The 121,896-nt window shown below is 51.1% G+C and overlaps 8 protein-coding genes across 17 annotated transcripts; 5 read left to right on the top strand and 3 right to left on the bottom strand.

Moving 5' to 3' along the window:
- Positions 1 to 20,726: 20,726 nt before the first annotated feature.
- LOC122394129 (RNA N6-adenosine-methyltransferase mettl16-like) lies at positions 20,727 to 41,582 on the bottom strand. Of its 2 annotated transcripts, none has more exons than XM_043390753.1 (8): positions 41,563 to 41,582; positions 24,529 to 24,685; positions 23,997 to 24,216; positions 23,510 to 23,647; positions 22,945 to 23,188; positions 22,436 to 22,619; positions 22,098 to 22,208; positions 20,727 to 21,915 (listed from the first exon to the last, which is right to left on the bottom strand). In XM_043390753.1, exons 2-8 carry the CDS (start codon positions 24,631 to 24,633, stop codon positions 21,022 to 21,024), a joined length of 1,896 nt encoding a protein of 631 aa, XP_043246688.1. In that variant the 5' UTR covers positions 24,634 to 24,685; positions 41,563 to 41,582; the 3' UTR covers positions 20,727 to 21,021. The 2 variants fall into 2 exon arrangements, with proteins under 2 accessions (XP_043246688.1, XP_043246687.1); XM_043390752.1 differs by lacking the exon at positions 41,563 to 41,582 and adding an exon at positions 26,258 to 26,291.
- LOC122394127 (wolframin-like) lies at positions 27,420 to 46,903 on the top strand. Of its 3 annotated transcripts, none has more exons than XM_043390750.1 (2): positions 27,420 to 27,478; positions 43,262 to 46,903. In XM_043390750.1, the coding sequence occupies exon 2, from the start codon at positions 43,337 to 43,339 to the stop codon at positions 45,857 to 45,859; it is 2,523 nt and encodes an 840-aa protein (XP_043246685.1). In that variant the 5' UTR covers positions 27,420 to 27,478; positions 43,262 to 43,336; the 3' UTR covers positions 45,860 to 46,903. The 3 variants fall into 3 exon arrangements, with proteins under 3 accessions (XP_043246685.1, XP_043246686.1, XP_043246684.1); XM_043390751.1 differs by having other exon boundaries at positions 27,469 to 27,497; XM_043390749.1 differs by lacking the exon at positions 27,420 to 27,478 and adding an exon at positions 42,009 to 42,110.
- Positions 35,359 to 36,762, top strand: LOC122394102. Its single transcript, XM_043390684.1, has 3 exons — positions 35,359 to 35,595; positions 36,127 to 36,313; positions 36,629 to 36,762. Exons 1-3 carry the CDS (start codon positions 35,359 to 35,361, stop codon positions 36,760 to 36,762), a joined length of 558 nt encoding a protein of 185 aa, XP_043246619.1.
- Positions 46,904 to 74,473: 27,570 nt separating the features above from the next.
- Positions 74,474 to 75,723, bottom strand: LOC122394130 (centromere protein S-like). The gene is made up of 2 exons (XM_043390754.1): positions 75,615 to 75,723; positions 74,474 to 75,181 (listed from the first exon to the last, which is right to left on the bottom strand). The coding sequence occupies exon 2, from the start codon at positions 75,154 to 75,156 to the stop codon at positions 74,716 to 74,718; it is 441 nt and encodes a 146-aa protein (XP_043246689.1). The 5' UTR covers positions 75,157 to 75,181; positions 75,615 to 75,723; the 3' UTR covers positions 74,474 to 74,715.
- Positions 75,724 to 79,787: 4,064 nt separating this feature from the next.
- LOC122394104 (proline-rich protein 36-like) lies at positions 79,788 to 87,841 on the top strand. Of its 2 annotated transcripts, none has more exons than XM_043390685.1 (7): positions 79,788 to 82,197; positions 82,480 to 82,576; positions 82,754 to 83,179; positions 83,490 to 83,725; positions 84,415 to 84,499; positions 85,493 to 85,642; positions 86,619 to 87,841. In XM_043390685.1, the coding sequence occupies exons 1-7, from the start codon at positions 79,871 to 79,873 to the stop codon at positions 86,832 to 86,834; spliced, it is 3,537 nt and encodes a 1,178-aa protein (XP_043246620.1). In that variant the 5' UTR covers positions 79,788 to 79,870; the 3' UTR covers positions 86,835 to 87,841. The 2 variants fall into 2 exon arrangements, with proteins under 2 accessions (XP_043246620.1, XP_043246621.1); XM_043390686.1 differs by having other exon boundaries at positions 82,754 to 82,882.
- A 2,315-nt stretch (positions 87,842 to 90,156) lies between these two features.
- On the top strand, positions 90,157 to 98,736 carry LOC122394105 (cysteine dioxygenase type 1-like). Its single transcript, XM_043390688.1, has 5 exons — positions 90,157 to 90,582; positions 94,481 to 94,598; positions 95,986 to 96,106; positions 96,369 to 96,535; positions 97,113 to 98,736. Exons 1-5 carry the CDS (start codon positions 90,401 to 90,403, stop codon positions 97,236 to 97,238), a joined length of 714 nt encoding a protein of 237 aa, XP_043246623.1. The 5' UTR covers positions 90,157 to 90,400; the 3' UTR covers positions 97,239 to 98,736.
- A 3,802-nt stretch (positions 98,737 to 102,538) lies between these two features.
- Positions 102,539 to 112,548, top strand: LOC122394107 (probable phosphoserine aminotransferase). Its single transcript, XM_043390695.1, has 9 exons — positions 102,539 to 102,789; positions 107,212 to 107,342; positions 107,661 to 107,773; positions 108,233 to 108,394; positions 108,931 to 109,025; positions 109,291 to 109,460; positions 109,696 to 109,813; positions 111,021 to 111,161; positions 112,226 to 112,548. The coding sequence occupies exons 1-9, from the start codon at positions 102,556 to 102,558 to the stop codon at positions 112,256 to 112,258; spliced, it is 1,197 nt and encodes a 398-aa protein (XP_043246630.1). The 5' UTR covers positions 102,539 to 102,555; the 3' UTR covers positions 112,259 to 112,548.
- A 51-nt stretch (positions 112,549 to 112,599) lies between these two features.
- On the bottom strand, positions 112,600 to 120,309 carry LOC122394106 (G-patch domain and KOW motifs-containing protein-like). 6 transcript variants are annotated; one of them, XM_043390689.1, is made up of 11 exons: positions 120,258 to 120,309; positions 118,709 to 118,893; positions 118,301 to 118,473; positions 117,206 to 117,306; positions 116,639 to 116,742; positions 116,118 to 116,298; positions 115,644 to 115,773; positions 115,083 to 115,269; positions 114,665 to 114,788; positions 114,201 to 114,356; positions 112,600 to 113,312 (listed from the first exon to the last, which is right to left on the bottom strand). In XM_043390689.1, the coding sequence occupies exons 2-11, from the start codon at positions 118,843 to 118,845 to the stop codon at positions 113,181 to 113,183; spliced, it is 1,425 nt and encodes a 474-aa protein (XP_043246624.1). In that variant the 5' UTR covers positions 118,846 to 118,893; positions 120,258 to 120,309; the 3' UTR covers positions 112,600 to 113,180. The 6 variants fall into 6 exon arrangements, with proteins under 6 accessions (XP_043246624.1, XP_043246628.1, XP_043246625.1 ...); XM_043390693.1 differs by having other exon boundaries at positions 120,209 to 120,262; XM_043390690.1 differs by having other exon boundaries at positions 120,194 to 120,260.
- Positions 120,310 to 121,896: the final 1,587 nt, after the last annotated feature.

Genomic DNA, 121,896 nt, shown 5'->3' on the forward strand with positions numbered 1-121,896 from the left:
GGCGCTAATACAGATATTTTTGGTGATAACCTGTTTGTTTTCAGAGCGCTGGAATCAGATGATATAGCTCCCATATAGGAGATAGTGACGTTGTTGATGGTAGGTATCTGAAGAGTGTTGTTTCCCAACTCAGAATAATTGTAATGTGCCATCGATTGTACCTTTTACCGCAACCCTGTTGATACCTATATTAGAAGGCTTGCCTGAGTTACTAATAGTCTTTCATTTAGAGAAAAATTTCTATCACTAATCAAAATCGTTAGGTATGCTGGTTCTGTTGCTCACCCCTTATCTACAGGCTACAACATCGGCGCGGCACACGTCTTGGTGATTCCTGCTCTGTTCCTCCTGTTTCGTTTTTTAGCCGTCAACCTTGAAATTTACCACTTTCCTAACAACTCAACAGGAAAAAATGGAACGCGATATTTGGGAAAAATGTATGTTTCCGAATTGTTTTATTTCTTCTAAAGCAGTTTGAACAAAAATAGAAGTCATTTCTCATTTGAAACTACCCCAATTATCACGATATGATAGTGCCCGTTATTGGCATGTAGGTGGCTGCACCGTCGACTGCGACTTTTTCGCTGTAACTTCGACCTGCCCGAGCCTCGTCAAATCGCATTTTTACGCAAAACCAACTGCAGGGCTAGTGTTTTGGCATGCTCGCGCCACTTTTTATCTTTGTCTAACGCGAATCTGCGACTATCAACACACCCACTACCCAAAACATAACAATATGATTAAAAATTAAAGCTAAATGCAACTACTTCAATTTTGCGATATACTGCACCCTTTGATGGATGTTATTTACCCTATTACTTTCTGCATCCCAAATGAAGCAAGCATATAACTTATTTCATAGGTGTACAGGTAACTTAGGATCGCGAAACATACTGAGCTCATGACTACATCGCTTGTGTTTCAGCTTCAGACGCCTCTCCCGGCCGCTCCCGTCGGAGTCCCCAGCCTCGCCGCCGCCGGACCTCAGGGACCCGCTACCGCCCGAGTCCCCAGCTCCGCCGACGCTGGGCCTCAGAGTCCCGCCGACGCTGGGCCTCAGAGTCCCGCCGACGCTGGGCCTCAGAGTCCCGCCAACGCTGGGCCTCAGAGTCCCGCCGACGCTGGGCCTCAGAGTCCCGCCGACGCTGGGCCTCAGAGTCCCGCCGACGCTGGGCCTCAGAGTCCCGCCGACGCTGGGCCTCAGAGTCCCGCCGACGCTGGGCCTCAGAATCCCGCCGCCGGACCTCAGAGTCCCGCCGCCGCTGCAGCTCCGGGCTCCGCCGCCGCTGCAGCCGCAGCCGCCGTCGCTGGAGCTCCGGGCCCGGCCGCCGCCGCAGCTCCGGGGCCCGCTGCTGCTGCAGCCGCCGCAGCTGCACCTTCAGGACCGGGCTCCGCTACCGCTGCTGCTGCAGCCCCGCGGCCTGCTGCCGCTGCAGCCCCGCGGCCTGCTGCCGCTGCGGCTCGGGGGCCCGCTGCTGCTGCAGCCGCCGCAGCTGCACCTTCAGGACCGGGCTCCGCTACCGCTGCTGCTGCAGCCCCGCGGCCTGCTGCCGCTGCAGCCCCGCGGCCTGCTGCCGCTGCAGCCCCGCGGCCTGCTGCCGCTGCAGCTCCGGGGCCCGCTGCCGCTGCGGCTCGGGGGCCCGCTGCTGCTGCAGCCGCCACAGCTGCTGCTCCGGGGCCCGCTGCAGCCGCAGCCGCCGCAGCTGCAGCCTCGTGGCCCGCCGCCGCTAGAGCTCACAACCTCTCACGGGTAGGTAGTCAGCCTCGTTTGATCTAAGGACGGGACTTTCAGCTCTTTCAGACCGTTTTGAGTCCAATCAAATAAAACCATTAAGCTCCCCAGGATTGGAAGTGATCACCTGCGACCTCAAAAGTTTCCATAGTTACACTTCCAGTAGCGATATGCAAATCAGCGTTAATTCAGACAGCTAATTGCTCGCTTACATAGTCCCGTGTGTTCCACCTCAAACGGATGAATGGTCCATCAGTTAGCTATACACCGGGCGCAAGCACATATTAATCATGCCAATCACCCTGAGCGCTAAATTCGCCCGTTCTACTTTCAGCATGGTAACCAGCCTCCACCGGCTCCTCCTGCCGTCGACGCTGCCAGCTGGTCACCAGCTGACGCACAGCCGGACCTGGAGGGACGCAGCTCACCCGGCCCTGGTGCAGTAGTGGCCGCCGCTCAGTCGCCCGCCATCCCACTGACGCCAGACTGGGCAGCCGAGGGTCTTCCGGAGGTGCGGCTGCTTCGAGTTGCTTCGACCTTTCTGTTTCACTCGGGATCTTTTTTTCTTCTTAATTATGAAATTAGTTATATCGGCTGACACGAGTGTAAATGCATCCCGGCCCGGTCACACCAGTCTGCTATAAAAGGATAAATCGTCTGTTCTCAGCACGGCGTTCAGCTGCTGTCGGCTCCTCCGACTACCGCCGGAGCCCCTGGCTCGGTCCCTGCCGGCGTCCCGGGCACAGCCACCGCGCCACCCACCGTCGCTGGCTCCGCCACCACCTCAAGTTTCGGGAACCGCGACCCGGCTCGCCAGGTATGTTGTAACTTATCTCACAATCAAATTGCTTTAACTGTAAGTGCACAAAATGCATGTTCTGATGTGTTCATGAAGGTGACATGCTCTTGTCAGACACCCTCGTTTTCCATGAATGTTTTAAGGACGTGACCGGCCCCGACCACCAGCCGGGGTACGCCGAGTGCCACCGCCTGGCGCAGGTGCTCGTCGGCCTAGACTGCTCGCGGGGGTATGTCGCCGACGAAGAGGCCGAGTCCATCGTCCACCTGTGGCACCAGCTCTCCGCCGGCGACAGAGCCAAGGTGGCGGCCTCCCCGCGGTACCAGCACCGGCTGACGACTGGCCGGTTTAAACAGCCGAAGACCAGTCGGCTGTCTGGTGTCGTGCCGGGCGTGGACAGCGCACGGAGGTAAGGATCCCGCATTTTAAAATAGGACTATCATTGTAAGCGTTGTTCTCAAATGAAACACCATCGGGCAGAATAATTGGGGTTTGCACGCATATTATTGGAACTATTAAATTATGTCATATTTATTAAAAGGCAATAAAAGTGAGATATTGTCCATGCTGGTAGGATTTTGTACGCATGTTAGTCACAACCTGGACATGCTGATGTAATGAAAAAGAAATACGAAACGCGTCCACGTCATCACATAATTTAATTATTGATTTTCACGAAACACAACTTGCATACTGCTTGTCAGGGACCTTCAATTTGGAAGGTATGTCCAACGTGTGCTCCGTAGAATTTCGTAGAACACATGTGAAAGTGAACTTAATGATGGATTTCTATTTGACAGAGTCTCACTCAAGCGAGGAGCGGTTCCCGCGCAACGACCCGACTTGAACCGGCTCGCTGAGACGGTCGTCCGCCTGCTCTGCGAGCGGTACCGAAACCCCAGGCGCAGCGGAGGGTCGGTCCAGTCGCGCTGGGCGCAGATCCTGGCCCACCACTCCAGCCTGCGGGACATTCTCCTCAAATGTCCCGCAATCACCCAGCGGACTGGAGTCAACCTGGCGGCTCTGAACCAGCACACGCTCACGTCCTGGTGAGTTATATGTTCGCTCGATCCTGCAGATGCAGAGACTTGATAGAATGTCCAGTGTCCATCCTCTCATCAATAATGGTGTAAGATATGTTATAAAAATACTACCATCATATTCGCCCGTGTGCGGCTTTACTGCTGGGGGGGGGGGGGGGCGCCGGACCCGTTCATTACCTGATTTTGCTAAATTTATCAGCGAGTGTTAAAGCCAGAACAATACACGCATTCAGTGTTGTAACAATTACGTTTCACAATGCTTCTGAGTATCAGAAAATTAAAATTGTTCGCACTGGGAAACCGGCGCGCATCTACCGCATGGTCTTCCTACTGAGGACGCCAATGCTGACGGGATACATCCAGACTCTGTCCCTAAATGCGCTGAACCGAGTTGGGATGAGGCGGTGGGATGCAAGTCGACATCCTGAGAGATCGGAGCGTCAAAAGAGGAGCTCTGGAATACAAGGACCCCAACGAACATTTCAATCAACAGTATAAAGTAAACCCCTCAATTTTTGTTTTTGTTTCGCCGCCAGGTTCAACGAGCACCAGAAGGAGACGGAGCGGAGAGCTCTTCTCCAGGGCGTGCAGCTGCCGCCAGCCCGTCCGATCGCCGCAGTCGCCCTGCCAGCACCGGCGCCGCGGCTGATGCAGGTGCAGGTGGTGCGGGTGGACTGCCGCCGCCCACCGCACCACTTCGTCCTGCCTGCCGACACGGTCGGACAGGCGCAGACCCGCCGTCGCCCGGCCGAGGACACCGGCCACGACACCGCCGCCAAGAGGCCCTACACGCGCCGGCAGCCCACCAACACCTGCGGCCAGTGCAAAGGCGCTCTGACGGCGGACACGGGGCACAGACGGGGGAAGGGCGGCCCAAGCCGAAACAAGGTTTTCTGTCCCGTTGCCAACCCTGATCTAACATACGATCAGTGGTTGGCAAAGTTCAAGTGAGGAGTATGTCTTGTACCTATGTATGTATTATCTATGTTTTGTGTCCTGTATGCCTGGCAAGTCCAACGCCAGACACCGGCGGAACTGCTTCAGGGCCGCTCTCTCCGGCCGCAGCTCAGGCGCTGCGGCCCCCCCCCCCCATGATCGCCGCTGGCGCCACCTTTCGGCGCCCCGCCGCCGTCGATGGGGAGAAAAATAAACCAGATCTGACTTCGGATGCCGTCATGGTGTTTGTGTGGCGTAGAACAACGACGATAATAGCGAGTTAAAACCGCCTGACACTGTTTCAGGGTTTGGCGTTTTTGTTCGTGAATGTTTGCTTGTTCGTTTGATACTTAGTTTACGATTCCCTTCCTTCGTTTGTTTGTTTGGTCGTTAAACATTAAATATACCAGTGTATAATGCAGGCGTACTTCGTCCGGGTGAGGCATCGTAGTCCCTTCGTCCTCGCACCTAAGGTTCACGCTATTCAGGCATGCCAAAAACTTGACCTGCGTGTCTTCCAGGTAGGTATCACATATTCGTGCGCGGGTGGGTGCGTTGAATGCTTGTTAGATTATACGACAGTGCAGCTAACAGCGACTTCGGACAGCTTCCACGGTCGCAGAACACGGCAGGCAAACTCACTTAAGGCACCGGCCATTCGCTCGAAGCCCGGGCGCCATCGATTTTGTCGGATTCCACTGTATACCCAACGCATTTATCCTAAGCAATACAATTAATGGTGCAAAGTAGCTGCAGCACGGCATGGGTAGCTTTCATATTCTGTCAATTAACCCGCGCCGGGCCGGTGCTCCGCGACTTCCACGCCGGGCCGGGAGGGGGGGGGGGTCTGAACTCTGAACCCCCCCCCCGTCTAACTCGGCTCCTGGGCCACGTAGCGAGACGCAGTAAGCGGCATTCGAAAGAACGCCAAAAATAACACTTCGGTCATTTTTAGATCAGGTCAAAGCTCGGGGCCCTGTTTCACCGGTGATAGCAGCACGCTGCTATCACACGTGTCAAATTGGGTTTCCATGGAAACATCAACAAACCATGACGCCGTCAATCTGTGTGATGTCATCAAATATTGCTGCTAACATCTTTACGGCCGTGCGATCAGACAAATGTTATCAAACGCATTCAACGAGACAGCAACTCTGTTCCAAACGCAGCTTACGGATTACACGAAACGTCAGTAGTGTGACCTCATCACATTACGTCAGCTCGCGCGAAACCATTACGTCACCGGCGAAACAGGGCCCAGGTCGCCAGAGGCCATCAAAGGTAACATTTTGTCCATTTCAACAATTTTGGAAACTGCCAGCGGCTAACTTGGGAACCGATAGAGCTACAGCGGCGCGGAAAAGCGCATTCGATAGCTCTTTTAATGCTATTTTGCCATAATGTCCCCAGATTTGACCTCGGAAAAGCGCATTCGATAGCTCTTTTAACGCGATTTCGCCATAATGTCCTCAGATTTGACCTCAGGTCAACGGTTTAGCCTCCAGAGGGCAAGAACTCCAAAAATAGCGGTTTTATGAAAAACATTTTTCTGCAATAACTTTTGACTCAGGGAAAAGACGACATTTAATTTGCCAGCGCATCGTGTTCCCCTCGTCGAGACGCGTCGAAAGAATTATAATTTAACCTTGTAAGGTCATTTTGAAAATGTGACCTCAGGTCAAAGTCATGGCCTGACCGGAAAATGTCATGTTGCATATCAGTCGATCCGTATCGTCGAGCTTAACACATCTGAGGTGTTCTCATCGCTCTAGCTGTCTCTATCAAAAGTTATTGTCAGAGAAAACTCCTGGGGGCCTGATATGACCGGAAAGTATGCCATACATGTAACGGAGGACTGGATGGTAAATGTCACACTAAGAACGTTGTCTATCAAATTACCTGCAAACTTTGCAATTGTACATACATTGGAAAAACTAGACGCATGATAAGGACACGATTTATGGAACACTTGGGTGATGCTAGAAACAAAAGGAGTGGGACTGACCTTGGTGATCATATGTTGACGGCGCATGCGACAATTCAAGCCAAAAATGAGCAATTTGAAATCACTATTCTGGACATATGTAAGGACGAAGCAAATCTTAGAATAACAGAATCCATTGAGATTAGAAATAGAAAACCGCTGCTGAATAAAAACACGTCATCGTGGCGCCTACTTTACCCGTTATCATACTCGTCATCGTATGATTTGTAACTATGTACGCGACATGATACAACGCGGTATGCATTGTATCCGTCGTTACCCATTGCGGAAGGCAGTTACGTATTTGGCATGTCTATTTGTACCGTTGCTGTTATTTATATTGTGTATCTCCTTTTAGGGTGTCATCTGATTAGGCACGTTACACCGCATATTTTTGCTATCTGGATCTTGGTTCGTTGTCTTTGGCTGGCTGCTCGATTTTCCTATTCGAATCTGATGATGACCCGTGGTCGAAATATTATTCTCTTTGTCTATTTCGCTTAAAACTTAACTAATATATGATGAGCATCAGGCTACATTTAAAAATATTTCTTATATACATACTAATAAATATGCTCAGCAATAGCATCTCCATTCTAAAAAAAATGGTCAGGGTAAGTTTGGTTAAGTTAGGTTAGGTTGGATTAGGCTGAGTTTACTCAGATTTGCTAGGCAAGGTCAGGTAACTTCACTTCAATGAATTATGATACCTATTTGCTGCCAGACATGTGCATGGATCCGAGAAAATGGATCTGGGATCTGATCCCACGGATCCTGATCTCGGATCCGTCGGGACCATAGATCCAGCTCTGTAATTTATCGAGAGATCCATGGGGATCACAGATCCGAGTCTCATTTTTTGCTTGAGATTCAGTGAGATCATAGATCCTCACTTATTTTTTTTTGTTAAAACCAGGGCTGCGGAGTCGGAGTCGGAGTCGGAGTCGGTCGGAGTCGACAGTTGTGATCGGAGTCGGAGTCGGAGTCGGAGTCGATTTTAGAAACCCGAGCCGGAGTCGGAGTCGGGGTCACCGAAAATCTGTCGACTCCGCAGCCAGCCCTGCTAGGTCTGCGGAGTCAGAGTCGGGAGTTGGAGTCGGTCGGAGTCGACAATTCTGCCCGGAGTCGGAGTCGGAGTCGGAGCTGGTTTTTGAAAGCCGGAGTCGGAGTCGGAGTCGCCGAAAATCCATCGACTCCGCAGCCCTGGTTAAAACATATATAAAAAAAAACTTGTTTCAAGTTTCAACTCACAAACGTTCTGTTTTAGTGATTTTATGTGATCGCACGTCATAATCCACAGTTTTGTGTCACTTATTGGCATAGAAACCCATTAAAACATGGTTTCAAATGTGGTACAGCCCTCTGCAGACTGCGTGGTAGGTATTCTTTTTTTGACAAAACCGAGAATAACGCGAATACTATGCTATCGGGCACTCGGAAATCGTAACAGCAAGATGCGCGAGACTCCGCAGCTTAGATTGGCATTATCATCGTATGCATTTTCCATCCAGTTTGGCAACAAAACCCAAAAGTTTATATTTGCCCCCAAAACGAACTTTTACATTTTGTTGCCACACAAGGCGTATGCTTTGTTTATTGATAGGCCCAATCGAAGGAGGAGCATGGCGCATCTATTTGCAGTGAGTTTGGACCGACTGATAACCTGACTTTTGAATTATTATCAGTTTTGTCGGAAAAAGAATACCTACCACGCAGTCTGCTGAGGGCTGTACAGTCTGTCTTAAAAGTACCGCGCAAAGTGACGGTGGATCCATCAAGCCTGACTGAGGAAGGGGCTGCTATAATTTGAAAGTCACCGAACCAATTGACCTAGGGAATGGACGAGGATGTGAATTGCTTCAGTGACTCAAATTTAGTAGGCCCTTCCTCGGTCAGGCATGATGGATCCACCGTCACTTTGCGCGGTACTTTTAAGACAGACTGTACATGGTGGGATCCACTCAGATCATAGATCCATGTTCTTAATTTATCGTCAGATCATATGTCATAGATTCAAGATGTATTTTTCACACCGGATCCGGTGGGATCATAGATCCCAACCTGTACTTTGCTTCGACATCCACTGAGATCATAGATCCATCATTCGGATCCATGCACATGTCTGTTTGCTGCACTTATTAACATTATTTTTGGGATCCCAAGTATTGAAAAACATGGAAAAGAGCAAATTTAATCTTGGAAAAATCTGGTGCTTTAGTGTTACAGTAATTTTCATCTTAACCCCACCATTCATTGCATTTGATGTGTTGTGTTTCATTGCAAAATGTTTGCTTGTTTTACATAGCATTTAATAAAGAAATTAAATCAACACAAATGAGACATTTACAAGTTGCAAGATCAAGAACATGTTGACTGGAAAACGTAATCATGGGCTCTGTCAATGGGGGGGGAGGCGTTGCAGGGGTTAAGGCCACCCAATAATTTTGCTTCTGCAATGCCAACCAATAGGTAGTGATGCATTTACGGATCCAACCCCCCAATCCTGAGAATGTGTCAGAGCGCCCAAGTGGAATGAATATATGCTGCTCAAAATGAACTTTTCATAAACAACAGTTGATCATAAAACAGTGACTTTTAACAACTTTAAAATGGCTTAAGATATTTTGCTCAAATGCCAACCAATTAGGTATGCTTTAGTGCAGGGTACATAATAAGTGCCTACTGCCTAAGCTGGAACCTGAGATATACCTAAGCCAAAAGCAAAGAAGCTCCGGGTGGGGTTACTTTCAGAAGTGCTCATTTTTTTCATGAAAATTACACATGGTAATCCTTAGTAATCCTAAAAGCTACCATTTAAGTTGCACATTATTATATTCACATTTATCATTAGTTAGTAAGCACATTCATCAGACATCTGGGAATTCATGCCATTCATTTGACAAAACTAAAAATACTGCTCATCTCTTAAACACAGGTCAGAAATAACGTCAATTTTGGTGCATGAGCTCAGCTATTTTGAATCAAAGTTACCCTGGCCTGTCAATACCCCTGGTTTTAAAGCAGCCCTGTTTTACAGTACAAAGTTTAAATATGTAAATAACATGTTAATGTGTAATGCCTGACACAATTTGTATGATAAAATCCAGGATTTCTTTGGTTGGCATTAACAGCAAAATAGGTACCAATACCTATAAACATCTTTGAGTCCTATAAGATCAGGGCCCTGTTTCACCGGTGATAGCAGCACGCTGCTATCAAATTGCGCGAGCTGACGTAATGTGATGACGTCGTACTGCTGACGTAAGGGGCAATTCTGGCGCACGATTGCCGCAATATTGTTTTACGTCATCAACTAAATGGTCGAAGTTTAAGTCCAAATTTTCCTTAAACCCAACTTCTTTTACATACATCATATCAAAAAATATATATTACAAATAAATATACTATCATGACTGTTTAAACTCTTACTTTTAAACACACACGTCACTTAATGCCGTGGCCAAGGTCGCGGCATTCGTGCGCCAGAACTGCCCATCACATCAACAGTATGGCGTCATGACATGACGTCAGCCGTGCTGCTATCACCAGTGAAACAGGGCCCAGACGTAGCTATATTATCTATGTTGATTTGCACTTGCCAAACTGATGATGTAAAGCAAAAGATGAAACATGAAAATTTCAATTCTGAATGCAAAATGTATTTTGATGAAAAAATGTACCAATAAGAATACCAGCCAACACTTCTACAAAGGCCCTGTTTCACGGGCGCTAGCAACGCGCTGCAAACGCTTTTCGCGAGCTGACGTCATATGGTCACGTGACACTAAGGGCGGTTTGTGTCATCCGTCAGCTGCTTTATAGCTGCGAATGGAACAGAGTTGCCGATACATTTACCTTACCTTACCTTATCGGTTATCGGGTAATAAGGCCACTAGGCCTGGAGGTCCCGCTCCCATCGAGCGTGTGTGACAGGTAAAGGCGAGGCTCTTAATAAATTACATTAATACATTTGCATTCAAGGCGACAGCAACTCTGTTCCATTCGCAGCTATGAAGAAGCTCACGGATGACACAACCCGTCCTTAGTGTCACCCACGTGACCATATGACGTCAGCTCGCAAAAAGCGCTGCTAGGGCCCATGAAACAGGGCCCAGAATGCACAAGACCTGGACTTAGCTGTTAAAGAATTACATTCTTTTCTAAATAAATAGCCACTGTGTAATACCTTATTGTTATGAAACAAAAGGAACCAAATATGAACGCCTTATGAAACGAGAGGAAACATAAATATGAACGATTTTCTTCCAATACATTTGCATTGAACTCAGTGAAATATAGGTAATAAAAATGAGGGTGCATCGGAGAGGATATTCACGGCTTGGTCTCACCTTTATTATGCTAACTATGAACATTAATATGGCATTTCCAGGCAAGGTGGGTCGGTCAATGCCATACCTACCTGACCAACTAATAAAAACGAATTTCACCGAACTGTGCTTCGATAATGCAAAAAAACATTTATAAAACCAAATGAAAACAAAACCTTACGGAGTTTGTTACTCAGCCTTGGGTCTCCTAACGCAAAAAATTAATTGGACGCTGAACGAGGACTGTGACGTTTGCGCCTCTATATTCAGTAAAGCTGTGAACTTTCCCACACTTGTGTCCGTTATTATAAATTTATAGGTACGTACTATTTGTAAATAATAGTTTCATTGCTTAAAACTTCTCGTTAAACATAACTATCTCAACCCAGTAATTTTGTCAAACGTCACTGAAATCAAGGCCATAACTGAAATAAGCAGCGAGTGCCCACTCCAGGCTCTACCGGTATCCGAAGAGCCTGGCGGTCTTCTCAGCTCAGTGTACGTATTGGGCGAATACGCCCCGGAAACGGTAGAGCATTTTTCTACCAGGAGACTCCACTCAATGCTTGCACGTGATTGGCTGCCGCTATTCCAATCGAAGCAACGTGATTGGCTGGCGGCATCTCCACTCGAAGCAACACGATCCAGCGCCACGGAGCGCCAAGCGCCATCGAGGCCTGACGGTACGCCGATCGCCTGCTTCTAAAAATGTGGAGTATAGATGGAAAGGATTGACTCCACCTGCCCCGAAATATTCTAACAGCACACCATTTCACCCACTTCCAGACCTCATCTGCAGTTCAGTATCAGCGTCCCCCGGGCCCCGCCATGCCGTACTCGCCCAATTACGGCATTACGTTTACGTATTTCGACGTCCGACGGGCAGTCCGTGCCGTGCCAGCAGACCAATACTCTTTAGGTCTAAACAAAACAGTGTGTGTATTAAAACACTTCCAGACTGTTGATCAGGGGCGGCGGATTCCGGGGGGCAGGGTGGGCAGCTGCCCACCCTGAAAAATCTCAGGGTGGGCAAAACTATCTTTTTGCCCACCCTGTTCTGGGTGGAGGCCCTTCGCTCGGAATAGAGGGCCGCAGGCCCTCTATTCCGTTTTTTTAGGGCCAGCCATGCTTGAAAGAGGCTAAAGGCTTCCGTGCAAAAAATGGCACTTTCATGCAAAAGAAGGTTCCCTCAGGGTCACTTTGCAATGTTAAGATGAGGCTCTGTCGTGACAGAAGACCCACTTCCCAGTCCCTGCAAAGAGAGGCCCTCCCAGAAACGGAGGAGGAACTATGTGTACGTAGGAGGCCCCTGTGCAAATGGGAGGTCCTCCGTGTACAGAGGAGGCCCTTCCTAGCACAGAGGAGGCCCCCTGAACAGATGAGGAACTAATCGTGCGCAGGAGGCCCCCGTGCACATGGGAGGCCCTCCATACACAGAGACAAACCGTAGTATACAGAGGAGGCCCTTCCGAGTACGAAGGAGGCCCCCTGAAGTCTGAACGGAGGAGAAACGAAACGTAGGTACGTACGCAGGAGGCCCACGTGCACAGGGAGGCCCTCCATCTAAAGCGGAGGAGTATCGGATACAAAGGAGGCCCCTTGCACATGGGAGGCCCTCCATGTACAGAGGAGGCGCGTAGTATACAGAGGAGGCCCTTCCGAGTACAGAGGAGGCCCCCTGAACGGATGAGGAACTAAACGTGCGCAGGAGGCCCCCGTGCACATGGGAGGCCCTCTATCTAAAGCGGAAGCGTGTCGGATACAGAAGAGGCTCACGTCCACATGGGACCTCGGCTATAGCCTCACGGCTAGCTGGGAGGACAAAAAAAGTCCACATGGGAGGCCCTCCATGCATAGAGAAGGCTTCAAGGCGCGTAGTATATAGAGGAGGCGCTTCCGAGTACAGAGGAGGCCCCTGAACGGAGGAGAAACGAAACATACGCAGGAGGCCCCCGTGCACATGGGAGACCCTCCATGCATATAGAAAACGCGTAGTATACAGAGGAGGCCCTTCCGAGTACAGTGGAGGTCCCTTGAACGGAGGAGAAACGAAACGTAGGTACGCAGGAGGCCCACGTGCACAGGGAGGCCCTCCATCTAAAGCGGAGGCGTGACGGATACAAAGGAGGCCCCTTGCACATAGGAGGCCCTCCACGTACACGGGAGGCGCGTAGTGTATGTACAGAGGAGGCCCTTCTTAGTACAGAGGAGGCCTCCTGAACGGATGAGGAACTAAACGTATGCAGGAGGCCCCCGTGCACATGGGAGGCCCTCCATGTTAGATATGTCAATCGGATACCAACTTTTTGGTATACCGATACCAAACCGATACCATCTTGGTATTTGATATTTCAAGGCTAATTTATTTGGTATTTTGTTGGTACCATGAATCCTCACTAATGAAAAAGAGGTTGTGAATTTGGTAAAAAGTTGGTATTTTCCTCATATTCCCAAGTCGGTTCGGTTTCGGTATTTTCACATGATCATTGTTGGTATTTGGTTTGGTATCGGTGTCCCGACCTTCTGCTATCCTCGTATCTATTGGCGTCCTCTTGTTGGTCATCGCCCTTCTGATCATTGACGCCCTCACGTTGTTCGGGGCCCTCCTACATACTGGCGCCCTCCTGTTGAATGTTGATGACGTGGTCATCCTACCTATTGGCGCCCACTTCTTAATAAACGGCCTCCTACATATATTGGCGCCCTCCTGATGCTCGCCAACCTACTACTATTAGTGCTATCCTGGCGAATGTTGATCGGGGCTATCCTACCCTTTGGCGCCTTCATGTTGATTGCCGTCCTTCCACACATTGGCGTCCTTTTCTTGATAGCCATCCTCCTACCTATTGGCGCTGTCTTGTTGATCACCGCCCTTCTGATCACAAGCGCCCTCCTGTTGATCGGCGTCCTTCCTCCCAACAAGGCTATATAAACCAGGTAGAACGCTCCGGGAAAAAAGTTGGAAACAATAAATTAGTTGCGGCATTCCCTGATGACGCGAATGTGGGTCAGCGGCCGGCGGCCGGCCGCCGCTAACACTGTATGAGGAGGGATGCGCGGAACTTTTGCTTGTTGGTGATTGCGCTAGGCAGTTAAATGGTAATGTTAGGATATGTTTCGAAAGTAAATTGAACGACGCTTCGAACGCCGTCAATGAATTTGCGATACGACGACTATTTGTTTAGTTAGAGCCGGCGAACTTTTACCTTCCGACCGCGCGGGGAGGCGATATGGTGCCACACTGGCGGTTTTTACGATAGCTCAAAATTCTTTTGAGATAAAGAGATGAAATTTGACATGTCCTATCTTTTGATCAAGCTGGATCTTATGGTACAAGTCGCATATTTAAGGTACGTCAGGTTGTTGACCTATGTTGTCGCTCGTGAGCCTCTGCACAGTCCAAAAACAACGCCATTTCTGAACACTCAGTGCCAAGAAATCCTTCACAGAAAGATGACACTTGGCAGAAAGAAGAGCTGTCGGTTTCTTACCGTTCGTATGTGTCGTGTTTTCACAAGAGTTTAGTAAGGTCAGGTCCGTCACGTGACCTCCCCTCATAACTCAATAGGTTTACTATCATAGAAGCGTTTATCAATCGCCGGAAATCTTAGCCAATCCCACTGGACACTGGATCCATACCCACATGGGGCCCTCCTGACTGGCCACTCCCTCTGAAATCCACAATAACATTGGGCTGCAGCCATGGTTATGTATTAATGCTTTTCACTAACAGAAATACAACTTCAACCAGCACAGTGTACGCCGCCACAACAGTCCGACCCACGTCCCTGATATCGACTAGCTCCCGGCCGGATGCACATACGCGGAGCCAATCAGTCCGAATGTGACCTGCAGCTTACAATTGCTGTGTCGCATGGCGCATCATGGCACAGGACGATTCCTAGCAGCTGTCGGCTGGAGTGGAGAAACAGCACGTTGCGACACACCGCGCCGGCGACAGAGCTCAGCAGGGCTGGTTGGAGGCTGGAGCCGGAGGTAAGGGCGGACCAGGGTTGTGCTTGACTCATGAGTCGAGTCAGAAATTTGACTCAACTCTGACTCAAATGAGTCAGATTTGAGTCGAGTCGGATAAATTGTTGAGCTGTTGAGTTGAGTCAGAGTTGAGTCGGACAAAAATATTAAGGCGTTGAGTTGAGTCAGAGTTGAGTCAGTAAAATAACTTTTGACATTGAGTTGAGTCAAACATTTAGGAACATGAGTCAGCTGACTCAACTTTCCAGAAACAAGCTTTTCATCCCCCCCGTCCCCCCCCCCCCCCCCCCGCTTAATAACTTCGCCCTGGCCCTGCTGCCGGACTTTTTCACCCCCCCCCCCCGCTCAACGGCTTTTTTGTCTGAGTCAATTTTGAGTCAACTCACTTGACTCAACAAAAAATTTGAGTCAAGTTTGAGTCGACTCATATTTTCATTGAGCCGCTTGAGTCATGAGTCGAGTCAAGGGGAAAAAATCAGCTCCTTGTTTGAGTCAGAGTTGAGTCAGGGCTTTCTGAGGTTGAATGATGAGTCGAGTCGGCAAATTTTTTTGAGTCGAGCACAACCCTGGGGCGGACACAGGCACAGACATTGCAGGACAAATAACAGGATGTCAGTTAGGGATATAATTCAAGACGAATGATTCAAGACGGACTGAAATAATACACATTTTGCTCACTTGGATACCAACTTCAAACTTGACGTTTATGTATAGCACCACGGAAACAATGGGCACACCGGAAAGAAACAAAAGATGAGGGTTTTTCAACTCAAGGAAGTAAAACAGCCCGAAGTGCAGACAAGCACATACTTTTGGTAATAGCTATCAGCTGTCCTACTCCTCTTCTCATCAACTACTGGACACATTTGAAGCATCATATATAGCACCAATGTCCATAACCAAAGCTTGCAAGTAGTTTTAACTTTTATGAAGCCAAGGGAAATGTGCCTACATCATGCATGTAAACTCAAAATTACACATATGCATGACAAAGGAAGCTTGTGTAAAGATAATAGTTGACAAAAGCATCTCATGGTTAAAATTATTCAAAACTGCACACAGGGCAAACATAAAAAAGCAGCAAGTGTACTGTTATGTTATGCTAAGAAATAGTCCAAAACAAAATACAATCTTTTCATGTTTGAACTAGTTGTTCTTCTATGCCCCTTCATCCATATCTTGATGACAGATGGGCTGTTACTGTAGGCTGATGAAGTGACACTTGATTGCCTTTGTGCGAGTTTCAGTTGCAGCCTCCTAGGTACTGCACTGGAAAGCAGATTGAATTGAATGCCTCTGAAAAGGAATATAGGCAAAGTTAGCTGTAGTAGTGTCAATGATAATAGGCATGACATTTTTGTCCTTTGACATACCTACATTTGTTGAAATACAAAAAGGTACAAAATAAATTGGTTTGTTTCAAGACACCACACTGCACAAAGTCGCACCAGACATTACACAGGCATATGAAATTGGTACACATAAAACTTGATGATTAAAAAGGTCAAAACTAGCAATAATAATTGAAGTAAAAGTTACAATCACACACAATCATTTGATTTAAAATGACTTGACATTAGTTACAAGACGCAACGCTCCTATTCACTTAAGAAAAGCTTTTATGCTTTCATTATCCTCCACATATCAACCAGCTTAATACCAGGCTGTGCAATAGTGGGTACATAACCCCATGATGCCATTTTATTAGAGCAAGTGGGGTTACAACAATAATATAATGCTAATGTCAACCCACATCTGCAACCCGTACTGCAGTTTCAATCACCTTACAAGAACACCTTCTGGCAGTTTGATAGGCAGAATGGTCATTACTACTTTCTCCTCATATTCAACACATATTCCCTTTATACAGATACAGTTTAGACCTGGTTATGGCAAGCATTTTCGAGAAAAGATGTGATAAAAGTTCAAGACAAAGGTCGAGAGAAACAACACCAACATAAAACACCAAATATGTAGCAGTAATACTATCAAATTCATGAAAATATATACATGAGTCGATCAGAAATTCACTGTAGATTTCGAAAATGGTGTCAAATGCCACTCAAATACCCCCATTCGCATGTACGAAGCAATAAAACACTGACCTCCAGTTCCGCGTGCCATTCTCCATAGGCCACTGTGTATTAAATAACGCGTTCACTGATCGCAAAAAAAATGAGACCCACATATGACGCGTTTGCTACCAGCCAATCAGCGCTCGAGATGCCGAGCGCTGATTGGTGGAGAGAGCCGTCGTCAGCAGTCCATTACATGTCGTTTTCCCTGAACATGTGCGTGAGCAGCTGATGCTGCTCACGGGTTGTTGCCATTTTTCGTAATGCTGAAGGCACGGGAGCGAACCCCCCTGCTTCCTCCTCACAGACGACGTCCTATTCAATATCACCGTCTTGGGAAAAACGCCATCTAACTATTGGTGTTTCTGTTTTCCTGTCATTCGCCGCTCTTCTACCCATTGGCGCCCTCCCGATGTTCGCAACCCAAGCCTACCTATTGGTGCCTTCCTGTCGAATGTTGATCGGGGCTCTCCTACCTTTTGGCGACCTCCTGTTAACCCGGCAGTTGCTGGGGTATTCCGCCACCCACCGTTTGCTGGGGGGGGGCGTTAAACGCCCCCAGCCGATAACTCGAGAACCGATAGGCGCAGCGAAACGCACGAGGCGGCAAACGAAAGAACGCGACGAGACGCTTCAGATGAGTACTTTAAAATTGAATTTTGAGGTCACAGGTCAGGTCAAGGTCAGGTCAAACACCTGAAATCGGGCTTTCAGTAGCATGGACTTCAGGACTTCGCAATGGGCGCCTCTCGTCATAAACTCTGTCAAAACGGTGCTCAATCCATCATATAAGGCCTACAAGAGTGTCAGCGCCATGTAGGGGTCAGTCAAGCATAGGTCAGGGTCAAGGTCAGGTCAACCGGGTAAGCACATATCCCCGAAAATCGAAACTGATATTCGCAGCCTGTGACACATGTTTTATGGGTAATTTGGGGCGTAGAACACGATGGTGACATTCATTTTATCATATGTGTACGTGTTTGGCTCAAAAAGCTCAATTTAAGAAATGCATGTATCATGGTCGTGAAGTAGTCACGAGAAATTGCCAAGATTCAGTTCAAGATTTTGAAAAATTCGGAACGATAACCAATAATCGAAGATAGCCATTTGATTGTTCATGGTATTGGCAGTCTAATGGCGTTTACGGCATGTCTGCATGTCTATTCTGTGATTTTATATGATTTTTTGAACATATGCCGTTTTTGGTCGAAAACTCAGAAATCATGACGTCACTAAAACCTCGATATCTCAAAAATTTTCCGACCGATTTTTTTTTAAACTTTGTCACAATAACCTTCAATCAATTCCCTACAGGTACCCAAAATTTGGCGCGCCTGCGGCGCGCCGTTTTTATGCTATGGCCCGGCGAAAAAAGTGGGGGCGTTTAACGCCCCCCCCCAGCAACTCGCGGGTTAACCCACGCACCGACGGGGGTCTGCGCCAACTTCGTACCGACGGGGGGGGGGGGCGGATGACCACCCCCCCCTGAGATCTCGAGAACGAAGCAAGATAGCGACAAGCGCTAAACGGCAAGGGATACACACGGACAAGGTCTACAATTTTTACAAAGGTCATTTTCAGGTCAGGTCAAAGATGACGTCACAGGGGTCAGAAAAGTCAAAATGGCGGCGCTAGGTATGGAGAGAGTTTTTCTCGAATAACTTTCGAACTAGTCAATATAGGAACAAACTAAGGGCAGCAGCATCGTGATCCTCTCGTCAATCCGCATCGAATGATATATATGTTGACCTCGAAAGGTCAAGGTCAAAGGTTGACCTCAGGTCACGTGACCTCGAGGTCATCATGCATATTATTCGATGCGCCTTGACGAGCTGAACACAATGAGACCATCCGCGCGGCTGTATCTTGTTCCTGTACGGAGTTATTGTCAAAAAACCGCTGGTGCCTTTGATGACGTCACATGACCTTACAGCTGCCCAACAGCAAAACAGACCTCAAGGTAGTGAAGGTTGATCGTATATGAGGTCATTTATGGTTTATGGGGCCATTCCGACCCGTTTTAGTGGTAAAAACAGGGAGTTGATTTTTCCCCATTGACTTATAATGGGGAGGTCGAGAAATTGACCTGACCTTAGGTCATCGATATCAAAATTCCGAGATATACAAATTGTAGCTACTACCTAATGACCTTATAACATCCTGCGACTTTCAAAGGCCTCCGACATCTACTGTAGCTCTGGCACGGTGACAAAGTTGCAAAAAAGTGACTTGAGGTTGGGTCATTCAAAGTGACCTGGTGACCTGACCTTAAAAGTTAGGAGGTTCAAACTTGCACACCATGTGTAAAATTGATGAGAGAATAGTCGTACCAAATTTCGCGGCGCGTAGCCGCGGTTTTCCCGCTATTCGCGAAAAACCTCAGGGGGGGGGCGGATATCCGCCCCCCCCCGTCGGTGCGCGTGTTAAATGTTGATCGGGGGCCCTACTACCTTTTTAGCGCTCTCCTGATGATCTCCGCCCTCTCAATTATTGGCACTATCACAGCCCATCTGCCTATTGGCGACCTCCGTTGATCGCTGCCCTCCTATCATTTATCTACTCGTAAGCCAAAGTATGTTTCCCAGCATAGCCGTTCTCTTGCACAATGTGATGCATTGCCTGGGAAAACTGATACAATGGAACGTGTATTCAGCACAATGAATGAAGTATACCTACCAAATGTATGAGTAGCTAAGTGAAACTTTTTTAAATATAAAGGTACTGTATTAAAGAAAGCATTTGCAAACGCGTTTCGAATATATCTTCGTCAGTGCTAGCTTCCTATAATACAAAATCAAAATGGTACAAAAGTTCACAACTCATCACAAGTACACACCCAGACCGCAAATCACCCCTCCTAAGGTGTAAAAGCCCCTTATGGTTGACACACTTTGAATTAATGCCGACTCCTATATATACCTACCAAAGCTATTTACGTTCTAACATGGATGAAACCCGTCTTGGTCTTAACTGATTGATTTTACAACCATGACTGGTGTTTCTGAAGATTGTTGCTGCTATGCTGCTGCATTCTCGCTGTGAGCTTGCATGCTTTCGCATCTCTTGCTCCGGTGTCGATTCGATACGGTGATTTGGTGTGGATGCCGTCACCAATAAACTTTTTCTACACCGTCACCCATGGGCAGAACGTCTCCACCAACCTTTATTTTTGTCCCACTAACTTTGCTAAAGGGACAAGAAAAGCTTCGAATGGTGAATGCATAACAGGTGTGCCTAAAAAGCAGAAAAAGGTTGTTTTTTAACAATTCTACGGGACTTCGGCGCGGCATTTAAAGAACGTATGGTCGAAAGAAATTTGGTACCCACATGCCATTCGCTTGCAACCTTTTTGTCGCGTGTGATATTAACCCGATACCAAGTTTCGCAGCACTGCGCGTCGCCGCTTTCCTTACATACGCAAAAAAAGCTGGTGGCGTGGTAAAAACGCCCCCCCCCCCCCCCCCTCCTGAGCGATCGCTAAGGATTTTTCTCTTATATCGCCACCGTACATACGGCGCCCTCCTTGGGTGAGGTGGAGCCCTCCTAACCTTTGCTCCTCCCCTTCCTTCGCGATATTCTAAACACGCCGCTGACTACAATTTTGATTTTTGTTTTCGTTGAATTGGCTGGCGGAAAAAATATGCTTGTAGAGCAGATTATGCTAGTTGGTTTACTTCGGTGATACACGTTTACCCCTCCGTTCGTTCACTCACCAGATCTAGGAGGCCCCTATACACAAAAGGCCCCTTTTCGCCAGGAGGCCCCCACGATATCTTGCCCACCCTTTCAAAAATGCAATCCGCCGGCACTGCTGTTGATATGTAAACCAACTCAGCACAGCACGCTGCTTACCGTCGCAAAGTCGAGTGGCAGACTAGCGGACTGACACCGCTAACAAAGTAGGAGCATTGGCACATTTTGAGATGTTCGGCGGACGTAGCCGATCGCGTCAAAAGCAAACAGCACAGCTGCAGCAAAACAAAGGTACAAATCACCGCCGTCTAATCCCGAGGCGGTGCGAAAGGCGGCCGATACAACGGAGAAGAATCGTACACATCAGCACAGCCCTGTACACGAACCGGTCACTTCACTCGACCACTTCGAGTCATACGGCCACCCGAGGCGGCACATTCACGTACTGCCCTCACCGGCGGCCGCGGGGTCCTGTTTTGAGGCCCCGACCTCTGACTCCGGCTGTCCCGACGCAACATGTGATTCAGATCGTCCCGAGGCAGACTGTTGGGTCTTTCCAGCGCTGTCCGCTGGAGACAGGTTCAACCTCTGCTTCATGTGCGTCCGCAGCCGATTGAAGGCGCGACTCACACCCTCACTGACTGAGACGGTCTTTACCGGAGCCGCGGCGGCCTGAGCCGCGGCGTCCTGGACCGTCTGTCCCTCTGAGCTTTCCCCGCCGCCCAGCCCTGTCCCAGCGCCGCCCTCCCCGCCGCCGCTGCCTCCGGTAGTGGTATGCACTGCCAACCGGGACTCCAGCTTACGCTTCAGGAAGAGGAGCACGCCATTGACTCCTTCGGATCCCAGCTCACCCTTGAAGAGCTGCAGCATCAGCAGGATGTCCGGTCCCCGTTTCTGCACGAACAGGGTGAACACAAGTGCCGGCACCCGGCGCCGTTCGTTCAGCGTTACCGCACCCAGCGCTGACTCCAGGCAGGGCCGCTTGGCCGACGGCGGGGCGCCGGCGCCGGCCGACGGCGGGGCGCCGGCGCCGGCCGACGGCTCGCCCGAGTCGCAGCGGGACCGTTTGCCGGCCGCCGGGTCGGTGTCGTCGGTGCGACAGGACAGATCTGATGTGTCGGAGGCGGCCGAGGTGTCTGCGGCGCGCTGCGGAGACAGGGCCAGGTCGGCCGAGGCCGGCGACGGCGCCAGGTCGGAGGTGGAGCCGGCGGCGGCGGCGGCGGCGCGGCGCTCCTCCCTCAGCCGCCGCCGCCGGTGTGTCCACGTGTCCTCCCAGGCGGTGACCTTGTAGGAGGCGTAGTACTTGTTGCAGTTGCCCGCCTCCACCTCCAGCTGGCGACACACGGAGCAGAATGGCACTCAGAGAAGACTCGGAGTTGGATCCGTCTCAGCGTCAGGGAAAATCGAACAGTGTGGCGTAGCACGCCAACAGACGAACAATGAAGCATCGGAATTTAATATAAACTACAATAGATAAACTCGGGGTTTGGCCAGCCCTGCGTCGTTCCGCTCACCTTCAGCTCCTGCAGCCAGTCGACGACGTGCTGCTTGACCTCAGTGACGTTGTACTGGATGCCGTCCAGGTCCCGCGGTACCACACACTGCACTGGCGAACGCTTCTTGGTCTGCAGGAGAGAAACACAAGACGGGCGGGTCACATGGGTGGTAACTGGTAGGCGAGTATAAGAATGTTTGGTGAATTCATTTTTTTATGAAAAATAGTAAAATATTTTAAAGGCTGTAAAATATCTGACAGAATGGCATTTACGCTTGGAAGAGTGACTACAGCTCGTGCAGCAAAGCTACCGCTGCTGCTGCCGCTGCTGCTGATCTGTCGGCGTCGGAAGCGCACCTGTTTGGTGGGTTTGACGTTCTCGCGGAGATTGAGTCCCTCCTCAAACGTCCAGCCGATGGCCCAGCGCTTGGTCCATCCCTGGCACAGCTCGGTAGCGATCGCCTCCTTGGCACCAGCCTCGTACGCCGCCTTCTTCATCGGCCGAACGCTCGACTTGTGGCCCAGCATCGTGGTGAACACCCTGCCGGTAAGCACAAACGTTAACAGACGAGCTAAATCAAGGAACATTAAACTTTAAAGCCACTTCCTGGCTGCACTTCTCTTTTGAAGTGATATTATGTATGCATGTAGAAAGCAAAACAAAAGACAAAATAACAAAATTTACCTACGGTCAAGCTCAAGACTAAACACAAACATACGAGGTAATGATGAGGGTTTCATTAAATATCGAAAAAGATCTTCTGATAAATAGTTCAGCCTCCCCCCCCCCCCCCCACACACACACACACAATGGCGGCCGCACAATTTCCCAGTCAGGCAGAGAGCCCTCCCCCGAGGTCTCTCACCGGCAGCGGTCGGCCAGCGCGGCGCTCTCCTTGATCATCTGTGTGACGAAGGCACGCTCGCCGCCCGGGCAGGAGACCTCGTGCAGCACGCCGGTGGAGGCGGCCGGCGGCGGCGGACGGCGCGGCGCCGGCGCCTCCGGGTCAGCCGGGTCCGAGTCGAAGAACGGCGGGTTACACAGCGTGAAGTGGACCGGGCCGGCGGCACGCAGCGGTCCCGTCAGCAGCGTGTCGTCGGCCTCCAACACTGCCGGTCACAGGGGTCAGATCGTCAGCCTCTAACATTGCCGGGTGAAGAAGTCAGCGGTCAGACCGGCAAGTCACCCGCTCCAAGCAAGAGGACGACTTTCAGAACTTTGCTGCGAAACGAGGAGAAAACGCTTTTTTAATAACTGAACATGACATCGACGCATCAGGTAAATCACATTATAATTGTCCTTACAGAGTATACAAATTGTATGCACATTGCACATTCATTGGCAGGTACAGCCCCCGAGACGAACGGCACTGCTGGTTTGGGCTGATCTACACCCTCTCCTTTTTCTACAGTTGGATACCCCCGACTAACCTTTGACCTGGTTATCGAGGCCGTTCTTCTGGACGTTGCGCCGGGCGGCCTCCAGTGAGTCGGGGTCGCGTTCAGTACCGATCATGTGCCAGCCGCGCCGGCTGCCGAGCAGTGCGTACACGGCGCACGCGCCGGTACCTGCCGACACGGCACACGGGCAGCGGTCAGCAGGAGCGCAGCGCTATGGCACTGTAATTCCGTTGGTGTTGTTAGCTAAGAGCTACACAGTTTTGCGGTGAATCATGAGCTAATCTTATATATGTTGAACAGCTAGCTTAATGTCGCCGCCGTCATACATGGCCTCCCCGGTCTGCCGGGAGGCCACACCTGTGGACGGCCCAGTGCGCGGTGCGCGACACTCGGTTACTGTCCGCCCGTCGGCCGGAGCCGCGCCGGCCGCGCCCCCGCACGGGACACAGGGCCGCGGCCGGCGGCGGGCGGGTCTGTGGGGAGCTGTCCCGGGGTCAGTACACCGCCCGGCACCTACCGACGTCCAGCCCGGTGACCGTCTGGTCGTCGGGCAGCTGGAGCGCGCCCACCACGTCCTCCAGCCACAGAAGGTAGTTGAGCCGGTTCGGCAGCGTCGGCACCAGCTTCCCGGGCGGAATCTGCACGTCCAGCTGGAAGTCCTTCTTCAGCAGCGTCTCGGTCAGCACGCGCAGCGCGTCAGGGTTTTGGAAGTCGTACTTTGTCTTCCCGGCGATGTCCTGCCGAATATCGCACATGGACAAAAAATGAAAACGATAAAAGTAAATTGAGAGGCATTAAAATATAGGTCAGAAAAAGATAAAGGGATGCAATATCAGTTACATGCATAATTCAACTACATTATCTACAAAAGAACTAGGTGATGCACGTCGATATCATTATGCGGCGATCGCAAACGGACGATGACTGGCCGGCGGCCGCCAATGTTTGACGGCTGCTGACCTGACCACGCACTGGCCCCAGCCTTACCTGACATAAACAGAATTATCTGACACAGGACGCTGGCGCCGGCCGACTGGTGCGCAACTCACCGTCGTCATGAAGGGGCGAACCTCCGGATAATCATTCACCAGCTCTTTGAAATCTGGTGGTGTCCGGTAAATATTGCGAGGGTGCATAAACTGATTCAATGCCATGGCAGCAACTTATTGGGACACAACTATTAGATGTATCAATTACAGCCAGCACCTGAAATAAAGTGAGTAAATTCAGTTACCTACCAATGAAACTGCAACATTACATTACACCATGAAATAAATAAACATATGAGCTATGATGAAGATCATAATAAAGAGCTCAACAAAGCTTGTCTGCATTTTCATTGCTGGATTGTGGCTGACAGTGGCAATAACTATATGGTGTGCAAACACATTATCTTACTTCTTAATCATTTGTAAGGCATGAGTAATATATATCCAAGAAAGCTAGGCAACAATCACGTCATTAGATTAGGTTAGATCAAGAAGGTACCCTTACCAAATGACAAGCTAACTCTCAACATATCAGTAACAATTATTGTGTCAATGCTTTCAAGTTTCAAGTTTGCAGCCCAGGTGGTTACCATGAAACGGATACCTATTGCATGACAGGTAAGAATCTGGCTTAGTGTACTAGCTGAAAGAAATGGTGTCAGACACCACAGCAAGTTTGATATGGAGTGGAGCTTGATGAAACTGACCGAAGAATGGACATTCTGGGCTTTGCTGACTGCAGTTCTGACTTCTGTCACAATGGTTCTTCTTTTTGAAGAGGATATTTTGGACTTCAGACTCAGAGAGAGTGAATGTGAGGTGAGTGAGTGGGAGTCAGTGAGTGGGAGTCAATTAGAGGGCATGAGTCAGAGGGAGCAAGTAAATGGGTGTGAGTGAGTGATTGCAAGTGAGTGGGTGTGAATGGGTGTATGTGTGTGTGCATGCCAGTGTGAGTAAGTGGGTGCGCATGTGAGTGAGTGGGTGTGAGTGAGTGGGTATGGCCTGCATAAGTGAATGGGTATGCATAAGTTTGGATGAATGAATGAATGACTGAGTAAGTGAAGTCTATGAATGGAGTGTGAAAGAGCAAGGACAGGAAAGTGGGACAGAGAGCTGAAAACAAAAAGTGAGAGTAGATGGAAGAAAAGAGGAGTGGTAAGAAAGAGGAATGGGCCATGGGGTGCCTCTGCACATGCCCAAGACTCCATCGGCATGCTGGAGATGCTTTCATGGAGTTCTATGACCCTGGCTTTCAGATCCTGAGAAAGATGTTGAGAACAGCCGGGCTAAAAGCACTAAAATTTAGTAGGTAAGTGCAAGTGGGTACCTACACTGGCACAAATCTGTCCTTAGGGTGCCAAGTACAAGTTATAAGTGATCAACACTATATAACCTCCGTGATCTAATACGCATGTGCACGTTGAGCCTTGAGGTGCAGGGTACTGCACCAAAGCTAAAGAACTACTGGAACAACAACAGCACGCTCAAAGTCGAGTTCAAATTGCCATTAGAGACAGGCTCAGATAAGTAGGGTGAGGTCTTGGGTGAGGTGAACAAGAAAGTTCAAGTTGGAAGTTAGCTGGGTAGTGGGTACCCAAGGAATACCGCCAAAACCACTTCACACTATGCCTATGATGCCTTAGTTGGTCGAAAATCGAATTTTGTTTTGTTGGGTTAGGGACTAGGGTCCAATTTAGGTTGTTAGGTTCTGCTCCAATTACACCAGTTCAGAGCTGGGAGGATGATAGGATATAGGGGGAGGCATTGGGCAGACACCCTAGTAAGTCACCTGAGCTGAGCCCGTCAGGCCACCCAGCCCCAACATGCTCGGGAGCAGCGGCGCAGCGGTGCCACTCCAAGGGAGCAGCCCGCATGAGATAGGGTTTCTTCCCGTCGCTCCTCTAACCTCCTCCAAGCTCCTCTAACCTCCTCTCGTTTCAAAAAATCGTTCCCGTCGCTCCTCCAAGCTCCTCCAAGCTCATCTTGATTTCACATCTCACCACCACTATTTGCCTCCTCCCTCATCCCAAACGAAAGTTGGTTTTTTGGAGGAGGCTCTTGCGTAGACATATTTGCCGCACGTAATACAAATGTGAGTTGTTTATAATTTAGATTTGAGGGAAGTGGAAATGATTTTAGTGATTGATGACTATTGGATATCTTTAAATAGTAATGTTTGATATTAATCTAAGGTTATTTTATTAGAAAGCGATTATTATCTCTTGATTTATGTTTGCGCGCCATAAATCGCCGACCGTTACAGCCCGCAAACAGCTGATTTCCTCGCGAAAACGTTCCCGTGGCACCTCTGAAACGGCTCTCCTCCAAGCTCATCCAACCTCATCCGAGATTTTTTGGGAGGAGCGACGGGAATAGACCCATAGTCAAGGCCATCTATAGAAGGTACAGTCACTCCCCCGCCGACCAATCAGAGACAGATCCTGAGTGACGTCACCCCTGATGCTCGCAAGGGGTACTCCATTCCTTTCAACGTAAAAATGACTAATTTCATTTGAAGATTATTGATAGCACTCTACACATACCGCTCAGCCGTTGATGTCAATAGAAAGCCCAACTAATTTTCCATCGACAAAAAAGAGCAGCAATATGCTAAGAAATGGCCGGTTTTGAAGATATAGACGATTTAAAAACCCTCTGCAGCAGCAGGAAAGCATCGTAAAAACGCATCGAGCTTATATTTTTACTATGGATAATTCATTTTTCAGTAAGTTTTTAGATATGGTAAAGATTTGAGTTACAACTTTATTACAATATTTTCATTACTTGAAACTTTATTTCAAAATAATATTTTCAAAAATGGCAGCTGTTGGCCAGTAGCTTGGGAGCGATTATGGCGCACCGCGCCATTAATTGTCCTGAGGCCCCCTTATGATGTCATCAAAAGTGGAGTGACATGGGCCTGCCCATAGTTGCCTGTTCCTGTCCAGCCCGGAGGGAGTTGCGGTGCGGAGAAGGATTTCTGCATCCCAATCCTGAGGATGGAATCACGGTACGGTGGAAAATCGAAGGTACCTACCTAGTATGTACCTACCAACGACCTATATACAGAATCCTGTAAAAATGTAACAGTAGGAAATAGGAATTTTGCCAGCGACTTGTCCGCGTGTTCTTGTCGATGTCAAGCTTAAATTTCACGATCATATACAGGCTACCGTCCATAAGGCAGGGGGGATGGCTGAAAGTCTTTTAAAATCCACAGTTTGTCGATCTGCTAACTTTATGCTTTTTCTATTTTTGTCTCATATCCGACCGATTCTTGAATATGCGTCATGCTTGTGGAACACTGGGTATGTGCAAGATCTTCGTGCGCTTGAAGGAGTCCAACGAAGGTGGACAAAACATATTGACGGCATGGCGGGCCTTGACTATGGAACACGCCTAAAAAAGTTGGAACTATATTCAGTGTATGGTAGGCTTCTGCGGGCTGACCTGATCCTGTATTGGAAAATATTTAATGCTCAGTCCTGCATCCACCCCAATGACTTATTTCACACACCTCCATGCTCTAGAACCAGGGGCCATCGTCATAAGATACATATTCCCTCCACTGTCACTGATACCCGGAAGCGATTTTTCTCTGTCCGATGTATTCCGCTATGGAACTCTTTACCGCCGGATGCCGTTTGCGCACCCAATCTCAGAGCGTTCAAGCGTGCAATAAACACTCATTTGCAAAATGAACTATATAAGTTCATAGAATAGGTATGCACTGTATTATCCGTGTATTATCTCACAGCGCTCAAACGTGCAGTAGACTCACAGAATGAACTCTATGAGCATGGAAATAGGTGTACACTGTATTATCTTATATATACTTATCGGAAATTCTTATCGATTCTAGCAAAACTTGTTAGCACTGTGTAACCTGTTAGGCGCATGATTCCAGTCAAGTCTTGCATGACATTACCATATGACTGGCTTAATTTTTGGCTGGCGCGTCTTATATGTGTAGGGTTCTGTCTATCCTCTAGCCTATCCTTCCCTGCCTACTTACAGACTTGATGGAACCCAATGAGGTAAGAGCATGAGGTAAGAGCGCCTCAATACGTTGGGTTCTACCACGGTACATAGAATACTAGGTAACACCGGTTTGTCCGCTCAACACAGGGCCAATGGTCACCACTTTCTTCAGCTGACGTCTGTGACCTTGAGCTGACCTAGGATGATAAACAGCTGACAATTTAGGCCATTTGGAGCTCACTTGACAGCTGAAGAGCGTGATTTAAAATATAAATATTTGTCAGGCACTGACAAAAGATATTATTCACCAGTCATTTTTTAAGCACATTCTGTCATAAATTAGCTGACTCCCTCTGGTCTTCCACACAGCAGAAAATGCAAGTGCAAATTCTGCCGTCTTGAAGTGAGCCAAACGCTTATGATACACATGATCGTTTCTCTCAGAGCACAACGGAAACTGCGAGAAAACAAGAGAGAGTCGGACTCTACAAATGAATGAATTTGGAAGAAAAATAGCTGTATTTTTTCCTGTGTAAATGTTGGCTTTGAAAACATTGGCCATCGACTTTAAAATTGCCCCCAAATATGAAAATGTGTGAATTGACAAAACAGGCAATCTTGCTGTTTTTGCCCAAGTTTGTTCATGATTGAGAGAGATTCGATGCGAAAATGCACTGATATATACTTTTGAAAGCGAGGTCTCGATCAGTGTATTAATTTTGATTTTTAACTTGACGCTAGTCCCACTTTTCCCTCCAAGAAAATATATTTGTCAATTTTTCAATAATCATATTATGCGTCATTGCTTTAAAAATAAAGAGAGTCGGACCGTAATTCTTTCAAAATGACTGATCGTGCTCAATATCTATCGGAATATATCAACAGATTGGCCAGACTCATTGGCTAAATATGTTTAAATTGCATTTTTCTTACTTTCTGCAGATTTTCCTGCAAAATTTTACTGTAGTTTAAAATTGCCCCCAAATATGAAAATGTTGGATGGAGTCGCGCTTTCGACCGGGGTGGACGTGTCCAGTCGAGCTCCCGCAGACACATTTCTCACCACTTTACACACATATCTCAACACCTAGCTGAAATAAGTTACATCGACAATCAATAACAGGCCATCATGGGACTAACAAGGTCACCTCCACTGAAAAAGGCTGCGTCAAGCGAAATTCGCGAAAGTGAATCTGTATCCAGTCTGACGAATACCAACGCCAACACCGAACGCCGGGCGACTGCGGCGTCCCAGGCGGCGTCAAGGCGGCGTCCGGCACACCGAATATGCCGCAAACACCGCAAACTGTGAGTGATACGTCTGAACAGGGGGCTGTCATCCCGAGCTTTCCTATGTGCCGGGCGCCCGACTGTTTAACATTACCCGTGACGTCACCGGGGCGTACACTTGTCAGCTGGCCTTCCCCGCAAGTTTGGCCCTGAATACGATTTTGAGGGTCACGGTTGTAAACAAGTTCCTTTCCGGAAACGTTCCGGAAACGCTGGAAACGTTGTCATCCTTTTACTTTCCGGAAATTGCTTCATTACTACTTTGCGCCTAAAATCACTAACCCTCGCCGGCACAGAGTTGATGCAATCCCCCTAAGGTTTTTCGCGAATAACTCGCGTAAAAAGCGGCTGATCGTGACGAAACTTTCAGTACCTTCGCATTGATCAATTGTACACCTACCCTGAAAATTTCATGACCCTGACCCAAATGACCTTTGACCTGTGACCTACTTTCCGAGACCATGTTTGGCCGGAATCGCGATTCGGCGTATGTCGGCTCGCATTACCCGCGCGTTTGCAAGCTTTTCGTGGTTTCAAATGTTCAAACGTGTGATTTGATGTTGCTCTTATGCATTAGGGTGGATGTCAAGGTCACCCAGGTCAGGTCAGGTCATTGACCTTTGGTGACCTCGGTTCACTTTTTCGAGTTTTACATGTTTCTAGGCTAGTTTTTGGAGCTGATTTCGAATTTAGTAACCATTTGAACATTTACAAAGTAGTTTTGGTGCCTTTGTAACATGTTACGAAGCTGTCAGAGGCGCGAGGGGGGGGGGGTCGTACCAGCCCCCCTGCCGTCGAATGACGCAAAATGGCCTGTGCCGGCGAGGGTTAAGCAAAGGCTACTTAACGCTTTCCTAATTGTAAAGTGTTGCATTGTCTGCATGGTGAGGAGAACGCTTACCGCTCAGAAGGGCGGTGTGTTGTGAGGAGGGCGCCGACAGGTCAGGAGGGCGCTGTACGATGAACGGCGACGCTGACTGGTCGGGAGGGCTATGCATGGTGATGAGGGCGCTATGCGTTGCAAAAGGCGCAGGCTGGTCAGGAGGGCGCTGAACGCGAAGATGTCGCCGACAGGCGAGGGCGCTGACAGGTCAGGATGGCACTGCACGGTGATAAGAGCTGCGACAGATCTGGAGAACGCTGTCCGTGAAGAGGGCGCCGACAAGGCAGCAGGGCGCTGTATGGTGGGGAGAGCGCCGACAGGTCAGGAGGGCGCCCATGGTGAGGAGGATGCTGTACGATGAGAAGGGCACTATACGAGTGAAGAAGGCGCTGACAGGTCAGGAGGACACTGTATAAAGAGGAGGGCGCGGACAAGGTGAGGAAGGCAATGTACGGTCAGGAGGGAGCCGACAGGTCAGGAGGGCCGTCTACGATGAAAAGGACACCGACTTGTCAGGAGGGCGCTGAACGTAGCGGGAGCCGGTCTGGAGGGCTTTGTATGGTTAGGAGGCCGCTATACAGTGAGGAGGATGGCGACAGGTCAGGAGGGCACTGTACGGTGAAGAGGGCGCTATAATACGATAGGCGCTGCCAGGTCAGGAGGGCGCTGACAAGTGTGGAGGGCGAGACAGATCAGGAGGATGCTGTGTGATAATGTCCATGAGGGCGCTAACTGGTCTGCCCGGAGGGCGCCGAATGTGAAGAGGGTGCCGACAGGCCAGGAGAGCGCTGAAGGGCGAGAAGGGTGCCGACAGATGAGAAGGGCGCCGAGCAGACAGAAGGGCGCTGAAGGTGAGCCGAGGGCGCTAGATGGTCAAGTGATTGGGAGTGGATATCCGGCATTTCAGGATTGTGGGTGCATCTTCACCCACAAAGAGATATAAAATTGTAAATCTGGGCGCCAGTACCGCATGATGACGTCGCAATGGCTTACCGTCGAGGGCGACTAGAGTGCTGGACACTGAAAAGGCGCCATCGGCGCACAGAATGATCGTGGAAGGCGCTGCATCCAGGGCGCCTTCGGCGCCTGGATGGCGTCTTTCCAGAGGGCGCCTGCTAGATTTGGGAGGGGCTAAAGCCCTAGTGTGCCCCTCCCCCTTGGCTGCGCCCCTGAGTCCTTTGTCTAGCGATTTTCGAAGCATGCATCGCGTCCGTAGGGGCCTTGGGAGCTGCCGGTGACCACAGGGGCCTTATAAGGACCCTGATGACTCGGGAGGGGACCCGTAGGCCGTATACGGCTTACGGGTCCCGAGTCATGTGGGCCATATCACCACAGGGCACCGCATCTTTTTCGAGATAAATGACCGTTCTTAAGCGTGTCGCATTTTCCTGAGCATGATCTGGCGTTTACAGCCTGACGGCCCCTCTCCTGTCCGGCTGACAGCTTACTGACAAGCCACCTGGCGATCGCCAACTCAACCCTAATTACGACGTTGTCCGATAGGTGGCGGGGTCATACAATCCCAGTCAGGACAAGGGATTCTCATTATTATTTTGCTATCATATTTTCCCCCCTTTTAAAGTCATTTAAAAGCGCTATTGCACAAGTAATTTTTCGATTAACAGCGATTCCAGCGGCCGCATCAGGGTCCGGATGGAGCCAGGGAGCGTATGCTCCGGTGACGTCACCGTAGTGTTGCAGATTTGTAACATTAGCGAGCCCGGACGATCTTACCTAACTTATACGGCCTTGCGTCTGAATCTCTGAGCAGCACGTATAATACGGATAATCAAGTGCATGACGGCGGTGCGAATGAATCAGGCGTGACAAAACAGGAAACTAGAGGTAAGAAAACTAGAAATGATAAGAAGCCCCCGGGGGCTGAGACAGTGGAGGGGGGCCAAGTCCCACTGGAACCCAACCGGGGCCCCGGGGAGACGAGGGATGGTAGCTCAAGCTCATCACAGGAACTGAATGGGAACAAAACCCCTGAAATAAGGAGGCTGGATAGTGATGCCTACAGACCGTGGGGGACTCGGTCCAACAACACGAGCCCTGACCCGGGGTCGGGGTCGCGTTTCGACGCTGATCAAGATGGGGAGGACCCGAGGGGACTAACAGTTTGCAGGGGTGGTCCAGGAAAGACGGTATGCAACAAGGAGGTCAAAGACGGTGAAGGAGCGGTTGAATGTGAAAAGTGTTCTGGATGGTACCACAGCAAATGCCAAGGCTTGTCAAAGGGTGCATTGTCTGCACTGAACAAGTGGCATGGCACACTGGTGTGGCTCTGCACAAACTGTACGAAATGGCTGCATGATTGTGATAAGACGCAACCCATGGCATCAAACACAACCAAGGACGATCTTGCCCGAATTGATCAAAGAATGGATAAGCTAGAGAACATCATGCGGCACAACTCTGCAACAATCTTGGAGTCTGTGAGGAACCAGGAGAAAATGTTTGCAGTCCAGTGCAAGGTGTTGGACAAGATGGACGCTGTTACAACAGAAGACAAAGCGAAGCAGCAAACATATGCAGAGGCTCTAAAGGGGATAAGCACAGAAGTTGTGAAGGAAGTGACAGAGAAAATAAGCAAGCTGCCACAGGTGACAGTGCCAGTACAAAGGAACATGGAAGAGATTGCGGGGGTTCTAGACGAGCTGCAGGACAAAGAAAGGCGCAAAATGAATGTCATTGTACATAACCTGCCTGAAACAGACACCACAGCCCAACCAGACAAGAAAAGTGATGAGGTGAAGTTTGTAAGCATGATAAAAGAGGGGATGAAGCTGGTCGTGAAATGTACAAACTCATTCCGCATCGGAAAGAAGACAGAGAACAAGCCTAGACTGCTGCTGGTGACCCTTGCCACCATGGAAGACAGAACAAACATCCTGAGGTCAGCAGCCACCCTAAGAACAACCGTGGAGTGGGGCAATGTGTACTTCACCCCGGACCTGACCTGGCAAGAACGAGAGAAAGCACGCGCTCTGAGGCAAGAACTGGCCAGGAGAAAAGCATCTGGGGAGGAGCACATCCACATTAGACAAGGCAGGATTGTCCCAGTCCCAGTTGAAAGACGTCACTCCCGACCTGTGAGCACACATCTCCCAGCAAGCGGACCAGATGCAGGAGTCCCAAGGAATGGGACTGAGACCAGGCTGCCAACTAACACCGCTCAGCTGGCGGCATCCCAGACAAGAGCGGAACCTTCCACTGAGCCCATTGCGCCAGGCGCTGGGGCACCCAACCAGCATTGACTAGATAAGGAAGGAAGGCAGAGGTCAAGCAAACTCAAGGTCCTCTACACAAACATAGACCAATTTATTAACAAACGGGATGACCTCTGTATGGCCCTGGTAAACGATGAGCCAGACATAATCCTCTTGACAGAGATAATTCCAAAGGCACAGGTTCACCCCATTTCACCTGCAGTCCTTGCTATTCTGGGATATAATCTTTACTTGAACTTCGATCCAGGAAAGGAGAACCTTGGCAGCAGTGGGTACAGAGGGATTGGCATATTCGTCAAAACTTCTATCAGGACTACCAAGCGCTCTTTCCCAGGCTGCAATCAAATCGAGCATCTGTGGCTGGAGATCCCTCTGCGAAACCCAAATCGCCTCCTCATTGGATGTATTTACCGTAGCCCATCTGCCCACGGACCGTCTTCTACGTCTGAGTTACTGGAGCTCATCACTAGCTGCACATCTGAAAGAAACACCCAAGTGTTGATTGCTGGGGACATCAACTACCCCCAAATCGACTGGACTCACAGCTACTCCACTGCCCCTGAGGGCCATCATACACACCAATTTATGGAAGGGCTGCAAGACTGTGGCTTCACACAACATGTCACCAGGGACACACGATACAGGGAAGGCAACAGGTCTAGCGGATTGGACATTATCCTGAGTAACGAGGAGGGGCTAGTCAAAAACCTTGTCTACCACCCACCCATAGGACACAGCGACCATGTGGTACTGAAGTTTGAGACCGTGCACTATGACCAGGGAAGAGAACCAAGGGAGCCCCGGCTGAACCTCAACAAAGGGAACTATGCGCTCCTGAATGATCGGATCAGGGAGACTGTCTGGGAAGTGCCCGATCCTCCGGACCCGCGCACCAGATACGAGTACTTCAAAAGGACGTTGGATCTTCTGACGACTCAGTGTATCCCCAGGTCTTGCCCAACTAATAAGAGACGCAATATCTATATGGACAGGGAAGCTATGCGATTGAAAAAGCTGAAGCGGAAGTTGTGGATCCAGTACACCCAATCCATGGATGACATCTGCCTTGCACGTTACAAGCGATGTAGCAACGACCTGAGACGGCTCACCCGCAATCTAAGGAAGGAACTGGAGAGGAAGCTGGCGGCTGACCTGAAGGCAAACCCAAAGGCGTTCTGGCGGTACTCGGCCTCAAGAACCAAGAGCAGGGCCGGCGTTGAGAACCTCCGCACAGACTCGGGTCAGCTTACAGTAAACGACGAAGAGAAGACCGCGGTGCTGAACGCATTCTTCAGCTCGGTCTGCATCGAGGATGACCTTCGGCCGATGCCGCACGCCGGGGACGCGTACAGGGGACCAGTAGTAGAGGTCGTTGACATCTCAGAGGACCTGGTAAAACAGAAGCTCGCCCAGATCAAGACCTCCTCAGCCGCTGGACCTGACAGCATTCATCCAAGGGTACTCCACGAGACGAGAGACTCAATATCAGCTCAACTAGCAGCCATGTACCGGGAGTCGCTCGATACAGGGATCCTTCCAGAGGACTGGACGTCGGCCAACGTGGTCCCCATTTACAAGAAGGGCAGCAAGGACGACCCCAGCAATTACCGACCAGTCAGCCTGACGCCAGTGCCCTGCAAGGTGCTGGAAGCCATCATCAGGGACAGGCTGATGGAGCACCTGCAGGCAGAGGGCCTGATTACTGAAGCCCAGCATGGATTCCGGCCGGGCAGGTCCTGCGTAACGCAACTGCTACTTTCAGCAGAGGACTGGAGCCGTGCTGCAGAACGTGGTGACCCCATGGACATCATTTATCTTGACCTGGCCAAGGCCTTCAACACTGTATCAATCCGCAGGCTTCTCCACAAGGTGGCTGCACATGGAATCCGTGGGAAGCTGCTACGATGGATAGAGGCCTTCCTGACGGGGCGAAAGCAGCGGGTTATGATCGGCAGTTCCTGCTCGGAATGGACCTCAGTCCCAAGTGGAGTCCCGCAAGGATCTGTGTTGGCACCTACATTGTTTGTCCTATATGTTAACGACCTGCCAAATGTCCTAAGCTGCGGTGTCAAGGTCTTTGCCGACGACAGCAAATTGTACCAGGTCGTCTGTGACCATGAGGACGCGCGGGCTCTCCAAGCGAACCTGGACGCTGTGACACAGTGGGGTGAGGATTGGCAACTGCAATTTAACGACACGAAGTGCAGGGTCCTCCACGTCGGTCGTCACGTCCACCGGCACGACTACCTTTTGAACGGTGAAGTCCTGCAGACGGCGACAGAGGAAAAGGACCTAGGAGTGATTGTTGACGCGGAGCTGAAGTTCAGGAGGCAAGCAGCGGCAGCGGTCAACAAGGCATCTCGAGTGATGGCCGTGATAAGACGGTCATTCAGCCTGCTGGACAAGATGACCCTGCCAATCCTGTTCAAGACGCTTGTGCGACCACTCCTGGAGTACGGTAACATTGTCTGGGGGCCATTCAATCGAGCGGATCAGCTCCTCATCGAACGAGTCCAGCGCCGAGCGACCAAGCTGGTCCAGGAAGTACGTCACCTACCGTACCAAGAAAGACTGAAGTCTATGAAGCTGCCTTCCCTCCACTACCGACGTCGACGCGGCGACATGATCGCTGTCTACAATGTGCTGCATGGGAGACTGGACCTGAATCCGGAGGAGCTCTTCAACCGAGTAACGACCAGAGATACAAGAGGACACTCCTGGCGTCTTGCGAAGCCCCATGCCGTCACCCGCATCCGTCGAAACGCGTTCGCAGTCAGAGTCATTAACGACTGGAACAGCCTACCATCATCCGTCGTAGACGCCGACTCTCTAAACTCGTTCAAGAACCGGCTCGACACTCACTGGAGACACCTCCACTTCACCCCGCCCCTACCATACGAACAGTAACACTGTCAAACACGAACTCGACTGGAGCGGACACTACAGGCCTTGGGCCTCTCAAAATTTTCCGTGCATCTTAAGTAAGTAAGTAAGTAAGTAGTTTAAGCTGCGTTTCCTGCAGATTGTGTTCACAGACCAATGGGAGACAAGTATTTCTTCATCAACAGGTTTATTCGCCATCAATTGGTCTAGCGGGTGTTTTTCGTATGCGCAGCTTATGTCACAGCTGCGTAAGAACACGTTCGCTTAAATCATTATGGATCATTAATTTATAGAGTTCAGTGTTATGGATATTTCTTTTCGGAATATCAAAGGTCAATGTTGGTGCGTTTCATAAGATTTGTGGTGGCGGGATTATCGTCATTAACTAATTACTTGATATATTTTAATGAGGAGTGGTGTAATGCCCGCACGACTGTTGACTTTCATTGTAATTGCTTGAGCTTGTTCCTGGGCCGCCTCAGATAGCAGGATGGTGTGTCAAGTACCTATCATGGCCTGACAGGAAGGTGGGTACCCAGACCCCTAGCTCAATATTAACCTCAGATGAAGCTCGTATATATGTCTTAGAGCTTGTTAAAGTTTTAACCTCACCTTCATATAACCTAACATAACCTGAAATAACCAGACATGCTAGAACCCTTATTTTGGTCAAATGCTGATGAGCAGAAAATATTAACTTTTTGATGATTTGCCATGCCTACCTATTGCTATGTCTGGACGAGGGTTTCTCGGTTACTGTGTAGATAAACTATGGTGAAGATAAAAAACATCATCTACCCTAGCCTAACCTTTGCGTACTAAACTACCACTTTTAGTAAATGTTCAGAAAGAGTGATTCACTTTTCAGGCATACATTTTGTACATTCTTGCACTATTTGACATCCTGAGTCCAGATATGATATTTACATGTGATACAAATACAAAACAAAAATCAAACCTTACCTAATGGCTAACCCCATGCCAGACTGGAAAACATCCATACACTATGCCGGATGCCCGTGAGACTATCTTGCGCCGAAATTCGGCGCAAGCGATTCTGCGCCGAAATTTCTGAGTGATTTGCGCCAAAAATTAGGTGCCTATTTGTGCGAAAATAAGCCCATTTCATATAAAGCACATGTGCACATATACTGATCAAGGCTATATCAACCAGGCAGAGTGTTTCGGGGCTTTGTACACTATCCCATGTTTGAGCTTCCGAATTAGTTTTTATTTCCACGTAAACCCAATACCTCGGTGGGAGCCAGCGAGGGCCCGGCAGCGGAGCAGCACGTGCTCCGGCACATCAGCCTCTTCTCGGCTCACGGTGCAGAGCGCCGCTGGGCACCGCTGGTCTGGGCACTGCTGACACGCGGCGGGGTGGAGACAGCCGATTCGGTGCCGTATTGGAGCGAGCTGCCCCGGTGGCCCGCCCTCATCTGGTGCACCGAAATGGCATCCTCTCGGTCCTCTCCGGGGAGAGGGAGCGGCGGCGTGCTCCCGAGGAGTGGCTTGAATAGTGATTCTGAGCAGTTGTCGCGCCACTGATGCGAGGCCGCACAATGAACCGCCCTGGTCAGCGATCGGGCGTTTGAGGGCAGGGCGGCCGCTAGTTTTGCCAGATCGTCCACGCTCTCATTCCCCTCGATACTGCAGTGGGCAGGAACCCACTGCTATTGCTTAACGACGCTTGGCGACGTTCAACAAGGTTTTCCATGCCTATCTCTACGCCGAAGGTTGAGGCCTCACCTGGGCGGCCGTTCCTCCGCTGAGTAGACTCAGGGCGGCTCGCCAGTTCGAGCACGCGACGACCGGGGCGGGGACGTCTCGTCCCGCAACCTCTCCAGAGCTGCCCACGGGGCGAATCTGCTGCTAGATTGACCAGCGTACCGCATAAATTCGGTGACTGTTTTCGCCAAAAAATTATGCGACCGCCCTGCACCGAAAAATTCGTCCGCCGCCATGCACTGAATTCGGCGCATGCGAAGTTACGCCGGACGTGCGCTTAAATTTTCGGCGCAATCCCGCCACTACGCCGGACATATTCGGCTTAACGTGTATTTTTTTCCAGTCTGGACCCCATGTTGCATATTCATATGAACTGTAGATCAGATATTTTTTGAAGAAATACCCATCTTTCATCCTTTCAGCATGCCTACAACCTACTAAACAGCCTTGGTATTAACCTACCATTCATACTTTATCTACACATACATATTGATATATGGGGTATGTTTGGTTCAGTAGGTTATAGTAGGTCAGGTCCAGGTGCCTACATGCTATCATTTGTCATGCTTTGATTTCAGGTGGTGTCTTGTGGGCTTTATAGTGGGCTTTGTGGCTCTCTCTAAGTGCAAGGGTTAAGTGTTGATGCACATAATGCAATGTGTTTTTTTCCATGGGCGCAGGAACCTCACGTAAAGTGTGGGGGGAGGGGGGCAGAGAACTTCAATGTCACTTTGTGGGAACCCCAATACCCCTATGAACAAATTCTTTACAGTTTCGTGCTTATTTCACCTTGCCGAACAATTTCTTGCTGTTAGTTTTGAATTTAAATGAAAAATAAATATTTTATATTTAGCATAACTGAAAAGTGGGGACATCCCCTTCCCGATCCTAGGCCGCCTATGTTTTCTTTTTCTTAATGGTAGAAATCATCCAGATTCATATGAGAAGGGTAGATAGCTACCTACAAAATCAAATCAATGCCTCAATTGTTTATTGTTTTATTACAATAAGTCCCTCCTCTGCCAATCACACTAAACTATCTACTGTCACAATGCAGTGTGCGTCATGATTTCTCAACTCTATGCATACAATATATTTCCATTTGTCAATCACATATTGTTTTTTTTTACAGGCTTTCCGGTTATGACTGAGGCCAGCATCTCACGTGCCCTGGCTACGCCAAATCACTGCGGATGCCGGATGCCGAGGACCGGAGAGCCAACCGCTTTGAGGCGTGAGCTCTGTGGCGTGGCTCGAGTGATCACCAGGTTCTGACGGCTACGGCGCCGTCAACCTGGTTGAATAGGTGGGGCCTGGACGAGGGTGCCCTTAGTACGGTGGTCAATCGGTTACGTCCGAGGGACGCTCGAACACGCTGCCGTCGCGTGGCTGCCGGCGGCCGCCCCCTCGCACGTGAATCTCCTGGAGCGAGGACTGCGGGAGGCGGCCGCATCATCACCTGTGTCCACGCTCAACACCGTCAACCGTGCCACGCACTAATGGCGGAAGCCCGACTTTCTCCGATGGAGGAGAGAAGCTGGACGCTGGCTGCCAGGCTGCTGGGGAGGGCGCTGGGTCTGCCATCAGGGGACCCCCTGCGCGCGACCGCCGAGGCCTCGGCACCGGCGCGCCTGCCTTCGGTCCGAGGCTGGAGATTGCGAGGCCGCCAGGCCTGGGCGAGAGCGAGAATCCCACCGTGGCAACAGACGGCTGGCGTCACCTTCCGGTTGGACGTGTGCCCGATCCGGGCTGGGGCCACGGCGGCGGAAAGGGAAAGCATGGCTACGCTGCACCTCGCGTTCCTGCCCCTGTGTGCTGTCCGGCTTTGGACGGACGGATCTGTGGAGGGCGGAGTCTTCAGGCGCTGGGCGGGTGCCGTGCTGGTCTGGCTGGACGAAGAGGTCGAGGAACTGCGGGCCCCGGCCGGAGAGTTGTGCTATAGCTACCGCGCGGAGATGGTGGCGCTGGTGACCGGTCCGGAGACCGTACTCGGAAGAGACAGACCAGGATCTGCGGTCCGTACCTATCTGCTAACTGTGCGGTAGTGCTGGTGTAGTGCAACATTTTTGGATGGCTAGCTACATTTCACGATTAAATAGCTGGTGAGTTTCAGTGCAGGTGGCGTGACGAACAATGTATCTGTTGGCCACTTCTGCGGCCGCTGCCATTTCCTACTCGAAGGCGGGCGCGCTGGGCCGGCAGGATGTTCCCATTATGTGTCGACGACAAAGCGAGTATATTCATGTTCTTTTAATGCACAGAAGTCTGTTGTATATTTGAAGTTTTATTTTAGGTTAACGATTGCGAAGGGCAGATTCATCTTCTCTCTTTCATTTGTGTTGCCACTTTAGCGTTCATGTTTGTCATAAGTGTCCTGGTCCGGCTTGGTTGTCATCTTTATTCGTGATGTATTTTATTTTACGAACATGCTGGTGATCAATGCAATACACTTTTGATTAATAATGCTGCTTTAGCTCTGATCCTTTGTGGTATGTCTTGATTGTACTACTGCGATAGTGATTTTTCCTCACCAAAATATGCAGGCAACAAATGTAAATGCTGCCAAAAGTTTGTCATTGCGTGATGTATCTAAAAGACATCAAGTTTCTGAACGTGGTCGTGTACTACGCAACCGGAAACTCAATAGGACGTGGAATGCTGTGAAGCAAAACTACAGAAGTGAGGCTGGCCACGCCAAAATCAAGTGAGATATGTCTGGCCTTTCTTCAGCCGCCAAGGCTTCGACAGACTATCCGCGGGTTCGGTGTCTCTCGAACGACGAAGATTCAACGTCGTCAGGCCAATCCTGGTTAAGGTCAGCGGGGACTTAGCTGTGGTTATGGAACAGGATTGGCTGTCCGAGAGACTCCGAACCTGGGGTATGTTGCAGCACAGCTATGTCGACCGAGTGTCGTCGCAAGCTGCCCCACTCGACGAGAAAAAGTAAAACCGTCCCGTCCTAGGCTGACTAGGCTTAGCTAGGTGGCAGCACAGTCGCGCCGGCAGGGGGCAGTGCCACAACCAGCCGACTGATATTTTCGTGTGACGTCAGAACCGGTGCCTCCCTGGGTTCTACGCAATGTTTTACGCATTTACGGTTTTGCGTAATGTCAAAGGTCTTACCGGTTTTACGTTTTACCACGCGTTTTACGTTTCAAATCTATAGATGGCCTTGGTTTCAAAACGTTTGCCCCGCCGCCTAGCTCATTTGGCGTCAATTTTGCAGCAACTGCGCCAACTTTCTGACTGCGGTCGTACTGCGGTCTTTAGTCCATGCTGCGGTCAGTACATTCGAAAGTTATCGCAAATAAATTACAAAATAATTTTCAAATTACAAAAAAAATACATTATTGTCACTGAATAAAAATTAACCAATAAATTTACATGAAAGTCATAAGATTAATATGTTTAAATAAACCATGAGCAGGCAAAAATGCTATAAAAATTACTTGATGACGTCATTTATTGTGAGATAATAAGTAAATAATCAGTTTCCTATCAACCAGAATTAGACGTTTCCTTGATTTGCTCCTTCTGTGTGGCGTGTGCTGTATCAATGCTGTATTTCTCAATTAGTTGATAGATGCAACTTTGAATTTCCTAAACCAAAACAACAACAACAACAACGCAACTTTGAATTACAGGTATATTTTTATGTTTTGATTCGTGTATTTTTTGGAAAGGCCCCTTATACAGGGTGTAGATGCATGACAAATTTCGTTTATTTTTTTGCAAGACTTTCAATATTGACGCATCGACATGGATAACAGGATGAGGGTGTAGCTTGAGCTGTATGGCGAATACCTGAATAACTGGAACTGGCAAAAGTATTTAACATTTGGTACATTGCTGTCAATAAAAAATTGTCAAGTTTGGAGGGCTGTTCAGTGTTCGGGCTGTGCAGCACAGAGCTGTTCGGTGCGTGATGCGTCACATTTATTAGGTGACCGGTGACGTCAGCAGCCTGGCTCCGCCAATTCTTAGCCAGAACGCAGGGGCGATTGCGAAAGGCTGCTGCAGCCTTTTCCATTTGTGGGGAAAACATGGCATGGTTGGACTGGTGATTGTTGCTCAAATAAAGGTTAAAATATGTTCAAATGTGGTACATAGCAATGTGCCACTGAAAGCGTGATAATGATACCTAGGTACTAAAAAATAGCATAGTTACTAGCTACCTGCTTACAATAAAGAATAGGATAGTTGACTTTAAGTTGCGCCACCTTCTTCTCGTGCAGCACCAAATTTTGTGCTGTGCATTGCTTCAGTACCAGTAGGTGATGTCACACATGCGATAGGTACATAGTGGTGCAGGCAAAACCAAGGCTATATAAATGGGCAGAACTAATGGGCAACATAGCCCTCACTGTACATGTGTATTGCATGCTGCAGCATATTTCATTTTGACTGTGCAGCCAAACAGCCCTCACTTCAAACTTCAAGTTCAGTTCAAGTTCAATTGAGTTGAAGCTAGATTGCAAATCTGGAATGCCATTATGACTAGTGTCAACAAGTCACACCTGACACCAGTGACCAGCCCGTGTTAAACAGCCTGGAAATCCACACAGCCTGGAAATCCACACCGGCCTGCTGTGCACCAAACAAAACTGACGAAATATGCCCTGGTGGTTGGCTGGCAATGGATCTCCCATACATCACTTTCTTGAATGTGTCACTTGCATAGCAGTTTAGTTTATTGTGGTACCAAGTTGGGCCTGCACTACTTCACACGAAATCCTCTCCATGAGCATGTTGCTGCTTTTGTAATGATGGTTTTAATTTATACTGTATGTTGCAGGCGAGAGACTGCCAATTGTGGAAAATCGTCCTCCTCGGAGACTGGTAGCTGGTCAGTGATCAGTTGGTCGGCGTGATGGCTGGAACGGTGCCCGACGGTGGCGACTCCGGCCGGCGCAGCACGCGCAAACAGTGGACCATTCACGAGGGTCCTCAGTCCTCGCTGCGCCGACTGCGCAGCAACTTGGCAGAGGACGGCTGCGTGGAGTCGCAGGTTGTGATGGCCAAACAGCTGCTAGACGCACCCGCCGCCCCTTCCGAAGCAAAACAAAACTACGTGCAGGCCGTCTACTATCTCACCAAGGCCTCTGAGCAGGGCAATGTGGAGGCGACCGACCTTCTGCGCGAATGTTTTGAACAAAGCCGGGGCATTAACGACCAGAACTACATTGACGTGAAAAACTGTCTGGACATGACGCAGGAGGAGAAGCTGTCGCGGCGCGCGGCTCGCGAGCTGTTCAGCACCATGGCTGACGGACAGGACTTCATCACCACGGCGCAGCTGCGCAGTCGCCTGCAGCGGCTCACCAGCCAGGAGCGGCGCGACCTGGAGGCCGAGCCAGCCGCCGCTGACGCCGGAGAGGCTGGGGACGACGGTGACGGTGGTGGCGATGGTGCGGCTGCCGCCGCGGCTCCGGCAGCCGATACGGCCGATGCTCCGCGCTCTGTGTCGTTTCTGAGCCGCGTCGGCGGTGAAAAGCTCTCTGAAGACTCTTTGGTGGCGGCGGCGGCCAACTTTGTCAATGGTGACCTGCCCACCATCAACAAGTTCCTCAAGGTGAGCGATGACGAGACGGCCTTCCAGGAGATGTCGCTGCTGGAGAAAGTCATGTTCCACCCAGTACGTTCGGTTAGCTATGGCTACCACAAGATGATTGAGACGATGTCGGAGCGCGGCAACGCCTTCCTGCTGTCGCTGATCCCCACCACGCAGCTGAAGACGATCCTGGTCGTGTTCCTGGTGTCGTTTGTCGATATGAGGATGCTGCGCTTCATCCTTCCGGTGATGGTGCTGTACGCGGCGCTGTTCGTTATGGTCGTCTCCACCCTGCAGATGCTACAGCTACACGAAGACCTCGGTAACTTCCGCATCTGGTCTCAGGTGATGAAGATCATCAAGGACGATTTGAACACGCAGCTAGCCGAGGCCAAGTTCTGCTGGAAGAACCTGTATCCGTACCTGCGCTTCTTTGCGGCGATGGCGGCGGCGGTGACGGCGCTACACTACACGGCGGCCAGCATGGTGCTCAACTCTGAGATCACGGCGCTGGCCGCGCTGATGACGGCCATCACCTTCATCTCGCTGAGCGAGCGCCACCAGCGGCTGGCCTGGCTGTCGATGACGCTGCACCTGGTGATGGCCGGCCTGCACCTGTTCCCAACGCTGCGACCGGCCACCGCCGCCAGTCTCCAGCTGGCGCCCGGCCTCTTCCTCGACTTTTCGCTGCTGGCCATCCTGCAGCTGGCCACGCTCGGCTGCTACGCCACGATGGCGGCCCAGGAGCGGTGGCGCGGCACCTACAAGGTGCTGATCCCGCACCTGGCCTCGGTGGTCTGGTTCCAGATGGCCATGCTGTTCGCGGGGGACGCCAGCACGGGCGGCGTGCTGCGCGCGGTCGGCACCTTCTTCGGCACGGTGTTCGCGTTGCCCATCATCGGCGGCTTCCTGCTGCTGTTCCCGGCGCTGGCGCTGGGCCGCCACCTGTACCAGGCCGGCTTCCTGCTGCAGGCGGTAGTCACGGTGGCGCTGCTGGCGCTGCCGTTCGGCCTGGCCTTCCTGCGCAGCCGGCACGCCTCGCTGACGCGGCTCGTCTCGTCGTACCAGGTGGTGGTGCTGGCGCTGGGCCTGCTCTCGCTGCTGCCGGCCGTGCACATCACCTACCTGACGGCGCCGCCGCCGACGGACGCGGCCGCGCTGCCCTGGCAGCAGTACTACAACGTGTGCCACCGTCCGGCGCTGGACGCGGCCACCCAGGCGCAGGTGCAGCACGGCTGCCAGCTGCTCGAGGGCGCTACTGTCCAGTGGCAGGGCACCGTGGCCGACGTGCGCGTCCAGTCGGCCGAGAACAAGCTACAGTCGCTGATCAGCTTCCTGCCGGTGGGCCTCCAGCAGACGCTGGCCTGCGTGTACGGCCGGCCCATCGGCGACTGCAACGCCGAGCTGATGGACGAGGTCGGCTTCAGCCGCTGCAAGACCGCGCACGCCGTCATGACCTCACGCTGCACGCTGCGTGCCTGGAACCGCTACCAGTTCCACATCGTGGTGCACATGCCGACCGGCTACCTGAACGTCAGTCCCGCGGAGGTCTATCTGTCTGCCGACAACCAGTTCCAGGCGTTCGGCCTCAACCTGCGCGTCGGCGACCGGCTCGAGTTCCGCGGTCAGCTGAGCGCCGGCCTGGGCACGGCGCGGCCGCAGCTGACGCTCACCGGTCTGCAGTGCCTTAGCTGCCACCAGGAGATCGCGCCCATACTGGAGGTCACACAGCGCGACGTGGTCAACGAGCTGGTCTCCAGCGCCGGTGCCCTGTTCAACTTTATCGCCTCGCCGCTGCTGCGGTACGACGGCGAGCCGGCGCCGCCGGCGGTCGACACGTGATCGGACTGGTAAAACTCGGCGCACCTGGATAAATGACACGGCTCGACGCAAACGGTAAAGTCATCTGCAAACACCCATTTTGGGGTGTAATCCGTTGAATTTTAGGATATCAAACGGTAAAAGTAATCTGCAAACACCCATTTTGGGGTGTAATCCGCTGGAGTGTAGTATATCAGGGCTGTGCATCGCCCTGCTGAGGTAAAAACATTTGTGTGTGAAACTCCGTCGCTTTCTTCAGAGGTGCTTCGCGTTGGCTGGCGGACTATTTATAGTGCTTTCCGTGAGTTTCACTGCTGTAATGGGCATAGCCGGTAACCTGCCGCCTCTGTCGGTCACGCACGTGCAGCTTCCTGTCGGCGCCGCGGACTGTTCGCTAGTTCCTCCCCACATCGTCCGCTCGCGTGCACTAGTCAGCTGTGAGCCTCCAGCGCCAGATTCTCTGTCGTGCTATGTGCACAAACGCGGCCACTGTTCTGCCTGTCGCGGCCAGATACTGTAACTTGATCGTTGACTGTCCAGCGGGAGTAATTAGGGATGAGTAACCGTCACTAATGCAGCTTGATGGTTAGGGTATTGATGGGATATCACGGTGAAGCGTGCCCTATTTCGGATGCCTTCATGTAAATATGCGTGTGTTTAGTGTTAATGCCTCAGGCATCGGATTGAACGAGTAACACCCGACTCGGCTAGCTTTACTCAGTTGTGGTTATAACAAAGATCTGTTTACATTTTAACCGTGTACCATAGAGATATTGAGCACATTCACAGCCTCGGTTGATGGTACTGTAGGCTACATGAACCAGTGCTCTGCTTGCTGTCACTATGTGCTTATTGTTGTTTCAATGCTTTGCTTTGCTTGTTGACACCGAGAGCGTTATCGTCCATGAAAAATTGTAAAAGAACACCTAATATTTTTCTTGTGATGAGCTCATGGTATCGCATTATGGAACTTTGTTGTGTGGAAGTTTATAGGGTTTGGAACCCAATAGGAAGTCGTAGTGATGATTTTCTAGTCTAACAAAGTAATAAATTTCTGATAACATGCTAGATGTGTTTGAAACCACAAGCAGCAACCCTGCCCTGCCATCCATATGAAATTGTCGCTGAGATAAATGAGCTGCGAGTGCGAACAAGACAAAAATATGGATGTACCGTGCACTATCCATGGCTCAGCTCGGCTCCCTTTCGCCCGGTCGATGTTGTGGTGGTGAAGAATGCTAACGAGTAGGAACTAAGAAAGTCCCGATATGGGTGTGTCACAACTATTACTTTTGTAGGGGAGTGGGAGAGCGGCCGTATCGGTTTAGAGATGTTGAGTTATTGTTCGTTTTAGTTTAGCTACCTTGGTTTTGTTGAAATTGAACGCGTGGGATATTTAGGCAGGGGTCGGAAAGGAGGCAAGCGCGGCGGGAACCGCACGGGCACATCGGCCGCCATCTTTAGCCTCGAGGCGGCTGATGTGGGCGTGGCCTACTCGGGCCAGGGACGAGACGAAAGCAGGGGAGAGGAGATCGGGGCTCTTGGTGTCTGACTGCCGTCCGGTACGGACATCGAGCCCCCGACTGCTCTCTGCTGCTGGCTCACCTGGCTCGAGGTAGGTTCCTGTCACGCAGGGATTGATGCTGGGCTCAAAGCACATCCCATAGTTAGGATAGGAGCACCGGGGTGGAGGGTTAGGTAGATTCGCGCGCCGTAAACCGTTAGGGTAGTGATAGGGTAGAAATTTGCAAAATGCGGAAGGTGAATTGTCGTATCGAATATTGACTTACGCAGTCCTTTATATCGTTCGGCTTTTACAATAAATGGGTTTAGAATTGACCAGATGCATTTGGAGACGGGTTGAGTCGGAGGAGAACGGAGGTTGAGCGGAGTCTGATTCATTCGGTACTGTAGATTAGTCATCACGGCTCAGGAGCTTAGCTCCAAACCCATGAGGGTACGCTTCCAACCGCGTGTGCCCCAAAATGGCGGAGTTATTCACCTGAACCACGATGCATAGTTTAGTACAATTAGTGTAGATTAGGGTGTGTCATACTAAGGGTTTTTCTCTTTGATCTTGAGGAGACAGCGATTTTTTATGGCCTATGGTATTATGAAATTGATTTATTAGCACCAGAACACTTAGCATGCGTTAATTGAGTGCCGCGAACGATTTTTGGCGGATGGGCCCGAACCGACCTAATCTACCCCAGCGACATCTGTAATGACGGTTTTTGTTGGTGGCGCCACCTAGGACAACCGTATTTTTGATGTGACTGATAGTTGACGCCCTCGCGTTTGGCCCCTGATCGAGCTAGACCTTCGCGGAAAAAACAAGCGTGTTGCCCGTCACGAGAGGAAGCCGATGATACCCAATTTTAAGGTCCTAAGTCATCCAGTGACCTTCCAGGTCAGGTCAATGACCCGAAAACCGGGAAAATCGGGACCTGTTAGAAAGTCGTAAAGTTTGGCTTCTATGTGGTTTTCCGGGGTGCTGATCACGAATATCGTGTTAGTTTTGATCAGAGATGATGTATTTAAGCATTTAGACCAGGTCGGGTCAGGTCAGGTCAACCGGTAGGGGTTGTGACGGGTATTCGTAATACGTGTCAACCGCCTCTGACAGCTTCGTAACATGTTACGAAGGCACCAAAACTACTTCGTAAATGTTCAAATGGTTGTTAAATTCCAATTCAGCTCCAAAAACTAGCCTAGAATCATGTAAAACTCGAAAAAGTGAACCGAGGTCACCCGAGGTCACCAAAGGTCAATGACCTGACCTGCCCTTCAGGTGACCTTGACACCCACCCTAATGTATGGGAGCAACATCAAATCACATGTTTGAACGTTTGAAACCACGAAAAGCTTGCAAACGCGCGGCTAATGCGAGCCGACATACGCCGAATCGCGATTCCGGCCAAGCATGGTCTCGGAAAAGAGGTCACAGGTCAAAGGTCATTTGGGTCAGGGTCATGAAATTTTCAGGGTAGGTGTAAAATTGAATAATGAGAGGGTACTGAAAGTTTCGTTGCGATCGGCAGCTTTTTACGCGAGTTATTTGCCAAAACCCTTAGGGGGTTGCATTGTAGAGATCATCTATGCGATTTGTCATCTATGCGATTTGTCATCTATGCGATTTGTCATTTCATGTTGTCATTTTTATTTATATTGTCACCGCCTTATTAATCAATCTGTTACCTGTTGTCAATTGCGCGTCAAGTTTGTTTGTTATTTGTAAACCGGCCTGCCGCTGGCCTCAACCTTCCTAGTAACCGCTGTGCCATACGCTATAGAACGTGTCGTGCAAAGGTCACGGCGGCACCCCTGAGGCGGCCGCTGCCCGTACGTTTAGGAGCCCATTGTCGTGACGTCATGACTGTGGACAAAGGTCGCGGTAGGGGCTCTCCCGGCAGCCGGACGGTGACTCATACGTTGAGCTTGTCTCTCGCCGCGCCTGCGGGCATATTGGTAGTACTAGGGACGGCCAGCATATGACCGCGGTTTTCGGCGACATTGTCAATTCGTTTCTCGACTCTGCTGTTCGCTGCAAGACCAATACACATAGAAAACGGCTCGGGCATTTGGAGAAGAGCGGCTACTCTGAGGCGAGGGAAGAACACGGAGATTCACACAAACGACCTGACTAGGTTGCACCGGCCACAGTCGACCGAGGTGGGCTTCTGCGCCCTTAAAGACGCCTCTGACTGGCCATTGCGCTGACACCCTGGTCGGACCACGGTCATTGATCGGACCCTGCCACTGGTTCGTGCTCAGGCTGCCTTAGCGGGTAGACCTGCTCGACCAGACGCCCACTGGTGGGCGAGTGCTCGGTTCCGACTTTCACCGCCGGTCCAACAGCGTTCTGCTGGTTCCCGCCGATCCGGTTACGACACCGCAAGTGCCGTACCGACTCGGGCGTCCCAGGTGGGCGTAACGGTTACCACACCAGTTCGCGACCCCCAGGCTCTGTCAGCCGTCGTACGGCTCTCGGACGGACACTCTAATAGATCAGCCACAGATCAATAGGTTGTCACAGACCGTCCGTCCAGCCAAGCGCTACCCACAGCGCAGTACGACAATTGGTGACCCCGACGTGATCTCCGTTGTTCGACCTTAGCCTCTCGTCATGCCGGCGGACAGCGCACAGTCCGGCGCCGCAGCTCAAGACCCAGCCAGCGTTCCAGCTTCAGCCTCCGAGTCAACTCATCGGCCCATGGCTAGCTTCCGGCTACCACCATACTCTCCGGAAGAGCCCGACCTGTGGCTACTGCAGGTGCAGTGCGCTTTCGACGTCAGCGGGGTCGACTCCGACGAGCTGAGGTTTAAGCTCCTCGTTGCAAACCTCCCCGCCAACATCGCCGTCCAGGTCAAGGACGTCATCCGGTCATCCCGGTCTTTTGACGTGCTGTGTGCGGCGCTCCAAGCCCGCCTGGCACAGTCACGCGCCGACCGACTACAAGCCCTGCTCGGCCGCCAGCAGCTCGGCGATCAGAAGCCGACGGCGCTGTTGCGCTCAATGCGCAACGAGCTAGCCGCAGCCGGGGACGCCCCGGTTGATACGGAGCTCTTCCGTACCCTATTTCAACAACGGCTACCGCAGCCCGTCCGTGCTGCCCTCGCCCTCCTGCCAGCCGACAGCACGCTTGACGCACTGGCAGAAGCGGCCGACCGGTATCTGGAAGCTAGCGGACCGGACCCACGGCTATCAGCGATCGCGGCACAGCCGTACACACAGCCGGCACCGCCCATCGCTGCTGCAGTGACAGCCCCAGCGCCAGCTGCAACCCCTGCGCTGGACACCGTCATCGCCTCCCTGGTCGCTAAGATGGAGCGCCTGGAGGCCAGCAACCGACGACTCGAGGACGCCGTGCGACGCGACCGCAGCCGTTCCCGGCCGCGCCAGGCGTCTCGCCAGTCACGCCGCCCGTCACCGGCTCGTCCTTCAACGCCGCCGCACGACGACACGCTGTGTTGGTACCACCAGCGATTCGGCGCCCAAGCGCGCCGATGCAAGCTGCCGTGCTCCTGGATCGCCTCGGAAAACTGAGGCGCCCCGTGCTGATGGCGCAAAGCACGGGCGCCCCTCCCGCCGCGCCACTCCTCTTCGTGAGGGACACGGAGACGGACCGGCAATTTCTAGTCGACACCGGGGCGCAGGTCAGCGTGCTGCCTCGCCGCTGCCTGCCCAACGGGTCTACGCTGACCCCTGCTCCTGTCGGCCAGCAGCTCGTCGCGGCAAACGGCTCACCGATCGCGGTGCACGGCACCTGCCTGCTGGACGTCACCTTGAGTCAGCAGCACCGCCTGAAACATCGATTCTTCGTCACTGACGTCACCACACCCATCTTGGGCACCGACTTCCTGGCCGCACATCACCTCGTCGTGGACGTTGCCAACCAGCGTCTCCTGCGGGACGGCACCGTCTGCGCCAGCGCCGAGCGGTCAAGGCTGTGCTCCATCGGAGTTCGTCTCGTCCGGGAGCAGGCTGCTGCTCGCTTCGCAGCTGTCCTCGCCCGGTACCCGGATGTGACCTCACCAAAACCTGGACCAACACCGGTGAAGCACAACGTGACGCACCACATCGTCACCAAGGGTCCACCGGTGTACCAGCGGCCACGACGCCTCCCGCCGGAGCGCCTTCAAATCGCACGTGCCGAGTTCAACAAGATGCTCCAGCAAGGCACCATTCGACCGTCCAGCAGCAGCAACAGCGGCAACAGCAGCAGCAGCAGCAGCAGCAGCAGCAGCAGCAGCAACAGCAGCAACAGCAGCAGCAGCAGCAGCAGAGGCAACAGCAGCAATACCGGCTCCTCACTGCGGCTTCCCGGCGAGTTCTTCATCAGCAGCCAAGCCTCAGCAGCATCACCGGCCGGTTTCGTACAAGACCTGAAGCGCGCCATGTCTCAGGTGCGGCCGACACTCCCACGTCCGGTCCAGCGCGCCACGTACGTCCCGACGGCACTCCAGACGGCGACACACGTCTTCGTGCGCAGGGACTGTCACCGCTACCCGCTGGACGCTCCATACGACGGACCGTTCCCGGTTACCGAAAGGACCACCAAAACCATCACCATCGACCGTCGACAGAAAAAGGAAGTCATCAGCATCGACCGGTGTAAGGCCGCCTTCCTGGAGACGCCAGACGAATCCGGTCATCGACAGTCTGACCTGCCGACTGTGCAGCCGCACGGTACTCAGTCCAGCGGCCCGCCGGCCGCGCCACCGCTCAGCAATGAGCCCAGCGGCCCGGAGCTTCTGATCTACGGTGACGCACCTAATCGCCCTGCAGCCGTCGCTCGGGCTGACGCTGCACCATTGCAGCCTCGGCCGATACTACGGACGACCCGCTCCGGCCGCGTCATACGACCTCCGGTAAGATATCGCCATGTCACTTTTGTCCGCGACATGTCTGGCGAGGGGGTACTGTAGAGATCATCTATGCGATTTGTCATCTATGCGATTTGTCATCTATGCGATTTGTCATTTCATGTTGTCATTTTTATTTATATTGTCACCGCCTTATTAATCAATCTGTTACCTGTTGTCAATTGCGCGTCAAGTTTGTTTGTTATTTGTAAACCGGCCTGCCGCTGGCCTCAACCTTCCTAGTAACCGCTGTGCCATACGCTATAAAGGTCGCGGTAGGGGCTCTCCCGGCAGCCGGACGGTGACTCATACGTTGAGCTTGTCTCTCGCCGCGCCTGCGGGCATATTGGTAGTACTAGGGACGGCCAGCATATGACCGCGGTTTTCGGCGACATTGTCAATTCGTTTCTCGACTCTGCTGTTCGCTGCAAGACCAATACACATAGAAAACGGCTCGGGCATTTGGAGAAGAGCGGCTACTCTGAGGCGAGGGAAGAACACGGAGATTCACACAAACGACCTGACTAGGTTGCACCGGCCACAGTCGACCGAGGTGGGCTTCTGCGCCCTTAAAGACGCCTCTGACTGGCCATTGCGCTGACACCCTGGTCGGACCACGGTCATTGATCGGACCCTGCCACTGGTTCGTGCTCAGGCTGCCTTAGCGGGTAGACCTGCTCGACCAGACGCCCACTGGTGGGCGAGTGCTCGGTTCCGACTTTCACCGCCGGTCCAACAGCGTTCTGCTGGTTCCCGCCGATCCGGTTACGACACCGCAAGTGCCGTACCGACTCGGGCGTCCCAGGTGGGCGTAACGGTTACCACACCAGTTCGCGACCCCCAGGCTCTGTCAGCCGTCGTACGGCTCTCGGACGGACACTCTAATAGATCAGCCACAGATCAATAGGTTGTCACAGACCGTCCGTCCAGCCAAGCGCTACCCACAGCGCAGTACGACAGCATCAACCCCCTGTACCAGCGAGGGTTAATGCAACTGGTAATTATCCTACTTTCTATTTTAATTACCTTCTTCTAAACGAATTTATTGCGTTAGCAGAAGCACGCAATAAACAAATATTGGATACAATATTCGTTCTGTGTGAGGGATATATGTGGAAAAAGGGTGCCGTTTTGCGTGTCTTATGGCATAAGTGCGGCACAGCTGATCTCCGATGCCGAAAACCCAATCTAAAACAACATTTTGTGTTGGGTCCCAGGTCGGGAGAGAGACGCTGAGACTGACAGAGGCCATCAAGTCGATAGAGGACCTCCCCAGGTGGGGAAACGCCCCCCCCCCCCGATTGATGTAAGACCCCTTGGACGAACAAAGAGCCCCTCAGGCTGACGGAAGGCCCTCTCGGTCCAAAAAGGGCCCCTCGCGCAAATAACGGTTCTTTTACACTAACAGAGGACCCTTCAGATGTTAGTCAGAGAACCCCATCATGTCATGAGCTCACCTCATAGGGCTGCTTGGAGCGCCCGACAACAAGCCTCGCTTCGTTGGGTGCTCTGGGAGCCCGGGCTACCTTGCTGCTGACATACGCTGAACTGAATCTGACCTGAGTTTGATGATGACTTGGCTATGACTGTGAACTCCCCTCTAACTAACCTGCCCCAGTGGACTTGGACACTTTCCCCAAACGTGTATGAATGTTATGAATGTAATGGATGTGTGAGTGTCCTGATAAATGGGGTGGGCTTTCAGTAGTGGGCAGTCACCACTGGGCCTCTTCACTAGCTCTGAAGAGGGTCCCTTGGACTTCAACCAAACTATAAGAAATAAATATAAAATAAAAATTGAAAAAGAGGCCGATCAAAAATAAAGTGGGTGAAGTCCGCCCTAAAAAAATTGGGTAGGGTATACGTAGGTAAAGCCCCATACATGTGGGGTCCCGATTTGAAACAGCCCAACCCGGAACTTTTGAAACTTCGAAGGGTCCTGCCGTCAGCTTCGGGGACAGGGGCCGGAAGGCCCAAGGAGGGTCCCTAGGGACCATTAGGCCATAGGGGCCCCCTTCGCTACGTTACTGGCCAGCTCACGAGTTGTGGGCGATGAGGCGCGGCACGGCCATATCACGGCAAGCTTCAAACACCGCAAAATCATCCCCGTATTCAACTCCAAGCGAGATGTGCTGACATAAGCTCGTCATCATGACTACTCGCTGCAGCGTCAAGGCTTACCGTATACCACCATCCATGATCCAACTGTGCTTAATTGTCAAACTGCATTATATTGCGCAAACTTGCATTTGATTTATTCTGTTAAATAACCCGCTAAGCTGACTGTGCAACGTGCGTATTTGACAAACTTTCGTAGTGCCTATTCCACCACACGCGTCTTGCACTGTTATATCACTTCTAGCAACAAGCAAATCAGCATCCTGTCAGAATCGTTCGTGTGCGACTGCATTGCCTAATGCCTGGTCGACTATTGCGCCACCTATGTAACTAAAGCTTTCGGAACGGCCGCTACTGTATAAGCTGGGGGCGCTAGTATCGCCAGAAAGGGACCAAGTCGGCGAACAATTTTGCCTCGCGGGACTCAGTTTCTCATTTTTGACTGGTAATTTTCGAAGCAATCGTCTTGCCATGCTATTGGGCCATAAAATATAACTGTCTCCACTTGATTCTTTGTCGTTGACACACCCTAGTGTAGATGACGGTGGCCCGGGTGGCAGTCGGGGTAATGGCTGGGAGACGTCCCGGCCTACCACTTGTCATGTAGAGTAACGTACAGGGTGTTTCACTAAAAGTGTCAAAAAGTAAAAGGCCCTAATGCACATAATAACTATGGTTTCTATGGACATTTGCACATCATTCCATCCGCGATTGTTGGACATTTGAATATATAAAAATGATATCACCGTCACTCAAACCTATTCCACATATCCGCCGCTTCTTTTGATGCACCGTTTCGGCACGTGTCCGGAGGTGCCTCACAGCCCGTTTTCATCTTCAGCGTCCAGACTGTCGGCAAAGCCTTGCATTGTGCTCTTCAGCTCCAAAAGTGATGCGACTTAAGTCTTCCTCAGCTCTGCGAGAGCTACTGACCAAAACCAGAAGGCTAGCGTTGACAGATCGGGGCCTCGCGCTGGCAAGGGGCGGGCGATGAGGCAGCTGATTATTCGGCCCGGGAACGGAACTTCTGGTCCAGCCAGTTCTTGGTGGCTACAGCCGTTACAGTGGTTGTTTCTGATAAATTGGGGGCTTGGCTATTTCTGATGTTGAAATAAGCTTCTTGTTATCTTAAAAGGCCCTAAAAAAGACCCTGACCTTTTCAACGATTTCCGCCGAGAGGAGGGGCGACCCGCCTTTTTTTGAACTGGAACCGGCATCAAAGGAACCCTTTTAAACCTCTCAAGAAGCCCTTTGAAACTTTTATTATCTGGGTCGTAGCGAGGTGAGAGAGTGAAACGTTTCCTGAAAAGTCGGCGTACGGTTTCAATGTTTCTGATAGCACCAAATGTAAGTGTAATCCACCGCTCCTGTTGCGGTGTAAATAACCTGTTCTTGTTCTGTATAAGGAAAAAAACGACTAGTAACTTTGGCCTCCTGCCCTCGCTCCGTATGAGTGTAAAATATATCTTAAGTGGCCAAAGCATAAATGTCCAAAAATTTGCAACAAAGCCACGTGCGCAACCACGTGCTTTGCGCATTTTATATATCTTTAATAAGCATTTACTTTTTGACACTTTTAGTGAAACACCCTGTAGATATCCGGAGGGGAGGTAACGAAGGGCCTACAGGACCGGCCTAAGCCCCCCTCACACTTTGAAAAAAAAAAACAGGGCAGTGAGAGCATCCCGGCCATGAAACAAGGAGCGTATGTGTCCCCCCCCCCCGGCCTCTCCTCTCCCCGGAGATCTCAGGGTACGATCAGCGTTACCGCTGGCGTCTCGCTGGTTTCCCCAGATTCTCACGAAAATTTCCCTATTTCAAAAATCATTTCCCTAGATACGGCTATTTTCATGGAATTTGACGTACTTTCCTCATTCAAACCATTCGTGTTATAGTCGCTGCGTCCCAAAACAGCAATTTACTACATTCTATGACGTTAACGTAAGAGATTCTAATGAAATTGCTGGCATATAGCAAATTACTGTACGTGGTATAATATAATTGAGTGGTATATTGCAAATTGTGGTGTTGCGAGACGCGGGAAACTGCCGTATGGGTAGCGGTAGTGCTGGCGTAAGAGACACGAGTCGATGCATTATTTTGCACCGTCAATTTAACCGTAAGGAAGTGATGTGCGCTAGACATTGTAAAAATCACGCCAAAACAAAAACTTTGATGTAAAAAATTAGCCGCACCCGAAATGGTACAAAGCAGAAGCAGTTCGTTTTGAAATAATAGCAAGAATTATTTATAACTACATGCATACATATGCAATTCCCTTTATATCTTTAAAACGAGAGCATCAAACCTTAATTTTGTGAAAAAATGTTCTCATATTTATTTGATATAGCATGCGGAAGAATAATTTATGACAATAATGATTTCGATTGTTGAAAAAACAACAATTTTTCGGGTTTGTGGCATTTCCCTAGATTTCGTGTGAAATCCATATATCCCTAGATCTTCGCTGATTTCCATAGAAAAGGGAAATTTCCCTAGCAGCGGTAACCCTGGGTACGATAGGGGTTGTTCTACAAAAGTAATCTTGGTTCTACCGGTTCTACATATCCTGCGATAGGCAAGATTACTTTACTACTCTAGGGGCCTGTCAAATTTCCTTCAAATTTGGTGTAAATTAGTAGTGTTTCATAAATGACGATAATGTTACGACCAAATGCGCAGGGGCAGTGAAATAAAATAGCTGTAAAGTGTTCACTTTTTCAGCTTTTTCTGCATGCGTAGGCTAAGACTGGCACGGTGTAACGTTTACTACCTCGTGCTCATTCTCGTAAATATTGCGAGTGAACGCAATTTTACTTGACCCTCCCAAATCCCAATTTTCCCCCAACTTTTGACAAGCTGATCAAAGCTCGATAAATGAATTCAGTATTATCCAAGGCTATATAAACCAGGTAGAACGCTCCGGGAAAAAAGTTGGAAACAATAAATTAGTTGCGGCATTCCCTGATGACGCGAATGTGGGTCAGCGGCCGGCGGCCGGCCGCCGCTAACACTGTATGAGGAGGGATGCGCGGAACTTTTGCTTGTTGGTGATTGCGCTAGGCAGTTAAATGGTAATGTTAGGATATGTTTCGAAAGTAAATTGAACGACGCTTCGAACGCCGTCAATGAATTTGCGATACGACGACTATTTGTTTAGTTAGAGCCGGCGAACTTTTACCTTCCGACCGCGCGGGGAGGCGATATGGTGCCACACTGGCGGTTTTTACGATAGCTCAAAATTCTTTTGAGATAAAGAGATGAAATTTGACATGTCCTATCTTTTGATCAAGCTGGATCTTATGGTACAAGTCGCATATTTAAGGTACGTCAGGTTGTTGACCTATGTTGTCGCTCGTGAGCCTCTGCACAGTCCAAAAACAACGCCATTTCTGAACACTCAGTGCCAAGAAATCCTTCACAGAAAGATGACACTTGGCAGAAAGAAGAGCTGTCGGTTTCTTACCGTTCGTATGTGTCGTGTTTTCACAAGAGTTTAGTAAGGTCAGGTCCGTCACGTGACCTCCCCTCATAACTCAATAGGTTTACTATCATAGAAGCGTTTATCAATCGCCGGAAATCTTAGCCAATCCCACTGGACACTGGATCCATACCCACATGGGGCCCTCCTGACTGGCCACTCCCTCTGAAATCCACAATAACATTGGGCTGCAGCCATGGTTATGTATTAATGCTTTTCACTAACAGAAATACAACTTCAACCAGCACAGTGTACGCCGCCACAACAGTCCGACCCACGTCCCTGATATCGACTAGCTCCCGGCCGGATGCACATACGCGGAGCCAATCAGTCCGAATGTGACCTGCAGCTTACAATTGCTGTGTCGCATGGCGCATCATGGCACAGGACGATTCCTAGCAGCTGTCGGCTGGAGTGGAGAAACAGCACGTTGCGACACACCGCGCCGGCGACAGAGCTCAGCAGGGCTGGTTGGAGGCTGGAGCCGGAGGTAAGGGCGGACCAGGGTTGTGCTTGACTCATGAGTCGAGTCAGAAATTTGACTCAACTCTGACTCAAATGAGTCAGATTTGAGTCGAGTCGGATAAATTGTTGAGCTGTTGAGTTGAGTCAGAGTTGAGTCGGACAAAAATATTAAGGCGTTGAGTTGAGTCAGAGTTGAGTCAGTAAAATAACTTTTGACATTGAGTTGAGTCAAACATTTAGGAACATGAGTCAGCTGACTCAACTTTCCAGAAACAAGCTTTTCATCCCCCCCGTCCCCCCCCCGCTTAATAACTTCGCCCTGGCCCTGCTGCCGGACTTTTTCACCCCCCCCCCCCCGCTCAACGGCTTTTTTGTCTGAGTCAATTTTGAGTCAACTCACTTGACTCAACAAAAAATTTGAGTCAAGTTTGAGTCGACTCATATTTTCATTGAGCTGCTTGAGTCATGAGTCGAGTCAAGGGGAAAAAATCAGCTCCTTGTTTGAGTCAGAGTTGAGTCAGGGCTTTCTGAGGTTGAATGATGAGTCGAGTCGGCAAATTTTTTTGAGTCGAGCACAACCCTGGGGCGGACACAGGCACAGACATTGCAGGACAAATAACAGGATGTCAGTTAGGGATATAATTCAAGACGAATGATTCAAGACGGACTGAAATAATACACATTTTGCTCACTTGGATACCAACTTCAAACTTGACGTTTATGTATAGCACCACGGAAACAATGGGCACACCGGAAAGAAACAAAAGATGAGGGTTTTTCAACTCAAGGAAGTAAAACAGCCCGAAGTGCAGACAAGCACATACTTTTGGTAATAGCTATCAGCTGTCCTACTCCTCTTCTCATCAACTACTGGACACATTTGAAGCATCATATATAGCACCAATGTCCATAACCAAAGCTTGCAAGTAGTTTTAACTTTTATGAAGCCAAGGGAAATGTGCCTACATCATGCATGTAAACTCAAAATTACACATATGCATGACAAAGGAAGCTTGTGTAAAGATAATAGTTGACAAAAGCATCTCATGGTTAAAATTATTCAAAACTGCACACAGGGCAAACATAAAAAAGCAGCAAGTGTACTGTTATGTTATGCTAAGAAATAGTCCAAAACAAAATACAATCTTTTCATGTTTGAACTAGTTGTTCTTCTATGCCCCTTCATCCATATCTTGATGACAGATGGGCTGTTACTGTAGGCTGATGAAGTGACACTTGATTGCCTTTGTGCGAGTTTCAGTTGCAGCCTCCTAGGTACTGCACTGGAAAGCAGATTGAATTGAATGCCTCTGAAAAGGAATATAGGCAAAGTTAGCTGTAGTAGTGTCAATGATAATAGGCATGACATTTTTGTCCTTTGACATACCTACATTTGTTGAAATACAAAAAGGTACAAAATAAATTGGTTTGTTTCAAGACACCACACTGCACAAAGTCGCACCAGACATTACACAGGCATATGAAATTGGTACACATAAAACTTGATGATTAAAAAGGTCAAAACTAGCAATAATAATTGAAGTAAAAGTTACAATCACACACAATCATTTGATTTAAAATGACTTGACATTAGTTACAAGACGCAACGCTCCTATTCACTTAAGAAAAGCTTTTATGCTTTCATTATCCTCCACATATCAACCAGCTTAATACCAGGCTGTGCAATAGTGGGTACATAACCCCATGATGCCATTTTATTAGAGCAAGTGGGGTTACAACAATAATATAATGCTAATGTCAACCCACATCTGCAACCCGTACTGCAGTTTCAATCACCTTACAAGAACACCTTCTGGCAGTTTGATAGGCAGAATGGTCATTACTACTTTCTCCTCATATTCAACACATATTCCCTTTATACAGATACAGTTTAGACCTGGTTATGGCAAGCATTTTCGAGAAAAGATGTGATAAAAGTTCAAGACAAAGGTCGAGAGAAACAACACCAACATAAAACACCAAATATGTAGCAGTAATACTATCAAATTCATGAAAATATATACATGAGTCGATCAGAAATTCACTGTAGATTTCGAAAATGGTGTCAAATGCCACTCAAATACCCCCATTCGCATGTACGAAGCAATAAAACACTGACCTCCAGTTCCGCGTGCCATTCTCCATAGGCCACTGTGTATTAAATAACGCGTTCACTGATCGCAAAAAAATGAGACCCACATATGACGCGTTTGCTACCAGCCAATCAGCGCTCGAGATGCCGAGCGCTGATTGGTGGAGAGAGCCGTCGTCAGCAGTCCATTACATGTCGTTTTCCCTGAACATGTGCGTGAGCAGCTGATGCTGCTCACGGGTTGTTGCCATTTTTCGTAATGCTGAAGGCACGGGAGCGAACCCCCCTGGTATTATCACTGGATTTGAGTTTTATTCACGATCGATGGCAACACAAGTCAAATTCCTAAAACCAGACGTTTCGGCCACTGAGTGCCTTCGTCAGTGGACACTAGTGATTAAATTAAAAACACATAGTATCAAAAACAATCGGTATAAATCGTTCGAAGTCGACACATCGGGCACAGGTTTCGAAATGCATTCTTTGGTTCAACATTAAAAACCTAAATTGAGAACGGCATTCATCACGCTATTTTTCTTGTCGCGTTCTTTTGATATGCTGAAAAATTAAATTATATAATGAATGTACCTACAGGTCACAATTGCAATGTCAATGTCGGAACGTTTAATTCGCTCGCCTTTTCTCAGAGTCTTTCAAAGTTCGCTAATCACCTTTCGTTTATAAATCGTTTACGTTTTGTTTCCTAATGCATCATTGCAGCCGCTTTAGCCCAGGTAAAGAATCCAGGTTTTTCGTTCACTGTATCTTGGAAACAGATATGAGCTGCTTCCAGAGCTTTTCTCACCGATTTTGACATGCCTTTTTCAATGACATGAGCACTGTTCCAGTTTGGAACAGTGCTCAGAACAGTGCAATTTATCACTGGATTTGCTGCTTATTTGGTTCAGTGCAGAGTTGTGACATCAGGCAGCTGGTGCCTGGTGGTTGTGGTGGTTCAGGTTGTAGTTGTGGTCGTTTTGGGATGCTAATAGAGTTATGCTCATTGACTTCTTGGCAGTGTTCCACAGCAGAGCGCTGCACGAAGGACCTCTTTTTCCAGATGCGATTCATCATATGCTTACGGATCGCACGCAAAGTCATCCGAGTGATGATGGTGGTATGCCGTAGCTCCCAGAGCGCTGCAGGGCGCACAGCGTCAGGACACCTGATGGTGAAACAGGGCCCTTGAATCTGTCAGGGGCTCACCATTGATGGCAAATATTGCAACTCTCTTCTAGAACATTTGTGAGCTGCTGATATTGATATCATTTATCAATAAGAGACTAGCAAGGTAAAAGGTGTGTGCCAGATCCAGGACCGCATATGGCCCAGTGCGCAAGAGTAGGTAGCCATTGGGGAAGTGGTGAGCTGTGAGCTGTGGCTTCAACTTGTTGCCACACCTTCCTATGCCCCTTTTTATCTGGACCTTGCACCCTCTGGCTGCTACTTCTTCCTCCAACATAGGTCAACTATTGATTGATAGTCAACTATTGTCAACTATTGATTGTCAACAATATTGATCAATGATCATTATATGTTGATGTGTTGCAGGTCATACACACAAAATGGCTTCACAATGGACTTCCAAGCTGACAAAGTTTGCAAAGGCAGTAGCTGAAAACCTTCCCAAAGTCGGAGAGGCAGGAGCAGCTGCCTTAGTTGGGATTCCTATTAAGAGATCTGTGTCATTTAAGGATTTCATTAAAAGAATATCTCTTTGTGAGAGCCAGGAAGAGATAGAAGTGGGTGAAGTTACATTTTTCATGCATGGATTTGAATGTTGTTTCTACAATTGCCTTTTTTGTTGAATTATTTGACATTTGACATCGTTCGGTTCTTGCAGCATCAGCAGTTTCAACAGCTTATTATAACCGAAGGATGTTTTTCTGCTCTGTCCTTCGCTTTTCATTTCCGTCGATGTTGACCTCTGCGGTGCTCTCTGTGACGCTGCTGCATGTCCCACCAGCACACAATCACCGCCGAGCTGGAAGGTCTGGAGCAGCGGCTGGCCCAGCCGGGGGCGGACGGCTCTGTGCGTGCCCAGGCGCTCAGCGTGGCCATCTACTGCCACCTGCTGGGCTATGATGTGCGCTTCATCTGCATACACGCCATTACCCTGGCTCAGCAGGGCTCGCTGCTGCAAAAGAGGATTGGTACGTACAGTAGTCGTTCGTGTAGCGATGCCAGCGCTGAGACACGAGCAGGCAGAACATGTTACACCTTTTACCAACGATCATCATCTGGTTGACCGGCAATCTGGTGCCTGTCAGTCATGTGTCGTTTCATGTCGCCACTGTAGAGCCCTGCCAGTGATGAGTGGTTCCGCGTCGCCAGTGTATCTATCAGTGATGTATGTACGTCTCCATGTTGCAATAGGTACCTACTTGTCAGTGACAATGGCTCCATGTCGACAGGTTACCTATCTGTCTCGCTGCTGCTGCGGCCCACGGAAGAGCTGGCCGTGCTGCTTATCAACACGTTGCTAGGCGACCTGCGCAGCGCTGACGTGCTAGTCGTGTGCACGGCACTGAACATGGTCTGTCATCTGGTGACGGCGGATAACGCCGGCGCTCTGCTGCCGGCCGTGCTCGACAAGCTCCACCACCGGCAGGTTAGCCGTTAGCGGGTCAGGTAGCCAGTAATTAGCGTTCACTGGCTAGTGGTTAGTGGTCAGGCGGTTAGCAGACAGCAGTTTAGTAATCAGCGTCTATCATGGGGCCAATGATTTCAAGCGCCTGCTACCGGTAAGTGTATGATGATCTCAGACCCTAACTTCAATCGACATGGTGTGTGTTTATGTCCGTTCTTTCTGAAATCGTAAGATTACGGCGGGTTTTGAGGCAGACATGCACTTATCGTTAACCGGGTGCAGGCCATCTGGCTGACGCGTGACACCTACTGTCTGGTCGGCTATGACTGTCACGTGACCCTTTCGTGGCGGGTGCTGACTGTGTGCATTCCTATCAGCTATCGCAGAACCCTAGCAGTTTTGCGGTCTTCTTGAGATGCTTTCTTTTCGCTCGATAAATATGACTAGTGACAAGTACAAGGTGTAAGCTGTGCCTCATGATTTACCGTCTCATATTGTTTATAGTTGAAGTTTTGACACCCCAGGTCATGGCGCGATAAATGAAGCCTACCCTCAAAGTCGTTCCCATATTATGCGGTCGCCAATGATTGCCGCTGCCAGTGCCGTCTCGCTCTGACACCGCTCTACCCTGCACCGATCGCGCAGGCCGTGGTGCGGGACAAGGCGACGCGCGCGCTGCACAGTCTGCTGCTGCGCGCGCCCGAGCTGCTGCCGGCGCAGCTGCCGTCTATCGAGGCCGCCCTGCTGGACCGCGACCCGATCGTCATGACGTCCGCCTGCCAGCTGTGCCTCACCTTCGCTACGGTATGCACTGCAGCTCTCTGTTCGGGGGAAGCTGTGTCGGGGAGCGTTCGAGAGTAACGTTATATCCTTACAGCACCTGACTCAGTGCATGGGGTAGGGATAAAAGCAGCTTTTTGAACGCGGAATTACCCTCTATGGCAGTGGGCTAAGCCATTATCAAATCTGACCCTAAGCTCCAATATCCTTTAACACTGAGCAGCGGACGTCTATGTTTTTGTTTATCGGTACTGCTGAATCCAGTTAATGTTTTGCATCCGACGCCTGTTGCCTTATCTGATCGTACAGCTGAATCCAGCCATGTTTTCACAGCTGACTGATGTTTGTTGTCCCTTTCAGCTGAATCCGGGCATGTTTTCACACCTGACTACCAGTTTGATGACGATCCTGGGACAGATTCAGAGTCGGAAGCTGCCGCCCGACTTTGACCACAAGGGTGTGCCGGCTCCGTGGCTTCAGTGCTCGCTCATCAGGTCAGTTGCGCCCTGTGTCATTCTTTATCCCGTACAACAGCTAAATGTGTCCCATTTTGCTGGCCCGTACTACTTCATATCGCTGTCTGCCGTGCAAGAGCCATAAATCCTGAACCGCCATGCAATACTTGCACTATGTGTTTTTTCTGTACAACTATGCAACAAGTAACAATCATCATCTGTGTAATTCAGACAAGCGCACCCTGTACGAAGCTAATGGACGGTGGATGTCACAGGCCTGATTTCGTAATTTCTCGATTATTTGTTTCCCGCAACCTGAAATAGGTACGGGTGTGGCGCTACGGGTTGTGAGCCGTTGGCACTTGGTGTCGGGCAACCCGCTCAGGGCAGGACCTCCTCCCGCATCCAGTAGAGCACCGTTCCGGACTGGGACGCGCCTGCGCTGATCCACGGACTGTGCTGGTAACTGGTGGTAGCCGGGTCTGTTAGAAGGGTGCCCCACCAGTTATTTGACTCCTTTAGCGTGGTGGTCAGCAGCGGTCGGCCTTTCAAGTAGTCCTCCACGTTAATCCAGGGCATCGTCTTCTGTAAGCTGGGCTCGCCGTACGTCCACGAGTCGAATTTTTTAACGAGCGCGATGTCTCGCTGCGTGTCCGTCTCCGGAGTGAAGGTGTAGTCTCGCGGCGCCAGCCAGATGCCGCCCCACTGGCGGCGGTCCACCTGAGCCTGTCCCTCCAGTCGGTAGGCGAACCTGTGGCCCGTGCCGAACGCCTTGAGCCGGTCGCCGCGCCCCAGGATCGAGTAGTTGTCGGTGAGCGAGGGCCGGTCGGCGCTGCGCAGCCGCACGTTGAGCCGGTCCCAGCCGGCGCGGCTGGCGGCCGTCAGCAGCAGCGTCCAGCCGCCGCCGTCGTGGCTGAAGTCGCAGTAGACGGGCTCGGCCAGGCCGGCCAGCTGGTACACGCCGTCCGCCAGCGAGCCGTTGGCGCGCTGCAGCTGGAGACAGGTGGCCGGCGCCGACGGTGGCCGGTCTGGGGGCGCGCTGGGACCGGCGGTGCCGTCCGTCAGCCGGCGCACGGCCCGCTCCAGAGCCTCCAGCCGGGCGAGCACGCTGCCCTCGGAGGTGTCCGACCGGCCGGCGGGCGGCTCCTGTCCCGGGGCACTCTGCCCGCCACCACTGCCGGCCGCCAGCGCGGTGCGGGCCACCTCGGCCACCTGGGAGGCGAGCAGCAGCGGCGGTGGAACGGCGCAGTCGCCGGACGCCGTCTCGGCACCGGCCGCCCGCAGCAGCACGGGCAGCAGGAGCAGGAGCAGCGGCGGCCGTGTACCCATGGCGGCGGCTGGGCCGTCTGTCGCCCCCCGTCGGCTCGGCGGCCCGTTATGTAGCCGTCCCCGTCCCTGCAGATGACTGGGTGGACATTGGACAGTAAATACTACCGACGTTGCTTACATCATAAAGCATTTAGCACTGCTACTCAGTGGCACGGCCCCTCGTCTCCCCGTGTGTCTGTCGGTAGTGACCGTTGCCATAGCGACAGTCAGGGTACCGCGGTAAAATGTCCGATCACAGAACCAACTGCCGGTTTTCATCACCCAAGGGGACTTGCTGGACAGGCCAACATGACTTCCAATAGCAAATATTTTTACGAGCATTAAGATAATTGAATGCATTTAACAGAGCTGGGCAAGTGCGTTCCTTTAGTGCGTTCCTGCGTTCTTCCGTACGTACGCACCGCCCTTTTTAGGAACGCAAGAACGCAGGAACGCAAGGTTTTTCAAAGGAACGCAAGTAAGAGGAACGCACTGTAGTGTTTCCCGATTAGAATTAAGCGTTTCGTTTGTACCGAGTACTATCGCCAGTGGGTACTTGTTTCTCTATTACGTGCTCCTCTATTGGCCGCCATACTGGCAATGCTGAGCGAGAATACAGTTTAGTGACGAGTGGTGGCGCGGCGTGTGGGACCTGGCGGTGCGGCTGAAGCGAGAGGAAACGCTATATTTCTGGCGACGAGATATGAACCTCGACGGGCTTAGGCCGCCTTCAGCCTTTTTACCCACTCCGGGTAAACCAGTTGTACCGTGGGAGACATGGAAGCTACGTTTTAATACTTACCTGCTGGCGACGGGCGGTGACGCATTCGCCGCAGAGCGGAAGCGAGCTATTCTTTTACATTGTTTAGGCGAGGAGGGCCAGCGCATCCAGGAGACGCTTCCTCCAGCCGTGAAGATGGAAGGAGACGATGCCTTCACGTTGACCCTACGCCAGCTGGACACATTTTTTATCCCACGAGTGAATGCCATTGTCGAACGCTTTTCATTTCGACAACGAGCGCAGCTGCCGCAGGAGTCTACCGCAGAGTATGTATCAGTGTTGCGAGGTCTGGCAGTAAACTGTAAGTTTGGCAGTATGACTGATGATATGATCCGCGACATGGTGGTGGAAAAGACGATCCACCCACGCCTGCGAGAGAAGTTGCTCCAAGATGCGGAGCTCACGGACAGGACGCTCGCTACAGCCGACGCATATGAGAGGGCCCTCCGTGAATCGGCAGTAATGGCGGGCCAGCAATCTTCTGCTCCAGTCGTCGCCAAGGTGTCCCACCCTCGTCAACCGAAGAAAGTCAAGGCACACAGCGGACTGCCTGAACGTCAGGCCCCGTGTACCAACTGTGGTAGATCGTCACATCGAACCGGCTCCAAGGACTGTCCAGCTCGAGGTCGCAGCTGCAGCTCGTGCGGCCTGCGGGGGCACTTCGCCGCAGTCTGCAGGTCAAGCGCCTCCGCTTCAACCGCAGCTGCCGCCCCACGACGCCTGAAGGACACAGTTAAGGAGGCTACCGTGCTGAAGGTCAGTGACTCCCCTCAGAAGGTGCTCTGTCCTGTCACGCTCTCTGTGGGTGACATTCAGCACTCGGTCGACATCCAGGTCGACACTGGAGCTACCTGTTCACTTTTGTCTCTTCAGTACGCCCGAGATCTCTTCAAGGGGAAGGAGTTTCAGCCGAGTAGCTCCAGGCTTTTCGGGTTTGGCAGGAAGCCAGTACCAGTAGCAGGAACGCTCCCTGTGACTGTCACGTTTGGTGATAAGTGTGCTGACGCCCAGTTCTTCCTGGTAGAGACGCCATCGACCGAGGCCATCATGGGTCTCGATCTGATCCAGCAGCTGGGCCTGACGCTTCACCCGGCGTCTGGACAGATCTTCAGTGTGGAGCTCCAGTCCGAGCAGCTCCCAGCCATCGAGGGCTAAACGCACAAGATCATCCTCAGGCCGAACGCCCGGCCTACTGCCTACAGACTGCGTCGTCTGCCGTTGGCAGTGAGGGAAGAAGTCAGTGCTGAGCTCCAGCGCCTGCTGGACGCTGACATCATCGAGCGTGTGGACGCCTCTGAGTGGGTGAGTCCACTGGTGGTTTCGAGAAAACCGTCAGGCCAGATCCGACTGTGTGTTGATCTGCGTGGGCCTAACTCACAGATTGTTGCTGAGGTGCACCCGCTCCCTACCATAGAGGAGCTTCAGTCTCGACTCCTCGGATCAGTCTATAGCAAGATAGACCTTCGGTCAGCTTACCATCAACTTGAGCTTCACTCCGACAGCCGTGATGTAACCGCTTTCATCACCCACGAGGGCCTCATGCGCTTCAAGCGTGTCCCTTTCGGACTCGTCTCAGCTGGCAGTGCCTTCCAGCACCTGTTGGATGACCTGCTGCACGGTATTCCAGGATGCGGACATTATCTGGACGACATCCTCGTCTCCGGATCCAGTCAGGCTGAGCACGACCAGCGTCTCCAGGCGGTGCTCGACCGTCTCCGAGCAGCACGCGTCACAGTCAACCACGCCAAGTCGTCCTTCAGCCAGAAGGAAGTCGACTTCTGCGGACACCGGATGTCTGCAACAGGAGTGACGCCGACTGCCTCGACAGTGCAGGCCGTCACGGAGGCCCCGCGCCCAGAGTCTCTGAAGGATCTCCGCAGTTTCCTGGGACTCACCGGCTGGTTCAGTCGCTTCATCAGCGGCTATGCCGAGGTGGTTCGACCCATGGCTAGCCTGCTGAAGAAGGACACGCCCTTCGAGTGGACTCCATCCGTCGAACGGAGCTTTCAGCGCATCAAGCAGCTGGTGGCCGGCCAGCCGGTGCTGAAGCCGTTCCAGCCCGAGCTGCCGACCATCGTGACGTCAGACGCCTCGGACCGTGGCGCGGGCGCCGTCCTCTCCCAGATACAGGAAGACGGCTTCGAGCATCCTGTCGCCTTCTGGTCCCGCAGCTTCACCGACACGGAGCGCCGCTACTCCGTCTCCGAGCGCGAGGCGCTCAGCGCCGTCCAGGCCGTGGAGAGGTGGAAGGTGTACCTGTGGGGGAGGAACTTCACTCTCCGCACCGACCACTCCGCTCTCACCACGCTGCTCTCTCCCAAGTTCTCGGGTAGAGCGGGAGCGCGCGTCGCGCGCTGGCAGGCGCGGCTCCTCCCGTACGCCTACGACGTGGTGTACGTCCCGGGACACCGCATCCCAGCGGCCGACGCGCTGTCCCGGCTTCCCCTGCCGGACACCGGACCAGCAGAGGAGGATGATGAAGTCATCGCCCTGGTGACCGACGATGCAGCCGACGTGATCTCCGAAGATGACGTCAGAGAAGCGTCCCTGTTGGACGACACGCTGGAGCGGCTGCGGTCCGTCATCGCTGCCGGCTGGCCGGACTCGGCACGGAACTGCCCGCCCGACCTGCGGCCGTTCTTCCACGTCCGACACGAACTGCACGTGCGCCGTGACGCCGTGGTCATCCGTGGAGCGGACAGGGTGGTCGTGCCGGCCGCACTGACCGACCGGTACCTGCAGCTGGCTCACCGCGCTCACGACGGCATCGTCAGGATGAAACAGCTTCTCCGAAGTCTGTGCTGGTGGCCTGGAGTCGACCGTGCCGTGACAGAGGTCGTCAAGGCGTGCGACCTGTGCCAGCAGAGCGACAAAGTGCTGTCACAGAAGGTTCGACCTGCGCCGCTGCAGCCAGTCCCGCTTCCCACAAGGCCGTGGTCGAAGCTGGGTGTAGATATCGTGGGACCTATCGCCGGAGTTCCCCAGTCTGCACGCTATGCAGTCACCCTCACGGACTACTACAGCAAGTGGGTGGAGGTGGGACTCTGTGCGAAAGTCGAGACAAGCGACATCATCAGGATTCTGTCTGTGATCTGGGCCCGCGAAGGATATCCTGAGGAGATCGCAACGGACAACGGGCCCCAGTTCATCAGCCGCGACTTCGAGACTTATCTACAGCAGAGGAAGATCAAGCATCTGAAGTCGTCTGTGTACTGGCCGAGGGGCAACGCCGCCGTGGAACGATTCAACCGATCGTTCAAGTCCTGGGTCCAGGCGGCCGCGCAGCAGAGCCAAGTTCCGTTCCAGGCCTACCTGCAGGGCCGACTGGCGCGTTACCGAGCCACGCCGCACTGCACCACCGGTGTATCGCCGTCTGAGCTGCTACACGGCAGGAAGATGAGGCTGGACCTGCCGGTGTTCGACGACTACTGCGTCACCTCTGATGTGGCACGACGGGTCGTCAAGCAGCAGCGCCGCAACCGTCGCCACTACGACAGCCGGCACCGGGCGCGGCCGACCGAGATCGCTGTGGGCGACACGGTCTGCGTCCGCCGGCCCGGTCACGTCCAGAAGAAGGGCGCCAAGTTCAGCAAGCCGCTCCGCGTCGTCAGCCGTCACGGACCCGCTACGTTCGGTCTCTCCGACGGTTCGCGTTGGAACGTGGCTCACCTGGCCAGGAGGGAGATCGGCGCCGCCCCGTCGACGCCGACTCTGCCGGTCAGCACTGAAGCTGTTCCTGCGCCGCCGCCGCCGCCGCCGTCTCCGCCGCCTGTGGTCGCGGCGGCCCCGGCCTCGTCCGTGTCGTCTCCAGCGGCTCCTGTGTCTTCACCGCCGGCCGGTGCGGCCGCACCTCGCGATCCGCTGGCCGGCGAACCGACCGCCTGCGCGCCGGCGCCGCCGGTCGGTGCGGCCCCGGGCCCGCTACCGAGCGCGCTACCGAGCGAGCTACCGAGCGCGACCGCGATCGTGGCGTCCCCGTGTCCGCCGGCGCCACCTGTACTAGCGCCACCGATCGACCCGGCTAACCGAGTGGACCCTCGGGTCAGTGATCGTGGACTACCTGCCTCTAACCGCAGTGACCGCGAACTTACCGCGTCGTCGCGAGGCCGTCGTAGGTTTAAGCCGACTCGCTTGGACCTGTGATTGTGTTCTCCAGCTGAACTCGTGTGTGATTGTTATCCAGCTGAACTCGTGGAGTGACAGCTGAACTCGTGGAGTTTAAGTTTAAGTGCGGGGGGATGTAGTGTTTCCCGATTAGAATTAAGCGTTTCGTTTGTACCGAGTACTATCGCCAGTGGGTACTTGTTTCTCTATTACGTGCTCCTCTATTGGCCGCCATACTGGCAATGCTGAGCGAGAATACAGTTTAGTGACGAGTGGTGGCGCGGCGTGTGGGACCTGGCGGTGCGGCTGAAATTTTGAAGCGTTCCTGCGTTCTTGCGGAACCACCCGAAAAAATTATGTTGCTGCCAATGACCTCTGTGTCAAATGTTTGAATCTTGAGTACGTGTGTTTGCCGGTAGAGGCGCCACTTGTCGGTCGAATCGAAGAAGGCTTGCTTAGATTTAGTGGTGATGTTTACTATTCGATTCGGTTTCAGGCATTAAATGTGTAAAGATTTTTAGTGGTGATGTTTACTATTCGGTTCAGTTTCAGGCATTAAATGTGTAAAATAAATATGATAACTTTTACTAAGATACATCTTTTAACTTAACTATTGTTTTTAAGCAGGTCGTATTTTTGTTGAAAACCCTACGGATGATGTTCGTAAAACGTATTTCAGATAATCGATTCGGAAAAGAGATGTCGAGTTGCTTTTCGGCCCCACGTCGCCATTCTGGGTATTCTGTGATCGATTCGCCCCGTGTTTGGTTGGGCCCGCGCCGCGTGGTTCGGCGGTATTTTTGAGGGAGGAACGCAGGAACGCAGGAACGCTAACGCACCGAACGAAAAAAAAAATGAGGAACGCTATTCCAGGAACGCACTAACCGCGGCCGGAGGAACGCAGGAACGCTAACGCACTACCGAAAATCGAGGAACGCGCCCAGCTCTGGCATTTAACAACAAAAATTGCATAGACTGTGACTGCGATAATAAACATCACCATGCCCACCCGTGACCGGTCTTATGAGAAGGCTCTTTCCTTCGTGCGCAAAACTAAGTTCCAGTCCTTTGCTTTAAAATAGCTCGAAATTCATGCTTTTTCATCATGTTTATCACAATGTGCATTATCACATTCCCCAAGTGTCTACGTTGCGACCAATCAATGTGCGACACTCGTGTAAGATATGTTATCACTGTGGGCGTCCCCGAGTCCGACCATTGTTTCCATATCCCTACTGGCTACTGATCCCTTATAATGTGTCTCCGTTCTGAGTTCTGAGTCTGTTTCCGTCCACAGGCTGATCTCGTACCTGTGTCCGGCCGACTCGGGGCTCTCGGAGACGTTCTCGCAGTTCCTGGTGTCGCAGTTGACGGCTCCCGTGCCGGCCACCGTCATGGGGTTCGCCATTCTCTGCGAGTGTGTGTCGGCAGCGGCCACGCTGCCCCCGCCGCCGGCGCCGCCAGACCCGGCCGGCGGCGACGGCTCGGCGCCGGCCGACGGCCTGCACGCGGCGGCGCTGCGCTGCACGGCGCTCATGCTGCGCAGCGCCAACGGCAACGTGCGCTACGCCGGCCTGTCGGCGCTCTGCCGGCTGTGTGAGGCGGGCGGCGCGCGGCCGGCCGGCCCGCTCCAGCTGGCGGTGGTACAGTGTCTGCGCGATGAGGACGAGACGGTGCGACTGCGCGCGCTGCAGCTGCTGCACGCAGTGGCCACCGAGCAGAGCGCTGCGGCCGTCTGCCAGCGACTGCTGGAGGCGGTCGCCGTCGCCGAGCGCCGCCCGCTGCGCACCCTGCTGCTCGGCCGCGCCGCGCTGCTCGCCGAACGGTACCTGACGCGGCGGCCGCAGCTGCTGCACGTCATCAACAGAGTGCTGGAGGAGGACGAGGCGCCGGCGGCGCGCCTGCGCAGCCGGCTGGCCGCGGAGCCGCCGGGCGGGCCGCTGCGGCCGGCCGCCGCCCGCCTGTACGCCGAGCTGGTGGTGGGCGGCGGCGCGGCGCCGGCGGTCCAGCGGATGGCGCTCTGGGTGGTCGGCGAGACGGGCCACCTGCTGGAGCCGGAGCTGCTGACCGCCGCGGTCGGCGCCGTGTGCGACCGGCTGCCCCAGCTGGCCGCCGACGACCCCCTCCGCGACCGGCCGTCGGGCGAGTCGAGCTCGCCGCTGCAGCAGCACCTGCACGCCCTGAGCCGGCTGGTGTGGGAGTGCCGCGCCGAGCTGCCGGCCGCCGCCGCCGCTCGGCTAGCAGACACCCTGCCTCCGCTGGCCGCCAGCCCTGACCCAGCCGCCGCCCAGCTGGCCCGCTCCACGCTGGCGCTGCTCGGGGACGCCGAGCGGCTGCGGCGCGCGGCGGCGCTCGCCGAGGACGTGCTCTCGGGCCGGGCGCGGGCCGACTTTACGCTGTCGTTCGCCGACGCCCGGGTGGCTGCGGAGCTGGAGCGCGGCGCGGCGGTGCTCCGTCCGCCGCCGGTCGCCGCCGCCGGCCCGGCGCGGCTCGGCGCCAGTGTCCCCACCGTCTCGGACCGGTCGTCGCCGTCCCTGGACGCCGGTAGTCCGTTCGAGACGCTGGGCACTCTGCCGCTACCGCGATTGTGAGTATAATTCGTTTTTTTTTTCCCCACTGCACTGTTAAGAGTTCAATGTGTTCTGAGCTAGAATTCAGCAGTTTATGATAAATTTGGGTTACGTGATGGTGTTTCGCCACCAAGCTATACCGATCCGTTGATTGTTTTCGTCAAAGGATTGTATTGTTTTGATGTGAGATCATATTGAAATGTTTCATTGCTTTCGGGCTCAGTTGTCACCTTAGATAAGTTCCCAGTCATTGAGTCACCTACCTGAATTGAATGCACTCTGTACTCTGCACCCACTTGCAATATCCGCACGATGTGCTTGTGTCTCTCCGCCCTGACCCGTGGGTGTGACGCCTCTCGACCGGCAGTCTCTCGGTGGACGAAGGAGACGCCTCCGTCGACGAGCCGCCGCCTGTGTGGACCCTCAAGGGTCGCGCGCCCGGTCCCGTCTCGTCACCAGCGGCCCCGGACCTGGCCCCGCCGCCGGCCGCCCACCCTGCGCCCTCGGCTGAGGATGAGACCGCCCGCGAGGTGGCGGCTCTGTTCCCCTCCGACGACTCGTGACGTCGGCCGCCAGGGCAGCGGAACTCGTGAGTCGCCCCAGTCGCCTTTCAGGAGAGAATGTCTCGACCTTCGCAGTGGCACGCATACAATATGAACGGAACGCGCCAGGTCTGAGCATTTATACATATACACTGTGATATTATTACGCCGTCTTTTGAGCAGCGCTTTGAGGAAACTATACCAGGGCGAACACTTTCATAGATGCAGAAAGTGGGAAGACCAAGCGGCTGACCCCTCCCTCAATACGTCAGACCAGGGCTGCGGAGTCGATGGATTTTCGGCGACTCCGACTCCGACTCCGACTCCGGCTTTCAAAAACCAGCTCCGACTCCGACTCCGACTCCGGGCAGAATTGTCGACTCCGACCGACTCCAACTCCCGACTCCGACTCCGCAGACCTAGCAGGGCTGCGGAGTCGACAGATTTTCGGTGACTCCGACTCCGACTCCGGCTCGGGTTTCTAAAATCAACTTCGACTCCGACTCCGACTCCGGTCACAACTGTCGACTCCGACCGACTCCGACTCCGACTCCGATTCCGCAGCCCTGCGTCAGACGATGTGGAAAACCCGATACGAGGGTACTCAGTACCGCCAGGATTTATCGCTGCTCTCTTTATAACACCGAACGGCTGTAAATACTGAATTTTTGCACGGTCGGATGTCGCTTGTTACACAATGGGCGTTAAACACATTAAGCATTTTATTGAACGGCGATTACATTTTCAGTGCACACTTTGCTGTGAAGAAAGGAGCGTAGGAACTCGTAATAACTGGTCATTCCGGTGCCCGCTACACAATATGACCTCAGTCACATTCTTATAGGGCAGTCTAATTTAACGTTATAGTCGCAGGCACAGCATGAAACACCGGAACTGAGTCTAAAACAGTGTAGTTCATAAGCACTCGTTCGTTAATCGGTGATCCAGTCTATATAGACTATAAGAGTCCAGTCATGTCACCAATCACCATGCGGTGTTTGTTGGAAGGCGCCATCACATCATAGACCCGGCTCACAGTGTTCATAGGGCACTTCGGATCACTGGTACACTTCACAGCCATTGTGCTCAGCCATAGCGCAAACGCAGTGTACATTTCGCCTGCAGTCCGCACTTCAGCCCGGGCACGACAGTCCTTATCACACCATGATTTATCCGAAGATACGCACACGCAGAATCCGCGTAACCACATCTCGGGCTTATATTTTCACTCCAGTTCCATCACTTCACCGGCGTCAGTCGCAGTCCTCGGATCTGCCGCAGCGGAGGCGCCCCGGCCGGCGCCGCGCGCCCCTCGCCTGCCGCGCTGCGCCCGCCGCCGCTCTTTGGCCACCTTGGCGTGCGCGGCGAGCCGGCGCGCCTCGCGCTGCAGCTGGGCCGACAGCGTCGGCGAGCGGCGCACCAGCAGCTTCACGTCGTCGGCGCAGACGGCGGCGCGGCGCGCGTGCTGCGCGAACAGCTCCAGGTCGCGCGCCATCACGGCCGCCTGCGACAGCGCCGCCTCGGTCAGCGTGGCCACCACCGTGCGCCGGAACGGCGTGCCCCGCTCGGTGGCCACCTCGTCACAGATGCGGCCGATGGCGTAGTGCAGCGCCGCGCGCAGCTGCTGCACGTGCGGGGAGTCGTCCTCTCGACTTGCCTCAGGCATCACTTAAGTTGGTCAGAGAGCTGGGCTGGAACATATAGGCCAAGTTGTGAGATGGGTGTTTTTATTTAAACTGGCAACTCCTGTTTATGATAGTGCTTAGTGTAGGGAGTAAGATATAGTGTTATCATTGACACCGACCTCAGACTTGTAAATAACCGAGGGGGTCATAGCTTGAGGTGAACTATTCTTCAAAGGCAAAAACCATACTTGATAGTTGATATTGACCAAATGCTACCTGAAACTCTTATGCCACAGTGTACAGTGTTGAGACTTGAGATTTTGAAAAATAAATGATTTGATAATTGATACCATTGAGGTCAAAGGCAGGTAGCTACCAATGACTCTTTTGTGCCCTGCTACCAACATAATATCTAAAATTATTGTGAAATAGAGCCTGTGGCTATGCTGGTGGGGAATGTCCAACCTGAACCAGAACCTCTTTCTTTCATTTCTCTCACCAGTAGGAACTAGGAAGGTAGGTATGTACTCTGAAACTACAGTCTCATGGATCTGACATGGCCTCACCCTCTTTGACAACTGACCAAGGCCCTATATCAATACACCAACTGTCACTTGCCCCGCGTTCGATGACTCGGGCGGCGAAGATTCTACGTCGTTAGGCCCAAGGCCCCGTTAGGAAAGAGTCATAACTCATAGCACTCATAGTCATAGGGCCTTGCATCCGCTGAAGCAGCTGAACTTGAAAAAAAAGTTTTAAAAACCCGCCAAAGCCGCCAATCAAATGTGTTTAAAATGCTGCTATAATTTGTTAAATAAATATACACAGGGGTGTCCAGATAAACAGACAGGTAACCCGTCAGTTTGTGTAACTAATGGCGAATAAATTATTGGTCAAGATGAAATGAAAGCTAAAGGTATACCAATGGGATTTTGAAGGGGCCTGCTGTCGGGGTTCGGAAACCTTTCGGGTTTTCGTATGTAACAATTTTTGACAGTATTTTAGCAACGGCACGATAGACGGTACGCCTCGCGCCATTTCCGTCGCAACTACAGCAAAAAAGTAAACAAAAATCAAAATTGCTTTTGGAGAAATTGGGGGAGAGCAAGGTATATAAAAACACTATCGCTCTAGCATGCCTCTATCAAAAGTCATTTGCGAAAAACTGTTAGATGGGGGAGAGTTGAACGAGTTGAAGTGAATGAATGATTGAATTTGAATAATTGAGGTGTTGATTGGGGTTTTGTTGAATCAGCTTGAAGCTCGGGTCGGTATATACCAGGGTATAGGTAATAGGACTAGGTCAAGGTATATCAATATACTTCCTTGGGTCGGAGTCAAGACACAGATGATGTCTTCATGCATTTAGGCCAGGTTGGGTCAGGTCAACCAGTAGGGGTCCTGCCTGCCAGGTATTCGTAGTAGAAATTCGCATCTGTGACGAGGTGAATTAACCACCTCTGACAGCTTCGTAGCATGTTACGAAGGCACCAAAACTACTTCGTAAATGTTCAAATGGCTGCTAAATTCGAATTCAGCTCCAAAAACTTGCCTAGAAACATGTTCATAAAACTTGAAAAAGTGAGCTGAGGTCATCAAAGTTCAGTGACCAGGGCCCTGTTTCACCGGTGATAGCAGCACGCTGCTATCACCAGTCGGGGAAACTATGGTAAAATCTGCTATTTTTAGCAGTCTGCTAATTTTAGCAGAAATCTGCTAAAAATGGGTACGCATGTGACGTCATCGTACCCAAATATAGCAGATTTGGGTACGGCCCCATACAAAAGCAGATCTGCACCCTAGGCGGTGTTTCACGGGACCTGCTACCACGCTGCTATCAAATTGCGCGAGCTGACGTCACACTTGTGGTAGTGTTGGAGCAATGGGCCTGTTGATGTTTCCATGGAAACCCAATTTGACACGTGTAAAAGCAGCGTGCTGCTATCACCGGTGAAACAGGGCCCTAATTGAAGCAAATGCGCATCAAATGCCTGGCAGATTCATGATGAGAATAGTGCTGAGAGTGATCTCTGCTATTTTTGTTCAGATCCGACTATTTTCAAATTCATTACTTGAAAATAGTCGGATCTGAACAAAAATATCAGAGGACATTCTCAGCACTATTCTAATCATGAATCTGCCAGGCATTTGATGCGCATTTGCTTCAATTAGGGTGCAGATCTGCTTTTGTATGGGGCCGTACCCAAATCTGCTATATTTGGGTACGATGACGTCACATGCGTACCCATTTTTAGCAGATTTCTGCTAAAAATAGCAGACTGCTAAAAATAGCAGATTTTACCATAGTTTCCCCGACTGTCACACGTGTCAAATTGGGTTTCCATGGAAACATCAACAAACCATGACACCGTCAATCTGTGTGATGTCATCAAATATTGCTGCTAACATCTTCACGGCCAAGCGATCAAACAAATGTTATCAAACGCATTCAACGAGACAGCAACTCTGTTCCAAATGCAGCTCACGGATTACACGAAACGTCATTAGTGTGACCTCATCACATTACGTCAGCTCGCGCAATTTGATAGTAGCGTGCTGCTATCACCGGTGAAACAGGGCCCTGACCTGACTTTCAGGTGACCTTGACACCCACCCTAATGCATGGGACCAACATCATATCAATATCACATGCTTGAACGCTTAAAACCACAAAAAGACTGCAAACGCGCAGTGATGCAAGCCGACATACGCCGAATCGCGATTCTGGCCAAACATAGATGTAGGTGTCACAGGTCAAAGGTCATTTGGGTCAGGCCAGGGTCATGAAATTTACAGGGTAAGTGTAAAATTGATTAACGTGAGGGTACTGAATGTTTCGTCGCGATCGGCCGTTTTTACGCCACTTTTTTGCGAAAAACCGAGGGGGTCCGTTTCGCCCCGACCCCCCCCCCCCGGCTTCTGTACGGGCGAGAGTTAAGCAACTTGTTTAGTTTAACCTGGAAAAAATTATTTTTGAGAGGCTCTTCACTTCTTATTCTACCAGATTCACAAAACCTTTCATTAACCCGCGCCCCGCTGGGGGGGGGGGGCAGACTCTGCCCCCTTCCTGTTTTTCGCCAATAACTTCTAAACGCGTTACACCAGCGACGTCAAACTTTCAGTACCTTATCATACATCAATTTGACACGTTCCCTGAAAATTTGAGCGAAATCCATCAGAAAATTTTTGAGAAATTGACGTTTTAGTGACGTCATGTTCGCCAATTTCGCCTCAAAAACGGTAAAATTTCAAACGCCGCTAATATCTTCATTTTTAAAGGAATCAAGACGTAACAAGAAAGGTTATACGTGATTCTACTTTGTCTATCAAATGGCTATCTTGGTTTTTTGAAAATTTTGGATTTTTGCCCAATTTTAAAAAAAACTGACTTTTTTGGGAAAATAATTATAAAATCAAAAATTTTAAGTTTATCGAAAAAACCGGAATATATGTCAGAGAAGTGGTCTATGTGCACCTACATACCAATTTTTAGAAGAATCGGTTCAAAAATGTGGGAGTTATTCAAAATTGTATGACGTCACGACATACAAAAATTTTGAAAAATGATTTTTTGGAAGTTTTAGACCTCGTACGGAAACAAAAATAGCACCATTCGATTCGCCGTGAAAAACTGCATCAGATAGACACCTTTTTAGGCCTTAACAACCAACTTCAAAATTTGACCTCACTTGACCTGACCTTGACCTGACATCGACCTGAAATTCATCCAGAGGTGGTCCACATCACTTATTGAGTGTGCCTATTGAATTCTATGAGTAAAATGACCCATAAAACATGTGTCGCACATGCCCTTTTCTATATTTTGTTTTTGGTGACCTGACCTGACCTGACCTGACCTGACCTTGACCTTGACCTTTGAATGACATTGTATGCAACGAATATTGTCTTGGTAGTCTAAGGACACGTTTTGGGCAATCAGGCTCAGTCCATTCTTCGGCAACTACGGTGCAAGGCCGATACTGTAGAAACTTGCATTTTGTACCCTTGACCTGACCTCTGACCTACTTAAGCAAAAAATTTTGGGCTCTTAAGATCCGCCTTGTTGAGAGCTTTCGATTGCCGTTTTCCCCGTCTTTCTACGACCATCGGTTCGGAAGTTAGACAGAGGGGGGGCAGAATCTGCCCCCCCCCCCCCCCCCCAGCAGGGCGCGTATGGCTGAATAGCCCAGCGGGGCGCGGGTTAAAAACTGGCACAGGTAAGCAATAAAGGACAAAAGTATCCAAGACGACACGCTCCGCCCGTAGGACACCATGCTAAAATGGTGCCGACGCCCTACCTGTCGTTAAATTGGGTGGTCGGGATATTGGCAGAGTGTCCTATCCAGAAATACCTCATCCATGGCGTGTCGCCACATGGCCAGGAGTTGAGTTTAAAGGGGATGAAACTTGAAAGTCACACCCCCCTCTCCCCCCCCCCAGCAGAGCGTGGAAATCCAGGAGTTCTAGCGGGGCATGTGTCAACTTCGGGACTCTGTCTGCTCTAGTGTCAACCTGTTTTCTACATGGAACTTAACTGTTGCAGTATGAACTGTTAATGGGTTGGGTTTCCTTGCTTTTTTTTTGTTTTTTTTTTTTAACTAAAAATGTTTGTCTTTTCATAAATGGGTGTGTCCTTCAGTGTGATACAATGTTTTGGTATCGGCCACTAAATCATACCCTTTGTTCTTCAGGATCCTGATGAGGGAACATTGAAGAACCTGCCATCATCGGCCACCATTTCGGGTGGTGTCAGTGATGAACACAGTTTCATTGACAGAGTGTTCCATTTGTAATAAGACTTTCAACCGCCCTTTAGCTCTGTCACAGCATCTTAACTGCCATGGGGTAGAATGGAAGATTTATTGGAATGTGTATCTCCATCACGTCAGTGGGCTAACCTGCAATCTATGCAGTTCCACTTATGAAGATGTAAGCAGCTTGGAGAGCCATCTCAAGATGACTCACTGTATCAGATTTAGAGCACGGACATTGACTGAAGCGCCTACCACGAACCACCCTAGCCAGGGCAGCAGCGCTGGCCCAGCTTCGCCACAAGTGAGGGCTGTGAATGCGACTACTGATCGGAGTGTAACGGTAGGCCGTCTGCAATCGGGCAGTCAGGATGCTCAGGAACCTGATGTCAGTATCATTGAGGAAGTTCAAGTTGTGAGTACTTGGGATGAGAGTCCGAGTACCGGTATTTCGGGAAAGTCGACTGGGGCGGTCGTTTCACCTGCAGTGACACTCAGGCGCACAACTCGGCATGAGAGCGCGCCGACCCCGGCGCTGGCCCGCACTGACCACGGCGAATCGTCGGGCCAGCCGGCGCTGGACATTATCGAGGTGATCGACATCGAGCCGCGGCCAGCGGGATTATCCCGGCGTCCTGCGGTGCCGGCCGTCTCGTCAGAGGAGCAGCGCTCGTCGCCCGGCCCTGTCCGGCTCAGCGCGGCCCAGGCCGGCTCTCCGGTGGCTCGACCCGACCTGGAGGTGACCAGACGCCCTCTTCGACAGCAGTTGGCGAGTCTGGGGCGCCCTCAGAAGCCCACCGCAGTCGTCCTGCCGTATGGCTCTGAGCGGGGACAGCTGCCTCACTCGGAAAGCAGCTCAGCAGCCGGTCTGTCTTCCTCCAGCGCTGACCGTAAGCTGCCAGCGCCATGTGCCCCTGCTGTGGGACCCCTGAGCGTCCCGAGCCCACCACGGAGCACGGAAAGCTCTGTGTGCGTGGACACCTCGGCCCAGCTGCCGTCCAACGAACCCAGCCTCAGCCAACCTCCCACCGTCCCTCCGATCGCCCCACCGCCCCCTGACGTACAGTCTTCGCTAACACCCTTCAACCCACCGGGTACAGCTGTGCCTACCGCCAACGATGCCGCTTCCTGTCCTGTTCTGTCGGAGCTGCTGCGCCCAGCCGGACCGCAAGCTCCCTGCTCAGAGCCATCCGTTGCGTCGCAGGTGCTGCCGCCGGAAATGCCGCCACGGCCGACAGTCGGTGCTCCGAGCTCGCAGCGCGCGGAGCCGTCGGCGCCGTCCGTGTCACCCTGGCTGGACCCAGTGTACCAGCCGGGCACTCTGACGCGGCTGGGCGTGCAGGCGGCGGTGCACCGGCTGCGCCAGGGCGGCGCGCAGCAGCCGGCGCCGGCGCGCGGCACCGAGTCGGTGCTGCGGCTGCTGGCCGCCGCCGAGTCGGACCAGCTGGCAGCCGGGTCAGCCGCCGGTGTGCCGCCCGCTGTGACCGCCGAGTCGACCCACCAGGATATGAGGCAGGCGGCGCCGGCCCAGTGGGGGTGTCAGCAGCCCGCCGGGATCCCGCGCGCACCGCCTGACGCTGGCTCAGCTGACAGCTACGATGAGAGACTTGATTCCATCGGTGCTCAGAAGAGTGAAGGGTTTTATGGAGAGGAGCCACTGCCTGTCACATTCAAGATAGAACCGACGACACCAAACAAATCTACGCCGGCTCTCGAAGTGACGAATTATTGCGGCATATATGACGAAGTAAAAGAAGAGCCGCTGCTGAGCCACCCGTCTGAGGGCATGGAGGTCGATCCGAGCATGGATCCCTTCTCCACCCACGGTCCACGCGAAGATGACGACCCTGCCTTTGCCGCGGACTCAAGGCCGGCAGCCATGAAGATTGAAGTGAAGGAGGAGATAACAGAGAGTGGCCTGTGGCTGGGCGGCGCCGATACTCCGGTGACGCAGTTGTCTGATGTGCCGAACGCTGACCCGCTGGCGGTGAGCGCTGACGTGTCGATGGCTGTGGGCGCCGAACTGAGCGGCCCGCCCGCTGCTCTACGGGAGGACACGGACGGCCCTTTCGGCCTACCGCCCGGGCCGCAGACTCAGCCGACTCCGAGACGGGGCAAGCGGAGGCCGGGCCGGCCCCGCATACACCTTCTGCCGGAGGCCGGCTCGCAGGTCGGACCGGCGACGGCGGTCGGCGCCGCTGGGGTCGCCGGCGACGACGGCCGGTCGTCGGCGGCGCGTCAGGACGCCGGCGGACGCCGCCGTAAACGGAGGAAAAACAAGTGGTGCGAGAAAAAGAAGAAGAAAGGCCCGCTCTACACCAAACCCCAAGGGTAAGATCCGCCGGGTAGTGCGGATACTTAGACGGCGTAATTTTTACGTTGCTGAATGGCCTTCCCGTCTTCATATTTTCTTGCATGAAACGATATGTGCCTAAGCATTGGATAATTTGTTGTTAGCATTTTTTATTCTCAGTCGGCATAACGTGTTAAACGTTGTTCCTAATGATGCTTTAAAACCAACTGTAGAGGTTTTCATTTCTGTCGTTCTTTGCGTCGTTCTCTGTTGACTCATTTGTGTCACTCCGCTGACCTGTCCGTTTGTCCCATTGTCAGCACCGGAGACGGCGAGATCGACCCCGGCAACATGGTCGAAGTCCTCTTCCTGAACGACGATGACGGCCAGGAGGACTATGATGCCATGGACGCCATGGTGAGACCATTTCTGGGCTCTTCTGAAACTTAACTAGCATTACCTTTGATTCTTTAAAGTTTACGGCGTATACGTTAGGCTATTATGACTATTATAGCGCACACTACGAGACGCACATCTGTAGCGGCGGGCGGTATATGCTTGTCCTGACCGCGTGACACTCCGGCCTGCTCTCAGGTTCTGAAGGTGGACATGACGGAACGGCCGACTCGGTACTACGTCCACTTCCGGGACACGTCCTACCGTCACGACCGCTGGGTGACGCGCTCCGATATCTCGCGCGTGTACCGCTCCCAGCTACACACGGTAGAGCTGCCGCCGTCGGCCGCACCGGCGCCTTTGCCTGCGTCCGTGCCTGTCCCCTCTCCGGCATCCGCCCCGTCACCTGCTCCCTCTCCCGCTCTGTCGCCTGCCCCTTCACCTGCTGCTTCACCTGCTCCTTCAGCTCCTGCTTCGCCCGCCCCAGCATCCGACCCTACACCCTCCCCCGAGCCTGCGGCTGCCGTCCCCGCTCCCTCCGGCCCAGCCGCCGCTGCTGCACCGGTGGCTAAACCCGCCGTCAGAACCGTTTCGCCAGAACTCCCGCCGCCGGCAGAACGACAGGTGAGGACCCAGATGGACAGGTGAACGCGTATTTGGGTGCATCGAAATCGGAGTATCATGCTAGTTAGGCCAGAGTTCTCATCTGGGCCATTGTATGATTTTATTTATGTGTTCCGCTGGATGTGGCATAGCGGTAAAGATAACCGATCGATCGTCTGTGTATTTCAGAATTTCAGTACGTCCGTGACTAATGATGTTTTTATTTTGCTGTGGCATGGCCCCTTATTTTACTCGAAGTCCGGCGTGTACGCTGTAGACGATGTAGTTTTTAATTGTGTTCCTTATGTAGTCCTCTGCACTGTTTCCACAGGCTCTGGCCACTGACCCCTGCTCCGACTCCGACTTTGAGCCCCTTGCCAAGCTCCGGCGGGTGGCGCCCAGTTGGGCCGGCTCGTCCGCCCGCCGGGGTCGGGGCCGGGGCCGAGGTCGAGGTCGAGGCCGAGGCCGAGGCCGGGGCCGGGGTGGCCTCACGGACCAGCAGCCGAGGCCGCCAGTGCGGCGCCTGGCCTTCATACCGTCGGCCGACGTGGAGGACGATGATGTGCCGTGAGTACTGAATAGGGAGCGGTGCCGACCCGGCGCGGTCCCTGTACTCGGCACAGGGTGGACGAGCTGAAAACTGACTGACCACGGGGTGGGCGAGATGTGAACCGACCGGCGCACTGACCACGGGGCGGGCGAGATGTGAAACGACCGGGTTCTCTGACCACTGCAGGGCGGGCGGTCTGTGAACCGAGCGACTCAGCCACTGACCCCTGTAGGGTGGGCGGATTGTTAACGATCGGTGTGCTGACCACTGCATGGCGGGCGGACTGTCAGTTCCGAAGGACTGATTTTTACTTGTCTCCGGGCGCAAGTCTTGTAGGATGAATTGGACACAGATTTTAGATGACATTTATGGTTCCTTGTTATGATGGAAAACTTTCTGATATGACAACTCTGCTGGTATTGAAGTTGCTTAAGACGTAAACATGCTTAACTTTATTAGTGCCTCGTTTCATTTACAACGGATAGCATTTTTCTTGCAAATATGCTGAAATCATCACTGAAAATCATCACATGTCTGAAAATCCTCACATGATTTTTCACTGTCTGATCTCAGCTTTACCAAGCAAGACATGCGGCGATGCCTACCAAGTAACCAAGCATGGTGTGTGCATAATGCCTGGACGCTACCATTTGTGTGCTCTTTCCGCCCATGAAACCTCACGATGTCCTTCCTGTTTCACCCACAGAGAGACGGCGCTGGACCGGGGGCGGCTGGTGCAGGTCGTATTCGAGACAACCGCCGACGGCGCCCAGCTCATCTGCCCGGCCAAGGTAAGATCCTAACAGAGAAGGGTCATCTGTCCGGCCAAGGTAAGATTCCTATCAGAGAAGGGCCATCTGCCCGGCCAAGGCAAGATCCTATGAGAGAAGGGTCGTCTGTCCGGCCACGGTATGCACCCACCAGGGAAGGGGAGGTTATATGTGCTCAATGTATCATATGTTAATGTTTGCTTAATGTATGAGCCTAAGAGGGGAGGAGAGTTCATCTGTCCGGCCAAGTTATGACTTTGAACCCGCCCAGGGAAATGGGGAGGTTAAGTCCTATGTTTGGTAAAGGTGGGGGCCCACCGCGGAGAAGCAGGGGGATGATATTCATGTTTTTAGCTAAGACGTGTAGTGAACCCGCGGGGAGACACATGGCGGGGGTGGGCATGTGTATGGCTACTTGTAGATTGATGTGGCCAAATGTGGCCGATACCAAGGAATTTCATATAGCGCTAAAGTATCTCAGTCAAAATGCATATGGACCTCCGAGTGAGGGAGCCTATGTGACTGGGCGGAAAAGGAATTAATCCACCTATGAGGGTCTGCACTGCAGCGCCACCTCGCGGCTTGCGACAGAACACTACTGAATGATGGGGTGTGCTAAAATTGATGTTGTTCTTCTGGTCGAGAATCCCCAGTCGTGTTGGTAATTGTCCTGTTGCTTATCGCCAGTCCCATTTGTGTTATCCTGGTCGGGACTGTCATAGCTGTTGTCCTGTTTGTTGTTGTTGTTGTTGTTGTTGTTGTTGTTGTTGTTGTTGTTGTTGTTGTTGTTGTTGTTGTTGTTGTTGGAATAGGACGCGTAGCCTTGCGACCCAAGCGTCCAACTTCACTGTAGTCGTTCTCTTGACTAGTAGTCACGTCCTTTCTTGTTCGGTACCAAAGCGTCGGTACTAAGCGGTACTAAGCAGGTGGCAGTGGAAGGAGTAAGGTTGTGAGTAAGGAGTGGAAGGAGTTGTCCTGTTTGGTGGCCGTCACTGTTCCCTGTGTGGCCGTCAGATTGTGTGCGTGGACGACGCGCTCAGCTATCGGCGCTACCTGGTGCGCTACCTGGGCTGGCAGCGCCGCTACCGCGAGTGGGTGACCGACTCTGTGCTGCGCTTTGCGCCGACGCCGCTGCAGCACAACGTCGGCGGACAAATACTCAGGGTGAGGCGGCAGTAACTCGGCAAACGGGTACTGAGGTGGGGATAGTTACACGGCTAACAGATACTCGTCTAGGTTACATCCTCATTTTCAGTTATTCAGCAATCTACAAAGTGGTAATGACTAATGAGGATTCTGAGGATGATGCCTATCGGAACACAGTTTCTCCCTTTTTGCCGTACGAGTTTCTAACTTACCTGGCAATTTTCGAGTTACTTTTTTTAAAATTCAGAACCATGTTTTTGGACTGAGGCGTTAAAATAGATGTCTATTTGATTTGACATAACTAGTGATATATTTGTTACAAGCTTTCAGTTTTTGTTTGGAATAATGTTAACACTATATGCAAGAATCAAACCTCAATTGTTTTCATTTCGAAACCGGGGAAAGCACTCGAGTAACGTTTGTCGGCGACCCATCCGACAAATTGTGCGTTATCACGATGTGTGAATTAGATGAAGTAAGAGGGTTTACTCAGACATTTGCGGTCAACAATTGATTTCGTGTCAAATCTTTGTATGCTTACAACTTTCACTATTTTCCAACACACTGATCTGAGTTAGATGATGTACAGGCTGGTTACGAAAGTGCTGTGGTCAGACGGGTTTGGAGTCGCTCTTCTGCTCCCTCACTAGTACCATTCCCCTTGTGTCCCCACTCACACTGCTCGTCTGCTGTCTAAAGGGAACTATCTCCTTTTATCGTCATCTCGCAGCCTCGTGGCCCGTCTCCCACTGACCGTCTCCCACTGACCGTCTCCCACTGACCGTCTCCACTGACCGTCTCCCACTGACCGTCTCCCACTGACCGTCTCCCACTGACCGTCTCCCACTGACCGTCTCCCACTGACCGTCTCCCACTGACCGTCTCGTGGACCGCTTCCTCTGACCGTCTCCCACTGACCGTCTCCCACTGACCGTCTCCCACTGGCCGTCTTTAACCGTCTCCTCTGACCGTCGCTCCGCCGTCCCGTCCGCAGCGCAGTGTAGTCCCTCCACCTGGCTGTGCGGACTCGGCGGTGGCGGCCTACGCGAGTATGAAGCCGTGCTCCGTCGACCTGGCCGCCGGCAACGTGTTCTTCCTGGCGGCGCTGCGGCCGCGCCCGCACCATATCAACGACCCCCGGATCAGCGCCCTGGCGCGGGCTGTGCGGCCGCGTCGGGACGACCCTTTCGGCAGCCGAACGGCGCCCTGAGGGCAGCCGGGACCGGCCGGGCGTTTTGTACAAGAGCCCTAAAGGCTGGTGAATCGGACTGAACCCGCTGTCCGAGCGGACTGAGAACATGACGGATCGGACTCGCTCGGAGAGGATCTCGAACGGTGAGGCCGGTCTGCAGCCGGAGGGTGTCCCAGTGGGTGTATCAGTCACTGGGTGCCTCAGCGGGTGTGTATCACTGGGTGCCCCAGCGGATATGTCAATGGGTGCCCCAGCGGATGTCGGCCGTTGGCTCAGTGGGTGGCTCAGCAGCGGGTGAGCTGGTAGATGTCAAAAGAATTAGACCAGCGTGATTCAAATGCAGCCCATCATCAACGTTTGTACTTGTAAATGTGAGCCGACAATAACCAAGGACTGAATCACAGTGCCATTCATTGCTGCTGTATGTTGCCGTGGCACAAAACTCAGGTACTGCCATGATCTGACCCTCAGCATTACACAAATGCCAGGAATCTTGCCGTTTTTATGCCAAATATTTTTAGCCTACTTTCTACGGAAAATTCCACTTGCAGCTTAGTGTCCCTGTTTGTGCTCATTTTATTCGGTCCTCCAGCGAATAGACAATCAAGGTATGTGGTCTAGCCATCACACTGTATCGAAACTGCCGTTGATAGGCATTTGTTGTGACGTGTGACAGAGGTCGAGGAACGGCGTTCTATGACCTGCAGTGCTGTGCTGTTTCTATTGTCCAACGTCTATCGCGTGTATGCTCGGTGAACTGTACCGCAATGTCGCAGCGCAGTGCCGCGACGGTTCCTGAGATGCGGTTATGTGTGTATGGCGAAAAAGTTTACTTCTGCCTTCAGTGGCTGCGTTTTTTAATTTGTATATTTGTATATTGAGCTTGTGCTTGCCCTGTGCTAATGCCCACAGTGCTTTCCACGTCGTTTGCTACGAAGTTGTTTCGAAGGTTGGTCTTGCATTTCCCGGACAGGGGAGTAGGATGCTCATGTGATATTTTCGTCTCAGAATATAGCGTTTTTCAAGACGAAGTCTTTGTGCACCTCATTTAACTAGTACAGTGATCATACAGTATCGTCATCTCATCAGCGTGGGACGCGTTTTCCACCTCAGCCCCCCCCCCCCCCCCGGGGGAGGTGACCACTGGGGACCACTCCCTAACACCGCCCGCTGACTGTGTCGTCAATAGCTGTCAGCCGGGCCGACCGAGACGCCTGGTGCTGAAAGTGGCACAGCTGTGTGACTCGTGCACCAAGTGCCACACCGCGCCCACCCGAAACCTTATAAACAGTGCGTGAGGCGACTGCGAGCGAGACACATGGCGTAGCGCATGACGGTCGGTTATGGCCGCGAAGAACGACACTGCAACAGTTCCGACATGATCGAAAAGGTCCGAATGGGTAGTGGACAAAGACTAATGAACAGTTTTTTCATCATTTTGTTAAAGACTTGCTCTTATGCATCTTGACAACAACATACATTTTTGGGATGTTGATTTCATCAAAATGTGGATATACTTGATGAGTAAATGATGCCCATAATTTGGTTGTTTGTGAGACAGAAACTGTTTCCCCTGCCTACGACGGCTGATTCAGTGTGGTTCGTGCCCTTATTGGCAAGTAACTACGGGAAGGGCTTCATTCTATAAAATATGCATTGCTGGCTGCTGCATTGAAAAGCGTCTCGGCGTTTGAATAGCACGCAGTGCACACTGCACATACGATAACATTTGGCCGGCCACGCGCACGAAGATCTTCAGTTGACGAAAATGTCTGGATTGGCCGTGAGCCTTCCAGACGTTTCATCCCGTCGCGAGTGATTTTCCACACTGGGTCGCGTGGAAAATCACCTGTTTCGCCCGGGAAACACTGAGATTTTCCAGGCTACTCGCTGTGATGTTAGGCAACGTCCTCAGAACTTCGACTGGGCTGCACATCTGCTGTAGGATAAACAAATGAGCTTGTTTCTACAGCCAGTCTCGTAGCTCAGTTAGTTAGAGCGTTGGACTCCGCGTGGTGAGAGCACGCGTTCCCGGATATGACAGTCCGGGTTCAAAGCGCGACGGGCGCTCGACATATATGGGTCTCCTGACAGGTATGGCTGCGGTTGGTGGCAGGCCGTAGCCAGGCGAAGTCAGCGAGGGGACCGGCCGTGCGCGGCTTTGTGCGCACGTTAAATTTTGGACTCTAAATTCTGTCATAGAACCGGAATTGCGCGATCGGAGGGTAGAGGGCAGGGTCATCGCAACAAGCTTCGCATAGCGGTGGCTCTGTCCTTGTGAATCCTTCCCATAAAAAGGTTCGGACTAAATTTATAAAAAAGCCATGCATATTTTCATCTGCGTGGCAACAAAATAACGAATGATAAAGTAGATGGCCGTTCTCGGATATTGTGCTGCCTTTGACTATCATCGGGAACACAGTGCCCACATTAGTATGCTTTGTGACAAGATCGAGCCCGTACCGCACACAAGTGATGCATCGCTCGTGTGAAATGCAGCATGCAGCTCTGTTAGACGAATGAACCAAGGCTAAACCAAGGAATGAACCTAAAGCCGTCATTTGTCTACCGACTACAATGGTCACCGCCTTATGTGCAAACTCATCTTGCCGTTGTAGGTAGCTACTGCCTAGTTTGACTATTGTCTGCGGTACTACCACCCTGTATCGTTATAGCTGCCGATATAGCGGTCCGTTTGTCAATTATTCCGTTATAGTCTTATGTCTGTTGTAACGCCGTTTGCCATACTGTCACCTATTCCACCGTTATAGTCATGTGTGTCTATCCTATCGTTACACTGTTGTGTGTATATCACACTCTTAATATTTCCAATTTTCCTGTATCTTTATTGTTCCGTCGTTAAACGTGACAAGTGCTACCGCTATACCGTCCTGTGCCGCAGTTATACCGTTCAGCCCTCATCCTGCCCTGTGTCTCTACTCTCCTGTCCTCACTCCTCTCCGTCCTGTGTTCAGTTGCCGCTGTCAGACTGGATCCTGTTCCTAATGCTGCGGTTGTGCCCGTTCCACCCTCCCACTCCAAATCCCAGAAGAATTGTGACGCATCAGCTCTCGGTGGGCACTGGGCAGTGGGCACACTGTAAAGGGTGTTACCCAACACCTGATCCGTTTCGCCCACCAGCGGACGTTGCACTGGCACATCCCCATAGACAAATATACCGACGCAATTTAATAACGCAACAATGTGTGGTACTGCGTCCTTTGGGATCCATCCAGAGTCCGGCCCCGTCCGTCGACCAATCAGCGTCGCCGCTGGGTGGGCCGGACCGTGACGTCACGGGCATCCGGCGCAGATCGACCGAACGGCGGCGGGTCTGTCGGTCTCCAGACCCCCGCCGGCGGCCGACAGGTGACCATCACAGACCCGTACTCTGATCTGGCTCAGACCGGCTCCATCCGGTGCGTACCGACCGAGTTACAGCACCGCCGCGGCGTCCCGTCACCCGCCCTCCCCAGCTGACCGGAGAGGCGCCGATCCCAGTCCCACAGCTGATCCCGTGCCGACCGCAGCTGACCGAGCAGCGCCGACAGCTCTGAGCGCGTCCAACACCCCCTTCCTTCACCATGGAGCACATTGAGGAGTTCAAGGCGCCGCCGAAGGTGACCAGCCTGACCCAGCTGGTGGACGAACTACACAGGGTGTTCTCCTGCGATCGCGTCAACGTCGACTACGTGAAGAGGCTGATGGAGGGCTACGTCTCCAACCCCGAGGATTGGCGGAAGTACGCCAAGCGCGACAAGTTCAAGTGAGTGCCGCTCGTGGCTGTTTGGGGTGGGACAGGGGTGTTTTGAAGGCTGGGCTATCGGCGCCGTTCGGTCGTGTATTGATCGCGCTCGGTGCCGGAAAGTTTGGCAGTGAACCTGTCGCCGGCGTGGTAACCAGGTGGTATCATTTACCGCTGACCCTTGACCTTGAGCAAAGTAAATGCGCATTACAAACTGATTTGTAATGCGCATCAGCGGTTAATCAATTTGTAACACGCACTTAGCTTGCTCAATGTTCATTGCTTATATGTGCGATATAATTGACCGGTCGAAAAGCATACAAATGCTGGGACCATAGACCTCTGTATACCTACCGAGGCATTCAGAAATCTGCTAGAATATTCTAGTAGCAATCATCTGAGAACGTGAATACATACTGCTTTCCCAATGCATCAGTTCCCCAGTGGCCGGGATTTGCGATCTATTCAGCAGCATCGAATAGGGTCCCAATTCCCAGTACCTAGGTTCCAACATCCAAATGTGTTTAGCACTACAGTATAAATGTGATACATAATTTTGGCTAGATATGTATAGATAGGTATATTTAATAATAAAAAAATGATGCACAATATTTTCATGAAGAATAAAATAGGTGCTTTTTGCATGCCGTGTGTACTGAAGCAGGATACCTATAAGAAATTACTGAATTCGGTCCGGAAATTTATTCTGGTTATTTATCATTCAACATAGCTCGGCGTAGTCTTACTTGCAGTTTATTAGGGTTCCAGTTCTAAAGCGGTCGGCGTGACCGATTCGTTGGTCTCATCTTACCCAACATGTCGGGCGTCTCATAATGGTATCGTTATATGAGCACCACATGACACCTATCCTCCAATTCGAGACATTGTTGGCTCACTCAGCCGGCAGTTGAACCGGTGTCACTCGCCACCGTTCGGTCCGAGTCGGATCAATCCGGTCGGTGCACCCAGACATGTCAATCGATCTGGCGTCGGCACTGTGCCGACCTCACCTGGGACCCTAACCTGTCACCGTGCTGCTCCGGATCTATGGCCGCCGCGTCTCCGCCGACCCCTGTTATGGCACGTGTGACCCCGTGACCTGACTGACCGCCGCCGGGGGCCGGTGTATGAGGTGTGGCCGGTGTTCAACCGGTGAGCCAGCTGGCAGCGGTGCCCGCGGTGCAATATTGCCCGGTCAGGTGGGTGTGTCCCGGCCCGCGTGCTTGGCCCAGACAGCAGATACCTCTCGTGGATGGAATGGCCCCACTGACAAGCGTAACTATCTCATAACTCTTCAATTAATTAAAACTTAAATAATATATTGTCCAAATTTATCCATGGTAGGCAAGCGTCGATATTTCTAAATCTAAATGATAGCGCGTGTCATTCACGAGTAGTTGATGGATATGTCTTACACCCTTGGACACCGCTTTCACTAATTAGGCAATGTTGATCGCTGCATGAGGAGGCTTAAAGTGGTTTTAGCAGTTCTCGGTACCGTCACCGTCTATCCACTGTTATCACAAATCGCACCTCGACTGGATGTGGTCGGTTGAAACCGGTGCGGTGGGTAATCACGCCCAAGGCTTTGGTCCCGCCCAAGGCTATATAAACCAGGTAGAACGCTCCCGACGAAAAAGTGGTGACAAGCGATAATTAGTAGCCGCGACCCTCTTTTGTTCAAAACTATATCCGCAAGCAGCATTTACAGGCTAGCGGAAATCGACCAATCGGCGTTCGGCAATACTCAACGCTGATTGGCCCGATGCTCGTGACGAAATTGCGGGGGACTGCAGCTATTCCCCTATGGCGTTTAATAGACTTACGGCTTTTGAAGGGGATTTGTACCAGTTTTTGTTGGGTTTGAGGCCATTTTTGAGCTTGGATATTCTTTCTGTGACTTTTGACTGTGTAATAACGACATTTAATTATAACATTTCTATATACTACCGGTGTCACATCGACCAAAAAGACCGTAAGTACATGGGATAGACGGACCACTGCTGATGGGGCCACACATGCCGGCGTGTGGTCATCGGAGGCCCATGAGGGCTCGACATAGGCCCTTCATGGGTCGGTATAGGCCCGGTGGGTCCAGTGCAAGCCTATCAGGGGCCGGTGCTGACCCAACAGGGCCCAGTGACATATAATGTAAGGCCGTCTAGGGACGTTGAGGGCTCATGGGGGCCATATAGGACCAATAGGGACCACATAAGCCAATCAGGGGCCATTTAGGCCAATAAAGGCACTTCAAGGGACTTGAAAAGGTCATTCAAGAGCTGTGGTGGGCCCATGAGAGGACGGCACCGGTCCAGCAGGTGCAGTCAGGGGATGTTGTACGGGTTTCTCAGTGGCCCATTTGGGCATATCAGTGACCAATTTAGACCCAGCAGTGGGCTTTGTAGACCTATCAGGGGCTGGTGATGGTTCATCAGGGGCCAGCGTTAGTCCATCGGGGCACGGCATATGCCCATCAGAGGTAATTGCGAGCCCACGCTGAACAATGCTGGCCCTTCAACGGCCCCATGGATCTACATTGACCCATGGGCCATGATGTGTCATGTATGCCCCTATGACAGGCCTACTCAGACCCCTGATGGACGTTCCCGGCCTCTGATGACCCTATGCTGAATGCTGATGGGGCTCTAAGAGTCTCCAATAACCCTTCGTCACCCCATTATTACCATACGCTGGCATTAGGGACCCCACATCAGCCGCAGGGCAGTCCGTACCATGACAGCATGTCTTTTCGGCCGATATTTCATCGGTAATATTTATCAAAATCATGATTTTATGGTGCCATTATATAGGTAACAGTCATAAGAAATATATTTCAACTCGAAAACAGCTCGAAACAGCATATAATTTTAAAGAAACCCCTCCGAAATCCAAAAGCCTATTCGGGTCCATAGAGAATAACTGCGGTCCCCCGCAATTTCGTCACGAGCGTCGGACCAATCAGCGTCGAGTACCGCCGAGCGCTGATTGGTGAATTTTCCGCTAGCGTGTAAGTACTGCTCACGGAACAAGAGTTCGTCGACAATCCTCCACAAACGTCTGTCACCATTTTTCATAATTTAACAGCCGGAGCGTACCCCCCTGGTCCCGCCCCCAGGGCTGAGAGGCTAGGGTGGGTAGGTGCTGAGCTCTAATCAACACTATGCTGTTATTAAATCATTGGAAAAGGATAAGTGGCACAAGGTGCGACTGACTAGTGCCTGGTGCCGTCAGGCACACCGCCCGACGTGACCTGGTTGTCAGGTCAGGTCAGGTCGACATGACCAGGTCAGGTCGGGGTTCCCGGTACCCGATCGCTCTGTTCGAGTTTCTGCAGCGGTAAAATCTGGTGGTGATAGAAATCGCCCCCGGTCACCAGTGCGCGCTGCTCCTAGAACTGTATTCAGTATGTTTTTACTGCCACTGGCTAACGTCGATTCCGATCATACCGTGAAGGCCGCCCGTACCGTTCTGCGCAAAAAGTTGCTGACGATTACGAAACGGCCCACGTCAGAGGTCGGCAGGCGTATGCTGACAAATCAAGTTTTTTCCGTCTTGGTCCGCAATCGGTGCACTGGAAGACTGGCAATAACATCACTTCAATACTTAATTGGGGTTTATGGTTGAGTCAACTACGATGCCATTTGAGCCCGTAACTGAGCAATAAATTTCTTCAAAGAGCGTAGCTGATGTTTATAATGGACGCCACATGCTAGGGCTGCGCCGAGTTTGCAATATGCCATCCCTCTACATTTCTCGACCGAATGTATGAGGGTACCGTTTTGTGTATACCGGTGTACTAGTTTCGCACTTATCGTGTTGTGCGTTGCTGTGTATGAGCCGCATATACTGGTTGTGTAGAGTGTACCGCTGTACCGATGCTATACCCGTGTACTGACGTTGTCCACCGGTCTGCACGCAGGTACACCCGGAACCTGGTGGACTCGGGTAACGGCCGGTTCGACATCATGTTGCTCTGCTGGCCGGAGAGTATCGCCTCCACTATCCACGACCACACGGACGCCCACTGCTTCATGAAGGTACGGGTGCTGTGGGGGGCTCGTGACAGTGACTTCGATCTAACGAACTGAGGCGAGGTCAGGGGCTTCGGCCAGGAACGATGCTGGTCGGTGGTAGGTAGTGCAACCGACTCCAGATGCTCCTTCTTAACCCTATTAGTGGCAGGGGGGTTGTTTTCATCCACCCCTCAGGTTTTTCGGGAATATCTCCGAAACCGCTGAAGCTACGATGCTGAAATTTTCTGACTTTTCCTAAAACTAAATTAAGCACATTCCCTGAAAATTTCAAGTTCATAACTTTACCAGGGGCGGCTCCAGAGCACTGGGAATTGGGGGTCCTATTCGTGAAGCGAGTCATTCGGGCGAAGATCACGATGCTGCACCAGTTTTACGAACAGTGAATGAAAGGTATCATGTGATAACATATACAAAGCTATTGTGCATCCTCCTTTGACACGTTTTTGCTATAATAGGCGGATCCAGGCGTCCAAAAAGGGGGTTATGTTTTACCTCCCAACATAGGTGCCCTGACACCGCCTATGCATGACCAATGTGTATGCATGACCAATGACCGCCTTGTAGTCGTTCTCTCATAAGAAAATTGTAACATAACAAGACCATTACCACCCTTTTTAGAAACAGTACCAACAAAAACCTTATTTACTATACTTTTTGTGTACCCCCAATCTCAATGATCTGTATCCGCCTATGCTTTTTGAAAATGCATATTTTTAGGATCCATGTGAATTCCTGGTTCATTCTCAATCGATCGGCAAAAGTTGCGTTAAGATTGGTTCAGAAACCTGGCCGTGATAAACAGTCTAAAATGTATCTGCAATTTGCCCGTTTTTACCCCCCTCTACCCCCCCCCCCCCTATTGACATTTTTTAATTTTTCTTTTTTAGAAATGTAGATCACGTTGAGCGAAATCGAATGCCGTTTGAATTTTGAAAATCGGCCCGTTAGATCTCGAGATATCAAGGGGGGTCGTAAACAGCCCCCCCCCCCCTGCCACTAATAGGGGTAGCCAGGAGCCTGCCACTAATAGGGTTAAACGCCTTTCCTCGAATAGCAACTGCCCAGTCTCTGCAGAAGATAGATCATTCGCTGTCTGCCGTCCGTCGTCAGCTTGCAATTTCCTCAGCTCGGTTGAGGTCGGTTACTCACAATTACGTGTCTCGTCTGTTGTCTTCCAGATATATGTTAGTTGTTACCGTCTAACGTAACTATGTCGCCATCCAGTTCGTCTTCTCCTGCGTTCTGCTCCCAAAGCCCGTCTGTCACCCTAAAGTCCATCTCTCTTCAGCCCGCTGCTATTCCAAAGCCCGTGTGTCGTTTGTCCTTCTCAAACTCCACCGTCCGTTTACCGTTTCCCAGCTTCGTCTATCCACCACACGTCCATCCATAGGTACTGCAGGGAGAGCTGCAGGAGATCCGCTACAAATGGCCCACCGATGAGACCCCGAATAACGGCATGGAAGAGCTGGGCCGTACGCGGCTGCCACTCAACGGAGTGTGCTACATCAATGGTGAGCGAACCACCGCCGTCGTTATCTGCCCTGTGCAGGACTGAAAAGCGTCAGATAGGAATTTGTACCTAAAAATGGCACTGTTTAACATAACTTACGAATGAATTTGTGAATTATGTGCTGCCTTTTCGAGACAGGATAACTGGGTTCGTGCTTCATCAGGCTGACATGATGCGTCTCTTCAGCCCCCTGCCAGAATCCAACCAAAGCCAACCCACCCGTGATCAGACCGACCATGACACCCTCCCTTCTGCCCCGCCAGACTCGCTGGGCCTGCACCGCGTGGAGAACCCGAGCCACTCGGAGAGGGCCGTCAGCTTGCACGTGTACGTGCCGCCGTTCACCACGTGCCAGGCGTTCGACCAGCGCACGGGGCGCACGCAGAAGTGCCGCGTCACCTTCTGGAGCAAATACGGCAAACGGATCACGGTGAGCGAGCGGCTACGAAGGGTGGAGATAACGTTAGAATGGGACGGTGCATGATTTTTAGAGGGTGGGACAGTGGTAGCTTTTGAATGGGGTGGTGACTGGTGATAGTGCTCGAAAGGTGGTGGCGCTCGAAGAGACCAGTAGTAGTGTTTGGATGGGACGGTAGTAGTGCTCGTTTGGGGCACACTCCGTGTGGAAACATGAAAGTGTTGAATGGAGGTAGTGAAGGCCCATGCATGAGGGATGGCGCTGTTTAGGAACGGAGGGGGGACATCGTGCTATTTATCGCCATAAATGAAGGTGGACTGGTGTTTTGGCAAGGCAAATCTGGTGTGGAATGATAGTGTCTTAGTGAATATGAAATAATGTTTTTATTCAAGTGAACTGAAAACATTTATTAATACCACTCAGTGCTGTTTATTATCTCCATATATACAAACGATTTCCCAGAAGACCTGTGTTTACGGGTTAAGACAGATAATTTATTATCGTTTCTTTTCTCCTTGGACTGATAGTCGAACGGTGTCTGTGTTTATAGCACGCACTTACACTCGGGACTTTCCGTTCTATGTTTCAGTACCAGCCGAGTATGGACAACTCGGCGCCCCCTGATGTGCACACGATCCAGTACAACTGCCCGCTGGAGAAGACGTGCGGCGAACGGCCGCGACTCACCAGACAACACGAGGCCATCCAGGAGTGAGCGCCGGGGAGTGGTCGAGGAGTTAGGGCCGTGGAGTGGTCGAGGAGTTAGGGCCATGAGGTGATCATGGAGTTAGGGTCGTGGAGTGGTCGAGGAGTTAGGGCCATGAAGTGATCGAGGAGTTAGGGACGTGAGGTGATCGAGGAGTTGGGGCCATGAGGCGGTGGAGGAGTTAGAGGTCCCGAGGTGATCTAGAAATGAGCGTTGTACATACGACCATCCATGAGTGAGCGCAGTGAAGTGAGCGGCTCCCGCCGCCAGAGGGCACGTACACGACATTCCCCGGGGGGTCACCGGACCGCTGCACTGCTGGGGCACCGCGGGACTGTGGTCGGTGACCTCTGTCTTTTCACTACCGCCTCTGTGCCCTCTGTTGTTCAGCAGAGCGCTGGTTTGCCGTGGCCCCCCGATTTTACCAGTATCACAGAAGTGAGCCGAGCTGGGGTTTCCCGGGCCCGGCTCGGGAAGGTGAACCCCCGAAGTTGTAGCTGTGGGGGCTCCGATTTTAGGCTCCGATAACTACAGGTCTGAAACACCCGCATCGAAATGCACAGCCGCGCTTGCCACGACGAAGATATATTTTTGAAACAGGTGACCATGGGTTGTGCGTTTTATCGTTTATATGTTTCAGCGTCAAAGCTATAGACATTATTCAGCAGCCTGCTCGAATAATGTCACTCGGTTTTGGGAGCGGGCTCGTTTGTGTAAGATGTCGCCAAACTTTCACGCGTTGTCGGTTACTGGTGTGTGTTTTACGATAACAGTTACCATGACATAAATGTTGCACTTGTCTAAGTGATAACTGATTCGACTTGGATTCGCTATTGTACTGTGATTAGTGTCTGTGTCTGCTCGTTGCATGCGCCATGACTTCAAGTTTGATGTGCTTATCTATATGTATGCTTCATACGTATTCCAAATCACTTAACAGCACTCTTAGTAGCTATTTCTTACGAACTATTCTCTTCTCTCCTGAATACCCAACGACTCGTAGTATCAAACACTGTGCCTACAACGCACGCACTACTCTGTTCTCTCTCGAACAGTCTGATGACTGAATGTGTGGTGATAGTGGGTGCCTTCTCTCTCCCTCAGTCCTCGGTCCTCCCCTCTCTGTCCTGTGATGTTCCAACACGCAGGACTTTACGCTCTGGCGGCGACCGGGCGGCTATGGTCCTTGTGGTTTATGTGTGTTTTACGTCAGACTGGCGTGGGGGGAGGGTGTTCCGCCCGACCGGAGCCCGGCCCACCGGACAGGACCCCCGCCTGGTCGGTCGGATAGATTCCAGGCACACTGTGTCGGGCGGTCCCTGTTTATACAGCGTACCAGTCTCCGGCCGGGTACCCTTGTTTATAGCTGGCTAGTTTAAGGAGGGGTTGTGGCAGCCTTTCGCTCGGAGCAGGCGGAGGCTGCGCCCCAAAGCGTTGCAGAGACGCTTGTGTCGTGTTGTATGCTCTAAGATTTCATGGGTATGTGCAATATAATTAAGGACGTGTCGCCACAGTTTGTTTAACGTCCGGTGGGGCCGTGTCATGTCGTAAGTCTGCAGAGGATCAATGTTTTGCGTTATTATAGCTTCAAGGATGTTGTAACTGACTGCTTACTAAAACGAAAGCATTAGCAAGTAGCAAGTGTAGCAAGTATTACTTCAATGAAAGACCTGATGTCATGCGTTGCAAACAGTAAGTTGTAACATCAAGCAACTGACTCTGTAATTAGTTGTGACAACGCAGTTAGCTTATTCTTTTATTTAAGCATTCGTCTTCACTCTTCGGTGACATGACTCATTAAAAAATCAGGAGCCTCAGTTCCTTCAGTTCCCCGAACCGAATCGCCTTGGCGATTCGGGGAACTTTGCTTCCAGTCCACAAAACAAAAAGCGCGCAGCAAAAGGCCGAAACTAAAAGGCCCCGCAACCGCCTTGGTTTCGATGGTAACTACAGTCGGAATATAGTCGATACATTTTATTGCTGTCTTAGCTTATAGCTATTGTTGTAAACGGAACATCAAATGTTATATCTGATCAAGATCACATAATAATTTTAAGCAATTCTCATCCAGATCCACCCATATTCTGCCGTCAGAGAAATAAGCACACATCATCTTCCCCGTCCCTCCGCGTCAGCTCGGAGGACGGCCCGGCCGGCTGCGACTGACTGCCTGAGATGGTAGGCTGCCCGCAACGCATCTGTGTCGGGCGGGTCAGTCTACCTACCTGCATTTGCCGTTCGATTCGACGTTCGCCCGCGTTTTGCGGGCCGCGGACAAGTTATTCCATGCTTGGTATGTAAGCTCACGCCTGACTGGAGGATCCAGAAAGACGGTCTTGGACGCTGCAGGGAGGGGGGGGGGGAATTATACCCCCCCAAATATCAAAATTCAAAAAGCTCATCGAATTTCGATTCCTTACGCACTGCTGTGCAGTACCTTTATGATGATGAATTGGGGTTTTTGGGCGCCCCAAGAACCTCAATTTATTCTCGCGGTTTTATTCTCGAAAAACCGAAAATTTTTGTCAATTTCTGGCGCTGCGAGTTTTTCAGTACCTAGTCATCTTAAGTGTGAATTCTGAATCAAAATAGCTAATTAAACCTCATTTAGCTACGAACTCCACACTGACACCATTACCATCAAACTCCTCACATCCGCCTCACCCCACTCATGTCACAGCCAGTGACCCGACCGGCGCGGCGGCCCTAAATTGGGGAAATGTCAAGTGATTCGGATAAAAGCAAATGTCAGAGTCAGGTCTCCCTTCTAAAACTTAGTTACTTAGCGTTTATCACTGAACAATCTCGAGAACACCGTAACGGAGGCAGCCTGCCGCGGCGGCCCGACAACGGACACGGTTTTAATCTCTTCACTCGTTCTCATCCAAGGGGTGCCAATCGTATTAACCCTCGCCCGCACATGGGGGGGGGGGTTGCCACCCCCCCAGGTAGTTTTTCTGCTCTGCACTACACATTTTTAGAAGTAGAAGGCTGATTTTTCGTATAGCTGCTCCTCTATCCTTTCTTGATGTCCACTCAAAATTTCAAGTTTCTGTGATTTTTGTTTTCGGAGATATGACCTTGTTTCAGGTCATGTCATGACCCAAATGGCCAATTCTCAACATCTTGCGTTTGCCATGGGCCTTGTGAGCTTTTGACACCATGATTTCGGCCTTTTTCGCCAGTCTTACCTCCCACCTATCATGGAACATGTTGTTCGACGATGTACAGGGGTCAAGGTCAGGGTCAAGGTCAACCTAGGTCATCTAAGATAATTGCGTTTTAGGCAAGCTGAATTTACTTTTTGTGAAGTTTTTTGACTGCATTTTTTGTAAAAGCTTCTCAGATCATGATTTCATGTAATATGGACCCAAAAACAATCGGTGCACACATCAGTATACACACAGACACACACAGACATACAAACACATATAATTGACCTTGACCTAACTTGACCTGAAATGACCTCAGCAGCAAAATTCTGGTCGGGTAGTGTGACAAAGAGGTTCTAGCTGGCTTGGCACCAGAAAACAGCATCGTCATCGGTATTTGATAAGCAGCGCACTTGATATCCAACGGTGACCCAAAACAGCAACATTTTTTAGTTTGACCTGACCTGGAAGGTCAATGAATGACCTGAGAAGGTAAAACTGGGTATCATTGGATTCGTCTCTTCCCAAAGAATCTTTTTGGTCTTTACCGCTAAGCTCTATCTCCAACAGGAACGAAATGGCGCGGGGGTGGCAACCCCCCCCCCCCCCATGTGCGTTCTAGGATGGGAAAATGGCATGTGCGGGCGAGGGTTAAACTTTTTGATCAGGTTCCTTTTATGTTCTAACATTAAAGTCTACAAGCAGCGGCGCCATGCCACCACAGTTCTTGGTATATGGTCTGAAACTGATACAATCACGGGACGGTCATCAGGTACACGGCACAGTGTGGACCGACCAGCGCGCTGCGGCCGGACCGTCCGTCATTGTGGCTGGGGAGTGGGGATCAGCCTGGTGCTGCAATGCATAAATTGGCTGAAATTCACTGTCTGGACCATATGTGCATCGATTAATTGTTTATCGTGTCTTATGCATGAAACATTTTACAAGCAAATTACCCAATGTTTGATTAGCGTTAAGCGTATTGATCCAACTCGAGCAATTTTCAAACGATTGACATCAATTGTTCCACCGTACACTAATCATGGGTACATAAGCATTGGGTAGGTAGGTGCTGGGTACCTACATATGTCTATCATGGCCATTGGAACAACGCCTTATATCCATACCTCAGCATTCAGACTAACTACACCTCTTTACGGGCACCGTGAACGTCCTACAGAGGTAAGATGACCTTGGTTGGGATCTGATCATCCCGTCGCCAGTCGATACCTACTCATCACTCAATTGATTTATGGCAGTCGATGGATGAAAAACTAAAAATAATCACTGGACTGTGGGGACTACCAGCTATCGCTAGTGACTTAGGGGCCGAACAAAGGGGACAGTAGAAACGACCGGCTCGCCCATCCATCAGTTATCGAACTACACCTCTCGTAAGCTTCGACGCGAGCTAATTTGACATGCGATTATACAGGGTATGAACTACGAAGCTTATATATTTTTTTGTTTGTGAAACAGGTGCATTTTATGTGCTTCTTAGAAACAAACAAAACGACATCACAATAATGATGATTGAGCAATGTACATGTTGGCCATAGCGTCAGCTCAAGACATTGTCCAACTGTCCAAGAGCCTACATATGGAAAACACTCCCAAGCGAGGACTGCTCCGGCTATTTTTAATATAAAAACACGATTCCGTTACGTTCAAGTTACGTAGATACGGAACCCGGCATCTTACGCAGAATTGAGTGGGGAACACGATCGTATCTTCAGAATTCCTCAAATTTACTCGCCGGACCTACGCCGGAAGTGTTTGTCTGATTTTCAAATACCCCGCGGTTACCTACCAATGCCCATCGACAAACATGTAGGTAATAGGTACTCACAGTAATAGGACTAGATTATCATCAATATGGACCATGCCCGATCAACACTACATACACACCACAACCGGTCCGGATGAAGGCCGGGTCGGGGAACGGTGGTGCCCCCCTCCACAGTCCACACTCGTCCCGGTGGACAGGTCATGGTGGAGTGTGGTCAGGTCGCGGTGGCACAACGACCACATTCTGCCCCTCCGGTGGACAGATCTCTTTGCTCATATCTTATCGTTACACACTTACTACCCACTTCCGGCTTGTAGTTTTAAGACCACGAGTGGGGTCATGAACCGGTTCATTTCCCTCCCGTTACACCCGATACCCGAGCCCCATGGACAGGTGGCGCCGCGCGGCGGCCAGCGCCGGAAGCTGGCGGCGCGGCGGCTCGGCGCAGGGGGGCGGTCGGGCCGGCCGGCCGGACGCGCTGCCGGCTGAGGACGGGGACGGGCCGGCCGGCGATCGGACGGTCACAGACGGAGCCGCACCGGGACCCCAGCCGCCGCACAGCGCCATGGAGCAGCCGATCGTGTTCTTCGGGCCGGGCCCGTCCAAAATCCCCGACCAGGTGAGGTGTGACCCAGCCCTGGGGTGCCGCCGGGTCAGGTCAGTCGGGGCGCCAGGGGTCAGGTCATCCGGAGTTCCAGAGTCGGACTGCCGAGAAGTTCTGGGTTAGCACTTAGCATTGAGTTGTTGTGTGGATGACGTCATCATATTTCAGTCGGAAAGCTTGATGGGTGTGCTTCCTACTGAACTGATGGTAATAATTTATGGTAAAAGGTATATTGATTGTTTATGGTAAATGGTATATTGATTGTTTATGGTAAAAGGCATATACCTAGTGAAAAGTGCAGCTCTATCCGAAATCTCTAGTGCCTATGTATATCGGCTGTCAAGTCATAGGATGAGGTGTAACCATGCAGCTGAGTTCAGAGCTCGAGCTCAACTGCCTGCTCCGTACGAGTATAACTCGAGGACCATGACCTTCGCCCACAGGGGAGCACTACCGCTTCAATCCTATTGGCCGTGGTGTCTAACGGTGGCGGCCATATTGCGCAGACCAAGAACCGGCCGCCGCCTGTGTTGAGGAATAGGGAATTCGGGACCTCGATTTACGTTTGCGGCCGCCGCATCCGTTACGTTCAAGTTACGTAGATACGGAACCCGGCATCTTACGCAGAATTGAGTGGGGAACACGATCGTATCTTCAGAATTCCTCAAATTTACTCGCCGGACCTACATTTGCACCGGCCGAGGGGGTTGATTGAACCCACCTCGCTAATGCGCCGCTAATTTAACTAGAATTAAGCGGTAAAGTGGTCGTATGCGGCAAAGTATAATGCAGAGTGACTGGTAGGAACCCGCTGTAAAGGTCTCAGGTCAACCGGTGACCTCTGAGGTCAGGTCAAGTGATCTTAGGCAAGGGTTCGGTTTTTGGTAAATAACTTCGCCAAAAATGGCCGTAGAGCCGCGATTTTGGCATCATCGTGTTCAGCTAGCTCAGGCGCATCGAATGATATACTTTTTGTTCGGGTCAGGTCAACTTAGGGTGTTGACCTCATGTCAAGGTCAGGTCAGCACCCCCAGGTCACGAAGTTGGTCGAAAGAGGTCATGTCGCATATCATTCGACTCGGCAGGTCTTCCTGAGTCCATTGGTGGCTTTCCCGACTCGCTAGCTCAATTTGATCGGGAGTTATTGAAGAAAAATTGTGACCCTTGTGACGTCACAAATGACGTCACGCAAGAGCAACAATGTAAATATGAAGCATAGAACCTTGCAAGGAGTGCATGAAATCATGATTCTATATGGTTGAGATAGTTTCAGATCATTCTCGGCGCCAAAATAGCAATTTTCATATTTCCCCATTGACTTATAAGGGTTTAACGTATTAGTTCCTTATATTTGAGGATTTTTTAGGATTTCATCTTGTTCTCCACTCAATTCTGCGTAAGATGCTGGGTTCCGTGTCCACATAGCTTGAACGTAACGGATGCAGCGACCGCAAACGTAAATCGAGGTCCCGAATTCCCTATTCCCCAACACAGGCGGCGGCCGCTTTCTGGTCTGCGCAACATGGCGGCACCGTTGGACACCATCTGGCGGCCGATGCGCATTCCACATTATAGAGTTCAGTGCCTTCGCCTGATGATCTGATCGTCTCTCGGTGTAAAGTGATGCCGTGTAAGATTATTGCTTAGGGTTTTGCCCAGGTGGTTACCACCCAGGTAGGTTCACATAAGTTAACATGACCATCGACCGACGTCCCGCGTCTCCACCTCCTATTTAATTATCACCGGAAATGAAAAATTCCAGCAACCAGGTATCATACTGAAATAGTGCGACTGTTGTACGCAGCCGTCGTATTTTGGCTCGAACAAAGCACTTAATCAAATCAGCTGTGTCGAAGCTGTATGGAGAAAGTGTTCTGAGCACTGCAGGACACAGCAGGAGAGACATTCGAGCATGTAATGACATGCGTTTCGCAATCGCTTATTAGAAACGACAAATATTTGTAATGACAGCGTAGAGGCGACAGGCTTGTTCAAGAATCCAACTTTCGACATTTTGGTATTCAGTTAGGAATTACATTGGCGTCCGACCAAGTCTGAATTAAAATACCTAGGAAATATCAGATGGCGGCAGTCGAGAAGTGAGAACTATTGCCTGCTATCATTTACGGGTGAACACTGAAATTGTCGTCGAGCAATAAACCATACAGTATTTGCCTCAGTCATGGGCATGTTATGCGCCCTGAATGGCTACCGATTATCAGTTCGGCAAATAGCAGCCATCTAAACTCGGAGCTTCTCCTACGAGCAGGACAGTGTATTCCCGTGAGCAGGACACTCAAGGGATGTCACAAAGAACGGCTGGCAGAGACAGAGCAGGTTCTCCTCTCCTCCCCACACAGTCACTCATACAGAAACGTCACACGCACTCGGAGACCATTACCGCGGGGAGGGGAGCTGGGAGACGGGGAGCTGGGGTGTGCTGGTCCGACACGGATGTTTGGATTTGAAGGCATGCGGTCAGTGACATCCGCGTCCGCGGAGAGGGACCAGAGGGAACTGGGGAGGGGCGTTGCAGAGAGGGGCAGTCGCTAAGCGAGGTCAGCATTCAACAGAAATGCCTTTAAAACTTCCTGGAGTAATGGGTACTCTGCCAGTTCAGAGGCTAGTTTCTAAGCATGAAGTAGTCTTATTCACTAGCCAGTACCTCAGCACGAAAGTCTAATGACTACGTGATGAAAGTACGATGAAAGCCCGATGATGGTAGATGTATTCCGATGATGCCTATCGGTCTGGCATGAATTGGGGTTGGATATCCGCGTCCCCGGTGTCCCCAGCCCCCTGGATGCCTTTCGAATTTCGATCCTCATGTCCCTCATATACTTATGTCTGCCCAGCCTGGCGTCTCTCCTAAGTTCAAGTTTTCTATCCCGAAAGTTGTTTTGCTTACCCGAATGCCCAATCCCAAGAAATCTCTGAGTGGTATATAAGATTCCTCAGGGACTACACTGAATCTATCTACGATGAACTCCATACGTCGCTTGAGCCACAAGTCTAACTACCAGTGAATGGAGCCATTGCCAATATCAAACAGTTCTCCTGACAGTCCGTATCGATATCGGAGCATAGCGTTGGCAATAAAAGTCATTTTCAATCTCCATGATGTGCCTTAACGTAAACCATGGGCGTTGAGTGACAACGTGTAAATCAGTACGTTGTCTTGGCCGACTAAATCTTATGACCGCGCTTAGCCCATAGCAGCAAAAGTCAGGGCAGCAAAACCACAAATAGCGCCTTTCGTAACGTAACCGTTTTTATCTAGTCGAGGGAAACAGCCCAGGCCAAGGCCCTAAGACATACCCAGGCCCCTGGAACCACAATCTTTTTTTGTAAGCGCATGGTAACAGAGGAGCCTGTTTCAGTTGCCTGCCCAGATACGACGCTACCAAGAAATTACCGCGCAGAGTGGTATAGACAAAAACGTGGTGCCTGCTGGAGAGATAACGTGAGTGGCGTCATCCCGCCATGTGGTTCGAGTTAGCAGCGAGATGTCAGCGCCCATAAATAAACGGAGATTTTCCGTACAAAACTGCATTACTCGCAGATCGCAGTGATCGACTCAAACATGCAGTTATGCCACATTTTATTAGGTATAATTAATGCCACCGGTCACAGGGTACATACGCTGAAACGGCCAATGTCATTGGGTACACTGGCATGGCGGAATGTCTGTCACGTACCAGTTTACCGCAAAACGGCATTATCGCGCGTTCCGTCCGTGAATAATAGATGGTGGTTCGCTTTTAGTATAGTCACCGTGGCTTTTAGTAGCTCCGGTCCAGTCTCGGTACTCAAGGGTACCATTGCGTATCTCCCCATCAGCTGCATGTTTATTGTTTACACTCCATCATTTCACTTGACTAGTTCGTTGCACAACGATTTTGAAAGTGGACATGCAATAAATACTGCTTTGAATTATGAATGATATGTTGTCAGAATTGGAAGGTTCACGGTGGGTAGGTAAATTTTAAAGAGTGCATCACAAAAGGCGTAGTCAGACCCCATATACATACCTTAACACTACTTACTAAGATAAAACGGCGCCTATACCTTTAATGCACCAAAACTTATTTAAATTAATTGCTATTAACAACTTACCTACTATAAATCCAAGCAACAAGCTGCTTGCTGAAGCTATTTGAGTTTGTGGTCAGCAGATGGCGCCCGCGTCACGCGCCTGAAGTTATACTGTTCCGCAAGGCACTGAGTGTGGGGCAAGGGACCGCGATCCATAACTGAATCATGAACCGTGCAATAACATGATTGTCGATTCAATATCACATAAAAGAACACGTTTCTCTCCACTTACATCAACGTCACTACCTCCCCGCCCGCGTTAGATAGGTATTAGGTGTCCCTCAAACTGCGTCAGACAGCTCCAAACCACCCCATTCTGACAACCCTCCGGTGGCGTCACAGGTGCTGGAGAGGGTGCAGGCCGAGCTGCTCAACTATGCCGGCACTGGCGTCAGTGTGATGGAGATCAGCCACAGGTCGGCCGAGTTCCAGCAGATCATATCGGGCACAGAGACCCGGCTACGGCGGCTGCTGTGAGTGGGAAACTATGCTCTGTTCACATGTCTAGGCAGGAGCTGGCTGGTTAGGAGTGGGGTTCTCGAATAAGGCATCCCAGTTGGTAGATGCATTTCATCATTGCATGTTTAAGGAAAATGGTTGAATACGTGTGATTTCATTTATGCTCGTAACTAATATCGAGCGTAACAACGCACAATGGTCACTGCGCTCGGTACGCTCCTCTTTCCATCATTGATCGATAAGATATAAATTGTGAAAATCGTCCGAGCTTCATCGTCGCCGCGGTACAAGTAGTCCTCAAATAGTGCGATCTGTCCCTCCGCGTGTTGCAGCCACATCCCGGACAACTACCGGGTGCTGTTTGTGCAGGGCGGTGCCACCGGCCAGTTCGCCGCCGTGCCGCTCAACCTCTGTGTCAACGGAAAGGCCGACTATTTCATCACAGGTGCGTCCCAGGCCCCGGGGAGGGGCACCGAGCACTGTCAGAGTTCAGCTCAGCTGCGCAATAATCGCTCAAAGGCTCGAATTAGTCTAATGAGGCGCGGACAGGCGGTGGCAGGTAGAGCGATGACCTTTGTAGCTTCACAGAGTAATACGCTTCACAGCATCCAGACACTAAGTGCATTACTTTTGCCCGTTTTCATCTTGTCAGAGGCATTAGTAAAGATCAATCTTCAAAAGTATACCGAGTGGTCTTTGGCCGGCAACTTTTAGTCAGCGACTTTTGACCACTGACCCATGACTTCAGACCTTTGACGTATGACCAGTGACCTGTTTAGACCAAAGTCATGTCGCGAGATTCGGCCGATGACCTGAACGTAGCGTAGTGGACCGGTAACCGGTGGCCTCCGACCTGCACACAACGACCCCGGCGGATGACCCAACCTTCCCCAACCACCTTCAGGCACATGGTCGAAGAAGGCGGCGGCCGAGGCGGCCCGATACCTGGACATGCAGCCCGTGCTGCCGGCCACAGAGAAATTCCTCGGCATCGCCGGCCGAGACCAGTGGCGGCTGAGGCCGGACGCCGACTACGTCTACTACTGTGACAACGAGACCGTCGAGGGTAGGTCCGCCGCCCCGCCGAACCCGCTGACACATCGAGCTGCCGGCCGACACCCGCCGCCACGAACATCTACCACACATAGCGGCCTCACGCCCAAGTCCTCAAATATGGCAGCGAACTTACGCCGGGGTTAACACAGAAAAGATTAACTTTTAATGATCCATGTCCCTGCAGCCTCGATTCATGGTAGAGCCTTACTTTCTATCAACCTTGCGAACACGGCGATGGAGTGATGCAAGCGGTTAGCAAGTACCAGGACGGCGAGGGTAGTTATGATGTATTGGCGGTGTTATCAAATATGTATGGAGTCAAACTACACGGGGGCGGTAGCACCACTGCACGAACCCTTAAACGTTGATGATGGGTGCTGCAATGTGTTGCAGCGCCGTTTCACGGACTACAGGTCGTGCGATGTCATACAAAAGGACATCAGGAACTGTACCACTGTTGCATGGGTCGTGTACCCATGTTTGCTACATTATTTGTTCTCTGTCCATACGCTGTCGGATTTGATGGAGCTGGGCCTCCTTCGGCAGGCGTCGAGTTCCAGGAGGTGCCCGACACCGGGGACGTGCCTCTGGTGGCCGACATGTCGTCCAACATCCTCACACGGCCCATAGACGTCAGCAAGGTGAGAATGCCGTCCCGACGGAAGGACACAGCCCTACCACAGCTCGGCTGAGTTCCATAAAACCGCAGACACACGAGAGTCAGCCGCTCGCTCTAGCCGTGGGTGGCATCACACGGAAACTACCTTTGTCATAGTTACCGGGGTTTACCAAATGTTCAACTGGCACCGCACTGACAATTGACATGTCACTGACACCGCACGCTGTTACTGAAACAGTTTTGTGACTGACACCATGCCGACACTGACATCTCATTCTCCACGGCAGTTTGGCGTGATATTCGCCGGCGCTCAGAAGAACATGGGTCCGGCCGGACTGACAATAGTCATCGTGCGTGAGGACCTGCTGGGCCGCGGTCTGCCCGTCTGTCCGTCAGTTCTCAGCTACAGCACAATGGCCAAGGCTGGATCTTTGTATAACACACCTCCTTGCTTCAAGTGAGTAGTAAGAACGCCGGATAGATAGAGCGGTTAGTTCTACATACGCCGGATAGATGTGGGTCCATTTGAACACCACTGGATGTAAGAGCATATAATGAAGCGGATAGGACCGACCAATGATGGCCAGCGACTCTGAGATACTGATGCGACCTTGTTTTATCTGAGTGAGACGGTCCCTCTGAGTCAGAGGGCCGATCAGAGGGCTGACCATCCATTCAATTTCCTCTTTCAGCGTATACGTGACGGGCAAGGTGCTTGACTGGGTCGAGGAGCAGGGTGGAGTCGAGGAGATGTCAAAGAGAAGCGACACCAAGGCCAAGCTCATCTACACCGCCGCTGACCAGTCAGACGTGAGTCTCCCCTCACCTACACAACACTCTCAGTCATACTGTACACAGGTTCTGAGCATAGCTCCTTTCGGCTGTTTCGTAAACTGAGTCAAAACTGCAAGCAACGGCTGATTGCAGAGCGATGGTGCGGAATAGGGTGTGTCGCAATTCTTTTGGAATTCGGCTTACTAATAATGAATTATGACATCGTTACAGACTGCTTGTGTTAACACATCGTTATGTGTTGACACAAACCGCCTATGGCGCACCAGATTGTACTACGAACGTGTTTTCATTAGTCCTGTTGCATCAAGTAGTGTTTGTTGCTTTCACCAGGCCACCCACCCGCTGTTTCAGTATCAGTCGGATTACAGTGTAACTTCATGCCCGTGTTTGCCAGGATAGCGGTCCAAACCAGCATACACCCAAGCCCCTAAATATGTACACCATCCATTTCTTGCTCCCCTTCCGCGGAGAATTGACCAATGACCACTTTGACCAGCCTATAACGCCCCCTCTCCCGCACATCTTCGGCACGCCCAAACCCAATCCTTATTTCTCATTCGGCTCCAAATTAGGCAACACATATCATACACAAATAAGAACTGGAAGCCTCCCACTAAATGCCAACCTGTACCAACTCCAGAAACTTCCCACTCCTCAATGCGTTTGCCTCGACAGATCAGAAACAATACATCATTTCCTTTTAACTTGCCCTCTCTACCAACGAATCAGAACCCATTTTTTCACTCGACTTTCATTGGTCTTAGGTAATAATTATCAAAATTTGTCACCTCAAGACCTCTTCCAAAAACTCATACACGGACACAACATGACCACAATCACTGACGGCGGCCGGGAGGCCGCGGCGCTCTTCCAGGACTTCGTGGTCAGGGCGATGGCATTGCGGCGGGCGGCGGGGACGGGGGCTGACTCAGCGGAGGAGTGATCGCTCACCTTTATTGTACTTTTAGTTAGTTCACACTTTGTTGGCCCACTTTGTTGATCCCGGCGGTGTCATGTTTTGTAACCTCGTTTATTTTAAGGAGAGGTGCCTTGATTTAAGCGTTGCGCTTTTGCACCAATCCTATTTGTTTCACTTTTGTACTTATTTTGTCTTTTTCTGTTGACAATAAATGAGATGAGACATACACACATAAAGGTAACCTAAAAGTGTCTGTCCCAACTCTCTGTATGGCGACACCTGACCGGCCCTTGTCGCCCGCAGGGTTTCTACGTGGCGCCCGTGGACGGGGCTGCCCGGTCCCGAACGACGGTTCAACTGCGAATCTCAGCGGGAGCAGAGCTGGAGAAAAAGTTCCTCAAAGAGGACCGAGGAGGTCGGCTTCAAAAGCCTCAAAGGCCACCGGTGAGCGATAGTGCCACGGCGCTGGAGGGTAGACTGAGCGAGCTGAGACCGCCAGCGTTCGGAGAAGCCAAAACTGAAACGCTTCCAAGTAGCAGCGCCATCTAACAGAGCCGATATCGTCATCGTCACATTTCCTCGTACAATGGCTACCCAGAATTGTGGCATGTTTTCGTCCCGGTCATTGGCTTACTTGATCTGGTTACTGCGAAGCAGTTCCGAGAGAATGGCGGGCTAAACCGGAGCCTCCTTTCATTTAAGGGTTCCTCAACCCCCGCAGATTTGCGGTTTACTTTTTCAGGCTACATACTAATTGAATTAAATGCACCCAGACATTCTCATTCCCGCTCTATGCAGTCAAAGAGATTTCCGCGATTACAACCGGCGCAAGTGAAAGAAAGGCAGATGCACCGCAGACCGCAGTCCACATGTATCCCCCCCCCCCCCGGCCCCCATTCTACGAGTATATTAAGGTAGAGTGCGAGTAATTGAATACCTTCGCGAACCCGATCACGCACTAGACTACACTACGCGTGCCAACGACCTCAGTAGCCGTGCATACTGCATATTTTAAATGTGAGAGCCATTAGTGGCATATAGACTCATCCGGGGCTTCCGTCATGCACGCTGACGAAACCGCAGTCCAAATGGAGCCGACACTTCCTCTGATCTTCATGCGACGGCCCTTCGCACGTAGGGAACAAAGTAACACCCTTGTCCCGCATTCCCTTCAAACACGATTCCTCGAACCCATTACCCGTGTTCGCAGTGCTTCCAAGAACGGGACTACTGGCCGCCGGTCAGTTTTTGTTCCACACTACCGATATCGCGTTTATTTGGACCCTGAACGTGGCATCGAACGGAACACAGATATGAATAATGTGCTAAGACTGAGTGCTCATTATAACGGCACTGACAAAATGTGAGTGTGTTTATGCGTTTGACGAGTAGCAGATTTCCAGCCACCCCTCTGTGTATAAGCGTGATCATTCCAGCCCGGTCGTTATTCCCCAGAGATTGTGCGGTGTGCGTCGATATTTGACAGTCTGTGCCCGTTTCTCCGGCAGATCGGTAGGAGGACTGCGAGTAGCGCTCTTTAACGCGCTCACCGTACCGCAGATCGAGAAGCTGGTCAAGTTCCTCGGCCAGTTCGCCACCCAGAACCGGGGCTGACCGGTGTCCCCCTCCCCTCTCCCCGTCCCTGGAGGATGACTGGCCGGCACAGACGCCCGCGGCTCTGGCCAGCACGTGTCTAACATCTGCCGGCTGGCGCACAGCCCGGCTGCCACCCGGGATCGCGGCTGATCTGTGTATATCTCCGCCGTCACAGCGCCCACGAAACAGGCACCGCCGCCCGCCATCACCCGACCCAATAAACTTCATCGAAGGACGCATTGTGTCCGCGCCTGACCCCACGCATCCACCGGCTGAGGAGGCGATATAACCGTGGAAAAATGAACATTTATGTCACATGATGAGTACATGAACATTGGATGATCATAGGTATCAACAGCGCGTTATCTTATGTATGTTTGTAAGGAATCGACACAAAACCACAGATGAGATGATAACAATGAGCTCATATGATGTGTGCACAACCTCCATATTTGACATGCCACGGTATAAAAAAATCAGCACTAAGTAAACATTACAAAACGGCTCCCTTCAGCCATCTAGCACCACATCGTACCATCTTCAGCACCGAATCCGTCGACGGTAGCCACGATGGTAACACGTGCCATCTTGTGACAGTACATGTCCTCGATTCCACGCCTTGGCGCCTTGGTAGGTCGGATGGCAGGACTCACGCCGCGTGAGGGCCTGGTTACTTGCAGCGAGGCCGGCCGACCTCAGCCGAGGGCCTGGTGTGCTGAGATCTACCGTTCTGAACTAAAAACCTCCATATCGCTGGTATACCAGCGATGCCTCTGGTATAGCCTCTGGTATACCCGAGTACTCTGGTTTGCCATTCTCAACTGAAGACCCCACACAGCTCCTATACTATTAGCGTACGATTCTGTCTCAGCTGTAGGCCTCCAAGCTGCCGGTGTACTCACAGATGTCGTCATAGTCTAGCGTCGCCAGCTGCTGGTCGGGCAACAGCTGCAGGGTGGCGCGACACCGCTTCGAGTCTCGGTCCACCAGCTCTCCTACCTGGGAGAAACATGGAGGCGTCAACGTGACTTCAATGTGTAGGGTCAGCCTCTCTCCCTGCCAGGCACACACATATAGCCGCAGAGAGGAGAGGGATGACAGCGCGTGTGCGTACAGACTGTAGGACCAGAAGACGATAAATAAAGAAAATAAACAATCATTTTATTCACAATCATACGCAAAAGGAAAATACAAAGACTGAATGAATAATTTACCGCACACACTCAGTGACAAAAATATGCGAGGATGTTATGCATGAGGGGCAAAGGACCAGACTTAACGCAGCCTAAATAACGAGAAATGACGAGGAAAGGGATTATTACGCACAGAAAGGTTTAACCCAGCTTTACTACGGCGTAAGTGATCGATAGATCGATGGTGTTCAGTGTTCATTCAGCCCGTGGCACTGCCACTGGAGTCTGGAAGTAAAGCGAGAGCACCCACTCTACACGGTCCGTTACACTGCTGGTTCCATTATTATCCGATAGGTGGCACAGTGGGCGCCAGAGCGGGCACGGAAGGCAACAGAGTATCAGCGGTATCGATGTCTTATTGAGCGAATGATGGTGGCACTAGCCACATGTAACATCGGATGGGCTGATGAAGCTCTTCTCGCCATAAAAAAGCTTCCTGAATAGCATGAATTCAATATTTTATCTCAGCCTCTCGCTCATACCAACATTTTCCTAAATGAATATTTCGTAACAAACAAGTTAGTTCACCTTAAACTGCTTTGAACATAATTAAACCTCCTGGTTAGAGGAGAGCGAGCGAGGCTGCTGAAATGTCGCATCAGGGGCAAACCACAGCTAACTTCGTAGTTACCTCCCGCTCCGTGATGACAACACCTGCACGTTTCGAGTGTTCTGTCTGTCCGCGGTGCCTCACCTGACCGGTATGGGGTCCCCGGACCACCATCACTGCCCCGGGCGCTCGGCGCGGTATGACCGTCTCCAGCCGGGCGGTAGCCACGTCCTCCAGGAGCCGACCGTCGGCGTCCTTACAGATACACAGGTCGGCCGTGATGACATCGACGACAGTCAGCTGGCGGAGAGAAGAGAGATAATGGGTCAGAACATGGCAGTAATAGCATCCCCATTCTCCGGTCAGCTAGCAGAGAGGAGAAAGAGTTGTTGGGGCATGGCATTGACAATGATAGCATCACCGATTAGTCGGCAAAGAGTGGCATTAGAATATCACAAAAAGCAAAAAACAAAAAAAAAAAACAGTAAGATGGCAGGGAAAAGACGTGTGAGAAAGAACACGACAGCAGGGTCGTTCGTTCGTCATTTTGTATGCCAAACAGCAGCCAAAGCAGGCACCTCTTCGGCAACTGATTGCCAGTTTCTCACCTTCTGTTTGTAGTAACGGCCCTTTTTGTACTTTTGGTCGATGCAGCGGACTCGCAGCTGGGGTCTGACCCAGGGCCGGCGGGTCTCCCGGCTTCCAGGTGAATCAGCTGCCCTCTCAGATGACCTGTAGGTCAACAATGAGCAATGGGTCACACAAGATTGGTACAGAAGGAAGCTCTCTCGCCTCCAGCCGACTCAGGAACGGACAAGGGTCGCTCATATACTTTATCAGCCGCCTGAAGCACAGAAGCCTAAGGTCCAACATGTAGGTATGGCCTACCCCGTCCACCTCATGCGGCCACCATCAACACTATTCACAAGCTTCCCGGCTACCTTCACAACACCGTACCCGTCACCTCTGTGACTCCCTGACACCCGTTCCGTCCCTCTCCTACCACCCGTCAACCCAACCCCTCACCTCTCCTTCTTATCACCACCGGCCGTCTTGTCCCGATGACGGTGCTTCTCTCCATTCTTAGACCGCCCCGAGTCCCGCTCGGCGGCTTCGTCTGCCCGTGAGGAGGACTTTTCCGAACGGTCCCGACCACGCGCCGACTCGTGCTCCTTCTCCTGCCGCTCCTTGTACTCGGTGTACTTCTCCTGGTCTGAAGAAAGTAGGGGGACAGGTCGACTTGAGCGAGGATATACATGAGCGTGGTGAGAGAGTAGTTACTAAAGCACCCCCACTTCTTACTGGGGAATAATAAAACGGGATATGGTCGGAGAATAATAAAGCGGAAAACCCAGAAGCTGCACATCGCCTAGCAAACGTCTCTTGAGACCAGAGAAAGTAAGCACAAACTATATCAGACGAAACAAGACACTTGCTTTAAAGCAAACAGAGGTGAATGGGTGGTGAACGGAATTCTACGAGTACTGAATGGCCTGTAAATGCTGGTGACAATCGTAACCATGCTAGACTAATTGCAGCAATGGACGGCAGGATGGCAACTTAGTCTATATTCGACTGCCCACTCACTGATGACGCGGCTGTTGCGCTTGTAGTCCTTCTTGGTGACCAGCCGGAGCGCGCCCTCGGGCAGGCTGCTGGTGTTGCCAGAGACGGCCATTTTGACCAGCGCCCGGCCGTCGCCGTCCAGGCTAGATACCTACTGAGACCAGCGAACGGTCAGACACGTCTCGTGACCGGCACACAGATGCGCCAGACTCAGTGACACAGAGAGCCCGGCCGTCGTCATACAGGCAGAGAGCCTGGCCGATGACGACCTATCGGAACGAGTCATCGGTCAGCCACGTCCCCACACACAGATGCATCGAGCTGGCCAGTAGCACGCTAGCACCAGGCGTCGAATCGACCGGGCATCGATATGATGACTCAGCAAAGTAACACTACTTGAATATTCCTATTCGGAGCGCCGATGCCTCGCCCATCTACGGCTGGATCAAATTGTCTGAGCAAATCCAATAAGTTCCAATGGTCTCCGACACCTACCTGACCATAGTTGCCCTTCTCCTTTCCGATGGTGACCACGACGAACGCGCCGGGTGCCATGGTCAGCTCCTCCTGATCTCCGTCGGCACCGGCCGCCGCCGGGGTCTGCTGAGCGGTCGCTACGGACGCGCCCAGACCGAGACCCTTGGGGCGCACCACTGCCTCGAACTGACCCACCTTCCTGCGGGGGCACAGGGAGGGAGAGCTTAACACCGGGCGCGGACGGCACGGCAGAGTGTGGAGCGAACTTCAACTGGAGAGGGGAGGTAAGATGGTGGGGAAACATCGCACATTGCTTAGGCGGAGAACAAACGATGCGGAAAAACATGTTTCACGCAACATAAATGTTCATTTACTGACAAGGTGTAGGGCAAGACCATCAACGAATTAATCAATACTGCCGTTTTGATAACTCATACCACGTCATTAGGAGCGATATCGGAAAGTGAAGAAAATCGTTCTTCATTGTTTCAAAGTTCCACATTTTAAGCACAAGCGTACGAGCGCGGCCGTATACTCACTCTCCCTTCTTGCCGGTTCCGTCGCCATCCTTCCAGCCCATTCCGCGCAGCAGCGCCTTTCCGAACTCCTCCACCGGTACACTGTCATAGTCGTCCAGTGTAGGCTGAAATACGAACAAAGAATGTACTGCCAGTTGCATAATACGTCGTAAAAATAAGGACGACCTATAAGTAACGTTGGAAAACATTTGCTTACCTTGATACCAATTACCATACACAAGCATTTATCTCCAATGAGCCTCAGAGCAGTCTGAACTTATGACCTTCCAAGTGAAGAATTAATTATAAAGCCTTTTTGTAACAATTTTTTCTTCCTAAATAACATAGGCATTGGTTTCCATTTAGTCATGGAAACCAGCAACCTTCAAATTCGAGTTTAGCTTTGCAACTCAATGCTAAGTTATCATCGACAGAGAGCAGACATGTGCTTTATGCATATGACAATCAATGTAATCATCTGGTCAAGTGAAAAGAAGTTGTTGCGATGGGAAATGGTATCTTTGGTACAAAGGCTACGACTACTAAAGAAAAGAACTGCAATACTGAATTAATAAAATATTTTCTTACCACTTCTCCAATGGTGGCACCCTGTACAATGCTGCTGGAAGCCACTTCAATGTCAGCCACTTCCTTTCCTTTTCCCTTCCCATCAGCTCCTTCTGCTGCCTCTGAAATAAGAAATGAAGAATACATTACACCACTAACAGTACCAGTAAAACGCCTTTTGGGGCGACTAACGGAGCGAGCTAGAGGGTGAGCCTTGCAAGTGCGAAATTTTGAGGGGGTACATAGCTCCAACTGGCTTGTGCACGGCACCCTACAAACCGGTCTCTAGCGGTGTGCCAAATTTGAGCACAATCGCCCCAGCCGTTCTCGAGATCTGGAAGCGGCACCCTGCACGTGCGCACGTGCAAAATGGGTCCCAACTGACTTGTGCACGGCACCCTACTAACTGGTCCCTAACCGTGTGCCAAATTTGAGCGCCATCGGTCCAGCCGTTCTCGAGATATGGAAACGACCCCTGCACCTGCGCACGTGCAGCAGCACCCCAACTGTGGCACATGGATATGCATTGCCTAGTAGGTGTCTACCTACATGCCAACTTTCAGCGCAATCGGCCCAGTAGTTACCGAGATATTGCAACAATTACAAAACTGACACGTCTTCGTTTTGCACGTGGCACGTGCATAAGGGGTCACCCACATGCATCAGAAATAGTCCAAAATACTTGGTGGAAGGAATGAAGCTACCCTACAAAAAAATTCCCGCATGTAAATCGGTCAAGTGGTTGCGGAGATATAAGCCTCGCAAAAGCGTCCGCACGGCCGGCCGGCCGCTCATACTCAGAAATTTCCGTTAATCTAAGGAAAGACTTTACTCGCTTCGCTCGCTCCGTAATTACACACTAAAAAATACAATTGCCCCAGACCCCAATTCAAAATAATATACCTTATCATTGACATGACAAATTGAATTGTTACTCTGCACAGCTAAACTGTTTTTATAATTTCCCATTCAAACCATTTTCTTCAACCACGTATATAGGGTAGCATTTTAAAACCACCATGAATAGGTAATTCACTAGCCTAATATGATTGTTCCAAGCAAAAGTGAACCAACTATGATTACTGGTGATAACTAAACACAATTCTTGATATTTACCCTGTAGAATTTCTGCAGCAGCCAAAGAATCCAAATTCCCCTCTCCCACTGCAGAATCATGCTCTTTGGTATCAGTCACTGTGGATGGTTGGTTTTCAACAGCCTTTTGAATTTTCAGCTTTGGTTTCTTCAGTGGGATAACCAGTGGAACATATTCCTTCCTTTTCTTTGTGCTGGCAAAAATAAGACAACAATGAAGGTCAAAACACTCATCTATATCCTACATTCATGTTATACAATAAAAATTTTGCAACATCAAGAAATAATTGTGTTAAGCCTATTGCTTTGAAAATCTTGACAATTGAATAATGCATCAAAAATGACCAGGAGTTTAACACAACCCCATAATTTCATCACAGGAGAATATTCAGAAAGCCAACTGCTAATTAACAGCTTAGTCTTACTTACCTTTCAATGCCTTTGTCATCAACTGATTTAACAAAGTCCACTTCTTCACTCTTCTCAGTAGAGTTAAGAGAAGTTTGTATCACAGATGGTTTCTTAACAGCTTTTGTGAATTGAAAAGCAACTGGCTTTGACTCCATGGTGTCCACTCTTCTAGTATCTTGACGTGATGCTCAGCTCGGTGTTGACTGCAAAAAAAAAAATTGATCCAAGTTCAGGTCGTTCAAAATGTGCAGACACCTAACTTCAAAAAATGTCCTTACTTTTAGTGAAAGCACATGTTTAAAGCATAGTGAAATAAGAATGGAAAATGAAGACCCAACCTGTACATTGCACAACAAGCATTTGGCACCACCTATGTCATTATTTACTCTAAAGCCACAGACCATGGTGGTGTTTCACCAGTGATAGCAGCATGCTGATATTCCATTTCGCGAGCTAACGTCACACTTGTGGTAGTGTTGGGAGCAACAGGCTTGTTAACCTCTCCATGGAAAGCCCAATTTTACATGTGTAATAGCAGCATGCTGCTTTCACCGGTGAAACACCACCCATGAGTCAAAAAACAAGGGCAGTCATATCAGGTCATATCAATATACCTATTTTCCCAGGATATTCCATTTCCAGTGAGAAGTGACCAGGATTTTAAAGTCCAAATCAAATTGAAATGTCAAATAAAACGACTGACGCCTGAAACTTGAAAGTAGTGTAGTAGACTTCTAAAATCTAAGAATGCGCAAAGTTTCAGATAAGCACATTTTCGTTATCAATTATCAAAGGTAAATTCTAGAATGTTTTATCAAAATCAGGGCATTAAATGAATCGATATTCACCTATTTATGCAGCTAATACAATATCAATATCCCAGGCATCGGTAAAATCCTTTTTGAAAGGATTGCATTCCCAATCCACATTCCTAGTGCCGAAGTGGATTGCATTCCTACCCGCAATCCCCTTTTTCACTTGGATTGTGATCAAATCCGCAATCCTTTTTTGCAATCCTGTTGTATTGTTATGTGCACTAGTGGATCTGGGGGAGGGAGGGGGGGCATAGGGCCGTGCCTCCTCCCCAAATCACCCATTTCTAGTACCTAGTCTTGCGAGTAAATCCTATCTAAGGCACATCGCACAGGTATTTTATGGGAAATATTTTTGCCTCAAACACCCCCACATTTAAACCTCTACCCAACCAGTGTTTTATATTTTTAAAACTCTCCCTCAAATACGTAATTTTGCCCTTCCTATGTAGTTCATCAGCGTATATTATTTTGAGCGTTTAAATTAAAAGCGTTAAAATTATTTCAAGTTTCGATGTAAAGCCCTTGATAGCAAAGTACATTAAGCCGATGAAGCCGATCGCATAATTTTCAAACACAACAAACCATTTCAAAGCACTAATCAAACACAATCCGGATTGGATTGCAAAAATTGGAAGTATGATGCAATCCAATCCGCAATCAAATCCTGTTTTTGGAATGGATTTCAAACCCAGGTGCAATCCACCAAAAAGGAATGCAATCAGGATTTTGCAATCCTGCAATCACAATCCTACCGATGCCTGCAATATCCCCAGCATCCCCAATATCAATATCCCACGCAAAAGAACGTTTGCGGCGGAACTGAATCGCTTGCGTGAGAAATGAAATGCTACCATATTTGATATGGCATCATATATCCTTCACTTCCCTTTTTAGTTTTAGTTGCTCTGACGCACAAGACAGGCTGTGGTCTGTATGTGCGTATATTTGGCGTCAAATTCGTATTCGCGTGGAAAAAAATGATAAAAACTATCAGCGGACCACTAGGAATCTCTTGCAAATTGGTCCACTGATACAATAAAATCTTCTGATTACGATGTTGATTATAAATAAGCGCGGCACGACCTACGAACGGAGTCATAAGAGGTCAAAGGTCACGCACCGTTGCCCATTATCAAAAATACATTGTATGCGGACCCCTAGGAATTTTTTGAAACTCATTTCTACTATATATTTTCATCTTCTGATCACAATGGTGTTAATATCTAGGCGCGGCACGCCCTACGAGCTGAGATATGACATTACCAAATTATGCGTGGTTGCCTTTTACAAAATAAAATTTATGTGCGGACCCCTAGGAATCTATTGAAATTTATCCCAGCGATAGATTAAAATCTCCTGATCACGATGGTGATAAAATCTAAGCGCGGCAAGCCTAAAAAACTGAGAAATCAAAGATCAAAAATAAGAATCAATTGATTGGCTTTATGACGCATGGCAGACCAAATTGGCGCAAACAATATTTCTGTGTGAAAATCGTGGTGTGGTCATGGGTGATATTGTGCTGGTTTTAATCGAATAATCGAAGGTCTATTTGCTCAAATAATCTGGTAATCACTCAAGATTAAGACTGATCGTCCCAAGATTAAAAGGATACTGGCTATTTTCACAGCGTTTCAATGTGCGAACTGCTGGATTGGGTGGTCATGGCAAGAAAAGTGCTCCTAATATGAATTGTTTTAATTTTCCATTTTGATAGGCATAAGGTTGCCAGAAGCTTTAGACTGTGAAATAAAGCACGTTTTACAAGATCCTGGATTGCATTGCTGCAGGAACATGGCTCTGGAGATGGGTTGGAACATGATGGAACTGTGCAGAACCCAATGCGAGAGATTTGCACATGTCTTGTGGTGTGGAATGTCTGCAAAAAGGTGCAGTCTTCTTAGGTTGGGAATGGTAACACAATCCCAAAGTTTCTTGTGCCTTAGTGATCAAACCATAAGCACATGTCTGATGATGTGCTGATGCTCACCTGTTAGACTCTCCTGTTTCATATCCTCCTTCCATCTGATCGAGAAGTAAGGAAACAGTGAATGACAGAGAGTTGCGCCAATTATTCCACAGCTAGATGTAAGTTGGATTCGCATGACAGAGTTGCAATAGTGAGTCTGCTATAAGGTAGTTGGTAGAAATGGCAAGTATTTACTCGAGACGCTGCTCATAGTCTGTCTGGATGCAATGTGTGCCTAGTTCAAGTTGCATGTCTTGCTTGTGCTTGTGCTTGTGTTCTACGAGACATCCTAGTGCAAGGCACCTGGTGGCACGCACTATCATTGATGATAGATTGTGGTTCAGAATGTTACGTTGACTCGTGACAACAGCAAGGACGATCTTCACACTTTGAGGTGCCGTACAAATGACTTCTGTGCAAAG

This window comes from Amphibalanus amphitrite, unplaced genomic scaffold, assembly GCF_019059575.1.
Source record: "Amphibalanus amphitrite isolate SeventyFive unplaced genomic scaffold, NRLGWU_Aamphi_draft 000574F_arrow, whole genome shotgun sequence".
In the NCBI taxonomy this organism is placed as follows: domain Eukaryota; kingdom Metazoa; phylum Arthropoda; class Thecostraca; order Balanomorpha; family Balanidae; genus Amphibalanus; species Amphibalanus amphitrite.

Coding starts and splice junctions, on each gene's coding strand:
- LOC122394129 (XM_043390753.1), bottom strand. CDS start 24,633: ATGGCATTGAATCAGTTTATGCACCCTCGCAATATTTACCGGACACCA. Junction 24,217..24,528: donor TTCGCCCCTTCATGACGACG/GTGAGTTGCGCA, acceptor GATATTCGGCAG/GACATCGCCGGGAAGACAAA. Junction 23,189..23,509: donor CCTCGATAACCAGGTCAAAG/GTTAGTCGGGGG, acceptor TGTGACCGGCAG/TGTTGGAGGCCGACGACACG.
- LOC122394127 (XM_043390750.1), top strand. CDS start 43,337: ATGGCTGGAACGGTGCCCGACGGTGGCGACTCCGGCCGGCGCAGCACG.
- LOC122394107 (XM_043390695.1), top strand. CDS start 102,556: ATGGACAGGTGGCGCCGCGCGGCGGCCAGCGCCGGAAGCTGGCGGCGC. Junction 107,774..108,232: donor GGCCGACTATTTCATCACAG/GTGCGTCCCAGG, acceptor AACCACCTTCAG/GCACATGGTCGAAGAAGGCG. Junction 111,162..112,225: donor AAAAGCCTCAAAGGCCACCG/GTGAGCGATAGT, acceptor TTTCTCCGGCAG/ATCGGTAGGAGGACTGCGAG.
- LOC122394104 (XM_043390685.1), top strand. CDS start 79,871: ATGAACACAGTTTCATTGACAGAGTGTTCCATTTGTAATAAGACTTTC. Junction 82,577..82,753: donor ATGATGCCATGGACGCCATG/GTGAGACCATTT, acceptor GCCTGCTCTCAG/GTTCTGAAGGTGGACATGAC. Junction 84,500..85,492: donor AGCTCATCTGCCCGGCCAAG/GTAAGATCCTAA, acceptor TGTGGCCGTCAG/ATTGTGTGCGTGGACGACGC.
- LOC122394105 (XM_043390688.1), top strand. CDS start 90,401: ATGGAGCACATTGAGGAGTTCAAGGCGCCGCCGAAGGTGACCAGCCTG. Junction 90,583..94,480: donor GCCAAGCGCGACAAGTTCAA/GTGAGTGCCGCT, acceptor GTCTGCACGCAG/GTACACCCGGAACCTGGTGG. Junction 96,107..96,368: donor CGGAGTGTGCTACATCAATG/GTGAGCGAACCA, acceptor CTGCCCCGCCAG/ACTCGCTGGGCCTGCACCGC.
- LOC122394102 (XM_043390684.1), top strand. CDS start 35,359: ATGTACCGGGAGTCGCTCGATACAGGGATCCTTCCAGAGGACTGGACG. Junction 35,596..36,126: donor TCCGGCCGGGCAGGTCCTGC/GTAACGCAACTG, acceptor GAAGTCCTGCAG/ACGGCGACAGAGGAAAAGGA. Junction 36,314..36,628: donor GCGACCACTCCTGGAGTACG/GTAACATTGTCT, acceptor ACGCGTTCGCAG/TCAGAGTCATTAACGACTGG.
- LOC122394106 (XM_043390689.1), bottom strand. CDS start 118,845: ATGGAGTCAAAGCCAGTTGCTTTTCAATTCACAAAAGCTGTTAAGAAA. Junction 114,789..115,082: donor GGTGGTGATAAGAAGGAGAG/GTGAGGGGTTGG, acceptor GTTGACCTACAG/GTCATCTGAGAGGGCAGCTG. Junction 114,357..114,664: donor GCCGTTACTACAAACAGAAG/GTGAGAAACTGG, acceptor TCTCTCCGCCAG/CTGACTGTCGTCGATGTCAT.
- LOC122394130 (XM_043390754.1), bottom strand. CDS start 75,156: ATGCCTGAGGCAAGTCGAGAGGACGACTCCCCGCACGTGCAGCAGCTG.